Here is a 118978-nt window from a genome sequence, read left to right on the forward strand (position 1 = left end):
CGGATGGGGGGGGACAGGAGGTTAGCAGCAGCAGAGCGGAGGGTACGGGTTGGAGTGTGTCTGTGGAGGAGGTAGGATGGGGCCAGGTTATGGAGGGCTTTGTAGGTCATGAGGAGGATTTTGTACTGGATTCTCTGGGGGATGGGGAGCCAGTGGAGCTTGTAAAGGACGGGGGTGATATGGTCACGGATCGGGGAGTGGGTGAGTAGACGGGCAGCGGAGTTCTGGATGTACCCATCTTTCCCTGTCCAAGGAGATATTGATTTCACCCGTGTTGCAAAAGACGCAAGGTGCTTCATCAACGAGAAAGAAAGAATTAGAAAAAATCCATCTGGTTCACTTCAGTATAACATTGAATGGGAATATCAATGAAATGTCTCTGGGTACCGTACAGTTCCTTGAAATTAAAATAAATCTTACGAGTAAAAAAACTATCAACAATCATGACTGTGACTAGTCATCAAGGTCTCATATCATTAATGGATGTTTCGAGGACCTGGAGATGCATGATTATAGATAAGGCCAAATAACATAGGAGAAGTGTATTATTTATGCAGAGAATAGATCTGGAACTCACTGCTTCTAGGTGAAGTAGAAATATACTCAAGGGCTTTTAAAAGGAAATTGAATTGGCACAAAAGTAAATAATTTGCAGAACTCTCTAAAAAGTGTGAAACTAGGGTGGGACTAAGTATATTGCTCTACAAACGGCTAGCGTGAGTTTTATGAGTTGCTATGATTCAATAAAAACATGATATATCAAAAAAACATTACTGTGGTTATTAAAAATCACTGTTTTCTAATATGTGTATTGATAAACAACATATGTACTTCTAGAATGATTTAATATAATAAAAGACCAGAATGTTCTTGAAAGAGCCTTATCAAAAAGCCACGGGAGGAGATGAGGAAGGGTGATAAGCTTGATTAATTCAGTAACTTTTAAGGCGATAAAAGATGGAGATGGAAAGAAGCTGCGGGTTCTGAGTGTGGGATTTGTGCTGATTAGCAAACAGAATTGCAAAGGTCGAAGCTTAATATGCAAAAGTTCTATGATTCTACATTATGTCTAATGTAATATACTAAATAATGCTCATAAAAATACTAAGTCCAATTTTACCTTTTATACTCGGTCCCTGATGCATATCGTTTCAAATTATTTGACTTAAAAATGCAGTGGTTACATGTACAAATCTTCAAGAACTACAACAATACAATACAATACAATACAATATATCTTTATTGTCATTGTACCCAGGGGTACAACGAGATTGGGAATGCGCCTCCCATACGATGCAATAATTTAGGTAATTTAGACAGCAGCAACCCAACGAAACGAACAGTTGTAACAGTTTTGGACAGGGTAAAGTGCAAGTTGATCTATGCGTTGTGGCCATCCGGCTCAGCAGGACCGGTTCATAGCAGCTATGGCCCTGGGGATGAAGCTGTTCCTGAGTCTGGAGGTGCGGGCATAGAAGGCCTTGTATCGTCTGCCCGATGGAAGGAGTTCGAACAGACTGTTGCAGGGGTGTGAAGAGTCTTTGTGGATGCTGGTGGCTTTTCTGAGGCATCGTGTGTTGTAGATGCCCTCCAAGTCTGGTAGCTGTGTTCCGATGGCCCTCTGAGCTCAATGGACTACCCGCTGTAGAGCTTTCCTGCAAAGACTTCAACTTAGTACCAAACATGCTTCAAGGGTTCTCACCCAAATAAGGCATAAAATGCTGGAAGCACTCAGTAGGCAGGTACTCAGTGGGTCAAACAACATTTAAAAGTCTTCCCGTTGCCGACTTCCGAAGCCGACTGCGGTCTAATATCTTGGTTCTTCGGCCTAGACAGACCGTTCCAGTGCCATTGGACTCCTTTCAGAGGCCATGATTTCTGTTGGAATGGCAAAACGGATAATTCAGAAAGGCTCTGGAACCAAAGGTGAGGAAAACCAGTGGTGGACCTGTACTATTATATATTATGAGTACATAATTTGCCTGAATTGAGGAAGCAGAGTCCACTACAAGAATCTGTCATCATGTAGATTCTCTCATGTAAGGATGAGAGATTTACAAATCACTCATGTAAGGATGAGAGATTTCCTCTATGTCATGGATTTGACTGTACAATAACTTGGCAGTGATCACAATGACTACCTGTATTTCCCAATTAAATTACTTGAATTTAAATTCCCCACTGCCATGGTAAGATTCAAACTTGTGTCTTACAATGAATGTTCCGAAACTCTTGCTGTTGGCAAGGTAACAATTTCCCCAGCAGATCCACAATCTGTCAGTAGCCATATATGGTAACGGTTGCAGCAAATCTGGGCTATCCAGATCTTCAGATGTTTGCAATCACTCTTCCCAGCCATCAGCATTCACCTTCATTGCCAGCAAGCATTCATGTCTCAACGTTGAATCAACTGGAGTTTGAAAAATTGAGATGGGATTTGATTTAAACAAATATGATCTTGATAGGGTGGATGTGGAGAGATTGTTTCCTCTTGTGGCAGAATCTAGATCAAGGGATCATTGTTTAAAACTATTGGATCACCCATTTAAGGTGAAAATGAGGTGATTTTTTCCCCCAGAGGGTTTAAAAGTTTGAAACTCTCGTCTCAAGACAGTGGAAGGAGTGTCTTTGAATATTCTTAAGGCAAAAGTAGAAAGGTTCTTCATAAGAAAGAGGTGAAAGGTTAAAATGGACAGATGCGAATACGGAGTTGTGGTTCAGATCAGATCAGCCTTGATCTTGTAAAATTGCAGGGTTGCTTGAGAGTGCTGATTGGCCTTTTCCTACTCCTAACTTTATCTGTTTCTTTTGTCTATCCTTCTGTAATATTAAATGATCTGGAATATTTAATTCCCAACATTGGTCACTCGGTCCGCCACATATCTGTAATAGCAATTAGATCTAACAATGAGAGCAATTTATATCATCCATTTATTATTATTTGCACCTTTAATTCATCAAACTTATTGTGGATACCATGTGAATTTATGTGTACTGACTTTAGCTTTGCATTCTAATATCTTTGAGACAGTGTTAACTGGGGGATTTGAGTACAAAAGTAATGATATTTTACTATAATTATATAGGACCTTCATCATTGACGTCACCTTTATTGAAAGCTCTACTCTCCAACGGTCCTCCATGAGAACCATACATGCTCAAACCATGCTGTAAACCAGCAGTCGTCAGCTTTGTACCAAAGGTGAGAAAATTTGATGAAAAGCTAATTTTATTTCAACATTCAATAAATGTTGGAAATTAAAATACAAACAGAAAAATCTGGAAGTACTCTAGGTCAAACAACATTTATGGAGATAAAAACGAGGTTAACATTTCAGGATGATTTCTTTTCATCACATGGGAAAGTGACGGGTCATGTCAGCTTTCCTATCTCCAGGTGGTGACACTTCTGTTTCCACAGCTGTTACTCAGCTGATTTATTTCTATATTTATTGAATGTGTAGATTTGCTGACAATGCTGGTATTTATTGCCCCTCTATAAATTGTATGAATTGAGGTGGTTCAGAGTCCACAGCACATTTAAGTACCAACTATGAAAGGATGTACTAGACCCTATTGAGAAAATGGGGATCATTTTAAAAATCACTTTAAGTGGCACAAAGTCTGTTATTGAACCAAAGACTCTTATTGAACTGAAAATATATATTGCTGCAGAGCATTCGTTCATGGGAAGAAACACATATAGTTCAAAGTTTAGCAGGATCCCAACAATTGACAGCAACGCAGTGTCAAGCATATACTCGGGTAAGATACTGAAGACACTGGATCAGATGATATTGCTTTGAATAATTGGCAAGATATGGAATTGTTGATGGTGGTGTTAGACTGGACATGTATGCTGACATTACTGAGTAGAGAATGGATAATGGTGAGCAATGATGGATAATAGAACTGGAACCTAACATTTAGTTTTCATGGTTCTCCTCCTTACCAGCCATTTCCTTGTGGTCAAGGATGACTTGCTCCACTTCAATTCCATGGATTCTGAGATTGCTGAGGTAAAAATAGGATTCACAGAATTAGCCACAGGTGGGTCAGGACGTGCTTCACTCTGCAAGACTCTAGAAGTTGTGGGATGTGGTGCACAATTTCCACCATTTACACTGTGTTTCCATGTATTTCCAAACAAAGGATTTGAGATTTTCATTGCCATGTGAAATTCACCAAAGGCTAAAGAAATGTGGAAAGAAAGGAGGAGGTAATAATAATAATAATAATATTCATTTATTGTCATTGCAACGAGTACAACGAAATTAAAAAATGAGTGGGTCAAAACCTGGCAAGTGATGGTGGATACATGTGAAGGGAGGGTTGATTGGCAGATGGATGATAGTGACAACGGCTAGCAGAGAAAAGTAAATAAAAGGATGTGATTTAAGGAAAGAAAACAGGGACTGATGTAAAGCCAGAGTGAGGAATATGGGTGGAAGGAACGTTGGGAAGAGGAAAGAGGGGTTATAATAGGGAAATTGGGGAACTGGGAGGTGTGGGTTGGGAGGGTGATTGGTGGCAGGTGAGTGTATGGAGGAGGGGAAATGTGTAGGAGATGTTGGAAGAAATGTGTACGCACTAGGGGAATGGATGTTGAGGAGCCAGCGCTGCCCTCGCAGCTGCGGCTTGCCTGCAGTCCGTTGTCTTTTGTGTTTTTTGTTATTTTTGTCTTAATTGTAGTTTAAATATGATGTAGTGTTTGCGGTTGTGTGTTATGTGGGGGGTGGGAACTGTAACATTGTCTCTCCCGAACGGAGACCCGACCTTTGTTTTCTGTGTCGTGTCTCCGTTCCCGCTGCAGCCTACCACCGGCCATGCACCTGGAGCTGGCGGCCTCCGGCTAGGACCACCTGGGCTCTGGTTCGCAGAGCCCGCGGCCCAGATTCACCATCTGCGGTGCTGGCTGCCTTCAGATGCTGCGGGAGCGGCTGCGACTCGTCTCCGGAGGCACCGGCGCGGGCCGCCTGGACGTCGGAAGCCCGTAGGCCCCTAGGTGGGGGCCGACATTGGGAGCTCCGGCAGCGGCAGCGTCTTCGCCCGCCCCGAATCACGGGGCTTGGGTCGGCCCGCCGTGGACCTTTCACCGTCTGGCGCGGCCTGAAATAGGCCACGGGATTTTCTCCGCCCGGCGGGGGCTTCAATGTTGGGAGCCCCGACCGCCCCGACGTGGCAATTCCAACAGCCTGACCGCGGGAGAAGACGGCAGGGAAGAGAAAAAGACATTCTGGCCTTCCATCGCAGTGAGGAGGGACTGGAGGAGACTCACTGTGATGGATGTTTCTTTTGTTTGGTGTTAGTTTATGATTGTATGTGTTATTGCATTTTTATTGATTATTCTTATTGGCCTTATTGTTGAACTGCGGGTAATTTTTCATTTCACTGCACATTTATGTGTATGTGACAAATAAATGTCTATTGACTATCGAAAGGGGGAGGGGGTTGAGCTTTACTACCCAAAATTGAAGAATTCAATGTTCATCCTGTTAGGTTATAGGCTACCCAAATAGAATATGAGGCTATTGTTCTTCCAGATTGCATGTGGCCTCACTCTGGTAGTGGAGGAGGCCAAGGACAGAAAGGTTTGAATGGAAATGGGAAGAAGTGATAAAATGGTTGCAGCCGGAAGCTCCTGCAGACAGTTTGACGAAACAGTTCCCTTTACGCTTGGTCTTCAAAGAGTACGCTCTCTAAGGAGTACCGAATGCAATAAACAAAGTTGGAAGAGGTGGAAGTGAACCTAGAAACATAGAAAATAGGTGCAGGCGGATGCCATTTGGCCCTTCGAGCCAGCACCGCCATTCATTGTGATCATGGCTGATCATCCACAATCAGTAATCCGTGCCTGCCTACTCCCCATATCCCTTGATTTTGCTAGCCCTTAGAGCTCTATCTAACTCTTTAATATTCATCCAGTGAATTGGCCTCCACTGCCTTCTATAGCAAAGAATTCCACAAATTCACAACTCTGGGTGAACAAGTTCCTTCTCACCTCAGTTTTAAATGGCCTCCCTTTTATTCTAAGACTGTGGCCCCTGGTTCTGGACTCCCCCAACATTGGGAACATTTTTCCTGCATCTAGCTTGTCCAGTCCTTTTATAATTTTATATGTCTCTATAAGATCCCCTCTCATCCTTCTAAACTCCAGTGAATACAAGCCTAGTCTTTTCAATCTTTCCTTATATGACAGTCCCGCCATCCCAGGGATCAATCTCGTGAACCTACGCTGCACTGCCTCAATTACAAGGATGTCCAAAACTGTACATAATACTCCAGATGTGGTCTTACCAGGGCCCTATACAACTGCAGAAGAACCTCTTTACTCCTATACTGAAATCCTCTCGTTATGAAGACCAACATGCCATTAGCTTTCTTCACTGCCTGCTGTACCTGCACGCCAACTTTCAGTCACAGGTGTACAAGGACACCCAGGTCTTGCTGCACTTCGCCCTTACCTAACCTGACACCATTGAGATAATAATCTGCCTCCTTGTTTTTGCCGCCAAAGTGGGTAACCTCACATTTATCTATATTATACTGCATCTGCCACGCATCTGCCCACTCACTCAACCTGTCCAGGTCACCCTGCAACCTCCTAACATCCACTTCACAGTTCACACTGCCACCCAGCTTTGTGTCATCTGCAAACTTGCTAGTGTTACTTCTAATTCCTTCGTCCAAATCATTAATGTATATGGTAAACAGTTGCGGCCCCAACACCGACTCCACTCGCCACTGCCTGCCATTCTGAAAAGGACCTGTTTACTCCTACTCTTTGCTTCCTGCCTGCCAACCAATTCTCTATCCATGTCAACACCTTACCTCCAATACTATGTGCTCTAAGTTTGCTCACCAATCTCCCGTGTGGGACCTTATTAAAGGCTTTCTGAAAGTCTAGATACACTACATCCACTGGCTCCCCTTCATCCATTTTACTTGTCACATCCTCAAAAAATTCCAGAAGATTAGTCAAGCATGATTTCCCTTTCATAAATCCATGCTGACTTGGACTTATCCTTTTACTGCTATCCAAATGCACCGTTATTACCTCTTTAATAATTGACTCCAGCATCTTCCCCACCACCGATGTCAGGCTAACTGGTCTGTAATTCCCTGTTTTCTCTCTCGCTCCTTTCTTGAAAAGTGGGATAACATTAGCTATCCTCCAATCCACAGGAACTGATCCTGTATTTATTGAACATTGGAAAATGATTACCAATGCATCCACTATTTCTAGAGCCACCTCCCTGAGTACCCTGGGATGCAGACCATCAGGCCCTGGGGATTTATCAACCATCAGTCCCATCAGTCTACCCAATACTATATCTCGCCTAATGCAAATTTCTTTCAGTTCCTCTATCCCGCTAGATCCTTTGTCCTCTAGTACATCTGGGAGATTGTTTGTGTCTTCCTTAGTGAAGACAGATCCGAAGTACCTGTTCAACTCTTCTGCCATTTCCTATTTCACCCATGTCTGACTTCAAGGGACCCACATTTTACTTTGTTACTCTTTTTCTCTTAACATATCTAAAGAAGCTTTTACTATCCTTCTTTATATTATTGGCCAGCTTCCCCTCGTACTTCATCTTTTCAGCCCTTATTGCCCGTTTTGTTACCTTCTGTTGTCCTTTGAAAGTTTCCCAATCCTCTGGCTTCCCGCTACTCTTTGCTGTGTAATACATCTTTTCTTTTAGTTTTATTCCATTCCTAACTTACCTTGTCAGCCAAGGTTGCGTCCTACTCCCCTTAGAATCTTTCTTTCGCTTTGGAATGAAATGATCCTGCATCTTCCGGATTATGCCCAGAAATTCCTGCCATTGCTGTTCCACCGTCATTCCTGCTAGGATCCCTTTCCGGTCGACCTTGGCCAGCTCCTCTCTCATGCCTTCATAGTCCCCTTTGTTCAACTGCAACACTGACACTTCCGATTTAACCTTTTCCCTCTCAAATTGCCGATTAAAACTAATCATATTATGATCACTACCTCCAAGCGGTTCCTTTACCTCAAGTTCTCTTATCAAATCTGGTTCATTTGACAACACTAAATCCAGAATTGACTTTTCTCTGGTAGGCTCCAGTACAAGCTCCTCTAAGAATGCATCTCGGAGGCACTCTACAAACTCTCTTTCTTGGGGTCCAGAACCAACCTGATTTTCCCAGTCTACCTGCATATTGAAATCCCCCATCACCACAGTGGCATGACCTTTGTTACATGCCAGTTTTAACTCCTGCCGCAACTTACACCCTACACCCAGGCTACTATTTGGGGGTCTGTAGATAACTCCAAATAGTAGACAACCTCTCTCACCAGGAAGGCCTGCTGGGGTCTCTGGATGGAAGTAAGAGAGAACATATCCTCTACACTGTCTCTTCACAGAAGGACAGTATTTATCTATTCCATTGAAAATCTGAACTCATGAAGAATTTTGAGAAATAAAAAAGGACATCAAATTACTTCTTTGCTGAAAGGAATCTACTAGTTGTCGGTATCCATATCTGGCCTAATAAGAAATTTGGTTTTGTAGACATTTAAAGGAGGAACAACTGTTGTGCATTTTGGAACTCGGTGGAAGTACAGTGATGGGCCATGTTAATGAATCTGAAATAGCAAGAAAGCAATCCCAGTGACAGAAGATAACAGAATTGCAAGACATTGCTTGTTACACAAAATAAGCTTTTAAAAAATCAGAGGTGCTATCACATTAGGTTTTGTGTCTCATGGTGGGATGGCAAGGTGAGGCACTGAAAATGCTGAGTTTGAAAACAGGAAGGTGACAATAGACAATAGGTGCAGGAGGAGGCCATTCGGCCCTTCGAGCCAGCACCGCCATTCAATGTGATCATGGCTGATCATTCTCAATCAGTACCCCATTCCTGCCTTCTCCCCATACCCCCTGACTCCACTATCCTTAAGAGCTCTATCTAGCTCTCTCTTGAATGCATTCAGAGAATTGACAGAAACAGGAGATTGAGATTGAGAGTTGACTCATCATTATTGACTTCACGAACATTATCGGGTCCAAAGCCTGTCATGTATGGTAAAGAACCTGACAGTTTCCACTGCTGAAATACATTGTGTTATTCCTGAAAATGCTTCTGAATCAAAGTACCAAGAGAGTAGATTCAAATAGAGAATTTATAATTGTTCATTTCCAATCTATTAAAAAAAAACATAGTTATCAGGAGAACTATGAGAGCGGATTTCCACGTTCAATTATAAAATAGTAATGGATTCAGTGAGACTGTAGCCCTTTGTGAGCTTTCTACTGGTGTAACTGGCACCAAAATCAAGGCAGATGGGAGCACCATGAATGAGATGGATGAGCTATCCAAAAATTCACCATATGGGACATCCAGCACCTTGCATTTGAAGATGTGCAATATCAGCAGAAGTATGGATCGTAGATGCAGAAACTCGATTCAAGTTCAAGAAAGATCAAGGTGGATGCAGCACCAGAGGGTCACTGAGCAGAAAGATAGTAGCATTGTAAAGGACATAGCTCCATCCGCTTGTATCGTCTGTCAAGAAAATGATTATACACTGTCCATAGGGTGGATAATGATGCCTTTGATTTTTAAACATTTTTTGACACCACTTAAGAATTTGACAAACAAACCTGAAATTCAGGCAAAACTGAACCAAAGGTTATTATTACATTAAAAAAAACGGAAATAAAATGGAATTAGTGGAACTCGTCAAGAAGAAACCTTAGAGGAAGGGGCAATAAAGATCCCGAGAAATTCTGGTGAATCTGAAGAGAATGGCTCAATGAGATCCAATGTGAACGTGAGAATTTGGTTGTATCACAGATCCGAGATGGTAAGAGGAACCGTGATTAGATAATATATTACCTTGCCGGAGATGCGATTGTTTTCCGGATCGTATCTCCAGTTGCTCTGCAGCCTAACATCGTGGAGCTGGAGACCTTGCTTGGGACTAAGTTTGAGCCCCACCGTGGGGCGTGGACTTACCATCGGAGCTGATTGCTTGCCTGGGATCGACGCTCCAACCGCAGCCTGCGGACTTTAACATCAAGGAGCTCGCAGTCTCGGGTTGAGACCGATGTCGGGAAGCTCCAAAGGCGCACGAGGTTCGACAGCCCCGACCCCGGGGTAGATCGCCCAGCGCGGGGGAGCTGAGATTCCCCCCCAATGCAGGAGCTTGATCGCCCTGACGAGGAAGGCCCGACTGCTGGAGGACAAAGAAGGAAAGAGATCTAACTTTTTTTTCGCCTTCCATCTCAGTGAGGAATGTGGAGGAGTCACTGTGGTGGATTTTCATATTAAAATGTATTTTGTGTGTTCTGTTGCTTTTTATTGGTATGACTGTATGGCAAATGAAGTTACTTGTATGTTACAAAACATACTTGGCTAATAAAGTATGATTATGATTATTTAAGTCCTTAATAAAAGTGAGAGCATTCTTATCGAACCCTGTGAAAAGGCAATTGTTGCTTTAAGGCTTCTGCCTCATTCAGTAAATAGCATGTGATCAACTTTTTTCTTGATTGTAATAATAGTCCGTAAAGATTTAGTGAATCTGCAATAAACAGCCATGCTTTGTTGAGCTACTCGTTTGTGAGTACCTACCCACAGATCACACACATTGCTATTCCAACTCAAGATGCTAAACATTGTAATGTGCTACTGTAAACAACGAGCAAGAAAAACACCACCAATTACACACTTTGCAACCATTACCATCATGATTCCAACAGAGCTGGTGAGTTTCAGAGTGCCAATGCTGTTATAGAAGAAAAATTAATTCAGGATGAAAAGATAATTTAAAAGTAGAATATTATATGTTTTGGTCACAATTTGAACCAATTTTAAATTTAGATATTTTATAAATGGTCAAAAACAATTAATTTTAATATTAATTTATTAATGAAAAATATCTACTTTACCATGAATTCTAATTATTTGACATTGAACAGAAGCTATCAGTAAAAAGTACAAATAAGTTTTTATTAATGAATCTCCTAATTCTGTAACCTTGTTCGGACTCATAACAGCAAGCATTGTCATGATTGTGATTTATACTAACTGTGGTTTGGATTGTGTCTGATCCCTGACGCGACCTATTTATTGAACTGGTAATTACTCATGTCAACTTTGTACATGGGAATGTACACTCTGCTGCATTTATATCCCCAATCATGAAAACACCAGCACATATAAAAAATGTTTGGTCCCTTTATAAATAAGCAAATCATGCTGCATTTACTGTAGATACGTTAACATGTTATGCCTTTCTGCTTCAAGACCACAATAATCATAGAATAAGGGAAAATTTAGTACTGTGCAGAAGCTTATTTCAATCCATCCTATCCATATACTCTATCTCAATGGATCCATCTGCTATTTTTTAACTGTAGTTTGACTGTCACAAAAATATTTCACGGGTTTTATCTATTGCTGGTGCTCAACCTAAACTTCTCATAATCCTCTCCTGTGATTGATTGCCGACTGATGGCTATCGTCTGCTTATGTGTCCAGAATTATGTGCCTTTGTTGTGAATGGAAGCATTTTTCCACATGCTTTTTTGTTTCCCTCAGGTTTCTCATTTTCTGTTGTGATGGGTAGTTCCTACAATCTACAGTGTACTGTTCTATACTGCCAATGATTTTGCTTCTGTGAAAAGTCAGCTCAAGACTATTCTTGACCTACAGGGCTAAATTTTAATTCTCTGGTGCACTGCACACAGGGAGGCTATCAGTGGGCATGAGACTCTAAATTCTTGGTAGTGGCTTTGTTATGTCAGCCTATGCTTAGGTATTTTATTAACATGGCACAGCTATCTGAACAATTCAGCTGAACAATTTTAAGTAACTTTGAAACTACTGAATGTGGCAGATTCTAGAGCAGCGGAGGAGATGAAGATGAGATCTGTGATCTTTCTACTGGTATAACTGGCACCAAAATCAAGGCAGATGGGAGCACCATAAATGAGATGGATGAGCTATCCAAAAATTCACCATATAGGACAAACAGCACCTTGCATTTGAAGATGTGCAATATCAGCAGAAGTATGGATCATAGATGCAGAAACTCGATTTGTTCAAGAAAGAACAAGGTGATTCACAAGTCAGTGAATCGTGACAATATTACAGCTGGGGCTGTACAGAGCTGAAGGACAATTACTTCCCCATCCATCTTTAAGCTGGCACAATAACCTGGGGTTTTTCCTATCAGACCCCGGGGATTTATTCACCCTAATGGTCTTCAAGAGACCTTCCATTTCTTGATATGGATATGCTCTAGAATATTAGCATATCCCTCCCTGATATCACAATCCTCCACACCCTTCTCCTTGGTGAAGTACTCATTCAGTACTTCTTCCACTTGCTCCAACTCCTGGCATAAATTACTTTGTTTATCCTACCCTTTCCTAATTATCCTCTTGTTTTTAGTATACATAAAATGCCTTGGATTTTCTTTAATCCTACTTACCAAGGACATTTCATGGTCCCGTTTAACACTTCAGATTCCCCGTTTAAGCTCTCCTGCTTCCTTTATATTTATCAAAGACCTGATAAACCTGACATGCTTCCTTTTTAACTAAATTTGTAAAATCTTTCGAAAGGTTCCCAAACTTTGTCATCCTTGTCTTTCTATCTCACAGGAATTTGTTAGTCCTGAGTTCTGACCAGCCTTTGAACCACTTCCACACCAGATGTGAACATGCCCAATAACAGCTGCTCCCATCTACTCTCCCCAGCTTCTGCCTATCACTTGTGACTAGCCTTTCCTCCGAGGTCTAGTCCAATGCATATCCATAACTATCTCAAACCTTCTGGTTAAGTTCACTTAACTCCATTGCCACGGCATGGTGGTGCAGCAGTAGAACTGCTGCTTTACAGCACCAGAGACCCAGGTTTGATCCTGATTACAGGTGCTACACGGAGTTTGTACATTCTCTCCCCATGACCGGGTGGGCTTTCCCTGGGTGCTCCGGTTTCCTCCCACACTTCAAAGACATACAGTTAATTACAGTTAAAGACGTAGGTTAATTTGGCTTTGGTAAAAATTGTAAATTGTCCCTAGTGTAGGTTAGTGCCAGACTACAAGGATTGCTGGTTGGCATTGAATCGGTGGGTCAAAGGGCCTGTTTCTGCCCTATAGCTCTAAACTAAACTGAACTAAATTAAAGTCAGCATTAGAAATATACTCCCCTACCAAATTCAGTCCCTAATGCAGTTTATTAATCTCATCAGATTAGGGCAGATAGGTGTCGTGATTCATCCATCTACATCCTGGTATGTGCATTCATCCCATCTATTACACATAGCTATAACCCATAGTTACAAGATTCTATTTGCTGAGGACATTTTGTGGCCCCTAAAGGGGGCAGTCATTTAATGCTGATGTGCGCAGAAACCTCTTCTCATAAATGGTGGTGAACCTCCAGCATTCTCTACCCCAGAGGATTATGGAGGTTAGGTCATTGGAGGCATTTAAAGAGGAGGTAGGTAATTTTTGGTGATTTGAGTGTGATGGGCACACAAGGGAAGATTAGGCCTGGGTAAGCCAGCATTGATCATATTGACTAATGAATGACTTGAGAGGCTGAGGGGCCTACATCTGCTCCTATTTTACTATCTTCTACCTCATTATGCTCTGTACTCTACAGCAGCATATCACTGCTTAGATATTTAGCAGCTAGCCTCCTGTCTACTATGCACTTTCTCACATCCCCATCTGTTCAGCCAGCACAGATGTGTAACTACATCTTTGTGCGACGTTCTTCCTCCTACTTATAGTCATGATCAACAGCTATTTAGTCAGTGCTGCCGCTGCTCCCGCATATGCCTCTTCTTGCAGATCACCAGTACTCTAAAGGTGTGGAATTCTTTGAGATTATTGAATATTTCTGAGTGGGTTGGAGTGCCTGGAGAACTGTACACATCCTGAACCTGTGCAATGTCACAACAAACACCAAGACAGGCTTATTTTGAATGGATTACTGATAGAACTCCCAGCATTTGAAAATAAGGCAACTAACTGCCAGGGACAGGTGCATTTTGGGCAGCAGATTGCAGTGGTTTCCTGCAGGGCTGGAATCTCAAGGAGGATTGATAATGATAGTCACGTTCATAGCCACGAGCAGAGCTTGTCCAACAGGGAGTAACTCTTCTAAGCGTCTGTAAAGACCTGTCGCAGAATAACCTTGATACTTAAACATCTTCAGACGCTAATCATATGCAATATCAGGAAACTAATATTCTACCTGTAGACCCAATGTGCAGGAATATAACCTGAAGCTGGCACCTTTCTCGTCATCCACTCTTGTCTGCAGTTGCATGCATGGGAGAAGCCGATTGTTGTTGCCGAAAGTACTGGAGTGAGATTCCCCACCAAGGCGCTGCTGTTCCGGGGGAGATACAAAGTGCATCGTGGATGGATTCCAAGTGTTGAAACCTTCGCCAAAGTAGCACTTTTTCTTTAAAAGCACTGCCTAAATTTCCCTCATGTAAGTACCAACACAATCGCAACGTCTTTCACGCTTCAGAAAGGATCCCGACCCGAAAACATCGCACATCCATTCCCTTCACAGATACTGCCTGGACCGCCAAGTCCCTCCAGCACTTTGTGTTTTGCTCAAGATTGCAGCATCTGCACTTCCTTGTGTTTCTGGGATAGTTATCAACTTGCCAACTCCTCGCCAACAAGCCCTCCTCGCTCTATTTCACAGATGATGTGCCCTTTCCCTGGTTTTAGCAGTGAATTCTAAGAAACCTGGGAAGCCCGTCTCCTCCTAGTCTAATTTCAGAAGTTGTTAATAATTGATTAACATGTTTGAATTCACAACTTGTTCTTTTCCGGGGAAATTTCCCCACCGACTCCAGCAGGCTGGGGGACAAATCGAAGAGGTTTGTGTTGAGATATCGGGCGCTATCAATGCTTGTGGCGTTTGACCGTCTGACTATCTCCAACCCCACCTGCTCGGTTGCTTTAACTTTTCATCTGAGAGAAGCGAGCCCGTGTATCGACCAACTGCGTGTACGATGTTAAACGGGTGACCGACCATATGCTTCTGCTGCATCACTGTGTCTCACACGAAGCTCTTGGTGTCAGAGGGGAGAGGGGAGGGGGGAGGGGGGAGAGAGGCTTTATAAGAACTGTGGTAGGTTGGCCAGTGTCACTCTCACTGGTGAATCTGCACCAGTCCCATCATTTCGCCCATCATCAGGCGGAATCCCACTGGCACTGCAGCAGGGGACAATGAGCCACGGAGGGCCACCCAAACGTGATTAATTCCACTTTCTATATATACCCGGCGCGAACTACTATTCGCGTGAATTTCAGAAGAAGGTAGATCAGACAACTGTGTCCTTTCATGAAGAAGAAACTCGACGGGACTGGAAGGAGGAGAACGGAGAACGGAGATCTGGGCTGGGATGATCATATCCAAGCAGCTGAAGACAAACGTCTACATGGATTGCCCCAAACCATGTAAGTACTTTTTTCTTGGGTTCGTTCAATTTGGTCCAATTATCATGCTATTTTAAGGTAAAATCGAATTCATCCAATTCTAGTAAAGACGTTAAAAACTATCTAAAGTCTTAAGCTATTTCGAATGAATTTTCCTGCAGTGGTGTTTCACTTTCATTTAAAAGCAATGCAACTTCTGTAGGACGTTTGAGTTGAATAAAATAGGGATTGCTGACTATTAATATTTCTCGAGCATTTATCATAGGCTCAAGCGTAGTGTCTCAATTCGGGGGGGGGGGGGGGGGGGAAGACTGACAATGTAACCGTAAAATGGAATGGAATTAAATTATTTATCACGACTATTATTTAACCGTTGAAGCTGCCGGAAGAAAACCCGCCTTTATTGTGTATAAGGAGAGCTTTGCAAGCACGCATTAAAATCCTAATCACCTTGGTTAAATTAACAATTTTAAGAATCTCGAAAGTGGGTAATTATTTAATTCATAAAATTACACTCTGAATATAGAGTTTCGAATGAAGGTTATCACAATATTCCTAACATCTTTCTTCAGAAAATCGGGTTTTAAAGAGTTAAAAAGTAAGATTTAGGTGTATTGCCTGACAAATTAGCGCCACCAAGCGAGCCAGCAGATACGTCCGACCATTGTCTGTTTATTTGCCTCAACAGCGTCGCGACACCAACAAATATAAATGCAGGATGTTGATACGTGGGCAGTGGGACGATTCATTGTCACTTAGTACAGGAGCTGATCGAGAGATTCCTTGCAGCCAGTACCCAGTATCAAATTCTGAATCCACCAGACGGATGTGGAGGAGGAGTGAACTGATGAGTTCGGGGTCAACACAACATGGTTTACCTTGTCTCCGCTCTCTGTAAACGCCGATTGGCCTGTTTATCTGGAGTCTTTTAACAAACCTCGTTTATTTTCACCAATGGCATTGTGATCATGTGTGTACTAGCTAAGATCAACTATTAAGCCTCTTCCCGGCATTTGGTTATTGACCCAATGAATGACTGTTTTTCAAGTGCTCATCCATGTGCCTTTTAAATGTGCACCAGCACCTTTCCAGACAGTGAAATCCTTTTCATCCTTATCCTTGTCCTGACCTCTCATCATTTTATACACAATTACATCTCCTCTCAGCCTCTCTGTTTCGAGGAAAACAACTCCAGCTAAGTGGTAGTTTCCTCCACCAAACTTCTCCTGTTTTGGTAACGCCACGGTAAATCTCATTTGTAAAAAGTCTGGTGCTATCTTCTTCCTGCAAAGTAGTGACCGCAACTGTATGCAATAATCTAGGTATACTCCAAGGGTTTTACACAGTGCTACTAACATGACAGCACTGACAGTATTCTGTGGCTTGACAGATAAAGGGAACTAACACATTTGCCTTCTTACCGCTTTTATCTGCTGTACTAACTATAGAGATTTGTGGATATGAACACTTGTCTCTCAGTGCTCCTCAACACTTTTCATTATCCTACTATTCTTATTGAATGTTACATTACCTTGCGTCTCCTCAGAGTGACTACCTCGCAGTACTTCAGACTGAAACCCATGTATTGCGTTTCACATAAACAGCCCACTGATAATTCCTGAAGTTTACAGCCTTGTTTCTTTAAACACAGGCAATTTTTACCTCTTCTGCAAACTTTGTAATAATGCCCCCTACATTTAGATTAGAATCATTTGCTATATGCCTTGAAAATCAGGGGACTTAACACTTAGCTCGATGCACTGTATACATCCTGCAAACATTAAAAATCTGTCTTACCATTATTACATGGTTACTGACATTGAATTCATTAAATCCAACTTTCCATTTTCCATTGGAGTCTATGTTTCTGCACCTTGGGCATTGGGAAACGCCTTGCTAAATCAAAAACACTACCTTCAACGGCCCCTTAAATCTATGGTTTTGATTAATCTGAGAATTTCCAAATAAGAATTTATACAAACTCTCAGAATTATTTCAATAATTTGATGAATGCCAGACGATTACTTAGTTCCAACCCTTTCTTTCCCTTTAAATAAAATAATCATGTTATTAAAATTCCAATCCGCAGGCATCATGCCTTTTCCTCCCTTGCTTTTCTCAACACATATACATTTTATCTAAGCTTCATCATTTATTCATGTTCAAAGATTTTAATCCCATTGATATTTTCCAGCTCCCTATTTATATTATATTTATTACTTGCACCATTCTTCTTTGACTATAGCATTTGTATCATCCCTCTTCTGTGAAGACACCCACGAAACGTATCCGTAATAGCTATCCTCATGCAGTCTCCCATTCTGACCACCACACCTATGGAACAGTATGATGGTCCTAAAGAGGACTGTGAAATAATTAACGAGAATAGTTCCAGAGATGATGCATTTCATTTATGAGGATAGAATAGTATATCTGAGGCGGTACTCTGGGGTCAGGGAAGGTTAAGAGAAGTGTTATAAACATACAAGACCAGAATGGGCTATGAGAGGGGAGGTAGAGCGAAACTTCCCATTACTGGATATAGATTAAAAGCAACTGGCAAAAGATCCAGTGGAAATGTGAGAAAAAAATATTTTTATGCCTTGTGGTTATGATTTGGTACTATGATGGATCTAGATTCACTTTTTTTTCCAAAATCAATTTGGATAGGTTTACAGAAGATAAGGAAAATCCAGTGCTCAGAGGGATGAGCAGGTGAGTGGATTGCTCTTTGAAGAGCTGGCACGGACTTGATGGGCCAAATGGTATCCTGCTGCATAGTGACAATTTCGTGCTTTTAAGCTTCTGTTTCTGATTATATGATTGTTTCTTCCACAAAGATTATCTTTTGCTATACCAAGAAAATCTGCTATTCATGCAGTTATTGCTGAAAATACTTAGCAGGCCAGGCAGCACTGAGGAAAGAGAACCATCTAATATTTCAGATCGATGGCCTATCATCAGTTGCATTTGTTTCTTTCCTTTCTTGACCTCTTGAGTTAAGAGTGTTTAATTGCCATCTGTAACAACAACGGAATAATGATATTCTTACTTTCAGCAGCACAAGGCTGTAAACACAAAACTACTAGATAAACACAGACTGCTGGAGTAACTCAGCGGGACAGGCAGCATCTCTGGAGAGAAGGAATGGGTGATGTTTTGGGTCGAGACCCTTCTGAGAGTCAGAGGAGAGGGAAACTAGAGATTAGAGATATGGAAGAGTACATAAGGCGTAGAAAGGACGGATTTAAGCAGATGTGATCAAGAAAATGTACAATGCTCAATTGTTGGCTGAGGGGGAGGTGACAACAAGTAGCGGTAGAGTTGCGCTTTACAGCGAATGCAACAAGTAGCGGCACGGTAGCGCAGCGGTAGAGTTGCTGCTTTACAGCGAATGCAGCGCCGGAGACTCAGGTTCGATCCTGACTACGGGTGCTGCACTGTAAGGAGTTTGTACGTTCTCCCCGTGACCTGCGTGGGTTTTCTCCGAGATCTTCGGTTTCCTCCCACACTCCAAAGACGTACAGGTTTGTAGGTTAATTGGCTGGGTAAATGTAAAAATTGTCCCTAGTGGGTGTAGGATAGTGTAAATGTACGGGGATCGCTGGGCGGCACGGACTTGGAGGGCCGAAAAGGCCTGTTTCCGGCTGTATATATATGATGATATGATGATGATATGATGAACAAGGCATACAAACAGCAAAATTAATCAGGAGGACAATTAATTGTAGTATCATTTTCTGAACTACTCATATTAGGAGTGCAGGGGGCACTCCTAAGGACCTTCTACAACATGGTGGTTGCATCGGGCATTTTCTATGGAGTGGTCTGCTGGAGCAGCAGCATCTCAGCGGGGGAAGGGAAGAGACTCAACAAGCTGGTTAGGAAGGCCAGCTCTGTCCTGGGTTGCTCCCTCGACTCTGCAGGTGGTGGAAGAGAGGAGGATGATGGCAAAGCTAACATCGCTGCTGGACAACGACTCCCACCCCATGCAGGACACTGTCACTGCACTGAGTAGCTCCTTCAGTGACAGACTCCTTCACCCCAAGTGTGTGAAGGAGAGATATAGGAGGTCCTTCCTTCCCACTGCTGTGAGACTGCACAACCAACACTGCTCCCAGCAGACGAGTCAACAATAACAGCCAAGAACACACACAAAACTGATGACAATTTATATATCTTTTATTTATAATGAATGATCTCTTGCTCTCTTGCTATCCACTTTGCTGCTGTAACACTGTAAATTTCCCCGGTGTGGGACGAATAAAGGAATATATTATTATTATTATTATTATTATTTAAGTTCAAGTATAAAAAGAATGGTTATGGTTAAGGCCAAGTACTCTTGGCAACGTCATAGATTTATAACATTCATTTACATTCCTAGGGATACCTTTAAACTTTATTCTTCAACCACAAATCAAACCCTGACTACTAATCAATTTTGCTTCTGTCATTCTGTGTTCTGGATCACCTATCCTCCTTGATGTCACTGTTCTTATCTTAGCTCCTCAGGATCTAACATGTTGCACAAAACATCAATTATCATAGATAAAGATTGTCACAATTTTACAACTTTAGCTGAGATATTTACAGCTGAGAGCAGACTGTGAAGCTCAGCATAATTGTGTTTGTAATAAAAAGGAACAGCAGATACAGGTTTATATGAAAGATAGACACAAAATGCTGGATAACTGCGCCTCAGGTAACATCTTTGGCGAAAGTGGCTTTTTGGGTCGGGACCCTTCTTCAGATTTTTTTTTTTTTTTTACAGATCATTTGTTTGTGTTTTGTTTATGTTTTCTCTTCAGTAATATACTTAATTTATTCACATTTGAAAATATCAATTTTTGTCTCAATTTGCAAATATCTTACATTTATTCCTCTATTTTCGAGAATTATCTTTGATGCTGTTTCTGATGCTTAAATCTCTTTTTGCATGTCAAGTATCCTAAAAATGCTCCCAATCTGTTGGAATTGACCAACCGATGATCAAGATTATGTTGCAATTTTTGACATGTTGGCCAGTGTGGGCAAGTTGGGCCGAAGGGCCTGTTTCCACACTGTATCACTCTATGACTATGACTCTATCTTCACTATCCACAATACCATCCACTCTAGTGTCATCTGCAAACTTGCTAATCATGTCTTATGCATTCACATCCAAATCATTGTATAGATGACAAACACCAGCACCAAACCCTGAGGCATACCACTAGTCACAGGCTCCAGTCCGAAAAACACCCTCCTATGAAAAATGTTCTTTTGATAATATGTGAGCACAAGATCATATCTCTAATATTCGTGCTGAAATTGCAAATATGCCTTTATTCTGTGTACTGTAATCCAACACATATTTTCTCCCTGTCATGTATCATGTGTCATACTCAAATTATATTTGAGTTAGAATTTTGCAAAAGCGCAGCAGGAATAACAAAAGTCAATGTCTGAGCAGTAGGAGGTATTTAAAGAGACCAAGTATGTTCCCAATAAGAAAAAAAATTGGGCTCCAAATCAAGCCTTCTCGAAGGTTGCGCAGTGCAGATAGGCAATAAAGGGAAGATTATAACAGATACTGAGAGCTTGATACTGCAGGAAACCTTGATGCTGAAAGTTCAGTGGTAATATTAAAGAGGAAACTCGGAAAACAAAGAGGGTAAAAATCAAAAAAAGAACCACAGATGCTGAAGGTGCAAAATAAAAATAGAAAAGGCTGGACACATTTGTTGGTCAGCCGAAAAGAGTCGGAGGAGAAGCCGAGACAAAAAGGGTGCATGTAATAACAGTAGCAAGTAAAATCAAGAAAGCCCAATGGAAGTTTTATGAAAACATTTAAAAAAAGAGAATAACAAGGAAAGGAAAAAGGATCCATCAATGACCAAAAAAACCTGATTGTGGAAGGCAAAGACATGGGTCATTAAACCAAAAGTCTGTCTTCACAAAAGAGTGGGGGATTAAGGGGGGTTAAGAAGGAAGATGTGAAATATTGGATACAATAAATATGCAGCGCGAGGAATGTTAGGAAATGACAAAATAAACATGGAAGGAAATGGTAGCAAGGCAACATAGCATTGTTAAGGGAAATTCATTACTGACCTACTTCATTGAAATTTTTAGGGAGGTAACAAGGAGGGTTGTTGAGGGCGGTGCATTTGGCATAGCTTAGCATTAGAAAGGTAATTGGGAAATTCTAGCATGAATCAATGATCAGAATTTTTTTTTAAAGCTATAGGATTTGAGGAAAATAGCAAGTAAAACCCAAAGTAGCTCAGTGTCGGGAGAAAAATATTAATGTTTTTTAGAAAATTTGATTGACTGGGAGGACATTAACAATATTGCATACCAGGTCCTTTGCTTTTCATCAATGTTTTAGCCTCAAATGTACTCATCCTCTTAAACATTCCCTTGGGGTTGAAGTTGACGTGCTTTCACTCCAGTTCTTTGAGTTCTGGGGTGGCTGATGCGGACACAAGTACAATAAAATTCTGCAGCAGAGACATTCATCACTGTCATCACTGTCTTGGCTTGTCTTCATGATCAGAACAACTCGAGGTGATGGAGGAACTCTGTGGATCAGCCAGCATCTGGGAATAGAATGGATAGGTGACGTTTTGGGTCAGGACCCTTCTCACCTATCCATTCCTCAGATGCTACGCAACACTGAATTCCTCAAGCATGTTGTGATTCGCTTAGGATACCAGCATCTGCAATATCTTGTATCTCTCAAGAGGTAATGGCTTCATTTTAATTGCATATGATAAATTCTGCACAAAATGTCATTAACATTTCATAAATAATGCAACAAGGTGATCTATTAAAATTTTACGTCTATGATAGTAACCCATCATGACAGAATAATATCTTGTGTTTTTCCTAGTTTAACTCTCCTGTCCTTATAAAACAATGCTGCACCGGAATTAATGAGGCTTCCTCCTCAGTACAATGGACTGTGTGCTACAGTGGAAAGAGTTTTGTGCCTAATTTGGAATTAAAAGGGGTCATGGTTCAAGCATTTACTTTCTGCAGTGATGTCTACAGGTCCAGGCTGTGTCATGTACACAAACTAATGAAGGCAAGAATATTCAGTTGGGAATGAATAAGGGCCAATCAGTTAGTACAAGGTGAAAATGCTAAACATTTGAAGAATCCTGTTGGAGAGTTGTTATTTGTTTCCAACATTTTTTGCTGCCAACATTTTTTGATTTGTGTGAAATTTTGCAGAACATCGTGGTGAAAGCTTTTTAGTTTGCTTTGCTAACTTTAAGGGCCTGTCCCACTTAAGCGATTTTTTTAGGCGACTGTCAAAGTCGTAGCAGATTGCCAAAATTTTATTTTACCCTACGACAATGACCACGACAATGCCGAGTCAGGTCGAGATTGCACCGTCTTTGGAAACATCGCGAAATTCCCACGCTTATCAATGCTTCTCCGGCGTCCTATTTTTCACTGAAATCACTGACAAGTCTGTAATTACTTGAGAGTTTTGAAATATAACATCTTGCCCGGGTTACTTGAAAACCAAGCTTCACGGTACAAGACATAAACTGGATTGACTTCCAGTTTACTAATAGCAGTATTAAGAAATTTAATTTTAAACGTGGTTAAATGGATTTTAGTACGGAGTGTGGGCATTCTTTGAAAATGTACGGGAGATGCATATCTGGTTTCTGGGTTGCATATCTGGGTTGGGAGCCTACTTTAAATGTAATCGCTGATGGCCATGAACATCGCAAAAATTCCCATGCTTACCTGACCGTCAAACTGTCGCCTCCAATCTACCTGTCAAATGTCCTGGCGGTAAATAAATTAGTTAAACACAAGTATTTTATGGTATCTTCAAATGACTTTACATAATTTAATATTACGTGCTTCTAAATGCATCTAAGACAACTAAGTAATCTAAGCAATCTTGGCATCTAAGCAAACTTGGGGACAGCATGCGACAGCGCCCGCAATAAGTAACGATACCTGCCGACAAGCCAGCTGTTGCCGAGAAATTTCAATCCGGTTGATTTCTCAGCGACGCACCGAGATCCAATATAATTCTTTAAAGACTCCTCATGATCATGCCCGCGACACCCCAGCGAACTGTCGGCGACAGCCTTGTCGCCGGCAGTCGCCTTAAAATCAGCTAAGTGGGATAGGCCCTTTACTACATTGAATTGCATGGACAACATATACACTAGAATGCTGAAGAGGCAGTAGTGACAGCAATCCTCGTGTTGTGCTGATTCTGTCAAATTGGACGATGTATGAGTATCCAGTACACTGAGTCGCACACAGGATTCAAGATCTGAAGAACAAGAAAAACAAGCCTTCACCTCTCCCCCCACCCCCCCACCCCTTCCCATCCCCCCACTTTAAATCTGTGCTTTTTAAAAAGGATCCTTAATTATTTACATGTTTATCGTGCATCATGTAGGAAGTAAGCAGCATGTGTTTAAGAATATTTGCTGGAAGCCTTGATGTGACTCTTGCTGGCTATACAGATCAAGGTTGTCTTTTATTACTGAAATACAAGATGAAGTGTGATAGCATGTGGAATCTAGGTAAGATTTCCTTAGATTAGAAAAAATTACTGATTGCGTATGCCTACCCTTTACAAAATCTTGTAACTCCTCCCGCTTTCTACTCTTAGGAAATCCGGAAGGGCAAGTGACTAATATGTGCATAGATACGCCTTTTGGGAGTAGCGACCACAGTTCTATTTGCTTTTAAATAGTTGTGGATAAAGACAGGGCGAGTACCATAGTTAAAATTCTGCGTTGGGGCAAGGCCAACTATGATGGTATTGGGAAGGAACTTCCTCAAGTTGATTGAAGTCGGTTCCTTGCGGGAAAAGTATCGTATGGAAAGTGGGATGCTTTTAAAAGTGTGATGACTTCTTCTTCTTATCGTGTCCACACATGCCAGATATTGTGTTTCAGCCAAAACTGAACACAACTCTTAGCAATATCATTGTTCTCAGCGAAGTCCTCAGCTTTGCATTCGTGCTCCAATAGAGAACATCACAATAGGTGTTCCATAGTTTGTGGTTCAGTGCCACATATGCATATGACGTCTTCAGTGTCTATATAACCCCACTTCTTGAGAGTCGCTTTACAACGACCAGTACCAGCTCAACCCAGCTTGATTCGGCCCCAGGAGGAAGTTCTTCTTTGGCACTTATGGACATGGATGTCGTTGATGGGAGATTGGCTAGACTCTCTTCCCATAATGCAACTCTAGTACCTTCAGCTTCAGCATTTGGTCCAACTTCGTTGAGGAAGCTTTTCCTGGACTTTAGCCGACTCTTTGCGGGCTCATGGCCGAATAGGGGATGTTGTACATCTGTGGTCTGGCGATGGCGTTCTCTACTGCTTGCTGCACTGTGACGAGTCTCTGGTGGCGCTATACCAGATAGTATTTATAGGCTGTCAGTTGATGTTGATCTAAGACATCCAGTGATAAGGCGGTAGGTTGTATTGATGGCTGGATCAATCTTCTTAGCATGGGCTGATCTTTCCCAGACTGGGCATGCATAACTGCTGTTGAGTAGCAAAGGGCCAAGGCAGTTGATCGTAGAGTGTCAGGAATTGCACCCCATCTTGTTCCAGTAAGTTTGCTGACAATGTTGTTTCTTGCACAGACTTTAGCTTTTGTCTTCTCAACATGGGTCTTGAAGGAGAGACAACAATCTAAGGTGACTCCTAGATATACTGGGTGATCGCAGTTTTCAAGATGGGTACCAGACCAGGTGACGTTCAGTCGGCGTTTGGCTTCTCGGTTGCGCAGATGGAATGCACACACCTGTGTCTTTGATTGGTTTGCACGGATGTGGTTCTCTTCGTAGTAAGGTGTTAGTTTGTTGAGGGCATTTGAGAGTCGTTCAACAGCACTGAAGTCACTGTCTTGGGCAGCTACACCAACGTCGTCTGCATAGATAAAGTGACATGTACCTTAACTTAAGTTGGTCGTTAGTGTAGATGTTGAAGAGTATTGGTGCAAGCACACTTCCCTGTGGTAGTCCGTTCTTGAGTTTCCGCCATCTGCTCTTTTTACTACCCAGTTCGACAAAGAAGTACCTGTTTTCGAGCATCCTTTCAATCAATTCTGTTAGACCGATGTCCTTGGTAAGCTCCAGGATCTTGTGGAAAAGGCATCTATGGTTAACAGTATCGTAAGCAGCTGAGAGGTCGACAAACACAACACCGGTTACTTTCCCTTCCTCAAAACCATCTTCAATGTGCTGAGTGAGGTTGAGTACTTGGCTCATCATAGACTTAGGAATCGATGGATCTTTCCCAGGTTTCAGGAGTGCCAGTACATGTGGTTTCTTCTAGATCTTAGGAATCTTGTGGGTAGACAAGCAGTGGTTGTACAGCTGTAGCAGTCATTTCTTAGCAACAGGTCCAAAGCTCTTAATCTGCTCTGGTGAGATGTTATCCCGGCCAATTGCTTTTCCTGGCTTCGCTTCAGTGAAGAGATTCCCTTTTCCAGCTCTTCCACAGTCATGGGTCGAGTGTGACCAGGGTCTTTACTGTACTTCTTGTGGTCAAGTTTGATCTTCTTCATCTTTCCACTTTTGCCGTTCTGTAGCAGTTGGTTGGCAACTTGATTTGCAGTGACTGGGCGGTTGAGTTTGTAGGAAAATAACTGCAGATGCTGGTACAAATTGAAGGTATCACAAAATGCTCGAGTAACTCAGCAGGTCAGGCAGCATCTAGGAGAGAGGATGCTGCCTGACCTGCTGAGTTACTTCAGCATTTTGTGATACCTTGGGCGGTTGAGGTGGTGCTTTCGGGTCGCCACAAAGCTTTCGGATGGTTGACCATGCTTTCTTGGTGGTTTTCTGACAAATCGGTAGACTCTATCAAGGCTTGCCAGGTCTTACGACGCTCCTGAGATATGCATTCCATCACTTTCTCGCCCATTTCAGTAGTTTCATCAGAGAAAGGATCTTCTTGAAACATGGCAACATGCTCTTCATATAATTCCAAGCTGTCTTTGGAAAGTCCAGGAATATATTGCATCTTACACCCCCGTGGCATATGCCTTCTCGCCGTCTTCTTCACAAGTTCAGCAAAGCGGTCATAATTTTCTGTTCCATCTCGATGTGTGATGACAAGAGTTCAGGACATACATGGTCCTATGGAGGGAAGGGTAAGGCAGGTGGGACGACGAGAGAAATTGAGGCTCTGTTCAGGAAAAGGAAGGATGCACAGGACGGATATGAACAGCTGGGATTATGTGTATCCCTGAAGGAGTTTCAGAAACTGAGGAACATACTTATTACATGGGTTCCAGGGAGAGCTAACCGACTGGATGGGGAATTGGCTTCATGGAAGTAAGCAGAGAGTGATGCTGTTGGTGGGTTATATCAACAATTTGAATGAGAATGTACAAGGCATGATTATTAAGTTTGCAGATGGCATTAAAGTAAGTGGTATTGTAGAGAGCGAAGATGGTTATCAAAAATAACAACAGGATCTTTATCAGATGGGCAAGTGAGTTGAGCAATGGTTGATGAGGTTTATAAAGTATAAAGTACCTTTATTGTCATCCATAAACAAGTTTTTGGACGAAATTGCATTACCCACAGTCAACAATGAGAGGCAATAAAAAGAAAGCAATAAAACACAATCACAAAAACCAACATAAAACAAAAAACATCCATCACAGTGAGTCTCCTCCAGTCACCTCCTCACTGTGATGGAAGGCCAGAATGTCTTCTCTCTTCCCTGCCGTCTTCTCCCGCGGTCAGGCAGTCAAAATTGCCACGTCGGGGCTCCCGACATTGAAGCCCCTGCCGGGCGGTGGAAAATCCCGCAGCCTATTCCAGGCCGCGCCGGACGGTGAAAGGTCCGCAGTGGGCCGACCCAAGCCTCGCGATTTGGGGTGGACGAAGACGCTGCCACTGCCGGAGCTCCAGAGGTCGGCCCCCACCCAGGGACCAGCGAGCTTCAGACATCCACAGGGCCCGCGGCCGAAGCCTCCGCGGCCGAAGCCTTTAATGCGAGCTGTTGCATTTTGGGAAGTTAAATTATAGGTGGACCCTCACAGTGAATGGCTGGGCTCTGAGGAGTGTTGGAGGACAGAGGGATCTAGGAGACCAGATACATAGTTCCCTGAAAGTGGCATCACAGGTATGTAGAGTGGTCAAGAAGGCTTTCAGTACATTGGCCTTTATCAGTCATATTGAGTAGAGTTGGGATATTATGTTACAATTGTATAAAACGTTACTGAGGTTGCATTTGAAGTATTGTGACAGAGTGCAGAGAAGGTTTACGAGGATGTTGCCAGGACATGGGGGCCTGAGCTACCTGAAGAGGTTGGGCAGGCTAGGACTTTACTCCTTGGAGCTCAGGAGGATGAGGGGTAATCTTATAGCGGTATATAAAATCATGAGGGATAGATTGGATGAATGCAGTCATAGAGTCTTTACCCATATTAGGGGAATCAAGAACCAGAGGTTTAAGGTGAGAGGGGAAAGATTTAATAAGAATTTGAGGGGCAACTTTTGAACACAAAGGGTGGTGGGTATATGGAATGAGCTGCCAGAGGAGGGAGCCGCCAGAGGAGGCAGATACTATAACAGCATATAAAAGACATAAGGACAGGTACATGGATAGGAAAGGTTTAGAAAGATATGGGTAAAAAATAGGCAGGTGGGACTGGTTTAGATGGGGCATCTTCGTCAATATGGGCAAGTTGATCTGAAGGGCCTGTTTCCATGCTGTATGACTATGACACTATGGTCAAAGACTATGGTATAAACTACAAATAATATTTCAGGTCCAGAACCTTTGTCAGAACTAAAAAAGAGAGAAAGCAACTCTGTTTAAAATATATATATATATATTGAGAACACTTGTTATGCAGATCATATAGAAGAAGTAACAAGTGAGATCAAGCTCAGGAGTTTCATTCTCATCCTGGGCAATGGATCACGGCGGCATGGTGGCGCAACGGTAGAGTTGCTGCCTTACAGCGAATGCAGCGCCGGAGACTCAGGTTCGATCCTGACTACGGGCGCCGTCTGTACGGAGTTTGGACGTTCTCCCCGTGACCTGCGTGGGTTTTCTCCGAGATCTTCGGTTTCCTCCCACACTCCAAAGACGTACAGGTATGTAGGTTAATTGACTGGGTAAATGTTAAAAAATTGTCCCTAGTGTGTGCAGGATAGTATTAATGAATGTGCGGGGATCGCTGTGCGGCGCGGACTCGGTGGGCCGAAGGGCCAGTTTCCGCGCTGTATCTCTACAATAAAAAAATAAAAATAAAAAGAAACCAGTGGATTATTGGTCATCTCTGTATGTTGTAACCATCGCAAAGTAGACATGTCGATGGGGTGTTCTGGAGGAGGCCGAGCTACTTGGCTCAGAAAGGAAAGCAATAGATTCAATGCATGTCAAAAAGGTAGAGAAGAAAAAAAAGTGAGTCACTGTTTAGGAATGGGAAAAGAAGGAAGATCAACATCCAAACCAAGAAATAGACAGAAAGTGCTAAAAAGCAAACAAAATAGAGACTGTTACCATGTATTCACAGTATTTAGTAATGTGACAAATGGATTAATTGAAATTATTAAGGTTTATGTAAATTGTGTAATGCTCCCTGTTCAAACTTATGGAGGTAATTATGTCTTCGCAACGATGATAGACAAGGATGCAAATGAGTCGTGATTAAAGAGGTGATTTTCTGGGATCTCTAATGCCTGCAGCACACACATCAGAGATGTTACGTAGCATTTGTAGTCGTAGTTTTGCAGACAAACAAGGAAATTGAATAAGTTTGTGTTTAGTTAAATATGATATGTACTGGTATCTTTATCAATAACTAGTTCATTGTACTGTTTCACTTAAGGAAGTCACAGATGCTACAAGTTACCATGGGGTGTGGCGAAGGTGTGGAGGTGTAACAGTATCAGTTACCGTAGTAATACTGCTTCTTTCCCTCGTCCCCATGTTATCCTATTCATTGGAGGATGCAAGCTGAGTACCTGCTGACATGAGGCATATCTTAATTACACAGATGGGGTCCAATAATGTAAATGCAACATCATTTGTGATTATAAATGGAAGGATTAGAGCTGAGGCATTTTCAGTTCCCATATCTGATATACATTCAGGGAATTAAGTCTTGGTCTAGGAGAAGCTCCACAAATAAGGTTCAAATTTTAAATGTTTAAGGTTCTTATATTGGCTGGGAGGAATAGATGGACTTCTGATGACAGCCCAGGACCTCTCTTGAACCTGTACTTCCACACCTCATCCTTCCAGGTTCCCTTCACTCTAACTCCTTCATGGCACCTATCTCCATCCTAGAGAGCCTAAAAGTGGCAGATGAACTTAATGTAGATAAATAGTGTGAAAGGGCACTGAAAGGAAAATTTGTAACTGCAAATACTCCATGAATTATGGTGAAATAGTTTATTGTCACATGTACCGAGGTACAGTGAAAAACTTTTGTTGCGTGCTAACCAGTCAGCAGAAAGACAAAACATGATTACAATCGAGCCATTTACAGTGTATTGATACATGATAAGCGAATAATATTTAGTGCAAGGTAAAACCAGCAAAGTCCGATCAAGGATAGTCAGTCGGGTCACCAATGAGGTTGATAGTAGTTCAGCACTGTTCTCTGGTTGTGGTAGGATGATTCGGTTGCTTGATAACAGCTGGGAAGAAACTGTCCCTGAATCTGGAAGTGTATATTTTCACACTTCTATACCTTTTGCCTAATGGGAGAGGGGGAAAGCGTAAGTGGCCAGGGTGTAACTCGTCCTTCATTATGCTGCTGGCCTTGCCAAGGAAAACAAGAGGTATAAATGGATTTGATAAAAGGGAGGTTGGTTTGTGTGATGGTCTGGGTTGTGTTCACAATTCACTGCAATTTCTTGAAGTCTTGGATGGAGCTGCTCCCAAGCTGTGATGCATCCTGTTAAAATGCTTTCTATGGTGCATCTGTAGAAGTTGGTGAGAGTTGTAGGTGACATGCCAAACTTCCTAAGCCTTCTAAGGAAGTAGAGGTGTTGGTGTGCTTTCTTGGTCGTTGCTTCAATATGGGTAGTCCAGGAGAAGTTGTTGGTGATATTGACTCCTAGGATTTTGAAGTTTTCAACCATCTCTACTTCAGCGCCATCAATGCAAACTGGGGTACGTGTACCGCTTCGCTACCTGAAGCCGATCTCTATCACCTTTATCTTGCTGACATTGAGAGAAAGGTTGTTGTCTCGACACCAGGACACGAGGTTCTCAATCTCCTTTCTGTGCTCCGTCTCATCATTATTTGATATCTGGCCCACAATTGTGGTATCGTCTGCGAATTTGTAAATTGAATTCGATTTGTACGTGGCTGCGTAGTTGTGGGTGTACAAGGAGTAAAGAAGGGGGCTGAGAATGCATCCTTGTGGAGCACCAGTGTGGTGGATTATCGTAGAGGATGTATTTGTCCCCTATCCTCACTGATTGGGGTCTGTTTGTCAGGAAGTCGAGGATCCGGTTGCAGAGATGAGTGCTGACACCAAGTCCCACGAGATTAGTGATAAGCTTGGATGGTATAATGGCAGAGCTGTAGTCTATACTAGGAGTCTGACACAGGGGGCTCTCTTATCCAGGTGTTGTACGGATGAGTGTAGGGCTAGGGCGATGGCATTGTCCATGGACCTGTTGTGGCATAGGCGAACTGCAGTGGGTCAAGACCACTGGTTAGCCTTCTATAATTAGCCTCTCAAAACATTTCATGATGGTGGATGTCAAGGTCACTGAGTGGTAGTCGTTTAGGCATGAGGTCTTGCTTCGGCACTGGGATGATGGTGGTCTTCTTGAAGAAGGTGAGTACCTCAGAACAGAGTATGGAGAGATTAAAGATGTCCGCAAATACTCCCGCTTGCTGGTCCACGCAGCTACTAAGGACACGGCCAGGAACTCTGTCTAGGCCAATTTTTTGTGGGTGTACCCTCAGGAAGGCCGAACTAATCTCTGCGACAGTCACAATTTGGTCGAAAATGAAGGAACCAGAGTAGAACACAAAGTGCTGGGGTGACTCAGTGGGTCAGCCAGCATCTCTGGAAAATATGTTCATATCAGGACCCTTCATGTAGAATTCAGTTGATTTAAAACTTAGTGTGAACTTTCTCATTGAGCAACTTCCAGCAGCTGATTACCTGATGAAAGCAGCACAAATCTAAAACATTTTAATGAAAATGGACAACGTAATTATAAGCAGACAGTGCGGCATTACTGCATTTCTATTCATTGTGATTAACTGATAGAATAAACATATTCTCCAGTGAGTGAGAATTCGCCCGTAAGAATTAACTGGCTGCTGCACCTTAAAAAATTGAAACATGTTGAATGGTTCTAATCAAAAGGTCAAAATTTGCTGTAAAAGCCCAGAATTCACTCTCCACACTCGACATTGAAACAGGCAATCATCTTGCACTTTGTGCATTTTTCAGAACAGCTTGCTGTGTGTTAATCTACTGAATTCAATCACCAAGTCCCCATGCATTAACAAGACCTTGCCCAATATAATCCGCCCAAGAAACCGCCCAAATATTTGGCAAATGGCAAAATCACGCAGAGTTATACAGCACTCAAATTTCACTGTACCTGAATTGGTACATGTGACAATAAACTGACCATGAAACCTTGAAACGGGCCCTTTGGCCCAACTTGCCCATTCAGCTGTTGTGTGGCCACAAGTCATACATCTTGCAGGTCAACAGCTGACATCCTGGCAATGGTAGTGATATCTTCATTCAGATGCACTCCACAGGCCATTTGCATTTGTGCCACCACAATGTTTGGTTTGCTGATGACTCGTGAATAACATAGAGAACAAAGGCCATGGTTACTGTGGTGGAGCAGACTATCAACACGCTCAAACAATGGTTCCATTACGTGGATCTCTCCACGACTCATTTCCTGTCCACTATTGGCTGTAGCATCTGGCTATTATGAGGGCTTACTCCTTACTTCCTGTTATAAAGGAAAGTACACTAAGCAGGAAAAGGAGGATTTAGTGGCGGGAGGAAGTAGATAGTCCAAGATGATGGTTCCAAGGAACTTAAATACACATCCACTGTGCTCTCCTACATCAACTGCTGTGTGGAGAATTTCACGGAGGACAAGGAAATAAAGATGTTCCCAAACCGGAAACCCTGGATGAATAAGGAGGTACAGAATCTGTTGAGGGCACACAACAATGCCTTTAAATCTGGTGACACTTCAGCATACAGTGTTGCCAGGTTAAACCTGAACAAAGGTATAAAAAGGGCCAAAGTCACCCACAGGCAATGGGTGGAAGACCACTTCGATACCACGGACACCAGAAGCATGTGGCAGGGTGTCAGGGACATCACTGGCTACAAGAGCAGCCCTGCCTGCCCCCACAGCAATATCACACTAACCAACGAGCTAAACACCTTCTTTGCCTGCTTCGAAACTGGCAACACCACCTTGAGTGGAAGAACACCAGACGAGGCGGAGGGACTGGTCTTGCAACTGAGCACACAGGGAGTACAACGCGCTCTGCAAAGGGTCAACTCACGCAAGCTGTAGGCCCGGATGGAGTTCAAGGAAGGGTACTTAGGGATTGTGCTGACCAGTTGGCTGAGGTATTCACCAGGATCTTTAACCTGTCATTATCTCTGGCCACGGTTCCCAAGTGCCTGAAGTAGGCTACCATAGTGCCGGTGCCGAAAAAAGCAAAGATCACCAACCTGAACGACTACCGTCCGGTTGCCCTAACTCCTATAGTCATGAAGTGCTTTGAAAGGCTGGTCCTCTCACACATCGAATCCACCATCCCTGCCTCACTGGACCCACATCAATTTGCATACAGGGTAAACAGATCCACAGAGGACGCCATCTCTCTGGCTCTTCACACTGTCCTGACTCACCTGGAAAGACAGGGCACGTACGTGAGGATGCTAGTCATTGACTATAGCTCTGCCTTCAACACGGTCACCCCCACCAAGCTCATCACCAAACTCTACCAGCTGGGCCTCAGCTCGTCGTTATGCGACTGGATCCTGGACCTCCTGCTGGAGCGACTGCAGGCAGTGAAACTGGGCCTGCACCTGTCCTCCACTATCACCCTGAGTACCGGCACACCACAGGGCTGTGTTCTGAGCCCCATGCTCTACTCCCTCTTCACACACGACTGTGTTCCTGCATTCGACACCAACACCATTGTCAAGTTTGCAGACGACACAACGGTGATCGGACTGATCACCAACGGTGATGAAACAAAATACAGAGCGGAGGTGCAGAACCTGACGGACTGGTGCTCTGATAACAACCTGGCCCTAAATACCACCAAGACCAAGGAGCTGATCATCAACTTCCGTAGGTCACATAACGGGGAATATGCCCCGATCTTTATCAACGGGGACAGTGTGGAGAGAGTGTCCAGCTTCAAGTTTCTGGGCACTCACATTTCGGAGGACCTAACATGGTCCAATAACACTGCTGCGCTGGTCTACCTAAGAACACTGAAAAAGTTTGGTCTACCCCAACAGCAGCTGACGACCTTCTACCGCTGCACCATAGAGAGCATCCTAACGCATGGCATCCCTGTGTGGTACCGCAGCTGCATGGAGGCAGAGAGGAAAGCTCTTCAGCAGGTAGTCCATAGAGCTCAGAGGACCATCGGAACACAGCTACCAGCCTTGGATGGCATCTACAACACACGATGCCTTAGAAAAGCCACCAGCATCCACAAAGACTCTTCACACCCCTGCAACAGTCTGTTTGAACTTCTACCATCGGGCAGACGATACAAGGCCTTCTACGCCCGCACCTCCAGACTCAGGAACAGCTTCATCCCCAGGGCCACAGCTGCTCTGAACCAGTTCTGCTGAGCCGGATGGTCACATCGCACAGCGAACCGGCACAGATCTACTTGCACTTTACTCTGTTTTAAAACTGTTCTAATTTGCTTCATTGGGTTGTTTAAATTAATACTGACTAGCTAATTAATTTATTGCATCGTATGGGAGGCGCATTCCCAATCTCGTTGTACCCCTGTACAATGATAATAAAGATATATTGTATTGTATTGTATTGTATTGTAAATGACTCCACAGATGTGACTGATGTTGTTGATGGTGAGTGGGGGGAGGGGAGGGGGATCTCTTCGAAAGTCTACAATCAGTTCCACTGTCTTAAGAGCATTGAGCTCCAGGTTGTTACGAAGGCACCAGGGTGCCATTGTGGGGAAGAAAGCCTTTCACCTCCTCTCCAAAGATTCACTGTGGAAAATCAGGGTACTCAGTCTAAACCTAAATTCTGCCATCGCTTCCAGCTAACTTCTTAGGCTTTAATCATGTTTTACATCACAGATTGCAGCCACAAACTACTATCTTCCAAGAAGCATGGATTTAATGAGTGCTAGCAAGCTTGAACATACCAGCAACCCATGGTTCTGCACAAAAGCCAGGGACCATGCTGGCTTGTGTCTGAAACTACAGCGTGCTTCCGATCTATCATGGCGCCCAAGTGCATCAAATTTCTCCCAGTTTCATTCATTAAGAAAACCAAAGTAACCAGAGGAATTCAAATAAAATTAGCATTTGGATGATCACAGGAAAATTAAATGTTACATGGAGGCAAGTCATGTGTTTCCTTATAGGAGCTATTTATGATGTGCTGCCATCACCACAGAAACTCAAACAATGAGTAGGTGGGGACCCGGCGTGTCCCCTGTGTTCAGTGGTGGCAACGTTGAGGCATATTTTGTCAGGATGTAGAACTAATCTTTCTCAGGGTCGGTATAATTGGCGGCATAACCAGGTCTTTAAAGTGTATAGTTGCAGCAATTGAGAGGAGGAGATTCAGTAGGCATAAGGACTGAGAGTGTAGCGATTCATTTTGTCCGTGAGAGAGAGAAAGATAGAGAGGGAAAGTTTTCAGACAGGTATTAATCAGGCCAGTTAAGGGGGGGCAATGAATGACAGATGCAGGTAAATTTGGGAGGAAAGCTTGTTGGCTCACACCAAATGATGTGTGCTAGTTTGAGGCCTGATATAGTGTTCTGGTCAATTTGTCAGCGGATAGTGTATTCTATAGAACTGACAGTGCCTTGGGTGAACTTACTGGGTGAGGCTTATGAAAGGAAAAAGCTTAGATATGTAGGGTTGGCAGCAGAAGTTGAACAGAGAGGATGGAGAGCAAGAGTACGTCTGGTGGAGGTGGGATGTAGAGGTTCAATAGACAATAGACAATAGACAATAGGTGCAGGAGTAGGCCATTCAGCCCTTCGAGCCAGCACCGCCATTCAATGTGATCATGGCTGATCACTCTCAATCAGTACCCCGTTCCTGCCTTCTCCCCATACCCCCTCACTCCGCTATCCTTAAGAGCTCTATCCCGCTCTCTCTTGAAAGCATCCAACGAACTGGCCTCCACTGCCTTCTGAGGCAGAGAATTCCACACCTTCACCACTCTCTGACTGAAAAAGTTCTTCCTCATCTCCGTTCTAAATGGCCTACCCCTTATTCTTAAACTGTGGCCCCTTGTTCTGGACTCCCCCAACATTGGGAACATGTTTCCTGCCTCTAATGTGTCCAATCCCCTAATTATCTTATATGTTTCAATAAGATCCCCCCTCATCCTTCTAAATTCCAGTGTATACAAGCCCAATCGCTCCAGCCTTTCAACATACGACAGTCCCGCCATTCCGGGAATTAACCTAGTGAACCTACGCTGCACGCCCTCCATAGCAAGAATATCCTTCCTCAAATTTGGAGACCAAAACTGCACACAGTACTCCAGGTGCGGTCTCACCAGGGCCCGGTACAACTGTAGAAGGACCTCTTTGCTCCTATACTCAACTCCTCTTGTTATGAAGGCCAACATTCCATTGGCTTTCTTCACTGCCTGCTGTACCTGCATGCTTCCTTTCATTGACTGATGCACTAGGACACCCAGATCTCGTTGAACTCCCCCTCCTCATAACATGACTGACCACGTCGCTATTTGGAGAGCTAGGAATTTGCGGACAGAGTTTGTGTCAGGCCGTAAAGAAGATATCAGAGGCAGCAGAGCAAGGCAGTAGGTGGATTTGGTGAAGAAATTGTGTCAGTTGGAGCAGAAATAAAATGTATAACATGCAGTATGTGTATTTCTTTGCAAGTGTTTTCTGTACAAATTAATCCCGGTTTTATGCAAGGTTGATATTTGTGGTGTTACGAGTTTAACGATGTGTTAGGATAAGTGGAAGACAGGTTGCGAGTGTTTAGCATTTGTTCGAGTTAATTCATTGTCTGTAGTTTCCTTTATTTAATTGATACTGGTAGCATAGGTGGTGAGAGCAGGTATTGAGGGGGGTTGTGCTGGGACTCCAAAACTACTGGTGAGCCTTCCCAAGGTGTCGTGGGCCTCACTCAATGAAACACCAGTGAAAGGAGATGCCAGCTTGATAATCCCAATGATATACTTGCATCTGCACAAATCCTTTTTTGTGTGTGCTTGTTAACATGTAGGTAGCTGATTATCGCATATGGAGTTAGTTATTGTCCTTAGCATAAGTTTGTATAATCAGTTTAGATAGTACATTGGGTTTGGGCCTGGTTTTCTTGATTGATCGCTTATCCCGGTGTTATAGCACACGTAGCATGTGTTTTAATTGTAATTGAACAATTTCATGTTAAAAACGCAGCCTTTCTGAATTGAGCAGCATTAATTGCAGAAATGCTTCACATATTATTTTGGTTTATTGGTCTCTCTCTTTCCTAGGCAAAATGTCAATAACCCATCAGTGATGCAGCGGAGAATGACGGTGCTCAGAGAGAAAGGAAGGAGACCGGCTCTCCGTGGCCCAGCTTTCATGTTCAATGACAGGGGAACAAGTTTAACACCAGAAGAGGAACGATTTTTGGATGCAGCTGAATATGGGAACATACCTGTTGTCCGGAGAATGCTGGAGGAGAACAAGTCACTCAATGTCAATTGTGTTGATTACATGGGCCAAAATGCCCTCCAACTCGCAGTTGGAAATGAACATTTGGAAGTAACAGAGCTTCTTCTGAAGAGGGATAACTTGGCTCGCATTGGAGATGCATTGTTACTTGCTATCAGTAAAGGTTACATACGAATAGTGGAAGCAATTTTGAATCACTCTGGATTTGAGCCCAGTAACCGTCTGACCCTTAGCCCATGTGAACAAGAATTGCAGGATGATGATTTTTATGCCTACGATGAAGATGGCACCAGATTTTCTCCAGACATCACACCAATCATACTGGCAGCTCACTGCCAGAAATATGAAGTGGTGCACATGTTGCTCATGAAGGGAGCACGGATTGAGAAACCCCATGATTATTTCTGTAAATGTAATGAATGTGCGGAGAAGCAAAAGCATGATTCCTTTAACCACTCCAGATCTCGGATCAATGCATATAGAGGATTAGCAAGCCCTGCCTATCTGTCCTTGTCCAGTGAGGATCCAGTTCATACTGCACTGGAGCTGAGTAATGAATTAACCAAGTTGGCAAACATTGAAAAAGAATTTAAGGTAAGCCTTGTGAGGTCTTAAATATATATCTAAACAGGCATATTTTACTTTAATTGTATAAAATCTGCACTGATTAAATAAGTGAATGGAAACATTGAGATAATTAAACCTTTGACTGCCAAAAGATCTTGAGAAAATTAGTTCCCATGGAACAGTTTTTCTCATCATCATCTCATGCATTGGGATACTGTAGTGAACTGCAATATGCTGTCATTGCCTGGTTAATGCAAATTATTTTGTACGTGAGTCAATATGAATATTGTTGCATAATTCAGTTATGTCCTGATCGAAACAGTGCCTCATGAAAAACCGCCCAGTGCAGGAAGTCCTCAAAAGGAGGTCAACTTACACCTTCATACCCTTATATCACCTGTTTTCCAGTGTCAATCTGCATTTAAAAAGTGACCACATAGTTATTAGACATCTTGAGAATTTTAAGAATATACTAGGCCAAGTGGGCCCGTTGGGCCCGTCCTCGTAGGGTTTCCATGGTAACCGGGAGGGGGGGAGGGAGGGGGGATAAGAATATATATAAGAATATATGTAGGGGGATAGCTTATACTAAACTAGCAGAAATGATTTGAAATCTGCCCTTTTTGGATTCTATTGCAAGATTCCAGGTAATGAACCACACTTTAGCAAATCAGTTTAACACCCCAAGATATCTATAGTTACCATAACCTCAGACAATTATCTTCTATATTAAGGAGACACAAGGAACTGCAGATGCTGAAATCTTGAGCAAAATACAAAGTGTTGGATTATTTCAGTGGGTCAAGCAGCAACTGAGAGGGGAATAGACAGATAATGTTTCAGGTTGGGACTCTTCAGACTGATTGGAGTGGAGGAGAATGCTGGAAAATATTGTGTACAGTTTTGAGGAAGGATATCCTTGTAATTGAGGCAGTGCAGCGTAGGTTCACGAGATTGATCCCTGTGATGGCGGGACTGTCATATGAGGAAAGATTGAAAAGACTAGGCTTGTATTCACTGGAGTTTAGAAGGATGAGAGGCGATCTTATAGAGACATACAAAATTATAAAAGAACTGGACAAGCTAGATGCAGGAAAAATGTTCCCAATGCTGGGGGAGTCCAGAACTAGGGGCCACAGTCTTAGAATAAAGGGGAGGCCATTTAAAACTGAGGTGAGTCGGAACTTGTTCACCCAGAGAGTTGAGAATTTGTGGAATTCTCTGCCACAGGGCAGTGGAGGCCAATTCACTGGATGAATTTAAGAGAGAGTTAGATAGGGCTCTGGGGGCTGGTGGAATCAAGAGATATGTTGAGAAGTTGGGCACGGGTTACTGATTGTGGATGATCAGCCATGGTCACAATGACTGGTGGTGCTGGCTCGAAGGGCCGAATGGCCTCCTCCTGCACCTATTTTCTATGTTTCTATGTTTCTAATAGAGGTGTGGCCGGGACAAAGGCTAGCATTTGATAGGTGGATGCTGAGAGGAGTTTGGTTGGCAGATGGATGGAGTAAGTGACAAAGACTTGAGGTGAAAAGGAGACAAAAGAGCTTCAGATAAGTAGAGAAGAGGAGTGAAAGGTAAAGCCAGATGGAGAGATATAGGTGGAAGGGGACAGGGGAAATGGGGAAGAAGGGGGATAAAATAACTAAATGATGGGAATGGGAGATGAGTATAAGAAAGAGGGGGAAGGGGCAGAGTGACAAGGGATGGGGGGGTGGGAGATAGTGGGAGAAATGGATGCACTCTAGGATGGGGTGGGGTGAGGAGGCAGGAAAGAGAAATGAGGTGGGGGGATTTTACTTGAAATTGGAGACTTCAATGTTCAAACCGTTGGGTTGAAGGCTACCCAATACGAGGAGCTGTTCCTCCAGTTTGCATGTGGCCACACTCTGGGAATGAGGAGGCCATGGACTGAAAGGGAAATGGGAGGGGTAGTTAAAATGGAGACGCAGCAGGCCTTGGCAGACAGAACACAAGTGTTCGGCCAAATGATCGGCAAGCCTATACTTGGTCTTGCTGATGTAAAAGAGGCTGCATTTGGCCATCCTGCTTCCTGTAATTTTACTCTATCCCATTCTCCCATATTCCCTATTTTCATTGCATCTGTTTTGATCAACAGAACTTCATCAACACTTCTGAGATGTTTTTGTTGATGCTTTCTACTTCATGCCACCAACAGATGCATCATCCCCTCCCTTTCAGCTTTTTACAGGGATTGTTCCCTCCATGATTCATTGGTCTATCTTTCCATCTCCACTAACATCCATCTTTTCAAAGCACTTCCCCATGCAAATGCCAAGAATGCAACATCAACGCTATTATCTCTTCTCTTTCCATCATCTTGAAACCAAAACATTCCTTCCAGGTGAAGTCACGATTCATTACTATTTCTTCCAATTTAGTGAGAGGATCAGAGCTCAGGATGTGGACTCGAAATTGCAGAAACCAATTGTAGCTTCACACCTTGCAGAATATTTCCATTCATTCCACAATGGCAACCCTAAATTTCCAGTTGCCCATGTCTTTAATTCTTCAACCTACTTCAACTCTGACCTCTCTATCTTTTGCCTCTTGCTCTGTTTTAGCAGAGCTCCATGAAAGCACAAGGAAGTCTTTTCTGATTTGGTACAATACAGCCAGTGGGACTAAACATTGCCAATTACTCAGTATTTTTTTATGTGACCTCTTACCGAAAGTCTTTTAGAGTTCATTAACCATTATGGAGCACAAGAAGATGCACCAGCCTCAAAGCATGCTAATATATTTGCCTAACAAGATTTTCTATTACTATAAAAACAATGGATGATTTATTAAATCTCCTCCGTCCATTTCCATAATAACAGTTTCCAGCATTTCCCAGTGACGAGCATTAAGCTAATTGGCATAGTTTTTCTGCTTCCTGTCTTCTTTCTTGTTTGAATGGGTGTGTTATATTTGTGATTTCCTGATCAGTTGGGTCTTTCAATTTGCCTGGAAGACACTTCTCTGGAGTGCCGGGAATACAGACCATATCTAGGGGACTTGTCAGCCTTCAGTCCCGGTAGTGCACGAGTACTTTGTTGCTGGTGCTGATGATTATTTTAAGTTCTTCCCTTTTCCCCTCTGATTTTCTACTAACATTGAGATGCTTTTGATGTATTCTACCATGGAAATGGAAATGGATACAAAATATACGTTGAAATTAGAAGTTCAACAAAACAATACCTTTCCCATCACACATATATACAAATTTAAAGGACTGAATTAGACGATTTTCATTGGAAAAGGACTGACATAAAGTATTATATACTGTAAATTTCATAATTACACACACAAACACATAGAAACACAAACACACACATACATCAGTATACAATATATTTATAGTATTCACCAGACATAAGGTCCAGACAGAGTGTATTATTCACCTCATAGGCAAAAGTTTAAGAAGAAATGAGCACAAATACTATCTCACATTCTTTTTTAAGTATTTAAATTTATTCTGTTCAATATTCAGAGATTAAATCTCACTCCCAAAATACCAAAAAGATATTAGCATCAGTTTAAAGCGAACCTTGAATATTGTATTAAAAGGAGATCGCTAAGGAGAATCATACTGTTCCCAAAACATCTCTTTGTCAGAGCTGAAACCATCAATCACTAGTGATTTGAAAATGGATGAAAAGAAATCTGAAATAAAATCAACACATAAAGTTGCAGATATAAAGCATAACTGGCCTATGTGGGGAGTGAGTTGATCACCAGTTTTTTTTTTTTTAGTCTGATAACCTGTAATCTGAGACTCGTTTGCTGTATATTAAAATATTACCTTGCAAATATTACAAAATATAGAAAATAAGCAGATGGTCACATCCATACATTAATATGCCTAAAAAGGTATAAAAATCAGAATTTAAAAAAATGAAACTTCAAACCGAAAAGTTGAAAATGGTTCTTAAATCTTATGTAAAATAAAGAATTGGGAAGAGTTAAACAGAAAGCTGATGTTCGGCTGTTTTCACCACTGTTGAAGGTAAATTTCATTCTGATAAAGTATAGAAATAGAGAAGTAGTACTGAATCCACATAAAATCTTTGCACAACTGGACCATGTATAGTTTGGAATCCACATTGAAGGAAGTATGTAAGTAGAGGGTGAACAACTGCAAAAGAAAAATACACTCCTCTAAAGAAGGGTCCAGATCCGAAATATCACCCATTCCTTCTCTCCAGAGATGCTGCCTGTCCCGCTGAGTTACTCCAGCTTTTTGTGTCTATCCTAAGATCCTAGTTTGGGGTCTCCAAACTATGGCCCGCAGGCCACATCAGGCTCGCCACGAGATTTTATCTGGCCCGCAGCAAGCTCTTAACACGTTCCGTGCTGCGGGTTCTGTGGAAGCGCGGGAGCTTTTTTTTTAAGCGGCCTGTATAAATGGGGGTTTATTCTCATGTGTGCACTGCACAGTGGAATTATTTTAGCATAGATCACACGTGCAAGAGTCACCATATTTTGGCGCCGTTTACAAAAAGTCCAAAGTCCGGTCCGTGCGCTGGATGTACTTGAGCAGCTTTCTATCCAGACGAGCCCCAGGCTGCTGCAGGGCCTCCTCCATCGCCCTCGACTGGCTCGGCCCGTCGATTGACGTTCCTCTCCTCTCCTCGCCCGACCAACCGCCTCTGTGTCCCGGGGGAAACGCCTTCTGCAGCTGACCTTGCAGGCTGGAGGCATTACCCCTCTCCTACTGGCCCACTCATCATGTCTGTCGTCGCCAGCGGCTCCCTCCTCCTCGGTCTCCGGTCTACAGGGCCGATCTCAGCAGTTTTGAAACTTACACACAGGTAGGCTATCAAGTTGAGGGTTTGTATGCAGCTGCCGACTTAATAATGATTTTTAATTTTAATAATTTCTTAGTGGAGTGTCCACCTGTGAGTCACTGCGACGTTGACACATGTGGCCATTATATCATATGATATTTCTATACTGTCTGCATGCCCACTGGTGGTCACTGTATTTTTTCTGTTTTATAAATTCAGGATTCAGGATATCTTTATTTGTCATCCAAAAAACAAGTCTTTTGGACGAGATTTCGTCACCAACAGTCCAACGATAAGAGCAATAAAATAAGCAAATTACACAACCCCAACCAACACAAAACACAAAAAAAAAGAAACATCCATCACAGTGAATCTCCTCCAGTCCCTCCTCACTGTAATAGAAGGCCAGAATGTCTTTTCTCTTCCCCTGCCGCCTTCTCCCGCGGTCAGGCTGTTGTACTTGTATACCTGTATACAGAAATAATTGTATACCTACGGTATATATATATTCCAATATTTCAAGCTCTTTTTAAAAAATTAATATTGTTTATTTGTTGCCATATAAACCAAATTAAATTTATAAAACTGACATTTCTTTATTTTTTTCTACGGCCCGCAAAAATGTGCCAAATATATAATGTGGCCCTCATGCTGAAATGTTTGGAGGGCCCTGCACTAACCGATGCAGCCTGTTGTGAGAAAGGCAAATCCAGAGCATGACCTAAGAATCTCAGATTGTTTTTAGATGAGCCGAAGAGACCGCTCGGTGATTAACGGTTATTTCAAATTATGAAAGGTTAGAGTGAAGTAGGCAGAAACAGATCATTTCTCGTGGTTTAAGTGTCTATCAGGTTCACAATTAAATGAAAAGGATCTAGGGTAAACAGCAACTCAAATAATTATACTGTAATTTATCACATAGTAACTCTAATGAGGCTAGAGAATTAACTAGTGGGGTCAGTTTTTGATAAAGCAAATTGAAGAGTTGATTTAACCCTTAAGAAAGCATAGGGTGATGGCACATCGATAATTAAAACAAGTTACCTTTAGATTAAACCAAGGACAGCAGATGTTGGTTTACAAAAAGAGACACAGAGTGCTGGGTCTCAGTGTCTGCTGCAAATATGCTGCCTGACCTGCTGAGTGATTCTAGCACTTTGTGACAACTTTAGATTGTGATAGCAACACAACTTAAATGAGCTGCACTTCCAAATTTAGTAGAGGTAGGTTTGGATATTTATGCTCAATTTATTTGCCTTTGTTAGGACTTTAAATTTTGTAAACAGATATATAGTTATCAATGTCAGCACCATAGAAACATAGATCATAGCTGATCATCTAAAATCAGTACCCCGTTCCTGCTTTTTCCCCATATCCCTTGATTCCTTTAGCCCTAAGAGCTAAATCTAGCTCTTTCTTGAAAACGTCCAGTGAATTGACCTCCACTGCCTTCTGTGGCAGAGAATTCCACAGATTCACAACTCTCTGGGTGAAGAAGATTTTCCTCATCTCAGTCCTAAATGGCCTATCCCTTATTCTTAAACTGTGACCCCTGGTTCTAGACTCCCCCAACATCGGGAACAATTTTCCTGCATCTAGCCTGTCCAATCCTTGAAGAATTTTATATGTTTCTATAAGATCCCCTCTCATCCTTCTAAATTCCAGTGAATACAAGCCCCGTCGACCCATTTTTTCATTATATGTCAGTCCCTCCATCCCGGGAATTAACCTGGTGAACCTATGCTGCACTCCCTCAATAGCAATAATGTCCTTCCTCAAATTAGGAGACCAAAATTGCACACAATACTCCAGGTGCGGCCCTGTACAACTGCAGTAGGACCTCTTTGCTCCTAAAAACTCAAATCCTCTCTCAATGAAGGCCAACATGCCATTAGCTTTCTTCACTGCCTGCTGTACATGCATGCTTACTTTCAGTGATTGATGTACATGCACACCCAGGTCTCGTTGCACCTCCCCTTTTCCTAATCTGACATGTCTGAAGAAGGGTCTTGACCCCAAACGTCACCCATTCCTTCTCCCCAGAGATGCTGCCCGTCCCGCTGAGTTATTCCAGCTTTTTGTGTCTATCTTCGTTTAAGCCAGCATCTGCAGTTCCTTCTTACAGTACTCAGATAATAATCTGCCTTCCTGTTCTTGCCACCAAAGTGGATAACCTCACATTTATCCACATTATACTGCATCTGCCATGCCTCTGCCCACTCACCCAACCTATCCAAGTCACCCTGCAGCCTCATAGCATCCTCATCGCAGCTCACACTGCCACCCAGTTTTGTGTCATCCGCTTGGAGATGTCACATTTAATTCCCTTGTCTAAATCGCTAATATATATTGTAAACAACTGGGGTCCCAGCACCGAGCCTTGCAACACCCCACTAGTCACTGCCTGCCATTCTGAAAAGGACCTGTTAATTCCTACTGTGCTTCCTGTCGGCCAACCAGCTCTCTATCCATGTCAATACCCTACCCCCAATACCATGTGCTCTAATTTTGCACACTAATCTCTTGTGGCACCTTGTCAAAGGCTTTTTGAAAGTCCAGATACACCACATCCGCTGGCTCTCCCTTATCCATTCTACTTGTTACATCCTCAAAAAATTCCATAAGATTAGTCAATCATGATTTCCCCTTCATAAATCTATGCTGACTATGATCAATCCTGTCACTGCTCTCCAAATGCACCGCTATAACATCTTTAATAATCGACTCTAGCATTTTCCCCACTACCAATGTAAGGCTAACTGGTCTATAATTCCTTCCACTCAAATCTTCCTTTTTTTCTCCATTCATTGGTTCAACCTTCCTATCCAAGAGCTGCTGCTGGCTAGGGAAACGGAAAGAAAATAATGAGATTTTGCATATACACTTGGCAAGACTTCTTGCTGGGCTTCTTGCTGGGCTTCCAAGCCACTCTGACCCAATGCAACCACCGACCTGCGTTTTCTGCCCCAACCCCCTTCCATATTTCAAGGCCTGAGGTAATGTTCCAGAAAAAAATAGACAACCAATTAAAGGAAATGTAAATCAATGAAAATGGGTGCAGGACAGGAATCTGCTTAACAAAAATCAAATTTGTGTAGTTGATTAGTAGTTTGAAACTGATTGCCATTCAGATGGCAGTTCTGTTTTGTTCGCACCCTGTGCCTATTTTGTGAAGGATTAGTGATGGTTTTGGTCCTGGATCCATCATTGAAATTTTCAATTGTGCTTCAGTGAAGGAAAGGAAAGTGGCCAGGAATGAGCCAAGTCTATGAAGTTGGTGAAAAGATGGTAGGAGGCCCTATTGGGGTCTGTAGATAACAAGGGAGAGTGGAATCAGTGTGTCAGAGTGAGTGTTGGCAACGACTGGAGAGACAGAATGAGAGGCATGGGCACTGATCAAATATTTGGGGCTAGTGCAGGTGTGATTGGAGATTAAGAACACCCAAAGGTCATGAAATTTGTTCATCAGGATCTCAGGCAGCTATTGAAAGATCTGTGACACAGTGGATCAGGATGAGCAGAGAACAAACATCAAAGAGCAGAGCAGGTTCAGGTTAGCATCCCCCATTAGGGGATTTCAGGGTTAAAATCACTGGTTGTGGTGTCGATCAGTACCATAGGGGGGTGGGGGGAGGGGAGGGGGGTTGAAAGAAGGAATTTAAGTATGGAACTTGTCTTAGTGAGGTTTCATTTCAGAACCTCACAAAGAAAACTCCGTTGTCTTGGGAGTGGTCAATGATGTCCTCCCAGAACAAAGTTGACTAATTTCACCAACAGTGCTCCAAAAGGAACATTGCAGAGGAAGTATCATTATTGAAACATATCTGATGCTGGGTAAAGAGCAATTGAATTTCTGAGCGATGCAAAACTTCCCAGAAATGATTGTAGTCAACTATCGATCCTTCCAAGTGCTTTTTTAAACATGAGATTCTGAAATAGTGGTATGTGATCGAATTTCCAAATGGTTCACTTTTGCAGCCTATCCAGAGGTTGATGTTCCTTTCTGTTTAATTTAATCAAAGTGACAAAGTTAACAGGGCAAATAAGTACATAAAACTGCAGCCTGGCAACTCAACATGGCAGATTTCTGGCACTCTTTATTCCTTGAAGTGTGATTCACATTTCCAAATACAGCCAAATGCAGATCAGCCGCTCTTATTTATCTGTTTAATGTTCCGAGATTGAAGCCAGGCTTTAAAAAGCAGCGTTCCAATTTTAAGCTAATGCAGATTTTCTCTTTCAGTTTTTCTTGGTGATACCTAATGTGAGATGTCATCATGATGTTTTAAATTTATTTTATTGCTGTTCTGCCAGTATCGTGTTATGGTAATCATGTTCTCAAATCTTCTTGGAAAGATCAAGTAGACAACTGAATTGAACAACAAAAAATAATGATAAAATTATACCAACGATCAATATTGTCAGCTCACCTATTCCATGCCATTCGGCTGCCATTGGGATCTTAAAGCCTCTCCATTTTTTTTTTTCTAGCTTAAAAACAAGAAAATTGAATTGGTAAAAGGCCCACACAAGGTGACTTCATCGGTGAGCGTTAATCTTTTTTTGTAGTTATATTTTTCTCCATTCTCTCTTTTTAGTTTACTCTATGCCATAATCCATAATTCATGTAAAAGGTTATACGGATGATATAGTCCCAGATTCTTGACTAACTGAATACAAGAAAATAACTTCACTTGCTACATTACTGTTCTATATTACTCCAGATGTTTTTGTTTGTTCTCTGCTTCCTTTCTGGTTTTCTTCAGCACATTACTCTGCTGATCAATAGGAAGTTTAAATTAAACTATCCTATCCTTGAACTGGGTAATAAATTAAAATAATGTCCATCCCCTTGAATATTTCCTCTTTCCCAGTAAAGTGTTGGGTTCCAAGCCACTAATTTGCTTACAATTCAGAACTCATTAAGAACAGCTTAATGAGTTGTTAAGAACAATTAAGAATGTCCTCAGACATATGAAGGTAAATAAATCTTGCAAGCCAGGTAAAATATATCCAAGGACACTGGGATGCTAGAGAAGAAATTGCAGGAGTCCTGGCTGAGATATACTGTACTGTATGAATGATACAGGTGAGGTGTTCGAAGACTGGAGGGTGGTTGACGTTGTGCCTCTATTTCACAAGGCTGCAAAGCAAAACTAGGGAACTAAAGACCAGCAAGCCTAACATTTGTGGGAGGAAAGTTGGTGGAGAGGATTCTGAGGGATAAGATATTCATGTAATTGAATGCTGAAAGAGCAAGTTAACTGGATACAGAATTGGTATCATGATAAGATGCAGAAGGTGGTGGTGGACTGTGACTAGTGGTGTGCCTTTGCGATCGATGCTGGGCCTATTGCTGTTTGTCATCTATATCCACAATTTGGATGAGAATGTACAGGGCATGATTATTAAATTTGCAGATGACACTAAAATAGATAGTATCGTGGACAGTGAAGATGGCTGTCAAGAATTGCAGTGGGATCTTGGTCAGCTGGTAAGTGGGCCAAGGATTGGCAAATGTAGTTTAATTCAAGTAAGCTTGAAGTGGTACATTTTGGGAAGTAAAACCAGGGCAGGACCTTCATAGTGAACAGCAGAGCAGAGAGATATAGGACTACATGTACTGACTGGCTTCACAGCTGGATAGGGTAAAGAAGGCTTTTGGCATGCTGGCCTTCATCAGTCAGAGAATTGAGTTTAGCAGTTGGGACATAATGTTACAGTTGTACAAGACATTGGTGAGCCTGAACTTGGAGTATTGTGTCCAGTTTTGGTCACTCTGCTAGAGGAAAGATGCAATTAAAGAGTGCAGAGAAGATTTACGAGTATGTTAACAGAACTCAAGTACCTAAGCTAAAGAGAGATATTGTGCAACCTAGAGCTTTATTACTTGGAGCACGGGAGGCTGATGGACGGCCTTGTGGAGGTGTAAAAAATAACAAGGAGAATAGATAGCATGAATGCACAGAGGCCTTTTCCCAGGGATGGGGAATTAAGAGCTAGAGGGCATAGGTTTAAGGTGAGAGGCGAAAGATTTAGTAGGGAAACTGAGAAGCAACCTTTTGATACAGAGGGTGGTGGGTATATGGATTGAGGCTCCAGAGAAAGTGATTGAGGCAGGTACAATAAAAATACTTTAAAACATTTGGACAAGTACATGGATTGGAAAGGTTCAGAAGAATATGAGCCAAATGCGGGCAAATGAGAGTAGCTCAGTTGGGGCATCTTGGTTGGCATGGATGAGTTAAGTGAGTTGGACCACAGGGCATGATTTCATGCCGCATAACTCTATGGCTCTACTTTGCAAGAGGAAATCAAAACAATATCAACCACTTCAGTTATTTATTAGTGCAGTCTTCTTCTTATGTATCAACCCAACCACATACAATTTCTTTGAGGCTTATCAAATTCTTGCATATGTTAGACAAAGCAAATAGTTATCAGTTTCTTCCACTTTAATGTTTGCAGTTGGAGTATTTTCTATTTGCCCTTTAAAAGGCTGCCATTACCTCTTGTAAAGTCCAGGAATGCGCTTGCTAGTTCTGATGTGAAAATGTAATTCTATTTGATTTGTGTGACACTGCTACTTGGTTCAATTACACTCTTGTGTATTAATCTCCTTCCTAAATTATTTATGATAACCAACAAATAAAACCATGAAATAGAAATATTGGGGTCAAGTGAAACAAAAGAAAAAATTGCTGGAAATGCTGAGCAGTTTCGGTATCATCTGTGGATAGAGAAATATTAACTCTTCTTTCCAAAGTTACTGACCAGCTAAATGTGTCAAGTATTTATTTCAGAATTTCAGCATCTGCAGGTTTTTTTGCTGAAATGAAAACTAGTTGCACCTGGATGAAACATCTTACGTGGCTGATCAGGTTACTTTATTGCAATCTGTAAAAACATCCTTACCCATTTTCCTTAAGGATCTTTGAAAATACCATCAAACTGATCACCAAGGCAGAAAGGAAACACAAATAATGTCCACTCCAGGCTTATTCATTATGAAGTCATAACCATAGAGTGATACAGTGTGGAAAGAAGCCCTTCGGTCCAACTTGCCCACACCGGCCAACATGTCCCAGCTACACTAGTCCCATCTGCCTGCGGTTGGTCCATATTCCTCCAAACCTGTCCTATCCATGTACCTGTCTAACTGTTTCTTAAATGTTGGGATTGTCCCTGCCTCAACTACCTCCTCTGGCAGCTTGATCCATACACCCACCACCCTTTGTGTGAAAGTGTTATCCCTCAGATACCTATTAAATGTTTTCCCCATCACCTTAAACCTATGTCCTTTGGGCCTCGAATCACCTAACCTAGGCAAGAGACTCTGTGCATTGAATTGAATTGAGAGTTTGCTCTGCAGTACCCTTGTTATTAATTATTCAATATTCTTGTATTACAAAGAGTGGGCTAAACAAAAATAGATATCAAGATAATGGAATAGATGTAAAGGAAAATTGAATGTGCATTCACATTAAGTTTGCAGATATTCTGGCTCATAGTCCTAATTATTACTTGTCCACGGGATTCCCTTTCCTGGAGTGTTGAACATGCAATGAGCTCTTGGAATTCAGGTCCTTATACCAGAGAACGGGAGGGCAATAAGGTATAAGTTAAGCTATAGCCATTAAAGGCGACTTTGGAATGTGGGAGGAAACCGGAACACCTGGAGAAAACCTACACGGTCACAGGGAGAACATGCACACTCTGTACAGACAGCACCCATAGTCAGGATTGAACCCGGGCCACTGGTGCTGTAAAACAGCAACTCTACTGCTGCACCACTTGCCACCCAATGACACCCCAGACCATTACCTCTATCTGCAAGCCACAGGACAGTTTTCATGATGAAGTAAACTCTACTACCCTGGATCAGTACAGCTCAGTTAATTCTCCAGAACAAAGCAAGTGCTTAGAATAGCAATCAATCCATTACAACGTTCACTCCTTGCAATATTGTCACTCTGATCATCTACCAAATGTAGTGCAGTTACTTGCCAAACTGTTCCAACTGCACTTCAGAATCCATTATTTTAATGTAATATTCCCTTCCAACTTGCACGCCACTGTGATGTGGAAGAATATTTTCGTCCCTTCATCATTACTGAATGTAAATTCTGGAACTCCCTACCAAACAACAGCGTGGAAGTAGATTTACCACAAAGACTGTCAGGGTTCACGAAAGTGACTCCACATGACAGACGCTCTCAAGAGCAATTACAGGTGGGCAATAAGATTACCACTGCTACCAAATTCTGATACCGAATAGATAAATATCGTACAATGCATGGTGTAATAATGGACTATGTTTCACTTGTTGTAAGATCTGTAATTTGCTGCCTTTATTTTAGCTTCTGGTATGACCATTTCAGCTTAGATTTTAAAGAAATACTGGAAAAAGAGATAAATATTTCCCTGGGATGCTAAGCATAGGTTTTTGTATGAATTGACATGAGCATTTAGTGCTTCAAATTTCGAGGCTTCTTCTCTCTTCTCAACTTGTATGGGGATTGTGGCAAGGAGGAAATAAAAGAGCGAATAATTATTTTTCAAAAATAAGAGAGAAAATATAACTTTTAAACAAATTTGCTTTCTTGCACTCTATAGACAGAATACTCACATGATTTATAAAACCAATTTGTTGAGCAATACCTTTTTATTGTATTCCTATAGAATGACTACCGCAAGCTATCTATGCAATGCAAAGACTTTGTCGTTGGTATTCTTGACCTGTGCCGCGACAGTGAGGAAGTTGAAGCTATTTTAAATGGTGATGTTGAAGCTGAACAAAATGAAGGACACCACTGTCAAAGACCAGGTTTGACCCGTGTCAAACTCGCCATTAAATATGAAGTCAAAAAGGTACAATTTCCTTTCGAGTCTTACCACTTTAGTTACAATTATAGTTATAACTAAGCTCTGATCTTATATCCAAACATTTTAGTTTGTTCCAGATAAAATAGCAATGAGTTTCAATTAAATTGACTACATAGTTTTGACACACAAGTGCTTTGCCAAGCTTGGAATTGATAGAGACTGGTGAAAATCAGGTTTCGGTATCCTTGCCTCCCTGCTAACCTAATTGGCAGGGATGAAGGTCCTAGAAGGGTTATACATGAGGGATATGGAAAGACAGGCTTTGAGTGGCTGCAATGTACTCTGTGAGAGTCCCTCTGGTCTCTAAAATAAAGTTTTAGGTCTCTGTTAATATCTCTTTTGTCAAGAGATTATCGAGAGACATGTCAAGAAAGCAAATATGGCTCCAACTAGAGGGAGAATTGCTGCAATCGCTTATTCAGGCCCTGCTTAAAACTGCTTTGAAGCCCACCTGACATAACGTGCTCTGAATTTGTATGGATACTTGAAACTCTTACCAGCCAGAGCGGCCAATCTTATCTACCTGGAAAACCCTATGGGGTAATATTGTGAAGAGCAAAGATCTGAGTCAGTAGAAAGCCTGCTTGAATTTAACTTTCCCAGTATTGATATTTCACTGCACTGATAGACATAACATTATCCACATGTTCTGTGGAATAGCAATAGACACAGGGTGTCTATCTAAAATTAGTGTTCACAATTTTAGCAGCAGTGATAAAAAAAAAATCAGATAATCCATAAAGGAACTGCAGTTTTAAAGTGGGCGCACAATGCAGTATCAAGGTTACAGTGTTCAAGGTGAATTCTTATTTTGATTGAAACCACCCTCTGCCTGATACTAAATGTTGACTTCTATGCCATTTATCCCTGAAGCTTTGATACTGGTATTCAAAGGAGTCTAAGTGCTGTCACCCTATTCCGGCAATGTCCTCCAAGAGATTGGTGCTGTTGGTAGGTGAGGCATCACTTCCAGCATCTGGTATTTGCTCCACAGCATGAACCTGTTATCCTTTCTGAGAATGCCACTATCTGTGTGTATAGATGTTCAAAGGACTCTGTAGAAAGAGTAGAGTAGTGGGATTGCTCTACCATCAAGCAATTACAGAGATTTCACCTCTTTTTGTGTTGTCTCATTCAATATCAACTCATGTGCAATTGGTTCTCAGTTGAGGAATGAACAATCAACATGCTTTATTTATTTATTGACTGCATGTTGACATCATTGGCAAAGCTGGCATTTATTGTCTATCTAAATGTCCTCTGAGATTGGCCATTTTCCATTGGAGGTTTAGAGAATGGAGTCATACACTGGGTAAGGGTGAAAGGTTTGGTTTTGCAAAGGGCATTAGTGAATCATATTGCGTTTTTCCAACAATCCAGTGGTTTTCATATCACACAAACTGAAACCACCTATTTTTTTAAATGTGTAAATTTAAATTCCTGGCCTGCCATTAGCAGAATTTGAGCTCATTGTTTTTTTTGTTTAGATTTAGAGATACAGCGTGGAAACAGGCCCTTCGGCCCACCGGGTCCGCGCCGCCCAGCGATCCCCACACATTAACACTATCCTACACACTCATGGGACAATTTTTACATTTGCCCAGCCAATTAACCTACATACCTGTACGTCTTTGGAGTGTGGGAGGAAACCGAAGATATCGGAGAAAACCCACACAGGTCAGGGGGAGAACGTACAAACTCCGTTCAGACTCCGCCCGTAGTCATATTTCTAGATCAAGTAACTAAATCACTTTGCAACTGATTTAAATCTAAACTCTATCAGGTACCTTTAACACTTGGCACTAGGTTCAGTTTTCAGGCAGGTCTCTAAATGAGTGTCAAATATATACGATCCTGGATGCTATTTTCATACAAATGGATAGAATCTGAGAGGCATATGGCATTGAAAACCTCATCAGTAGTCTGTCAGGGGAATGCTGCAGGGTACTCAATAGAAAAGTAACTTTGTACGATTTTTAAATATATATTTTGTGCTTACCTTGCATGGCAGTGACTTGGATCAGTATCTCCTCTCTCCCATCCTCAATAAGCCCCAACCACAAAAGACTTTTGTTAAACAATTGCCAATTTCCCACTATTTGAACCTGGCAAACCACAATCCCTGTCATCCTATGTTGAAAAGCCCTTCAGTTTTTAAACTAAATTTCAGTAAACCTTTAAAGGGCAGCTTCTGCATACCCTCCCTTTCTCTGTCTGGCCTCTACGATTGGACAACTAGGACAACTAAGAGACAAGGTTAACCCTCAGGGCAGAAATGAGAGGACATTCTATTAAACAGATTACATTCTGTTCTTCCAGTTCAAAAGCACTTTGAGGCTCACCATGTTTCCAGTGGAAAGGACACTGAACAAGTAATCACTACTTCTTTAGCTATGACTATTTTTACAATGGCTGATGGGGAGTTGGTGCAAGCAGGTGGTTTCATGGACTTCCACAGCTTTTTATCGAAGGGGATTCACCACTATATTCTTCTGGACATTAACCTGACATTGACAGTTAGTCTCCACTTCCCAGGCCTGTCTAGAACTGACTTTCTGATTCGGAGGAAAGAATGCAATCAGTAAAGTCTCAGTTACATTGACAATTGATCTGCTATTTCTTTTCGACACAAGCATCCATGTAAGTAAAATGCATTAGAATAGAAGAGTATTGGAATAAAGAAAAATAATATTTTACCTGTCAACCCATATGTTGGAGGTGTTTTTTCAACCAATAATTATGTGTTCCTTCCAGTTTGTAGCCCACCCAAATTGCCAGCAGCAACTGCTTACAATATGGTATGAAAACCTCTCAGAATTACGGGAGCAGACCACCACCATGAAATGCCTTGTGGTGCTCATTATTGCAATTGGACTCCCATTTCTTGCAATTGGCTATTGGATTGCACCATGCAGCAAGGTACGCAGTGTTGTCATTGTGAAATTAATTTGAAAATTATTTTGAAAAGGCCTTTGATAAAATTCTGAAAGGCTAGAGTGCACGGGATTCAGAGAGCTAGCTAACTGGATACAGAATTGGCTTCATGGTTGGGAGAAGAGGGTGTTGAATGGTTGAATTTTTAGACTGGAATTGTAATTGTAATTGATTTTATTAGCCAAGTATGAAAACGAAACAAGTATGTAAATCATACGAGGAATTTGATTTGCCATACAGTCATACCAAAAAAGCCACAAAACACTCACCCACATAAAGATTTAACATAAACATCCATCATAGCGGCTCCTCCACATTCCTCACTGTGATGGAAGGCAATAAAGTCTTATCTTTCCTCCTTTTTCTACCGTGGTCAGGGGAGTCGAACCATCCACAGTCGGGGTGATTAAAGCCCCCGCAGCTGACGATCGAAGCTCCCACGTCGGGGCGATCGAAGCTCCCATGACCGGGGCGGTCGAAACTCCTGCGGCTTGGAGTTCCCGAAGCCAGTCCCTAACCAGGGATCGCAAGCTTCACGATGTTAAGTCCGCAGGCTCCCACGGTTGGAGCTTCCGAGGTCGATCCCTGGCAAAGGGGCCGCCAGTTCCGAGATGTTAAATCCGCAGGCTCCCGCGGTTGGAGCTCCCAAGGTCGATCCCCAGCAAGAGGCCGCCAGCTCCACGATTAGTCCGCAGTGCAGACAGAGATATGAAAAGGGAAAAGTCGCATCTCCGTCGAGGAAAGAGCTTAAAAAAAGTTTCCCCCACCCCCCTCCCCCCCTACATAATACAAAACTAAAGATACACTGAAACAACATTTAACTACAGACTAAAAAACAACAACGAGAGAAAGGGATGAGACAGACTGTTGGCGAGGCAGCCATTGTACGGCGCCACCCGGTGACTAATGTGTGCCTCAGGGGTCAGTGCAGTCAAGAACTGGAAGGCATAGGTTTAAGGCGAGAGGGGAAAGATTAAGAGGAACTCGAGGGGCAAAATCAGTTCACTCTAAATGAATTGCCAGATAAATGCATTCAACTCAACTTAATATATCTGGTGTCCAACAGCGTAATTTCAAAGTCTTGTTCTTTACAAAAATTGTGATCAATATACATTGCTTGCATCATTTCACAAATGCCAATGTGATACTGTAGGTCATAATAGACTTTAATTAAAGTTTTCAATCTTTGAACAACAAGATGTGAACAACATGATTATTTGTTTGGAAGTCATTGCTACTTCAAATGGCATTAGTGTTTCAAGGGTTGTCACTTTTCATTCTATTTTCCTCAAATGTAGCTCTCGAAACATATAACTTGAAACCCAATTCTTTCATTTTAAATTTGATCCTGAAGCCTGCCTTTTGCCTTTTATGTTATCAGACGCTGCTCATTTTACACTATTATTAAATAAATTAAATGTCATTTGAAACTACTCAGGTTTAGAAATGTTGCCAATTATGGAAAGGAATTAAATCAATCACTGAAGGATCCAAATACACGTAAAAGGCATCAAACAGCATTTAATAGACACATTAATGTCATTTGTATCAAATTCAGTTGTGCATTCATAACCCACCTGAAGCTTTGGCACAGCGTATTGAAGATCAACTCAACTTGCTCCATGAAGTTAGCTGCATCGATCCTTCTAATGATTGGTTCCCATCTACGTTTGCTTACTCCGTTCTCCAACCACCATCCACACCCAAGGTGCAGGTCTCTCAGGCTTTCCCATCTCGATCTTGGACCTTTTCACCAATACCGTTGATGCTCCAATCCCATACTTCAGTCTCCATCCCAGACAGAAGCTCCAACTCATCCTACCTCCCCCATGCTCTTAAATGTGACATAAGATGTCTGGCATTCTGGAATTTATATGTGATGATGAAACTAGAAGATGAAAGGACTTTGTCTATGTAAGATTTGCTCAGCTGATTCAATACTTAGTGATAGTTTCAGAAACAACAAAGTCCACATACTGGATATCAGTTAACCTATTGCACATCAACAGCTTAGCACATCTGTTGAGGTTTGGAACAAAGTCAAGGCTGAAGTATTTGTATATTTATATCTGAAAAAAATCATTTTAAGACGGTAGCTTTATGTCACTGGTTTATCTGAATTTTCTTGTTTCTTGCACAGCAACATACTGTAAATAACTTTTTCTCTGGCTCGTACGTTTAAATAAAATGATGGATGTCTGTTAGAGAGCTCTAACATGAAATTCTTATCAGAAAATTCCATTGAAAAATATGCTGCAGTGTTGATAGATATAGCCAATACAATACAATACATTGACAGCCAAAGGTGAGGTAATAGTTTGAACTGCAGCGTGAGCAATCAAGAACCTCAACATATTAATGTGTGTCATGGATTTACAGGGTCATGATTTTATGATACTTGGTCAAGTCAAAACATTTTTCTATATGACAGATTTGAACCTTGTAATATGTAATAAAAGCTGAAAATAAGGAGACTAAAGGAGACAAAGACAGATAAATCACTTTCCAGGGTACTGAATTAATTTTATACTCCAATATGTCATCAATTTTGTTGATGGATTTGGACAACTTATCAAACAATACTCTTGTTAGGATTGGTATTTTTACACCTCGGCTGAAAAATAGATTACAACATCTCTTGACATTATTACAGCTTTATCATCTGCTCCTCCGGTGCTTCCAGCACAATCGTCACAAATTACAGTAATTTGGGGATGCAATACTTAGCCTGAGGATGTGAATTGTGTTGGACTGTTTTTGTTTCTATTTTAGTAATACAAGGAATGATTATTCTTCAAATTTTAAAATAAATTTGCTTTTGAAAAAAAAATCTCTATTGTACATTACCAGAGGGTGGGTCTTAAAGTAATGGAGTATATGATTTCTTTGTATTATTATTATTTTAAATAAGGAATAATGCTCATCATTCTTTATTTCGCAAAAGCCGGTGGTTATAGAGTGTTACAATGTGGAAACTGGCCGTTCATGCCCACACCAGCCAACATGTCCCAGCTACACTAGTCCCACCTGCCCGCGTTTGGTCCACATCCCTCCAAACCTGTCCTATCCATGTACCTGTTTAACTGTTTCTTAAATGTTGGGATAGTTCTTGGCTCAACTACCTCCTCTGGCAACTTGTTCCATACACCCACTACCCTTTGTGTGAAAAAGTTACCCCTCAGATTCCTATTAAATCTATTCCCCTTCACCTTAAACCTACGTCCTCTAGTCCTCGATTCACCTACTCTGGGCAAGAGACTCTGTGCATCTACCCAATCTATTCCTCTCATAATCTTATACACCTCTATAAGATCGCCCTTCATCCTCCTGCGCTCCAAGGAATGGAGTCCCAGCCTACTCAACCTCTCCCTATAGCTCAGACCCTCTAGTCCTCACAACATCCTCGTAAATCTTCTCTTTACCCTTTCCAGCTTGACAACATATTTCCTATAACACTGTGCCCATAACTGAACACAATACTCTAAATGCAGCCTCACCAACATCTTATACAAATGTAACATGACCTCCCAACTTCTATACTCAATACTCTGGCTGATGAAGGCCAATGTGCCAAATACCTTTTTGACTACCTGATCTACCTGTGACTCCAACTTCAAGCAACCATGCACCTGCACTCCTAGATCCCGCTGCTCTACAACACTACCCTTCACTGTGTAGGTCCTGCCCATGTTTGACTTCTCAAAATGCAATACCTCACATTTCTCTGTATTAAGTTCCATCAACCATTCCTCAGCCCACCGGACCAATCAATCAAGATCCTGCAGCAATTTTTCACAACCAACCACTATCTGCAAAACCACTCACTTTAGTATCATCTGCAAACTTACTAAACGTACCGTGTAAGTTCTCATCCAAATTATTGATATAGATGACAAACAGTAACGGGCCCAGCACCGAACCCTGAGGCACACTCACAGGCCTCTAGTCCGAGAAGCAACCTTCCACCATCACCCTCCGCTTCCTTCCATGAAGCCAATCTTTTATTCATTCAGCTTTCTTTCCTTAGATCCCATGCGATCTAAACTTCCAGAGCAGTCTACCATGCTAAACCTTGTAGAATGCTTTGCTGAAGTCCATATATACAACATCTGCAGTTCTGCCCTCATTGACCTTTTCACAAACCTCAATCAGATTTATGAGACACGACCTCCCACGTACAAAACCATGCTGACTATCCCTAATCAGCCCTTGCCCGTCTAAATGCCTGTATATCCTATCCCTCAGAATACTCTCTATTAATTATTCAAATACAGATGTTAAGCTCACCGTCCTATAGTTCCCAGCATTTTCCCAGTAGCCCTTCTTCAATAGAGGCACAACATTTGCCACCTTCCAGTCTTCTGGCACCTCTCCTGTATTTAAAGATGATTCGTAAATTTCAACCAGGGCTCCCGCATTTTCCTCTTTGGTTTCCCACTATGTCCTCGGGTATATCTGATCAGGCCCTGCAGATTTGTCTTCCCTCACACACGATAGTAGTTTCAGCACCTCTTCGATTGTAACACTGACTGCTCTCAAGACACTTCCATTGACTGCCCCAAGTTACCTTTCTTATTAGTTCAGCAAGCAAGAGGGCATTTAACTTCATTTTTTTCAGAATACAATGCATTTTGAGATGTAACTAAAATTATTGATCCTTGCTAGTTTTTAAAATGGGAGATGATGAAAGAGAGCTTCCCAAGAAGATCAGCTGACACTATCCCCATGTGACCAAAGCGATCATTTACCCACCATCAGTCTCTGCAAACCGTAGCATATTTTAACAAAGGCTAACATCAGCAACTGTTGTGCTGAGGTATAAGAAAATAACTGCAGATGCTGGTACAAATCGATTCATTCACAAAATGCTGGAGTAACTCAGCAGGTCAGGCAGCATCTCGGGAGAGAAGGAATGGGTGACGTTTCGGGTCGAGTCTGAAGAAGGGTCTCGACCCAAAACGTCACCCATTTCTTTTCTCCCGAGATGCTGCCTGACCTGCTGAGTTACTCCAGCATGTTGTGCTGAGGTATTTGCTTTATGGAGGTTCCTTACAATTATAGCACCAATAATTGTGATCAGAGTTGCCATTGCTCTTGATTTTGCTACCCAATCTTCTTTAGATTAGCATTCCAGTAAATAGCTAATTTGTGGCCTGTTGATATCTCAGGAGATGATTCATAAACACACCACCAAGAGCAACTCTTCTGCACTGCATTTACTCCTTGACACAATACACAATGATTCACCATGAAAAACCTCCTCTACGTATTAGCTACATTTTCCAAAAATATGTTGGTGTTTGAAAATGTTATGCTCATGTGTGAAGAATCAATGATTACAGATCAATTCGTCATTGAGAAAGCAAAGTAAAACAATACAATTAATTTGAATTTTAGTATTTCTCATGTTGCAAAGATTTTTCTAAACTCTTTTGTGATTAGTCCATATGCATAACAAAATATAATTTCACAGACTGCACACTTCATTTATCAAAATGGTCTCATTTAGAGCCACATTTTTCCTTGCTCTACATTCTTGGAAACTGACTATCGAGAGTCAAAATAGACTTGTTGAAAAATCTGTCAAAGCTCCCTTTTTAAAAGGAAGGTATCATTTTAGGCGCCACAGAAAGAACACCATCCACAGATAAAGAAATTAAATAGATAAAGGAATAAAGCATGACAATGTTCCCCAGTGTTGGCTGGTTTGTTTAATTATGTTAATATCAGAGTCAGCTCCTTTACTGTTCTTCGGCTTTAATTGTAACTGTTTTAGCAAATTAACTTGCAGAAAGCAAACGCAATGGCAAATAAAGATCGTCGTTCAGTTTATGTCAGCAGAATTATTTTCCACATCAAATATATTTTTTTGATGTGATATCTTCGGTGTAAACCAGCATATGCAGATCCTTCCGACATACCAAATTTGGTGATGTGGTAGACAGTGAAGAAGGTTGTCCAAGGTTACAATAGGATCTAGATCAACTGGAAAAATGGGTAAACGAATGGCTGATGGAATTTAACTTCGACAAGTGTAAAATTATGCGTTTTGGGAAGTTAAACCAGGGCAGGACTTCAAAAGTAAATTATAGAGTCATGTAATGCGTTGTAGAACAAAGAGACCCAGGGTACAAGTACATAGTTACCTGAAATGGCAACTCAGGTAGACAAGGTAGTAAAGAAGGCATATAGCACATTTGCCATCATTGGATGGAGATTGAGTACAAGAGTTGAGTACAAGACAACAATCTTGCCCTCAATGTCAGCAAGACAAAGCAGATTGTCATCAACTTCGGGAAGCGAAGCAGTACGCATACCCCAGTATACATTGGCAGCGTTAGAGTGGAAATGGTTGAAAGTTTCAAGTTCCTAGGAATAAATATCACCAGCAACTTGTCCTGGAACAGCCATATCGAAGCAATGGCCAAGAAAGCACTTCCACGCCTCCACTTCTTTATTAGGATTATTGAGGTTCAGCATGTCCCCAACATATCTCACCAACGTCTACAGATGTGCTGTCGCAAGCATTTTATTAGATTGCATCACAGCTTGGTTTGGGAAGAAATTGCAGAAAATTCTGGATGCAGCCCAGACCATCACGCAAACCAAACTCCCTTCTATTGACTCCATCTACACGCTGCCTCAGCAAGGCCGCCAGCATAATCAAGGATAAGTCTCACCCCGGTCACTCCCTCTTCCCTCTTCCATCAGGCAAGAGGTACAGGTGTGAAAGCGCATACTTCTAAATTCAGAGACAGTTTCTCCCCAGCTGTTATCAGGCAACTGAACCATCCTATCACCAACTAGAGAGCAGTCCTGACCTATCGTGCACCTCCTTGGAGACTCTCAGACTATCTTTAATCAGACTTTACTCTTGCACCAAATGTTATTCCCTTTATCCTGTATCTGTGCACTGCGGCAGCTTGATTGTAATCATGTCGAGTTTTTCCGCTGACTGGTTAGCATGCAACTAAAGCTTTTCACTGAACCTCGAAACATGTGACAATAAACTAGACTAAAACTAAATTAATATGCTGTTACATCTGTGCAAGACGTTCAGGAGATAACACATGGAATATTGTGTGCTATACGATAGGAATGATGTGTTTAAGCTTGAGAGGATGCAAAAAAGATTTGTTATGTGGATTGGAGTGCTTAATTCATAAGCAGAGACTTAATGGGCTGTGACTTTTATCCCTGAAGCAAAAGAGGCTGGGAGGGGGATTCTAAAGAGGTTTATAAAATCATGAGGGGCAGAGATAAGGTGCAAGGTCACAATCTTTCTTCCAGGCTAAGGCTGTCCAAAGTCAAAGCACATTGGTTTAAGGTGAGAGGGGAAAGGTTTAAAGTGGACCTGAAAGACAGTTTTTTTCACACTGAGGACAGTGGTTGTGTGGAATGAGTTGCCAGAGGAATGGCACATTCGTATCTGCTTCCACCACCACCTCTGGCAGCATGTTCCAGTCACCTACTACTTTCTGTGTAAAAGAAACACGCCCTGCACATCTCCTTTAAAATTTCTCCTTCTTACCTGTAAGCTATGCCCTGTAGTCTTTAACATTTCCACCCTGGGGGAAAAGGTTCTGACTGTCTACCCTATCTATGCCTCTCAACATTTTCTAAACTTTTGCCAGGTTTATGCTCAGCCTCCAATGCTCCTGAGAAAACAATCTACTAATCCAGGCAGCATTCTCCTCCACATCCTTTCCAAAGCCTTCACGTCCTTCCTGTAATGGGGCATTCAGAACCAGACACAACACTGCAAAAGTGGCCTAATGAACGTTTTATAAAGCTGCAACATGACTTCCTGACTCGTATATTCAATTATCTAACATTGGAAAACATTACGTTAATGCATTTTCGTTAATTTATTTAGGAAATGTGCTGTCTAATGACTGTTGCCCAAACCATGAAAATAAGCAGTTTAGCAAAGACTTTTGAAGTCTCCCCTGCTGTACAATGATTGAAGATTGTAAAACAATACATTAATGCATTGTCCATTATTTAATTGGCAAATATGCTGTCTAACGAGGCTGTCGCAGCAATCAAGATAATGTACAAGATAATTTATAAAAATTTTTCTTACCTTCTGAGTTCTACAATGCTATAAGGTTGTAAAGCAGTGAATTCATGCATTGTTCATAATTTAATTAGCAAATGGACCATTTAATGTTGATGTTGCATAGATTAAGGTTGCAGCTTTAACTTCCAGCATTGCTCTGCTGATCTATCTCAGAGTAATATTAAAGATGTTACCATTAACCATAGTGTCAGTAAGTTAGGGACTTGACCCAAAGTAATGAGTGTTCCTGTTCCTTGTTAACAAAATATGTGATTCCATCTGAAAAAAGTCATGTACGTTTAGTAGAGTAGAGCAATACTGAGGGTCTTTTGCTCAAAGGATCAGTAAAACTCAGTCTTTCAACACACACAACTGGTATGAAGTGTCTCACTCTCACCCAGATGGGCAGAATACAGCAAGCAAAGAAAGAAGAAATTGGGTTTTTAAAAGTTATCAACTTGCAGTGGCAACACTTACATATCTGCACCAGAAAAAGGTACACCAGGTGGTTGAACAAAACGGTTATTTCTGAGGTAAAAAGACTGATTATCAGTATATTTAGAACATATTTAAATGTTTTTCTTCTAGCTGGGGAAGATTCTAAGAAGTCCCTTCATGAAGTTTGTGATGCATGCAGCATCCTTCATCATCTTTCTGTGTTTACTAGTATTTAATGCCTCTGACAGATTTGAAGGCATCAAAACATTGCCCAATGTCACAGTTTTGGATTATCCTGAACAAGTCTTCAGAATGAAAACCACCATGTTTACTTGGACGGAAATCCTAATTATGGTGTGGATACTAGGTAGGTGGTTTCCATTTTGGGAAATGGGTGTAATAAAATATTTCTTTTAGAGAAGGATTGATTGCCAATTAATTGCACAAAATAATCTATTTATAGGCATGATGTGGTCTGAATGTAAGGAAATCTGGACGGAAGGACCACTGGAATACATTTTCCAAATGTGGAATCTTTTAGATTTTGGAATGTTATCCATTTTCATAGCCGCATTCACAGCAAGATTTCTGGCATTTCTGGAAGCCTCAAAAGCACAGCAATTTGTTGATGAACTTGTTAAGGATAATAACCTTTCACTTGTGCCACTTCCACCAGAAGTGGAGTACTACACGTATGGTAAGGTAACAGACTCTATAAAGAATTATATAAAGCTGTTTGGCTTGAGTAGATTATAGTAAGGTCTGGAAAACTTAAATCTCTGAATTAATCATTTATTTTGATGGAACTAGTTAAAACATATATTCAGATTTTGAACAGTTTGCCAGTCCTGCTATTGAAACTATGAGTTTCTTGCCGACATCTCTTATTGCCGAGGTAACTTTAATATATATTTGCGGACCTCTGCACCTCATCCCCTGCCATTTTGCTTTTGAACATTAGGCCACATATTATGCTGGATGTACATTCAAAGGTTGCTTGGGTTGCACTTGCCCGTGTACATTTAGCTTTTGAAACACAATAGGAAGTCATGGAAATACTCAACATCTGCAGAGAGAAAAATATGTTCAGGTTGATGATCTTGCATCAGATCTGTCTAGCTCTGACACCACATGATAGGAAGAACATGGTTAGATAGTGTTTTGGTCACCGGACTACAGAAAGGATACGGTTAGGCATAAGGTGAAGCTGCAGACAAGATTCTGCAGACAAAGATGTTATCAGGATTTGAGGTCTTGAGTTATCAGGAGTGATTGGATAGGATAAGTCTGTTTTCACTGGAGCGGATGAGGCTGAAAGGTGACATGATAGAGGCATATAACATTATGAGAGACATTGATAGGGTCAATGATCAGAGTATATTTAACATGGTATGGGTATGCTGTGAAACTAGAGTGCATAGGTTTAAGATGAGAGGGAGGAGGCTTAAAGGATATCTGAGGGGTTAATCTTTCACACAAAGAGTAGTTTGTATCTGGTATGGGTTATCACAGTCAGTGGTGGAGGTAGGAACAGGAACAATGTATAAGAGGCATCTAGACATGTACTGGTATAAATAGGGCATTGAGAGATAATGGAATTAATGCAGACAAATGGGATTGACGTAGTTAGGCATGATGGTTGGCAAAGAAGAGGTGGGCTGAAGACCTTTTTTCTATGTGGTATAACTTTGTGATAAGCTACACAGCCTAGTTATCTGAAATTGTTGAATTCAACAAAAAAATATAAAACTGCCGATGCTGAAAATCTGAACCATAAACAGAAAATGCTGGAAATCTTTAGCATGAAAATCTGAAATTTAACATTTGAGGTCTTCATGGGAACTGGGGAAAAAAAAGGAAGTTGTTTTTTACTTGCAGGGAAGTTGGGAGAGGAATGGATAGTACAAGGGAAATAGCTGTGATAGAACGTGAGGATTACAATATGGATTCAGTGCAGAGATCATCTGTTTGAGAGGTTACTGGAGGAACCAGAGAGTGTGAATACAAACTAAGAAACAAAAAAGAATTAATAGTAGGGCTGTGGAATATGCCATCATCTTGGGCTGTGCTAATGACTCCTTTCTCCATTAATTAGTACGGTTGAAGTATGTATTCCATAATAGCTTTGAACAAGTTACACTTTGTTCATCAATATTATTTTCCACTAGCTGTCTAAGTGAATTGGTAGATGTTGTTAAACAACAAACAGGCATTAAGGACAAGTAAACCATACATCTAGAAGACGAGTAAGGCTTATTGCTACACTATTAAATACAGTAAGTTAGGTTGGTGATTATTCTATGACTATAAAAAGCCCTGCTTAGACAATGCCTAGAGTATTGGACATAATGCTAGACATTGCATGCCAGGAATTTATAGTGGCAGAGGGATTTTATTGAAATTGGACACGAATCGTATGTAAAGTTCCAGGATTAAATTTAAAAGGGAGAAAAGGGACAAAACTTGACTCCCAGCATTTTGAAGGATAAGGGTAAATTGTTCAATGTGTCCAAGATATTAAATGGAAAAGGTAGAGAGAGGAAAATGATTTTTGCTGGCTGGGAAATCTAGGATTAGGCAATATAGACTGAAAATTGAATTTGTATCCTTCAGGTTTAGAAAATATTTCTCTATGAAAATTATGACAGAGGACTGGACCTATGTTCTACAAGTTACATCGATGCTAATTCTGTTGTTAAATTTAAATGTAAGATTGTTGTTATAATACAAATATCAAGAGATATGGTGAACATTTATGTGTAGGAAGCCTCACCTTTGTTCCCGTCCGCCCCCACCTCAACGAGTTCCGGGTCCACCATGATGTAGAGCTCTTCATCCATCGCCTCCGCCTCCATGCCTTTTTCTATGGGAAGGAGGCCTCACCACTCAGTGATGACCCCTTCTCCTGTCTCCACTGGACCCCCTCCTCTTGAACTCCCCCGGATGACCATCTACCTTTTAATTTCCAACTGGCAGTGGAACATCAACCACCTCAACTTTTCCAATTACCCTTACTTACTCTAAGCTCTCCCCCCCCTGAATGTACAGCTCACTCTGCAGCAAACCCGAATTGATAATCAAACCCGCCGACAAGGGAGGCGCCGTGATCGTCTGGAGCGCTGACCTCTACCGGGCTGAGGCCAGGTGACAACTCTCAGACACCTCCTCCTACTTATCCTTGGATCATGACCCCACAGATGAGCACCAGACCTTAAATATCACACACCATTTCTGATTTTATTACTTCTGGCTCTCTGCCCTCTAAAGCTTCCAACCTTATCGTTCCCCAGCCCCTCACGACCCGATTTTATCTTCTTCCCAAAATCCACAAACAGAACTGTCCTGGCAGACCCATTGTTTCTACTTGTTCATGTCCCACCGAATTAATTTCCACCTACCTCGACTCCATTCTGTCCCACCTAACCCAATCCCTCCCTACTTATGTCCAAGACACCTCACACGTTCTTCGTCTCTTCAATGACTTACTTTTTCCAGGCCCCCACTCCCTCATCTTTACCATAGATGTCCAGTCACTATACATCTCCATCCCCCACCAAGGAAGTTCTTAAACCCCTCCATTTCTTCCTCCACCACAGAACCAGCCAATTTCTGTCTACTAACATTCCCTTCCACTTGGCAGAGCTGGTCCTTACCCTCAACCACTTCTCCTTCGACTCCTCCCACTTCCTCCAAATCCAAGGCGTAGCTATGGGCACTTGCATGGGCCCCAGCTATGCCTGCATAGATGTACATAGATGTACATACATACCCTACATAGATGTAGGGTACATCGAACAATCACTGTTCCAGCGGTACACTGGCCCTATGCCCGAACTCTCCCTCCGCTACATTGATGACTGCATCGGTGCTGCCTCCTGCACCCATGCAGAACTCACTGACTTCATCAACTTCACGACTAATTTCCATCCTGCACTCAAATTCACTTGGACCATCTCCGACATCTCCCTACCATTTCTGGACCTCATTGTCTCCATCACAGGAGACTATTGACCGACATCTACTACAAACCTACTGACTCCCATAGCTATCTAGACCACATTTCCCACCCTGCTTCCTGTAAAGACTATTCCCTACTCCCAATTCCTCCTTTTCTCGGCGCATCTGCACCCAAGATGAGGTTTTCAATACTAAATCATCGAAGATGTCCTTATTCTTTAGGAAACAGGGGTTCCACTCGTCCATTGTAGATGAGGCTCTCACGAGGGTCTCCTCGATATCCCGCAGCTCTGGTCTTGCTCCCCGTCCCTCCATTCCCAACAAGGACAGAGTCCCCCTTGTCCTCACCTTCCACCCCATTAGCAGTCGCAAACAGCATATAATCCTCCAACATTTTCACCACCTCCAACAGATCCCACTACTGGGTACATCTTCCCATCTCCACCACTTTCTACTTTCCGCAGAGACTGTTCCCTCCGCAACTCCCTGGTCAACCCATCCCTGCCCACCCAAACTACCCCCTCCCCACGTACTTTCCCCTGCAACCGCAGGAGATGCAACACCTGTCCCTTTAACTCCCCCCTCGACTCCATCCATGGACACCAACAGTCTTTTCAGGTGAGGCAGAGGTTCACTTGCACCTCCTCCAACCTCACCTACTGTATCTGCTGTTCCAGGTGTCAACTTCTGTACAGCGACGAGACCAAGCACAGACTCAGCGATCGTTTCACTGAACACCTCCACTCAGTCCGCCTTAACCTACCTGATATCCCCGTTGCTCAGCACTTTAACTCCCCCTCCCATTCGCAATCTGACCTTTCTATCCTGGGCTTCCTCCATTGTCAGAGTGAGGCCCAGCACAAATTGGAGAAACAACCCCTCATATTTCACTTGGGTAGCTTACACCCCAGCGGTATGAACAGTGACATCTCTGACTTCAAATAGCCCTTGCTTTCCTTCTCTCTCCATCCCCTCCCCCTTCCCAATTCTCCCACCAGTCTTACTGTCTCCGACTACATTCTATCTCTGTCCCACCAGTCTGAAGAAGGATCTCGACCCGAAACGTCACCCATTCCTTCTCTCCAGAGATGCTGCCTGTCCCACTGAGTTACTCCAGCATTTCGTGTCTACCTTTGGTAAACATTTATGATGGAAGAGCACAGAATAGCTATAAACATTGAACAGCAGAAGAGGCATAAGAAGATAAATGGTTCATTGCTATTCCTATCTTTTGGTGCATATTTAAATGCTATTGGTGGGTAGGTTATGAGAGGGGATTCTAAGCAATAAGATTTACCAGCATTTGGATAGACAGGGACTGATTCGGCATTGTAAAAACAGATTTGTGCATGGGAAAAGATATTTCATAAATCTATTAGAGTTTTTGAAGAGATATCCAAGAGGATTGTTGAGGGAAGGGTGGTGGCTAATTGGATACATAATTGGCTTTATGTTAGGAGACAGCGTGTGATAGTGGAATGCTGTTTTTCGGACTGGAGGCCCATGACCTGTACTGTGCCACAGGGGTTGGTGCGGAGCTCATTGGTGCGGAGCTCATGTTTGTCATTTATTTAAACAACTTGATGAGAATATACAAGGCATGATTAATAACCATTTCAATGACACGAAAATAAAAGGTATCCTAGACAGTGCAGAAAGTTGTCAAAAATGACAGTGGAATCTGGATAAACTCGGTACATGGGCTGGTGAATGGTAAATGGTGTTTAATTTAGAGAGGTACGAGGTATTGCATTTGGGAAGACCAACGTGGGTAGGACTTTCACAGTGAACATTAGAGCCATGAGGAATGGTGGAGAGCAGTGGGATCAAGGAGTACAAGTACATAGACCCCTGAAAGTTGTATCACGGATGGATAGGGTGGTGAAGAAGATGTATGGCATGCTGGCCTTCACGAGTCAAGGCATTAAAAATAGTTGTTATATTTATAAATGTTATGTTGCAGTTGTACAAGACATTGGTGAAGCTGCAGTTGGAGTACTATGTACAGTTTTGGTTTTCCAGCCATGGAAATGGTCATTAATCTGGAAAGAGTGCAGAAAAGATTTACAAGTTGTGTTCTGAACTTGAAGGCCAGAGCTAATGGAGGAGGTTGGACAGGATAAGACTTTATTGGAACATTTGAGACTTTGGCTGACCTTATAGAGGGTTATAAAATCTCGAGGAACATAGATAAGATGAATGCACAGTCTTTGTTTCCAGGGAAGTGGGATCAAAAACTAGAGAGCATAGGTTGAGACGAGAGGGGAAAATAAGAAGGGAAGTTGTAAGTTGTTTTGAGAGGTACATGGATAGGATAGAGGATATCGGCCTAACAAGGGGAAATGGGATTGGCTTAGATGGGCTTCCTGGTTGGCATGGACAAATTAGGCTGTTTTGGTGCTGAATATCTCCATGGCTCATTCACACTCAAAAATGGGAAGTGGTAGCCACTATTTATCACAGATAAGTGAAAGTAAATGCTCTGAGGACCATGGCCTCATGAATACACCTTTCTGCAATATCCTTTTTCTCTATGTTACCAGCAATCAACCTGCTTCAAACTGATGGGAAGGCTGAAGCAGCTATCCTTCTCAGAGAACAGTCAACATGCACTAGGAGTCCCATTACTACAATGCTAATATTCCTAATTGTTGAAAGTTTCTGCGTATTTAGGTTAAATCAGTTGGTAAGAGTCCTGTTCTAAATGCGCATTTGTAATTGATTTCATCCAGGTGGACGGCTATGAAATTAGCTCTGTTTTCCTTATAAATGACCAAAACTACCTTTGTAAATTCAGGACATTTACCAATCCACATTGGGCTCTTCAAATCTCCTGCATTCAATTTCCAATTATCTGCTTGATAGTTTCAGGCTAACCAATCCAGAAATTAGTCTGCATCTACTCCATCTGATTTCAGCAAATTTCAAAAATAAATTTTATACACCTGTTGGAAAAGTATAACTCTTTGATAAAATAAATGTACTCTGTGTTTTCGATCAATATTCTCACACTTATTTTAACAACGTGAAAATAAATATTAAGTTGAATACTGGTAGTCTCCTGCAAGGAAGAAAATTAATGATTGTATTCTACTTACGATTCACTTCATGCTCTAAACAGATTTTAGAAGTTATTTCTAAAAGATGCATTATCAGTATCACTCAACATATAAAACAACACTCTGTAATTGATCCTGCCATTTGTGATAAAATTATAATTTGCTTCCTCAATAAAATAGTTCTCAGTCCTTGTAATGCAAAAAGGAATGATCTACTTAAAGTCATGTAATGATTTCAGGAAGTCCCTTCTGGCTTTGGAGAAAAGTCGAGTGCAAACATGTTTATAAACTTAAAAGGCTAATGAAAATAATTGTTGCAATTACAAGCAATGAGAATCAGATTAAAGGTATTCTACTGCAAAAGCTGTCTTCCACTATAATCACTTCATGAAAAGGTCACTGCTGCCAACAGACACATTTGCTTGAGAGGATTGTAAATTGGATAATTGACCTCGAAGGTTAGCAGTCCAATTCATGATCCAGTCCAATTTATCATTCATTAAAATTAATGATCAGAAAAATTAACAACCATGAGATGGACACCAGGCTTCAGAACATGAAAAGGTCAGCACCCAAGAGAGTTAACTTAATATTTAACTCCATAGGATCTCTCGCAAATGTGATTACATTTACTATAGATTGTGTATCCTTGATTTTGTCCAGATAACCTAAGCCAAATGTAAGCATCCTCAGTCGAGAGTTTAGAATAAATCAGATATATTGTCAACACTCAATTTTGTTGTCGATTCCTATTGTTGTACAGCAACATTTTTAATTATTAATATATAAACAGTCATTAATTGAAGCAAATATTAGAAATATTCTAATTGCATGTCACCAAGTTTTGCTCTATATTCTCATATTTCTCATGAATCTCAGAGTGATTCCATTAGTCCCACTTGCCCATCAATACCACACTGACCAATTTACAACACCTATTTAACCTATTTGGGTTGTGGGAGAAAACGGTTGCAGCACACATAGGAACTCACATAGGCTTAAAAGAAATTGTGCAAACTTCACACAGACAGCATCCAATTGAACTCTGCTCCCCACTATACCTCTTTATGTGTATCTACATATCAATGATTTATTTCTAATTGATGTTAGTAAATTCTAACATTGTTTCTAATGTCAGAAATAATGTTTAAGAGTTTATTTCTAAACTCAAGCATTTTTTTTCCATGAGACATTGTGTGGCTTGTTCTTGTGCATAAGTGACATCTGCACAGATTTAGTTTCCTCCGTCAAAGAAATTACCATCAAGTATTATCTTAGAACATTAAAAATAATTTAATATTTTCTTCTGAAATTAGTTTCAGTCATTTTACTCTGTTTATCAATTTGTCAGTTCTAAATTTGTTCTCTCATATTTAGATTAAAATCTTTATTTCACTTCATTTATAAATATAATGAGTTCTGAAAATAGTACAAAATGAGCAATAACAAATTGTTGGTTACATTATGGTCTGCCGACTTTCTGTTCTATTTTTAATATTAATCAGTACCAGTTATGACATCTCTACTCCCAATCTCCACAATCTCCTGCGCCTCTACCTCACGGCATTTTCTTTACTAATTCTTTTTATGGAACATTTTTATTTATTGTCCATCCCTAATTGTCCACTGAATTTAATGGCTTTCCAAGGCAATTAAGAAATAGCCATATTGACAAATCTAGAGTCACATCTAGGCAGGACAGATTAAGGATGCGAGATCTATTCCGCCCCAAGCTTCCATTCTTTGATTATTGTGATTTAGGGTATCTAGATTTTATAATATCAATAAATATATTTCAATTTATAGTAATAAAAAATATATCCACGAGTTTGTTATCAAGAAATATATCCACAATTGTATGTTGTATTGCGATGAACATTTATCAACAGGATTAATAACTCTGATTTTTCTTCCCTATGATGGTTGCTACTGTATTCAATTGGATTTAATGGGCTGTGTGTAAAATAAGGCCAGCCCTGAGGTACTGGGTGTGCAGAGAGCTCTTAATAGGCAAACCATGAGTTCAACAGGAGGCTAAATAGCTGCAGGATGTTTCTTTAGATTGATGTCATTTTAACATTTCCAGCTTCTACCATTATGAAGAGGGCAAGTAATCAAGATCTAGAAAATGAGGGTATAGAAATTAGATCCCAAGATATCACATTTTTATATGCTAAGCAATTCAATTCCAATGTAAAATAAACTGGCAATGAACACTGGAATGAAACCAAAGTGTTAAGATTGGGTATGAGGTTTATGAGATAAGCAGATTTTAATGAGATTGATATTAAGAGTGAAGAGGGTATATAGTCAAGTCAAGTCAATTTTATTTGTATAGCACATTTAAAAACAACCCACGTTGACCAAAGTGCAGCACATCTGATTAGGAAAAAAAAAGAAACATACAGTGGCAGGCAGCCAAACACAACGGCGCGGCCAGGATTGTAAGAATTGAATCAAGGGATACAACAAGCCTCCTAATACTGATGGGAATTTCAAAATTTAGGACTAGTGTAAAATATAATGGGAAAAGTAGGAAAAGTTAGGGCCTGAACTCCCTGATGATTTCTGGAAGATTTCAGGCTATTCCAGAGTTTTCCAGCCTTGCCTCCCATCTTATACCCATGATAAATTCAAAACTCTTCTACCTGTGCTTTAATATAGACCACCCTATACCCTTGCCAGTATATCTGCAACACAGAAATAAGGATTTTAAAATGCAATTTTCAAACCTCTTAATTTCCCTTTCATTTCCCAAGTAGCCTTATTCAGCCCTTCATAAATTCATGCCACAGGAGCAGAAGTAGGTCATTCAGCCCATCGAGTCTACTTCACCATACAATCACGGATGATCTATCCCTCTAATTGTTCGTTCCATTCCATTCCTCTCAGTTTTGAGCTCTTCTATATTTTACTCTTTCTTCGACCAGTGGAGGAGATGCATTCAATGGCCAAGGCCATGTCTCAGGAATAAAACCAGGAAATGCTGGAAACTTACACAAAATCAGGCAGCTTGCGTGAAAAGAGAAACTGAGCTAATGTTTCAAACCAAAGACCCTTCATCAGAGTATTTCCTTTTCCACAGATGCTGAGTGTTTCCAGCATTTTCTGTTTTTATTTCAGATTTCCACCATCTCCTAATTTTTTTAATTTTTCATTTGCCCTGAAATTTGAACCTGGCCTACACCTTTCTCCTTTGAAGCACTTCCACAAACCTATCTCATTTTCACCAAGCTTTTGGTCATCTGTCCTAATGTTTATGTGACTCAAAGACCAAATTCCATCGGGTAATATTCCAGCGAAGGATGCTTTACTGTTTAAAGTATGTTATAAATCTTCTTAGGCCCCCTCGGTCATGGCTGACCATGGGTGATGCATCCTAGTTGGCTGCTTGCTCCACACCTCGGCTAAAACAGCGTCGCTTGTGGCTGAAGAGACCAATGCGGGAGTGACAGTCTCTGTCGCAAAGGTCACATTTGTGTGTGGACTCTGGTCTGTTGAAGTTGCTGCCCTCCTTTCTGCGTGCCCACTTTTCTGCTGCTGCGTTCATCAGTTTCTCTTCCCCCATTTTGAGATGTTGGTTCAGGGTACCTCTCCACCTCGTACGGTCAGCTGCAAGGCTCTCCCATGACTCCACATCGATGTCGAGCACCTTCAAATCTCTCTTGCAGACATCCTTGTAACGTAGCTGGGGGCGGCCGATGGTTCTCCTCCCAGATGTTAGCTCTCCATAGAGGATGTCTTTTGGAATACGACCATCCTCTATGCTGTGGACATGGCCCAGCCACCGCAGCCTGCGCTGCCTGAGTAGAGTGTACATACTCGGAAGGCCAACGCGAGACAGAATCTCGGCGTTGGACACTCTGTCTTGCCAGGATATACCCAGGATACGGCGGATGCTTCTAAGGTGGAAGGTGTTGAGGCTTCTCTCCAGTCTGGCATATGTAGTCCATGTCTCACTGCCATACAGCAGCGTGCTGTTGACACAGGCATTGTAGACTGCTATCTTTGTCTTCACTGTCAGCTTTGGATTAGTCCACACTCGAATTGTGAGGTGAGCGAGAGTTGTAGCTGCCTTCCTGATCCTCTTGTCAATCTCTGGGTCCAAGGAGAGGTTGTTGGTGATGGTGGAGCCGAGGTACGTGAACTGATGGATGGCATCGATTTCGTAGTCGTCGATGGTGATGACAGGCGGTGCCTCTGTATCCTGTCCCGGGACGTTTGTCTTCTTCAGGTTGATGGTCAGCCCAAAGTCCTTGCAACCCGATAGAAGTGGTCCATCAGTGACTGTAGTTCCTGCTGGGTGTGGGACACAACTGCTGCGTCATCGGCGAACAACATGTCTCTGATGAGAGCTCACGTACTTTTGTCTTGGCTCGGAGGCAGGTGAGGTTGAAGAGCTTGCCGTCTGATCTAGTACGCAGGTAGATCCCCTCTGTTGCTGTACCGAATGCATGTTTCAGGAGCAGAGCGAAGAAAATCCCAAAGAGTGTGGGAGCGAGGATGCAGCCTTGTTTGACGCCACTGCGGATGTCGAAGGGCTCCGAGAAACTGCCATTGAACTGCACTGTCCCTTCGTGTTGATGTGGAAGGATTCTATCTATCATGCTCTGCATTATAAATATGAGCTGTTATTGTCCCATAACTCTCATTGTGAGAGTAACATGTGGAGGTTGTTACACAGTTGTTTGGATTCAAATATCAGGATTTGGCATAATGGCAAAAAAGATGTAGTATTGTGGGTGTGGGCGTACTCGTTGTGGGGTAGGGGGGAATGGAAGAGTTGCAAGTTACAACATCCGGATGCTGGGATGAATCAATATAAATAAAATTATGTGTTGCTTCAAAACTATCTCCATCTAAACACTGCCCAGGCAAAGCCACCAGCATAATCACGGACCATGATCAGTTGTAGTCACCATGTTATAGGAAAGATGTTGTCAAGCTGGAAAGGGTGCAGAGAAGATTTGCGAGGTGTTGCCAGGACTCAGGGCCTGAGCTGTCGGGAGAGATTGAGCAGGCTAGGGTTTTATTCCTTGGAGCACAGGAGCATGAGGGTGATCTTATAGAGGTGTCCAAAATCAATGGAGGAATAAACTTTTGCCCAGAGGGGGGAAAGTGAGAACCAGAGGACATAGATTTAAGGTGAGGGGGAAAAGATTTAATAGGCACCTGAGGGATAACTTTTTTACATGAATGGTGGTGCGTATATGGAACGTGTGGCTGAAAGAGGTCATTGAGGCACATACTATCGCAACATTTAAGAAACATTTAGGCAGGTACATGGATAGGATCGGTTTAGAGGGATATGGGCCAATCTCAGGCAGGTGGGACTAGTGTAGATGGGGCATGTTGGTTGGCATGGGCGAGTTGGGCTGAAGGTCTATTTCCATGCTGTATGACACTATGACGCTATTTTAGATAGCAGATTTTACTTTTCAGTGCATGTTGGGAGAAGGACATGGGGTTCATTTATCATGGAAACTGTATGTCAGGGTTTTATTAATGAAGTTTGACGAAGAGGAAATGACTTTGCATAATATCCTGGTGAACTATTCAATGTATAATAGACCTAAAGGTAAAATATACTTTAAATACCAGGTTAAAAAAATGACATCAGGGAGACCAACCTTAATGTATATGATAGACAAGAGCAGCTTTATTTTTAAAGATGACTGTAGTATTTTATACGTTAATCCTCTGAATAATGCTATGTCATTTTTTACATGCTTTTGCATTTCCCATGCCCTTATCTTGCCAGTTTATCTGATGGTATGGCAGCACAGCAGAGACATGATCAACATGTTCAGGCTCATCTTTCCTGAATCCTCACAGAGAAATGCAGAGGGCCAACGGGATAGTATTGGAAAATGAGTGTAGTGATCACAATGAATGATTAGCCCTCACTCATTTGATACAGTTTATGATGCACAGATAATTCATGCTGTGACATTAATAACGCTGACAAGTTAGTGCTAACCACACTATGTGTGCCTTAGCACTTCATCACAGTGTTCATCCTCTTGATTGGATAGCATCATTTCAAACCAGCTGTCACAGATTAAACACAGGCGGCATTTCTCAAAGATGTGTTTTCTGCCTGAAACAAGTGTGGAATTCATTCTTCAGATTAAAAATGTAGCTGGAAGACATGGCCCATTACAGGACAGTCTCTTGAATATGTGCATGCAACACTGGAGGTCCTGGTGGACCGAGTGTATTACAGCAGAGGTGCCCTCAACCCACAATTGACCAGGTGGTTATAAAGCAAATGCTAGAGAAGCAACAGAAAAAATGTGAAAGTAACCAGGACAGAGGACATGGTTGAAGTACAATGTCCATACACATATGGTCACATGGACAGGTCAGTAAATATGTCTTCAAATCCCAGCACCCATTAACTCCTCTGCTAACATCGCACACTGGTCAATGCAATACAACCACATCATTGCATTATCAGCTGTGCCTAAAGGACTGACACCTTGCTCGAAGTGCCTCACCACACCTTTACATCTACCACAACTTCAAGCCTCATACACAGAGATTACAGTGTATACAAAATGGCAGCTGTTTAAGCATTGCAGACAGTTCAGCCAAACATAATATACAACACTCACTGGTGCATAGAAGCATGGAAAACCACAGCAGAAACAGGCACTTTGGCCAACCATGTCTGCACGAACGTTGATGCCAAATTAAACTACTCCCATCTGCATGCATGGGGTCTGCATCCCTCTAATCCCTGCATGTTCACATTTCCAAGGTAAAAATGGAGCAAGGTCATCCAAAAGCTGTAATATCTCACCTGCCTGAACGTTGCCTCCCATGGTGACATACTGCAGAGACCATTGAAAATGAGATTATCATTCCTTTGTCATGTTCCTCATCCTTCTTGAGAGATGTATTCAAAAAAGAGTTTGATATACCTCTTAGGGCTAATGGAATCAAGGGATATGGGAAGAAAGCAGGAACGGGGTACTGATTTTGGATGATCAGCCATGATCATATTGAATGGTAGTGCTGGCTCAAAGGGCCGAATGCCCTACACCTGCACCTATTTTCTATGTTTCTTATCCCACAATCTCCTTTGATTATAAATTGTACACTTTGTAAACAAGCCCCTTTTCACCTTCCCCCCTGGTCTCGTCATATCCTATCCTATGCTAGATAGTGGCAACTCAGCAGCAAGTGACCAATGATGACGACTGCATCTGACATTTGCAATAAGCAGCATAGATACTGACGCCTTGTAGAGAGCAAAGACTAATTTAGAACCAAGATCTGCACATGTTGTGCCATGAAGCATGCTCTGCCTGCAGCCAGGGTGAAAGAAGGGATGGTTCAGAAGCGGGTTATACACAAGTACTGATGGTTCGGCTCTGATGAGTCCGCCTTGAGAATAAAAGCTGATAGATATGTACAATTAATTGATTAATATTTGGCAGATTGTATATAATGTCAAAAATGCACAGTGGAGTACCAGAAAACAAGCAGAAACAGTACCCTAGTGAAATGAAAATGTGCACAAACATACAGGTCCCAAATGGGTTTGTATAATTATTTGGCTGAACAGAGTCAGGGACTCTGACTTTGTTCAGTTCATGAACTAAGATTCTGAATAAGTTTGTTTGGGGTAGGCAAGACCATGAGGAATTTAATAGGAGCAGTTTTTTAATGTATATCTTTTATCTGTTCATTGACCTACACTTTAAGAATAAGTATTGCAGGGAACCTAATCATGGTGGAAGGCTCATCCTCTACTATATGAAAACTCGCAAGACAGGTTGTGTGTTCATAAGATTATGTGATAGGAGTAGAATTAGGTCATTCGGTCCATCAAGTCTACTCTGCCATTCAATCATGGCTGATCTATCTTTCCCTCCTATCCCCATTCTCCTGCCTTCTCCCCACAACCTCTGACACCTGTACTAATCAAGAAATTGACTCTTGGATAAGCACGTCTTAACCAAAGAAGCATTAGTTTAGTAAGTTGGAACTTGAACAACATCACCGTCATCTATTCATGAGGCTGTGTTTGGTGAATCATATGTTTCTGCTTAAGAGAGTACAGGCAGAGTACGATTGCCATGGCTTCTCGACAGAAAAGAAATGAGCAGGCAGGTATTCAAGAGACCCACAAGACGTCTTGTCTCATGTCTGAATTCACCCTGAGTACCTATGGATGTAGGGTTTTCGCTGGAGGGTGCTGTTATAGCCGAAAGCATATGGATTTCTCAACTATGCAGAAGGGAGTAGAAACGTCATGAATTATAAAGTAAAGTGGTTGATAAAAGCAAAAAGTCAATAGTTATGGAAGATTGAGATACAAGAGACTGCAGATGCTTGAATCTTGAGCAAAACTCAAACCGCTGGAGGAAGAGCGGGATCAGGCTGCATCTGTGGAGGGAAATGGACAGTGGTTGTTTCAGGTTGTGACCTTTCGTCAGTCTGAGGGACAGCAATACATTCTAGGGAACTGGAACCAGTTCTGGTGCAGCTGGAACCTGTACAGGCCAAACAGATTGCACTTCATCAGAACTGGGACCAAAGTCCTCTTGGGGAGGTTCGTGAATGGTGTGGAGGGAGGTTTAAACTACTTTAGGAGGTGTTTAAACCTAGGAAAGGAGCATTCAAAAGGAGACAAAAATTGCTAAATTGTTGGTAGAGATAAATAGAACCAGAACAAGATCTGTGAAGCTTCTAGTTAGGACCAGACTAAGAGGAAATACAAGAAGTGTTAAGATGGATCTACAGTGTAGTTACATAAACACAAAAAGTATTTTACGTATGACTGAGACACAAGGAACTGCCGATGCTGAAGTTTTGAACAAAATACAACATGCTGCAGGAACTCAGTGGGTCAGGCAGTGGTCTGTATCTGTGGTCGGGACCTGGAATGTCGTCTGTCCAGTCCCTCCACAGATGCTGCCTGACCCATTGAGTTCTTCCAGCACTTTGTGATTTGCTATTAAGTAGGGTTGTATGCATTAAAGCATACAAAGCATGCAAGGATAATGGTGAAAGGAAAGGAGGAAAAGAGGATGAGTGACAGTATTGAATAAAAAAATATTCCAGTGCCAGAAAGAGAACTTCATGGAAAGATTCAAGAAAAAAATAGATGTGCAATTGCATCACTGGGGTTATTCCGTAGTCTGAAAACCGGTAAACATATCAAGTAGCAGTTTCGCAGGGAAATTATAGTGATGTTTAAAAACCAGAGAGTAGCATAGGGGGGATTTCAACCACTTATCTATTGATGGGGAGATCAATAACATTAGGGACAAAGCTTCAATACTATGGAACATTTTCTGGGTTGGTGTGCTTCTAACCCAGTGGTGGACATAGTGGCTGGATGTTCTGGGAAATAAACAGGCCAAGTGGAGCAAGTGGCAATGGTGGAATGTCTAAGAAACAGCAACCATGTTGTCATAAGGTTTAAAATAGCTACATAGAAAACTCATGTCTAATCCTACTCTGAAGCTGATGCTGTTAGAGCCAGTTGATGAGTTGCAAGTTCGCACAGTTGTCTTCATTTAGCCCAACAGGGTGTGATCTTTGCAGACAATTCTTAAAAAAAAACATAATATAACACATGCAACAATCTACCAGCTGTGGGGACTATGGTGTCTCAAGGAATGGATGCTCTCAAAGAGTCAGAGTAGCCTGGAGAGGTTAGTGACAAACATTGCATGCAGGAGACACATTCTTTGTGCAGAGGGGCACAAAAAACACGTCCAGAAAGGGGTTACTCGCGAGGTCTCCCCAGGAACATGACTGTTGCCTTAGAATACTTGCACTTCAAGAAGCCTCAAGCCGGGCAAATCCTCGTGCCTGCTCCTGAACAATAACTGAAGTCTCCTCTTCTTCAGTTGAGTGACTTCTATAATGTAGTAACAGCAGCCTGACATGATCCTGAGGCTGGGGAGCTAAGAGTAATTATCATCTTGAATTCCACAACCAAAATATTCAGGGAGACTTGAGACCTTATCTTAGAGATTAGCAGAAGTTATGAATCTCAGTAAGGAAAAAGGAAGCAGTAAGCATATTAGCCCTTTAACACGCATAGTTTTAATAATTTGGTGAGTGAAAAAAGAGAAGTTGTTTTCAGGCCAGTGAGACTGAGAGCATCATTTTCTGCTCCGAGAATTTGACGTAACCTCAAATACAACTTTGGGCACCTGTTGCTATCCCCACCCCACCAAATGCCATCTGCAGTAATGCCACCTACAGTTGACCTGCGAAACATCACTGCACAATTATGTCAGAATAAAAGGTATTTGGTAGGATTTTAATTTTCCATGAAAATATTTGGGGATGCATTTCCTGACTGGTGAGTGGACACTCAGAAATTTGCATAAAATTACTGCATTTAAACCGATTTTCACAAAGGAATTTTTGTATTTGTAGATTTGCATGAACTAATTTCTCGCCCAGTGCCTTTAGCCAGCTCAGGATTTCCCAAATGCTTTTCAGCCAACAAAGTACTTTTGCAGTGAAATCATCGCTGAAGGAGGGAGGAATTACACCTGTCTTGGTTTGTGCAGCACACTGTCCCATGGAGAACCAAGAGAAAATAACTAGATCCATTAAGTGTTGTTAGTTGGGGGATAAAAAACTGTTGTCGGGAGCTCAGAAGAATATTGGTATCCATAATGGTTTATTACTGATAAGTGTGCCGAGATACAAGGAAAATGTTTATTTTGTGTACTCCCCTAATCTTTGAAATGGTTTCAGGAAACTATTTACATCAACTTGATGTGGCAGAGGCACTCTCAAACTAATATCTAAGAACTGAACTCCAAACCGTTAGCCTTGACTTGGGACTCGAGATACTGCAGTGCACCCTGAACCCTCAACATTTGGATTCAGGAAGACAAATATAAACATTGAGCTATTCTGGCCTCCCTCGCCAAAGATAGTAGAGGTATTTTTCTGTTGTTAGAAAAATTGGTCATTATAGTGGCCTCTTATCCTTTAGTTCATGATGAAGTCCTTGGACTTAGTAAAAGTTACAGGTACATATTCCAGTCTTCAAGATCTTTTGGTAATCTTTGCTTCCCCCTCTTCTAAAGCCGTAGCAGTAGACCTGCCACTTAGATCCTCCAGCATGCTTGCAGGCATCCTATTGCATGCCTGCTTTCGAAAGTGAACGACCCGCCATGTGGCAGATCATAAAGGGATTAATTCAGACCAATACAGCCCTAACTTTCAGCCATATATTTCAGTTTAATATAATGTTGAATGCAGTTATTGATCTCATTTTATTCATCAGCGTGTAGTTAGTCATACTTTGAAGTTTTATAAGTCTTCATGTGCATAATAATCAATAGGTCACTTCAATCGCTGATAGCTACTTATGAAAGATACAGCTTTTAATATATTTTATTCCAATTTATCATTAAGGGTTATGAATAGTGTATGTGTGGTTTGATTTTTCCCAATCAGCAGTAAATCTGAATACAGCAGAGATACAGCAGGGGCTCGATGGAACAGGCTGAGATTTAGGAAGTGACTAGCCATATTGCAAAGACCAATTTTATGGTAAGGTTGCACGAGAAGCACCTTTCATATCTTAATGTTTCAAGAATAATATTAATCTTTATAATTACTAGAAGCAAGTGTACGTTTAATGCACTGAGTATATTCATTTATCTGCTGAATGTTAATTAAATAAACAGACTCAAACCTGAAAAGGGCAGGAAAGCACATGATATATTCCAGTAAACTGAAGTGTATTGACACTGGATTATTAATTCAATCCTAGATTTTCTCTAGATTTACCTAGATATTGAGTTAATTAAGGTACAGGGAACAATAGATATTTTGATAGTGAAACACTAGGCTAATATTTCACATTAAAACTTTGCCAGTTCTGAAGAAAGATTATCAAAACTGCAATCTTGCATTTATCTCAATTGCTGCTCTTTGACTTGTTGATTACTTTAAGTCCTTTCTGTTTGTTTTTTCTTCATGAAACTACTGAAAGATTGATGAAAAATGTGTTCATTTACAATAAAGATTCTGAAAAGGAAACACAACAATTATTTTAGGATATAATTCAAAATGCTTCTGATTTCATGAATGGTTGGGATTGTGCTGGGATTTCAAAGTGGACCATAACAATTAATAATTTTGTGTCTACCTTCAATTTAAACCAGCATCTGCAGTTCTTTCCTACACATAACAATTAATAATGCTTCTGATAACATTTTTTCTTGTCTTTTTAGCCAGAGATAGATGGGTTCCCTCCGATCCTCAGATCATTTCTGAAGGCCTCTATGCAATAGCTGTTGTCCTTAGTTTTTCACGGATTGCTTATATCCTGCCTGCAAATGAAAGCTTTGGTCCATTACAAATTTCCCTTGGAAGGACTGTGAAAGATATATTCAAGTTCATGGTCATTTTTATAATGGTATTTCTTGCATTTATGATTGGGATGTTTATCCTGTACTCCTACTATCTTGGTGCAAAAGTGAATGCAGCCTTCACAACGTGAGTACAAGTTTTCTTTTTAATTTGTTTTATCTCATAAGATAATGGTACTGTCTGGATATCTTCTTTTCCCTGGTTTTCCCAGGTAGCTCTGTCTGAAAAAGCAAACTCAGGAAATGCTTTCTGCCCTCCACTAATGTCACTTTAAATCAATTGCTCCACACTGCATAAAGGGCCTGTCCCACTTAGGCGATTTTTTTGGCGACTGCCGGCGACTGTCAAAGTCGTAGCAGATCGACAACATTTCTTTTACCCGACGACAATGACCACGACAATGCCGAGTCAGGTCGAGATTACACCGTCTTCGGAAACACCACGAAATTCCCACGCTGTCAATGCTTCTCCGGCGTCCTAATTTTCGCTGAAATCACTGACAAGCCGGTAAGTACTTGAGAGTTGTGAACTATAACATCTTGTATGGGTTACTTAAAAACCAAGCTTCACTGTAACAAGGCATAAACTGAATTTACTTCCAGTTTATTAATAGATGTATTAAAAAAAAATTTTTTTTAAGTGGTTAAGTGGATTTTTGTGAAAAGTGTGTGGGCATTCTTTGAAAATGTACGGGAGATGCATTTCTAGTTTCTGGGTTGCATATCTGGGTTGGGAGCCCACTTTAAATGTAATGACTGATGGCCATAAACATCGTGAAAATTCCCACGCTTACCTGACCTTCAAACTGTCGCCTCCAATCTACCTGTCAAATGTCCTGACGGTAAATAAATTGGTTAAACACAAGCATTTTATGGTATTTTGAAATGACTTTATTATATTAATATTATGTGCTTCTAAGAGAAATGCATCTAAGAGAACCTACCAAACCTGGGGACAGCATGCGACAGCGCCCGCAATAAGCAACGATACCTGCTGACAAGCCAGCTGTCGCCGAGAAATTTCACTCCAGGATGATTTCTCAGCGACGCGTTGAGATCCACTACGATTTTTGGAAGACTCCTCGCGATCATGCCCGCGACACCCCGGCAAACTGTCGGCGACAGCCTAGTCGCCGGCAGTCGCCTTAAAATCGCCTAAGTGGGACAGGCCCTTAAGAGTAACATTAGAAGAAGATGAATTTCCTTCTGATTTCCCATGCATTGCACCAATCATCTGTTTGCCACATACCAATAGGATTGTGGACAAAAAGGAAAAGTTATCCTCGTGGGAAATTGAGAGCACTTCTCATTGTTTACTGCTGCAAATTTTAGACATTGTGACTGACATGTCAGTTTTCTTTTTTCAGCACTGCCAGATCATTGACATTCTTTTGATTACTTAAATGGAAGGTTTTAGCAACAGGATCTTTTTAACAATGTAATTTCCATGACTCAGCAAAAAGATGTAATGAGTGTGAATTGAACTTTTAGCAGCCATTGTCAGCATTTGAAGGATGCATGTAGAATAAGATGGGTGTTGAGTTTGTGCTCTCTAGAATAGCATGTTTCATACAAACATGAGAGAAACAAACAATCTTGTTTTTACATAGTCTTTTTCTTTTCACTAACTTGTATAATTTGTATGCTGTGTGTTGTCTGGATCCATGTGCCCATGATTTCCATTCAACCATGAACCTCACTGTAATTGTGTGCACAGCAATAAACTCGACTTGACTTTACAATTGAAGGCAACTTCATGCATCAAGTCAGCCACACGCTGGCGTTATACAATTTAATATGATGACTCCATTCTCTTTCCTTTATCTCTCACCTCCCTACCTCCCCTTTCATCCCATTCACCTGCAGTGAATAGCAGTGGAAAAAAAATCCTTAGGAGGAAAAAGAATCAAGATAGTTTCTCTCTGATTGCTAGTGTGTTTAAGAGGATGCAGAGGTGACTGGGAGACCCCCTTCCCAATGTTTGACATATCTTTGAATGCTTTGATGTTGGCCATCATTTGGAACTTGTCAAAGTTTCTTTTAACCTTTGCAGTGAATTAGCATTCACCTCATGATCCGACATTCTAATGACCCAGCTCCCTGTCCACTCAAACTATTGTTTTGTGACATCTACACTGTAATTTATGATCAAATACCTCAGTCTCCCTTATAGCTGTCTATCCACAAACTGGAAAACCCTCATAGCTCAGTTGTCTGATTTCAGAAAAGCTAGCAATTTGAACATTAAGGTTTGCCACAGTTTGAGATGTACATTCAATCAACAATTGGACATTCAGCTCCTCCAATCTGTTCCATAGTTCAATTGGTTTAATCTTTACCTCTCAATTTCATTTAATGTCTTTGTCCATATCATCAGAACGCTATCCAATTTGTTGTAATTTATTTTCATAATTTAACTCTTTGCCCTGTTGTCAATACAGTGAATCTACTTTGTATTCCTTCTGAGGTCAGGTTATCCATCCTGACATTAGGAGCCAAAACCAAATGCAATACATATAGTATCTGATTAAGACTGTATAAGTGATAAATGTCATATTTCCCTTACAGTTCAAACTTCCTAAAACAAATGCCAAATTCCCATTCATTTTTAATACTAGTGTATATATATTTGTGAAGATGAAAACTTTTCATTCAGGAAATCTACAATGAAACTACTGGATACCTATCATGTAATATGAAATGTGCATTTTATTACTTTGATTTATCTTGTTGAATTATTTAATAATATGGTGTATTATAGACTTGGATAGAAATCACCAAGAAGAAAAATAATGAGAAAGTTGTCCTGGGCTATTTTTGTGCACCTTTCACTTAATGATAATATTACGACATTAACAGAGGTCTGAGAAGCAATCTTCAGTCTGTTCTCATAGTGAAGATGATAATATTATTGGGGAATCTGGAGAAAAGATAGGAATAGGCCTGATTCACGTGCATGGAAAGCAGGGAGGGCAAAGTAAAATAATTCATAGATTAAGACTAACTGGTAAGGAGAGAATAAAGATATTAAAGTGGACCAAAATTGTGCTATATAAATATGAGAATATTAGAAATAAAATGGGAGATGTAGACTACTGATGCAATGGAAGGAAATGAATGTTAAAAAAGTAAATGAGATATTTTTATGCGAGTTAAGATTCAAGTCTTTATAATGATCCTGGGGACTTCAGGCTTCCTCAGACTGAGTTGTTCACATAACACTGGTCTACTTGGAATTTATTCAACGTGAATAACTCATTTCTAAAAGAATATCATGTTGGGTAATGCAATACTTTATATAATTTCAACTCTAAGGAGTGATCAATAAGCAAACCAAAATTAAGGAAACATGGGGATATTTAAATTTTGATCACCATAATGTTCTAACACCCAGAGTTAACATGAAAATAGAAAATAAAGAAAGCTAGGTAAAAGGATAAATTTTAAACACAGTGTTTAAAAATAAGGGAATTTTGGTGTTGAGTAGGTAGTTTTATATAATATGTTCTTATGAATCAAATATTTTTATAAATTATCTATGAAGTATGGTGTCACAATAGAACCAATTAATTTAAATCTGTCTTCCTCAGAGTTGAAGAAAGTTTCAAGACACTTTTCTGGTCAATATTTGGTTTGTCTGAAGTTTCTTCTGTTGTCCTCAAATATGACCATAAATTCATCGAGAACATTGGATATGTCTTATATGGAATATACAATGTCACGATGGTGGTGGTTTTGCTCAACATGCTGATTGCCATGATCAATAGCTCATATCAGGAAATTGAGGTATGATTTACTGAGTGCTTTATTTACCTTTAAATGCTTGGATATTATAAAAAACATTAGTCTTAAATTTAAACATTCATGATGGTCAAGAAAGGTAGATGTCAGTGATAGAGAGGATTGATGGGAAGATGGTTTAGAAAACTTGACACCCTTACCACTACTCTTCTTCCAGATTTTTGGTCAATGTTGCAACCGCTCTGATGACAAGACTTTTCACACCAATGCCCTTGAGACATGTTTATTTTTTCCTTTATTGTGATTTCCCCCTCAGGTTGCACAGCTCTTCCCTCTTCAGGCCCTGACCTGAAAAAAATTGATTAAGTTTCTATTCCCGTTGATGCTGCTTTACATATTGGGCACTTCCAGTATTCACTGTTTTTATTTTGAAAGTCCAGCATCTACAGCTGGTTGTTTCATCTGTTACAATCCCTGTGTGGACAGATACTGCTTGCATTTTCCACTGTCAGCCTCACATTTTCCTTGGTCTGACATCATTGGGAATTGTCGTAGAAATGACATGGAAATTACATATAAATATGTCTACGGGATTAGAGTGGAAGAGGATCAGAGTGACGAGTGGCCAAATGAGCAAAAACATACCACCGGAGAAACTCGGTTCCAGACTCCAGCGTCTCCGGTCCCTTGCGTTTACATTTTACTGTTCCAGCAGCCATTATGTGATGGTCAGAGAGAATGGTAGTGGTAAAACCCATGATAGTTAGAAAGAGTTGAGGCAATAAGAAAATGGTGTGGTGCCAAACACCAGACTGGAATACCAATGATCAAGAGCACAGAGTGGTGGCAATTGGAGAAAATGAAGTGGTCATGGTAGTGGAAGTGATAGTGATTGAGGAAAGGTGGGCACGGGGTTGGGGTGTTTCCATGCCCAATTGGAGGGCTAGAGTTATTGTAGTGTAGAATGGCAGGCAGTGGCGAGTGGTGTGCCGCAAGGCTCGGTGTTGGGGCCGCAACTGTTTACCATATATATTAATGATTTGGACGAAGGAATTAGAAGTAACACTAGCAAGTTTGCAAGCTGGGTGGCAGTGTGAACTGCGAAGATGATGTTAGGAGGTTACAGGGTGACCTGGACAGGTTGAGTGAGTGGGCAGATGCATGGTAGATGCAGTATAATATAGATAAATGTGAGGTTATAAACTTTGGCGGCAAAAACAAGGAGGCAGATTATTATCTCAATGGTGTCAGTCATCAGCCATGATCACATTCAATGGCGGTGCTGGCTCGAAGGGCCGAATGGCCTCCTCCTGCACCTATTGTCTATTGTCTATTGTGTCAGGTTAAGTAAGGGGGAAGTGCAGTGAGATCTGGGTGTCCTTGTACACCAGTCACTGAAAGTTGGCATGCAGGTACAGCAGGCAGTGAAGAAAGCTAATGGCATGTTGGCCTTCAGAATGAGAGGATTTCAGTGTAGGAGTAAAGAAGTTCTTCTGCAGTTGTACAGGGCCCTGGTAAGACCACATCTGGAGTATTGTGTACAGATTTGGTCTCCTAATTTGAGGAACGACATCCTTGTAATTGGGGCAGTGCAGCGTAGGTTCACGAGATTGATCCCTGGGATGGCGGGACTGTCATATGAGGAAAGATTGAAAAGACTAGGCTTGTATTCACTGGAATTTAGAAGAATGAGAGGGAATCTTATAGAGATATATAAAATCATAAAAGAACTGGACAAGCCAGAAGCAGGAAAAATGTTCCCAATGTTGGGCGAGTCCAGAACCAGGGGCCACAGTCTTAGAATAAAGGGGAGGTCATTTAAAACTGAGGTGAGAAGAAACTTTTTCACCCAGAGAGTTGTGAATTTGTGGAATTCTCTGCCACAGAGGGCAGTGGAGGCCAAATCACTGGATGAATTTAAGAGAGAATTAGATAGAGCTCTGGGGTCTAGTGGAATCAAGGTATATGGGGAGAAGTTGGGCACAGGTTACTGATTGTGGATGATCAGCTATGATCACAATGAATGGCGGTGCTGGCTCGAAGGGCCGAATGGCCTCCTCCTGCACCTATTCTCTATGTTTTTATGTAACAATTATGGTTTTGTGGGATGCTGAGTGGTGACAATCAGTGGGGTAAAATTACAGTAGGGAAGAGTAATGAGGAGGCAATGACTTGGGGAGGGTGGGCACAGAGTGATAATGATCAGGTCAATAGTAACCATTGAAGGAGTGAGAGGGGTGATCAGACTGGAGATTGGCAGGGAAGGAGGGAAGATGGGCAGTGATTTGGAATGAATGGAGAGAGGGAAGCAGGATGAACAAGTGACCTTTGAGGGACGAATGATGGAAATTCAACAGGACCAAATGCAATGTAAGGCAGGGTGATGATCAAGGGGAAGGTGAGATGTTAGTTTTTGGGGTGGGAAAGGCAATTGTGGTCAGAGAGCAGAAATGCCAAATGAAAAGTAGTGATTGGGTGGAACCAGTTGTAGTTTGGGGATAGCCCAGTGATGTTTGAGACTGCAGTGCTGGTGAAGGGCATGGGGAAGGAAGAATAGTGTTGGACTGTTGAGCAATGCTATCAGGGAAGCAGTTCTGGCAATTGGGCCATAGGTGGTGATTGAACAGCATGGTGCTGATTGGGTAGGAAGCTGCCACAGTGATGATCTGGGAAGCACAGATAGGCACATATGAGATGCCATTTGTGTGGGGAACAGTGGTCAGTAGCTATTTTAATCACAGAGGGATGGAGATTCTGTCATCTTTAGTAATTGGGGCATCATTCAAAACAACACTAACATTTTTATTTTAAATCATAAATGAACATTTATTTACTTCCAATGGCCCACGGAATCTGAGAAATTAGTTTTAGCTGAGCCTGTTCTTAGCATGCTTGTTATTCGTCAATCAATCGATGCTATTTATTCCTCTCTTCCCTCAGGATGATGCAGATGTGGAATGGAAATTTGCCCGTTCAAAGCTGTGGATGTTCTACTTTGACCATGGGAAAACGCTCCCCCCTCCATTCAGTCTTATGCCTACTCCAAAGTCATGTATCAGTTTGATAATAAGAATCAAAAACGGTCTCCTTGGCCTGTTCAAATGCAGAAGGAAAAGACTGAAGAAAGATGTAGAAATTGGAATGATGAACTCAAAGTCCAGGGTATGTCCTTAAAGGTTTTAAAGACTTCTATTTATGTAGCACCTAATGCTATCTCAGGAGATTACAGCTCATGAAATATACTCACGAACAGTAATGAGATAATGGTAATTTCATTTTGATTTTTGATTATTAATTGGAGGTTTAAATACTAGTCAAGGCAATGGGAGAATACCACAACCTTTCCTGGCGATCTTTTACACCAATCCAGGAATGGAATTTTGGATGATGGTTTAATGTTTCATGTAAAACATGGCCTATGTCAGCACAGCCTCGGTGTTGCCAGCTGCACTGTGAATACTGTATGCATTAAATGATAAAATTGTTAGATAGGACGTGAACTCACAATCAGAGGTGAGAGTGCTGCTGCAAATCAGTCTCATGATGACAATTACAGTAAGGTTAGAGGACAGAAAGCTCTACTAACAAACAGAAGTAATTTATGAATGACCTCACACAATGGAGACCTGCAATTACGGAATAAGAAACAATCACATATTCTTGACAAAGGGATTACAGAATATTTTGTATTAAAGAAAGATTATTTGGTGCTTGCCATTAAACACCAGGACCTCTTCACTGAATTGCCTTTTTACTCGTGGAAAATTTCCCCCCAAAATGGTCAGTTGCTTGTCTGCAGTGGGAGGGGGGAAATCGGCATACAGGTACTCCTATGCACTTCCTTGCCCCTGCAATGACGTAGACCACCTGGAAGTTGGCATAATGACACAGTTAGTTGAGTTACTGCCTCAAAGCACCCGAGATACAGGTCCATCTATGACCCACATTCTCCTTATGACCACGTGGGTTTCCTCTGAATACTCTGTTTTGCTTCCCTATCTCAAGACATGTGGGTTGGAAGTTCAATTGGCTGCTGTAAATTGCCCCTTGTGGGCATGTGAGCAATAGTATGTGGGGATGAGCGGGTGGAAGGAGGTTGTGGATGAGAATGTGAGGAGAATAAAAATGCAATTAATGTAAGATTAAATAAATGGTTGATGGTCAAATTGATCAGTCAATGGGCTAAAGGTTCTGTTTTCATATTCTATCTTTTCATGCATCTATGATTCTCTGTGAAGGAAGCAGAAGTTGCTGTAGATTATGCAGTACTTCCTCCTGCCCTTGGTGATCATTAGTCAGGACATTGAGTATAGAAGTTGGGATGTTATGTTGTAGATGTACAGGAGGTTGGTAAGGCCACACTTGGAGTATTGCGTTCAGTTTTGGTCACCAGCTATAGGAAAGGTGCCATTAAACTGGAAAGGGTACAGAAAGGATTTTCAAAGATGTAACCAGGACCCGAGGGATTGATTTACAGGGAGAGGTTGGACAGGCTAGGATTTTACTCCTTGGAATATAGGAAATGGAAGGGTGACCTTATAGAGGTTAATAACATCTTGACGGAATAGGTAAGGTGAATGCCCAGTCTTTTACCCAAAGGTAGAGGAATCAAGATCTAGAGGACAGAGGTGTAAGGTAAGAGGGGAAAGATTTATTTTGATACTGAGGGACACCGTTTTAGCACATAAGATGGTGCCTATATGGAACAAGGTGTCAGAGGAAATGGTTGAGACAGATGCAATAATAACATTTAAAAGACATTTGGATAGGTACATGGATAGGTAAGCTTTAGAAGGATATGGGTCAAACTTAGGCAAATGGGATGAGCTTAGGTGGGCATCTCGATCTGCACGGGTGAGTTGGGCTGAAGGGCTGTTTTTTTTACTGTACGACTCTGTGACGATGATCTGGAAATTTCCACACAGTATTTATCTTGAAGAAGAAATACTTTTCATTTTGCATTAATATTCTCATTATTAGCGAGTATTGTGGCTAGTTGCTGATCAATCCCTCTCAGTGGAAAAAATAGAGGTGAATCTCCCATAAATGTTTCAATTTCTGCTATGACATTTTAGAATTCTAAATACAAAATGTAGTTCTACACATGGAATGTGTCATAAGTTTCATTGGACCATTGCCCTGACATGCCAACAATTCTCAGGAAGAGCCCTATGCTAACTCAGTTTAGAAGGAAAGGAGGTCTCATAGGGACATAAGATTCTGAGATAACTTGGCAGATATTTTCATAGACTGCAGAATCTAGAGCTACGAGGCCAAATTTCAGAAGAAGAAGCAGGCCATTTAGGACTAAGCTGAAGGTTTGGATTAACTAAAGGTTTGGATTTTTAAAAAAGATTTCTATCAAAGGTTTCTCAGTCATTGGTTATATTCAAAGAGAAGATACATATGTCTTTTTGATAGTAAGGGATTATGATGTATGGTGATTTAGACAGGAAAGTGAATGAGATACAGGATCAATTATGATCTCCTTGGATGGTTGAGCAGGCTGAAGAAGCCATTTGGCCTAGCCCTATTTCATTTTATATTCGGACCTCTGTAGTGCATGTGCAAATTTAGCATTTTGGTATTTTTCTCAGCAGTAGTTCTATTGCATCATTGAGGTTTTCACAATTGGCAAGTGTTTCTCAAAGTAATGATTGAAGATAATGAAACTTATGACACATTCCATGTGTAGAACTACATTTTGTAATGTACGTAATCAAGTTGCATAAACAACCATTCATCACTTTAGGTCCAATGTAAGAACTGTTAGGAGAAGCAATATGCATCAAAGTAACAAATGGTGCGCACGAGACAAGAACACCCTGGGAACACTTATTGCCTTAACACCCACTTACACTAATTCACTTGTAACATACCGCCTTAACACCCACTTACACGTTCACTTCAACGCACTGAATCCACACTGACCATCAATCACTTGCTCACACTAGTTCTATTTTATCACACTTTCTCATCCACTCCCTCCACACCAGGGACAACTTTACATATGCCATTTAACTCACAAACCCGCATGTCTTTGGGATGTGCGAGGAAACTGAAGCAGTTGGAGGAAACATACAATCACAGGGAGAATATGCAAACTCCATACAGACAGCACCCGAGGTCAGGATTGAACCCAGGTCTCTGGCACTATAGGGCAACAGCTGAACCAGCTGTGCCACGGTGAACTCTGGGAATTCCCTGGCTTCTTGGCAATGGCAATGTGGAATATACATGGGATTACAGATTGTTGTGGAATGTATTTCGCCACTGATTTTCCATAGTTTTGAGTTGCTGTATGTTTTCTGCTTCTATCCTATTGAACATGATCATTGTACCATGGTTACAGGTATCTGTGAGATGAAGATGGGACTCTGACAAGGACTGTGAGGCTGGTCACTCCAACCAGCATTGTGATAGACAGATGCATCTGCAGTTGGTAGACTGGTGTGGGTCTCTTTTGGCAGATTCATCCCATGGGTTAATTTGCACGTTGGTTGGCAGTATTTTAATCTGACACGCATGTTATCAAATCACCTTTGGTTCCGTCCAGAGTATTTTTTCAACATGGTGCATCTCTCATTTTTCAGCTGAGGTAGGATGGTAGATGGTCATTTGTATTTTCGACTTGAAAAGAGGTTTTGAGTGGTGTGGAGGCATCCATTGCCGAGCTGTGTCGAAAGGCTGCACCATACATGGGATGAAAGGCTGCACCATACATGGGATGAAAGGCTGCACCATACATGGGATGAAAGGCTGCACCATACATGGGATGAAAGGCTGCACCATACATGGGATGAAAGGCTGCACCATACATGGGATGAAAGGCTGCACCATACATGGGATGAAAGGCTGCACCATACATGGGATGAAAGGAATCATTTTGTGCTGTATAATTCTGCAATCTTAACCTTTTTTAAAAATTCTGTTTATCGCAGCTAAATCTATTTGCACAGTCTAATCTAAGGATTTCAGAAACCCAAAGTTTCAACAGCATTATAAACCAACCAACAAGATATCAGGTAACTGCTTTTTGTGAATATTTTGATTTGTCATATCAGTTGAATAAATGTCATCCGTTATTGTCACAGTTTTTGTTTTTTTTCACAAAAAACTATGCTTTATTGCATTTACTTTGCTACCTTTGAGAAATATATCTCATCGTTTGTCGTAAGACTGCAAACCCACAAAGAACATTTTCACCATTGTGTCCAAAATATCTTTGACTGAAAAAAATAAACAACTTTTTCAGCAGTAGCTCATTTAGTTAAATTGGAAAGGTCCTGCGAGACAACAGAAATTAGTCAAATACAGTTATCATCCTTCAACTTGCTCACAAAATAATACTTTACTTCATTGATCTGTAGACCTATAGCCCTAACAGATTATCATGCTGGACAAGCCATGTAAAAATACATTCCTGCTCTCATTTTGTAGATCACAAGGGATCGAAAGGGCATGGAAGTTCTTGGTTGCACAGGAGATACATATGTCTTTTTGATAGTAAGGGATTATGATGTATGATGATTTAGACCCTGATCTCCTAAATTACTGGGGATCTTGCAGCTACTGTTTCACTGTGGAACAGCGGTAAAGTTGCTGCCTTGCAGTGCCAGAAACCAGCGTTTTATCCTGACTGTCAGTACGGAATTTGTATGTCCTTTGTATGTCCTTCTCGTGACCATGTGGGTTTTCCCCGGGTTCTCCGGTTTCCTCCCAAATTTCAGACGTACAGGTTTGTAGGTTAATTGGCTTTGATGGGGGATCTGTTTCTGTGCTGTATCTCTAAACTAAACTAAATGACAATAACCTTTTACCACACATGGAATTAAAGCAAAATGACAAGCCACCATAATGCACAGAATCACAATCTATGTGCTGATGGTTGCAAGTGTCAGAGTAAGTCGTCTCTTTGTTGATGTTTTCACAAATATTGAACAGCAGACTATGAACCCTTCCTGGCACTACTATCATGTCCTGGGCTCTTCACTCCTGGTGTTGACCTCCTTAACAATGTTCTGCCAAAAAGCTTCATATTTAATTGCAATGCCTTCCTGTGCCTCAGGATATAGAAGATCTCCGTCTCTCACATCGACTAATTCGTTGAGAATGTACCTGAAAATCAAGGTGCCCGTCTTGTCCCTTGTATGGCTTGTTTTAATGCAACTTTCCCAAAGATTGTGAAAGAGCTTCCAGCAATAATTGGAAGCAATGATTGCCGTTCTTTTAAGAGGTACATGGCTTTTTTTATGCTGGTTAGCTTTAGATCCTGAAATTGCACTCGGTTTAACAATCTCGTGGATCTGAATGGAAGTTGAAATCATGTGAGTGAAGTATGTACAGGAATTTCAAATCAGCCTGACCCATGTGAAAAGCTATTTCATTGAAATCCAGTTTCTTCCTCATGTTCAATACCACTGTATTCATTATATATAATGATTTTCATTTTAAGCAGTCATTTATTTTCAGAAATCTTCTTTGGTATGCTGTTTTCAAGTAATCTTATTTGTTTTTTTACAGCAAATAATGAAACGACTGATTAAACGGTATGTCTTGAAAGCACAAGTTGATAAAGAAAATGATGAAGTTAATGAAGGTAAGGACTAGCAACATTCAGAATGATTACTGAACAAAATATAACTGGACCAATTTCCTTTTAAAAGGACTTTATCACATTCCAATAAAATCCATCACAATCTGAAAACAGTTTTTGGAGTGCAGGTATTGCTGTAAAATCCCCTCACTCTCTCCCATTGCTCACACAAAGCAATATCAAGAACTGTGCACTGTTATCCTCGGCGTGATCAGTCATTCTTAGAATATAAATATGAGGATAAGTATTTTTAAAAAGCCTTTTTGCATTAGGGAAAACAAAAGTGAGTTAATAACGCATGCTGTTATTATTGCAAAACATCCAGGAATTTTATGAGAAGAAGAAATACAAAAGAGGATGCCAATCTCCATAATTTACTGATCAATTTACTTTCCCATCTATAATCAAACAGTAGCTACCACCCTGTTATTGTTTTTAATTTGGTGGATTTTCAAATAAATGCCCATTAAATTCTCCAAATAGGACCTTACAACAGCGCAACTACATTTTTAACAGTGACATCGTTTTTATTAGAATACTGTAAGTAGAATGAGTCTCATAACTGTATGTAATACATCCTTTATAGAAAATTTTACTTTCCCATCTCTGTTTTTCTCGGACCCTTAATTTAGTCCTTCTCTGCTCATTTTATTCCACCTAATTTGTAGCCAATTCTCCTTTTGCTTAATTTTAAATTTTTTAATTATCATTGCTTAAGGAGAGTTAAATTCAGAAGTTAGCTTCCACTTCCAGGGTCAACTTGTGTTTGAAGAGAAGGATGCAGGAAATTGTCTACTTTATGCTTTAAGTGAAATTTTCCCCATTTTATGTTGCTTTATTAAAACTATGTGCCCGACTTGTGCCAAGTTAGGCCTTAGGTGCATGCTGAGGTGGCTGCTCTGAGATGAAGTAACACAATAGCCCAGAAATCGGGGCGGCACAGTGGTGCAACGGTAGAGTTGCTGCCGTACAGTGCCAGGTTCAATCCTGACCACAGGTGCTGTCTGTACGGAGTTTGTGCTTACTGACTGTGACCATGTGGGTTTTCTCCGGGTGCTCTGATTTCTTCCAACACTCCAAAGACGTTTATGTTTGTAGGTTAATTGTCTTCGGTAAGTTGTAAAATTGTCACTAGTATATGCCTAGTGTGTGTAAGTTACTGTATGGGATGATCGCTGGTCGGCGCAGATTCAGTGGGCCAAAATGTCTGTTTCTCTCCTGTATCTCTAATGTCTAAATTGCAATGAAGAAAACAGATGAAGAAACTTTTCCCAATTCATTCTGGCAGTCACAAATGTCAAAATTGTTAATATAATTTTGAACATGTTTAAGTCAAAGGCTCATAGTGTACAGAAACAGAAGGCCCACTGTCACTGGGAGCACATGCAAACTCCATGCTGAACCATGGCCTCTGGAACTGTGAGGCACCTACGCTACCTATTGTGCCACTGTGCCACCCAGTGTTCAAACACTATTAAAATTAGTCAAAGTGTTAAACATTTTAAAGATACGTTTTTCTTAAGAAATAAGACTCCTAAAAGCACTTAAATAAATTCAAATGTCCAAAAAAAAATTATGATTACTACTATTTACCTGAATTCCCTTCTGTCATTCTGCTCAATTGAAATTAATAAAGAAGTGGTTTCCTCTAGGAAGAAACTAATCTGGAGCAGGTTATTCACATTACTCCCTGAGTAATTGGCAGGGAATTCTGCAAATTTGTGTTGCCACACTATTCTCGGCAAAGTGCCCAATATATAAGACACATTCAGTGCGACGTACAGCAAGCAATTGACACCAGCTTCAGAATATTCCTGTTAAGTATGGACATTTTGAAGTTGCAGTCAGTTTAGTAGTGAAATGTCAGAAGTTACAATGTTAATGAGTAATATTTCATTCTACTGTAGGGAGTAGCTGGTTGAGTTTCCCAGCTTCCTTTGGAGTTCTGCCCAACCTAACACACGCTAGCTTGGAATACAGTATAGAATAGAACAGGGCAGCTTAAAATAGAGATACAGCATGGAAATAAGCCCTTCAGCCCAATGAGTCCACGTCGACCCATCGATCACTCATTCACACTAGTTCCTTGTTATTCCACTATCACATCCATTCTCGACAGATTTGGGGCATTTATAGATGTAAATGAACCTACAAAACCGTTTGAGAAGTGGGAGGAAATGTCACCTATCTATCACCTTTACACCATGTAAAATGTTCTCAGTTCTGTCCTTTCTCAGCTCTGAAGTGAGTGGTCTCACATTTTCATACATTGATATCCATTTTCCACCATTCTGCTCAGTCAACATATCATTGTAAAACAATGCTTTCATCTGCATTGCAAACAGTGTTGCCTAATTATGTATTATGGGAAAATATATGTAAGTGGATCTCTATGCCATCATCTAAATTTTTAAACATAGTGAATCCTTGGAGATCCTTGCCAGTTACATCTTGACAACTCAATTACTTGCCCATTATCCCTCTTCTCTGTCTGATGCTCAACCAATTTCCCAGATAATTCAATTATTCACTTTATTTCCATGAACTTCAGCATTAACTAATCGTTTCTAATGAGGCAGTGAAAATGTCTTCTACAAGTCATTATAAATTCGGGTCATTGCTCTGTTCACTGTTTAGTTGCCTCCTCAAATACTTCAATCACTTCCATCAGGTATAACCTTCCCTTTACAAATCAATGTATGAAAATGTGAGACCACTCACTTCAGAACTGAGGAAGGACAGAACTGGGCTGGTTTCCGATCAACTGAAAAGTTTCAAAATGATTGCTTACTGGATCCTTAACTGTAAACTCTGGAACTTTCAACAGATGTCAGGCCAAATGGTTCACAAATCCCTGTTTTTCTTCTCTTGCATTTCTTTAAATAATGGAGAACATTCATAATATTCAAGTCTTAAAAAACTATTCACAAAATGAGAAAACTTTGGAAAATTAAAGTAAGGGCATCTACAATATTGTTAACTATTTTGTTGAAACCCTTAAATGGAAACCACCTGATTCTGAGGACTTTAATGGCATTATTTTATTTGTTATTCTTGTCATGCTTATGTGAACTCTAACACTTCTTTGCTTCTAATTTAATGTTAGTTTTCTCATAATGCATGGAATGCCATGCTTTACTAAAACAATTCATTGCAAAGTAATCATTAAACCTGTCTGGTATGTTATTCTCACTTTCATTCAGAATATTACCATTATGCATTTTAATGAAACAACATTTCTTTCCCCTAATCTGATTATAACATTTTTTGCAATTATTTTGTGATACCGTGCAAATTTGTTAATCCCTTTTGTAGTTTTATTGTGGCTTGCCACCATTTTCATTACTTTATACCTCACTCAGTCACCAGTCGATGCATTAACTTTTGCTTTCATTTAGATATTTAGATTTATACTAGATCAAGTGGACCCGTTGGGCCCAAACCTCTCCTGCATTGGTGCAGCACCCTCTCCTCCTCCCCTCCCCTCCCCTCTCCCCTCCTCCCCCCTTTCCCCCCACACGCTCCCCCCTCCCCCCTCTCCTACTCCCTCCCCTCCGCCGTTCCCCTCCCACCCTTATCCATCCCCCTCAACCCCCCTTATCCACCCTCCCTCCTTCCTCCCAGACCCCCCCCCCCCTCTCTCCACCCCCCCCCCCGTCCCTCGGAGATAGATTTAAACTTTAAAATGTGAATAACTTTTGAGGATGTAACTAGGAAAATTGACAGGGGAGAGTCAGTGGATGTGGTGTACCTCGACTTTCAGAAAGCCTTCGACAAGGTCCCACGTAGGAGATTAGTGGGCAAAATTAGGGCACATGGTATTGGGGGTGGGGTACTGACATGGATAGAAAATTGGTTGACAGACAGAAAGCAAAGAGTGGGGATAAATGGGTCCCTTTCGGAATGGCAGGCAGTGACCAGTGGGATACCGCAAGGTTCGGTGCTGGGACCCCAGCTATTTACGATATACATTAATGACTTAGACGAAGGGATTAAAAGTACCATTAGCAAATTTGCAGATGATACTAAGCTGGGGGGTAGTGTGAATTGTGAGGAAGATGCAATAAGGCTGCAGGGTGACTTGGACAGGTTGTGTGAGTGGGCGGATACATGGCAGATGCAGTTTAATAACATAACATAACATAACAACACTTTATTGTCACTCGGCTTTTTACACCGAACGAAATTTCAGCAAATTTCACACAAAACACAGCAAAAAAGAAAAGAACACAGGACACCCGACCCCAACACAAACATCCATCACATTGACTCCAAACACCCCCTCACTGTGATGGAGGCAACAAAACTTCCCCTCTCTTCCCCCCGCACCCACGGACAGGCAGCTCGACCCCTACCGAGGCAAACGACACGCACAGCCCCCGCAAGGGGATGGAAGGCCCCGCAGCCGAGCCGCCCTGGGCACCGAAACGTCCCGCGGCCGCACCGGGCGATGTTAAGTCCAGCGGCCGAGCCACACCGGGCACCGAAACGTCCCGCGGCCGAGCCGCACCGGGCGATGTTAAGTCCAGCGGCCAAGCCGCGCCGGGCACTGAAACGTCCCGCGGCCGAGCCGCACCGGGCACTGAAACGTCCCGCGGCCGAGCCGCACCGGGCGATGTTAAGTCCAGCGGCCAAGCCGCGCCGGGCACTGAAACGTCCCGCGGCCAAGCCGCACCGGGCACTGAAACGTCCCGCGGCCGAGCTGCACCGGGCACTGAAACGTCCCGCGGCCGAGCCGCACCGGGCACCGAAACGTCCCGCGGCCGAGCCGCACTGGCGATGTTAAGTCCAGCGGCCAAGCCGTGCCGGGCACCGAAACGTCCCGCGGCCGAGCCACGCTGGCGATGTTAAGTCCAGCGGCCGAGCCGCACCGGGCACTGAAACGTCCCGCGGCCGAGCCGCGCTGGCGATGTTAAGTCCCGTAGCCGAGCCGCGCCGGCGATGGAAGGCCCCGCGGGCGAGCTGCGGCCCGGGGAAGAGACCTAATAAAAGAAAGGTTTCCCCCGCCCCACCCCCCCCCCCCCACCACACATACACAGCCAAAAACAGAAACAAAAACCATCCCAACACCGACACAAACAAAAAAAAGAAAAAAAGACAAACAGACTGCCAGAGAGCCGCAGCCGTTAGGCGCAGCCAACTCCTCCCACTTTGGAAGTAAGAATAGAAAGGCAGATTATTATCTGAATGGTGTCAAGTTAGGAGGAGGGGGAGTTCAACGAGATCTGGGTGTCCTAGTGCATCAGTCAATGAAAGGAAGCATGCAGGTACAGCAGGCAGTGAAGAAAGCCAATGGCATGTTGGCCTTCATAACAAGAGGAGTTGAGTATAGGAGCAAAGAGGTCCTTCTACAGTTGTACCGGGCCCTGGTGAGACCGCACCTGGAGTACTGTGTGCAGTTTTGGTCTCCAAATTTGAGGAAGGATATTCTTGCTATGGAGGGCGTGCAGCGTAGGTTCACTAGGTTAATTCCCGGAATGGCGGGACTGTCGTATGTTGAAAGGCTGGAGCGATTGGGCTTGTATACACTGGAATTTAGAAGGATGAGGGGGGATCTTATTGAAACATATAAGATAATTAGGGGATTGGACACATTAGAGGCAGGAAACATGTTCCCAATGTTGGGGGAGTCCAGAACAAGGGGCCACAGTTTAAGAATAAGGGGTAGGCCATTTAGAACGGAGATGAGGAAGAACTTTTTCAGTCAGAGAGTGGTGAAGGTGTGGAATTCTCTGCCTCAGAAGGCAGTGGAGGCCAGTTCGTTGGATGCTTTCAAGAGAGAGCTGGATAGAGCTCTTAAGGATAGCGGAGTGAGGGGGTATGGGGAGAAGGCAGGAACGGGGTACTGATTGAGAGTGATCAGCCATGATCGCATTGAATGGCGGTGCTGGCTCGAAGGGCTGAATGGCCTACTCCTGCACCTATTGTCTATTGTCTATTGTCTAAAATATAAGACCGATTTCAATTAAACATCTTCCATTTGCACCAAAGGTGGGTCTAAAATTGTCGCGCTATCGTGCACCGTTTTGGCAATAGTTCAGGAACAAACAAACAAACAAACAAGAGTTTTAGTATATAGATTGGCTCTTACCTATTTATGTTCTCGTGTCTGATTAATTTTGGAAACTAAGTATCCAGTTGCAAAAAAAACAAACTGCTGGAGAAACTCAGCTGCCAGGCTGCATCTGTGCAGGGAAATGGACAATGTTTCGGGTCAGGACCCTTCTTCAGAATTAATATTTTCTGAAAAAATTGATCCGTTTGAATGAAGCCTCCCAACTTATAACCTAGTCCATGTTATTCCCTCCATAGATGCTGCCTGGCCTATTGAGAACTTTGTCCACTTGGTCTTTTACTCAAGATTCCACCATCTGCAATCTTGTGTATCTCTAGAATCCAGTAGATGTTATTTTGTTTCTCCCTTTATGCGTTAATTCATTCAAATTATGATTGAAGTTACCATAAAATTATGGAATTAGAACCAGAATAACTTTGAGGAAATTTCCAACCAATTATTCTTAATTAGTGCTTAGGTTACATTTAAACTGGATTGAATTTACATGAGTGCAATTATAGTGCAGCGCAATTATATCTTGTCCTGGTTGAAGAGTTTTACTAATAACACACAAAGTAGGTTTCAGGAAAAACAGATGGAATAACTGCAGCTCAGGCAATAATATTGTGACACAACAACCTGCGTGGAACTATCCCAATTGTGTTTTCTGAAGCCATCGGTTAGTGTACGTTATTAAAATGTGCAGATAGATGTAGTGGGCCATACATCTTAGGAATTTAATTTCCTCCAAAGCTTCAGCATCACTGTAGATGTGCATGCAATTTTCAGTACTAGATGTTGATCCCAGAGTGGTTTGAAAACTCAACTTTTCGATGTGTGAAATAATATTGCTGACAAATGGCAAATTTAATATTGATAAGAGGCATTCTAAAGTGCCTTTAAATCTGAACTAAGCATTACAGCACTGTTTTATATTGAAATAATAACTGTTATTTAATATAAATCACTGCAATAAATTACAAATGAAAACAAAATCTTAATTTGTTCATGCAGACAGGATTTTGGTAAAAGATAATATTACAATATTTATTTTAAATTAGAAGACTGGTATATGGGAGTATTTTTAAAATTCATTCATTTAAGGGAGATAGGCATCACCTCAAGGACATTGAATTATTCCTCTCTGGTTACCTTTAAATTGGCAGGAAGCTGCCTGCTTGAACTGCTGCCAACCTTGCAGTAAAAGTACTTCTGCAGTCTTCTAAGGTGACATTCCCAATATTTTGACTTTGCAATGATAAAAGAATGCTGCCAAATTTCCACAGGTGGTGTTCCCACGCACATGTTATCTTTGTCCTTCTAAATCCTCCTTATCAAGGCATCTTATTTAGTATTTAGAGACATCAATTAATTACATGGTGGATTCCTGTTTTTTTGTTGCTGGGATGCAAGGGTCATAATGCAAGTCAGGCATCTTGTTTGTTAGCATGGATCACACAGAATCAGAAACCAAAGAAGAGTCAACATAAAGACAATACGAATATCGAAAAGGGCCCAACCAAAATGTTGTCTGTCAATTTCCATTCACAGATGCTGCCTGGCCCACTCAGTTTCTCCAGCAACTTGTGTTTGTTTAGCGCTAATCCACCATGGATTTTATCCAAGTGGCAAATATGGTTATGGTTGAGAAATAAACACACCAAAAAAAAGATCGGTGGAGAAGTTGATTCTGTAAAATTCAGGACTGACATTAGTTCCCTGACAGGGGAATAGGAACTTTATTGCACCGAATTATGAACTCTTGTTGAAGGGATTACTATGTAGAAATGTGGAAAATAGTGCAGGAGTAGGCCATTCGAACCTTTGAGCCAGCACTGCCATTCAATACGATCATGGCTAATCATCCAAAATCTACCCCATTCTTGCTTTCTCCCCGTATCCCTTGATTCCGTTAGCCCTAAGAGTTATATCTAACTCTTTCTTGAAAACATCCAGTGAATTGGCCTCCACTGCCTTCTGTGGCAGAGAATTCCACAGATTCACAACATTTTGGGTGAAAATGTTTTTCCTCATCTCAGTCCTAAATGGCCTACTCCTCATATTGTAAAGGCCAGATGATTTCATTACACAGGTCAAAAGTAAGTTGGCGAGAACAACACAAAAATGGTCCAAATTTCATTTGATTAGTGAAATATTCCTTAAATTGAAAAATGATTCATCTCATTCTGGTTTTTTTAAAGAAAGATGAAAAAGGAAATTCAAGACATTCTAGACCATTTAACTCAACATTCATGGCTGGGAAATCCCTCTTGCTCTAGTAACTAAACAACTGGAATTTTTCAGCACATCTAGCAGACCTAGCATGGTTTTCTATTGGGATAATTGGACCATATTGAAGTTATTTTTCTGAAGAAATTATGAAGCAGTGGGTAGGGGAATGACTATGAAATGCTTAAGGAGTTTATCTATAAGGTCTCCTGGACCACCATACATCTTCTCTCCTCTACTCTCCTCTCTATCTTCAGCAAGGGCTGCAGCGCAGCTTTGGAAAATGTTAGGATCAACGTTCCCACGTTTTCCTTATCAAAATAATAAATGTACACCTTTGCAGTTAAAATTCACATCCCTTTTCAGAGATATAGCCTGAATTTAGGTGATACAAACTTTACATGCTCATTACAGCTCATAATATTGTCTTCATGCTGAGGAGTGCAGTCACTCAACAGTCTAGATTGGAGATGAAGAGGAATTTCTTTAGCGAGAGGTTCATAAATTTGTGAAATTAATTGACACAGACAACTGTGAAACCCAAGTAATTTGGACATTTTTAAAGTGGAGATTGATAGGTTTGTGATTAGTAAAGGTGTCAAAGATTATGGGGAGAAAGTAAGAGAATGGGATTGAGAGGGGAAAATAGATAAGCAGTGATCAAATGGTGGAGCAGACTTGTTGGGCCGAATGGCCTAATTCTGCTCTTACATCTTATGGTCTTATGGTCTATTAATGCTGATTGCATGCTGAAATCATGGTGATTTACAGACAGCAGACTTAGCATATTCCCCGTATCACAAGTAATGAGCAAACCCCATTCCACAGCTCCCCGTGTCAGGTGCCATAATGCTTTTCTTCCCTTTCATTGTCCAACAACCTCAGGACAGTCTAATGCACTTCATAGTCAATTAATTATTTTTGAAATCCTGGACAATGGAGAAATGCAACAACTGATATATCTACAGCAACTTTGAGAAATAGTAATGAAACACATGATGAACTATGATTGAGGTATTGACTGAGAGATAAATATGCCAAGGACACCTGGGAATGATCCAGTTCTTGTTCATGTCCTGCCTACTGAAATGATCATTTAGGTTACAAGCTGAAAACTATGGAGTTGATGTTAACTTGCGATCTTATGACTCAAAGACACAAATGTTATCACTGAACCAATATCCATCCTTGGCTTAAGATAAAAAGGACTTTTGGAACAAATATATCAGAAGCCAATATCATGATTAAATGTCCAAATTCCAGATTGTGACTCCCCTTTCCAAGTCTGTATTTTATCTCTTGCACTTTGTTCTGCGTTGGTGTCATGTGATTCAACAGCAATGGACTGATTTTGATGAACACGTGTACCTACAATTGTTCATCAGTATAATGTAGTAAGCGACTTTCAAGGTGATGTCGCAGAATAGGAAATTAAAGATTTTAAGCAAGTTACTCTTTTATTGTTAATATTAAATATTCTCCCATGAGTGCAGTGGAAGACATGTAAGGAGGAGACAAGATGATTCAGAGCAAGCACAAATCCTTTCAGAAAATGGGCAATGCTCCCAAATCTAACCACTGGGAGTCAAAGAGCGTAAGGAGTAAAATAAGATCAAAAATCGAAGTTAACAAAAGATATCAAGAACTCATGGTACAGAATAACAGAAGAGTATAAAAGCTTAAGGGAAGTAATTAAACTGGAACCTTGGAAAGAAAAGAAAGAGCATGAAAAAATATTGATAAATAAAATTGAGCAAAATCATATTCAACAAATAAACTGCAACAGGATAACTAATAAAAGCACTGTGCTTATCGTGCCTGGAGGTGAAAGGTAAGTGCATAGTCCTTTATGAATAGAACACATTCTTCTTCACAATGGTGGTGATAATACAAACATTTTAGATGAGAAACTAGACTGTGAAATATTGGATGAGATAAGAAAACATGAAGAAGTTTTAAATCTTTGTGAAGTCATATGAGGATGACATATTCCTGGCTGTTCAGAGAAGCAAACAAAGAAATAATGGAGATTCGGAATATCATTTATCAATCCTTTCTAGCTACAGGTTAGATTGGATGACCACAAAAGTGGTACTGTTGTTTATTAAGGAAGAAAAGGATAGATTGATTATTTGCGTTCTAGGCAGCCTGACCTGTATAGTGGAGAAAATTTGAAGAACAAATTAAACCATCATTTAAAAAGGTTCTGTTTAATCAAGGGTAGTCAGCATGGGTTTATTAACAAAAGGCAGTGTCTGACTAATTGAACTTTTCAAAGAGGCGATAAAGGTCAATGACATTAGTGTGTTCAATGTGTTCTACGTGGATTTTGGCAAGGATTTTTGACAAATTCCACCAAGGCAGAAAACTAAACAGCTAACATAACAGACCTAAAATTGATTAAATTCCAAGAAGTAATGTGTATCAGTTTAATGTCTGTAAACTGTTTGCACAGTTTATAACAAAGTCATTGCATTACTGGTACATGTCAATGGTTTCGTCAAATGGGTGAGCCATGATTAGGACATTTGCAGAGTATAGCAGAAAAGTTGCCAAAGCCATGAACTAATGATTAAGTGGCATCAGTTCAGATCTCACCATGGCAAATAGTGAATCAAATTTAATTAACTGAAAAATCTGGAATTAAAATATCAGTAGTCCATCAAATATACTAATCACACACCATCCTAAGTTTTTAATAATTGCAGTAAATAAAACATTGACAAAACCCACATTCCTTGAATAAGTTAAAAATTTTAAAGTAGAATTTAATACCGAGGAAGTGGACAATAAATGGTTGGATGCTGAGGCATTTTTTAAAAACAGAGACACTTTGGAATGCACGTCAACCAATCCTTAATCACAGCTGATCAGGTAAATAAGATGCTAAGAAGACAAGTGGGATATTTTCCTCTGAAGGTTGAGGCATTGAATATTAGACCAGGGAGTTATTCTTGAACTGCAGGCTGAAACCTGATTACTGAATATAGTATAGGGCTTTATACTACAGAAATAACATGATAGCTGTGGATATAGATGTGAACAATGTTGTAAAGTCTGATAAAAGGGACTATATATCTGGTAAAAAAAGTTTACTTAGGAGGAAAGGCTGACTGGACTGTGATTGTTTTCTTTGGAAAAGAAACTGGGATAAGACTTATTTAAATGTGTGACATTCTAAGATGCCTGGTGTGTCTAGAGAGTGTCTGTTTTCCTTAAAAGAGGACAAAGATTTAAGATATTTTTTTGAAAGATTATTCAGGAGCTGAGGACATGTTGTTTCACACAGAAAATGGCATGGATCTGGAACTCCATAAAAGTATGGTGTGTGCATAAGTTCTCATCACACTTAAATTATACTTGGATAAACATCTGGTGCTCTGCAACTTTAGTATTCAGAACAGGGGTAGCAATTTTTTTCAGCAACCATGGAATAAATCGATGAAATGGCCCCTTCTGCGCCGTGATAATCAAGAAAATGTAAATGTGGTAAGGGTAAAAATAAGGAATATGCAAGGAGAATGGAAGGTAAAGAATCTAAAAAGGTAAACAATGGTAAGGAGGTGAATGGTATTACATCTGCCTATAACAGGATTGCTTTTATTTCAATTTTCATTTTATTCAATTCCTATTATGTTAGATTGTTTATTTTTCAAATGTTCTTTTACATATCTTGTTGTTTTTCGATACATTTGTTTGACTGTTTTTCTCCATTCACTAACAGTGCAATCTCATTTGCCAGGTGAACTGAAAGAAATCAAACAGGATATCTCAAGCCTTCGATATGAACTTCTGGAAGATAAGTCCCAAGCAACGGAGGAGCTGGCTTTCCTCATTCAAAAGCTTGGTGAAAAGCTTAATACCTGTCTGGAAAAACAAAAAGACGAGTGATTTAATCAGAATATTGATTTTCCATTGATCAATACATGGGAATAAGTATCAGCACAACCGACGGCAATAATGTTTATAAATAAAAAAATTGTAAGTTAGCATGTTGTGTACTTAGCATCTCTGGATTATAATAGTTATTAATATATTGCTAATAAACAGAATTCATGTAGTTCTGTGAGAAATACTTTGTCCTTACAATTGCCTAAAGTTTATATCATTGCAGTTATTACTGAAGGACTATGATGCAGAATGAATCATGTTCTCATTTATAGCAGCTCTATGACAGATTTATTATGTTCATAACAGAAATTGTTAGCCACCTTACTAAAATGTCAAATTAACTTAGCTAGGTATAAGTTACACACGGCTCACTCTATCATTTATTTTATGTATTGGTCTTCACTGCCAATAGAACAATACACAGAACAATAGTGTCTGCAATTTACTGTCAGTCATAAGACAGGATAAATTCATGAACCATCCATCAACAGCAACTTTTAATTAAAATTCAAGTCAATTATATTCATTTTCCAAGTTATGTGAAACTTCCAGGTGACAGCAGTGGGGGCATTTGGTCCATCATGCCTCTTTGAAAGAGTTATTTAGTTAGTGCCACTCTGCTCCTAAAGCTTAGCATTTTCTTTCAAATATATATCAAAACCTTTTATAATTTGCATGAAAATTACTGTTAATTTCTATGCATTAACAATCTCATCCTCACAGTGACATTTTATGTAGCTTTCATTTGGTACACATCAAGAAAATTTCTTCTCATCTAATTTGAGGCCTGGATGTTCATGCAAATAGCGTTGTATCCGGAAATGAACATCTGCTTTGAAGCCAAACCTGTTGTTTATAAAGGGCCAACTGGGTTGCTCCTTGAGGCAGGCCCTTCAAGGATAATGCAATCAGATAGGATTATGTCAAATAACAGGCAAGGAAACCTGCTGATTTCCACTTACTGCTTGCTCTGAACTGATAATTTGGCACTTCTCCAGAATTGAGTAACACTAAAGAACCACTGAAGTAGTAAGGGCACAGATTATGTCCTGTTTGGACGATTTCAATACTTCATTATCAAAGATGCCTGCTGGCTAGGCTCTGAAGGACATATCTGCCATAATGAGTCGGCAACAGATGCAAAGTAAACTGACACCGGGGTTTATCTTATCCTCATCTGTCCTTGCCAGGGACTGAAGAATGACGCTGACCCAAAATATCCATTCCCTCCACAGATGCTGCCTAACCCTGAGTTATAACTGAGTTACTCTAGCACTTTGTGGTTTGCTCATGCCAGTAGTTGTAGGAGTGACTACTGCAATGTCCTTGTGGCATATGTCCCATCTTTATCCAGAGGACCCTTCATTGTGTTGTGTGGCTCAACCATTGTGTTAGATGGATTAAATTCAGAAAAGATCTGGCAGCTCAGAACAGGAATTCAATAAGAGCTGTGAAACAATAGCATTAGGTGTCTACTCCATCTCAATTTGAGGTCTCATGGCTCAGCTTATCTCTCCACCAATATTTTTATGTCAAGTCATTAAGTTCAGAAGGGCACATCAGGATGTGCCTAAATATGAGGTGACAACCGGCAATCGAAACAGTGAAAGAAGCTTGCAATAGACAAAGACTTAGATGAAAGCTCTGTGAACCTGCCACATCCAATGATTCAGTGAAGTCAACTAAACATCTGACCAGGTGTGACAACATGGATGTCAATTAAAATGCTCCACTAATTGGAGTTATACTGCATATAAAGCAAGATATAATAGTTGTTCTAAGTCAATCATCTCAACCCTAAGAGTTCATCTCAGAGACTCCTGGGCTTCACTATCTTTATTTGCTGCTTCACTTATTATCCTTCCATTATGTCAGAAGTAGGGATGATCACTGATGATTGTATAATGTTTAATTCCATTTACATCTTCTCAGAAAATAAAACAGCCCAGGGCTCAGTGGAGCAAGATCTAGACAACATTCAGGCACGTGCTGTTAAGTGACAAGTAACTTCCCGTCATATAAATGCCAGGCAATGATTATCCCCAACAAGAGAGTGTAATGTTCAGATAATGTATGTTTGACAATCAGCATTCCTACAACTACATTCCATTGGCCAAAATCAACAAGATCAGCCAAGGAATTCTACAAGGCAAAGTTCAGGAGTGTAACAAAACTCTCCGTTTCCTGAATTAACACAGTTCCAGTAATAACCCAGCTCCATCACAAATCACTTTTTTGATTTGTACCCGTCCACTATCCTGAACATTCATTCGCACCACCAGGCCCACACTATGGACTGTAGCTTATATTACCTACAAAATATGCTGTAGTTACTCATCAACACTACAAACACTTCCCAAACCCATAACAACTACCAATTAGAATTCACGAGCAGCAGGTGCACGAGATCACTATCACCTGTAAATTCCTCTCGACCGTCAAGTCATCTTTGCTTGTAACTTTATTACTGGGGCTAAATTGTGGATAGTTTCCTATCCTGTAAAACTATGGAAGTACCTTGACCAGATGGACTGCAGCAACTCAAGAAGCCAGTGCCTCACTACTGGATAGGTACATGGAAAGGAATGGTTTATGGACAAATACTATATATGGATAGAGAAGGTTTAGAGGGATCTCGGCCAAACACAGGCACATGGTACAAGCTCAGATGGGGCATCTTGGATGGCATGGAAGAGTTGGGTCAAAACACCTAATTCCATGTTGCTCATTCTCTCACACTACCTTCTCAAGGGCAATTAGGGATGGAAATAAATATTGACCTTGCCAATAATGATCACATCTCATTAATGAAATATAATATACCATTTTTATTCATGACTTTCATTGATTTTTTTATGTCAATACCACTGGTGTCTGTGTAATTATGATATGCAGAATGGTCATAAAACTTGCATGGGCTTTTTGGCATCAAACTGCACTGGATATTGAAACAAAGAACTGCAGTTGCTGGTTAATATACAAATGAACACAAAATGCAGGAGTAACAGCAGGACGTCACGGTAGCGCAGCGGTAGAGTTGCTGCTTTACAGCGAATGCAGCGCCGGAGACTCAGGTTCGATCCTGACTACGGGTGCTGTACTGTAAGGAGTTTGTACGTTCTCCCCGTGACCTGCGTGGGTTTTCTCCGAGATCTTCGGTTTCCTCCCACACTCCAATGACGTACAGGTATGTAGGTTAATTGGCTGGGTAAATGTAAAAATTGTCCCTAGTGGGTGTAGGATAGTGTTAATGTGCGGGGATCGCTGGGCGGCACGGACTTGGTGGGCCGAAAAGGCCTGTTTCCGGCTGTATATATATGATATGATATATGATATGATAGGACAGGCAGCATCTCTGGAAAACAAGGCTGGGTGATGTTTCAGGTCGAGGGTCTTATCCATATTCACCTATCACCAGGGTCACCTATCCATATTCTCCAGAAATGCTGCCTGATCTGCTGAGTTACTCCTGTACTTTGTGTCCTGCACTGGATGTTTGTTTGGATGTTATTTGTTATTTGTCTTACCTCTCACTGACATCATGCTCTGATGGAACAGCTGAGGTACTGGATAATGCTCTGACGACATGACTATGATAGATAGCTTTACTTTTATCATCCTCTCCACCATGATTGCTTATATCATCCATTGCTATGGTACATTCTTTTGCAGAAATGAAGAATGGTTAACATGATTCACCTTAAATTCAGGGTACAGAGAAAAGGCTGAGGGCTGGTAACTGATGCTGACAGTGCAGCTTCTCAGACAGCAATCTGCTGCTGACAAGGTTAGAGTGTCCCTCTTACAGAAAGAGTTTATAATACAAGGACAAGAATTTTTTTTTAAAGTCATTCCTGCTATTGCAGTGCATAATGTAACAATTTTGTTTTGAAAAGATATAGGAATAGATGGGGAGGGAAAAAACTGCAGATGCTGGTTTAAATCATAGGTAGACACAAAATGCTGGAGTAACTCAAACGGGTCAGGCAGCATCTCAGGAGAGAAGGAATGGGTGACGTTTCGGGTTGAGATCCTTCTTCGGTCTGAAGAAGGGTCTCGACCCGAAACGTCACCCATTCCTTCTCTCCTGAGATGCGACCTGACCCGCTGAGTTACTCCAGCATTTTGTGTCGACCTCGGAATAGATGGGGATTTAAGGACCACCTGACAAGGGGCACCACAGATAAAAGGTGAGGGGAATTGTGGGAGTATCAGAACATGAATTTCCAGCCTATTCCATAGTTTGTAAGGGAAGGCATGGCATCCAAAGTGAATAAAACAAGCACAATGAGAGTAGAGAAATAATTTAATAAATTTTAGCTCACCTACCTTATCAAATAGTATCAAATTAATCTCTCTAGGAAAAGCTTAAAATGAAAGCTTTACTTCAGATGCAGCTAGCTGGACGTGACAGTATACGAAAGGATGTGAGGAGAATGTTTATTCCACAAAACAGGAAGTATTATTGTGCAGATTGATCAACAGCTAGGACAGATTTGTATATGCTGGGCTCAATACAATTATAATGGGATGACAGTAGAACTGATGCTGGGAAGGAAATCAATTGAACTCAAGGTTTTTCTTTATCTAAATCTATTTTTCAATCAGAGATTTTTTATCACAGATGAAAACAATCATTAAAATGAATTTTGTTCCTTTAATGTATTTCTGGGACTCTTGTCCAACTTTATTGAATGGTTTGAGTTGATTCCAATGTGGGCATTGGACTATCACCTCATTATGGATGAATGAGAGATACATTTTGAAGTTTCATCAATACAAGGGTTGTTCAAGCAATGTTCTTCTTGGGTAGCCCAACAAGTTTTGAGATGACTAACATCAACATCGTTTTTCTTGGTACTGAGGTGACTAGTGTGAAAACTTGACACTTTTCCGCAGATGGGGCAGGAAGTGTCAAGACAGACAAATGGATAGCTTATTCGATGCTTACTCCTTCCACCATTTACTTTGAGCTTCTGTGTGCTCCCGATGGATGAACTCAAGATTGAGAATACCCACCTGAATGCTCATTCTACAAATGGACCGCACTACTACATGTTCCCACGAATCAATAGAGTGGGTACATTTTTACAAGAGTGTTTTCAACATGGTCTCAAAAGTCTTTTTGTCTGTCTGCCTGGTAGCTTCTATCCATGACAGAGCTTGGATAGAATGTGTATTTGAGGAGTCTGGCGTCAGGCATGTAAACAATGCGACATACCCAACGGAGTCGGATTTACCTTGCATCGCTGCCTCAATGTTGGAAAATTGGGAAAGGATACTATCATTGGTTCACTTATTCTGCAAGTGAATCGGAGTATTTTGCAGAGGCATCAATATCTTTCCAGTACTTGTTGTAAAGTCTTTCTAGTGCCTGCTGTCTAAATCCCAGAAGGATATAACAAGAAATGTGTCACTGCTGCACAATAGACCATAAATTGTAATGTCAGGTCTGAGGTCTCAATGTTCAAAAACTCTTCCTCAATCAATGAAAGTTTTTGCTAACTCATTGAAGACATTAGTGAATTTCATCATCAATTCCAACATGGCTCATGAAATTTCCAAAGTGGTCCACATTTTTTAGGGTGTGAATCTTTATTGTCAGAGGGCAATGTTGTGCAGTCTGGGAAAGTTGGGAGAACAATACTGTTATATGAACTAAAAATTTGCCATGGATGTGTGTACGAATGTAGACAGAAAAGGTTCAGCATTCTCTGAAAATTCAGATCGTAATTAATGCTATCACATATTTTGTCACTGTGATAATAGAAAGGACTTTAAATCATTCCAGAGGAAAGAAAGTTGCACTATTTCAGAATCTTTCAAGAAATATTCTTAGGATGAGGTGTGGCATACTCAACTCTGAACAAGCAAGATGTGTAGGAAGGAACTGCAGATGCTGATTTATACTGAAGATAGATATAAAATACCGGAGTAAGTCAGCGGGTCAGGCAGCTTCCCTGGAGAAAAGGAATAGGTGAAATTTCAGGTCGAGACCCTTCTTCAGACCCTGAACTAATCTATCTGAACAAGCAAGAGATCTACTTGATAAGAGATGGAGAAGATGGCAAAAACAAAATTAGAGAACTGCAAAGGTGAGTACTGAAATCTACACTTAAAGTAAGAGATATAAGAAGCAACTGCAAAATATTAACAAAGAATAACTATTAACAATGGATGCTCCCTGACCTTAAACATGGATGTAAACTAACAAAATGACAATAACCTATGCTGAAAGAGCAGAGTTATAAGTATTGAACATTTACATCAAATTCTTTTACAAAATGACCCCAGGTGCAACATGATGAGAAGGATGAGACCAAAAGCCATTAAAGGCCATGGATGCAAAGGTTCTTCTGAGCTTAAAAATAGAATCTCCATCGCATCTTTTAGCCCCATTTCACACCGGGCAACCGGTCTCCTGGACAATAGCTAACTGGCAATTACACAGAATAAACAGAGTTCTCACCGAAGGTATCACAAAATGCTGGAGTAACTCAGCAGGTCAGGCAGCAGCTAGGAGAGAGAGAATGGGTGCCGTTTCGGGTCGAGACCCTTCTTCAGACTGAACTGGTCTCGACCCGAAACGTCACCCATTCCCTCTCTCCTAGATGCTGCCTGACCTGCTGAGTTACTCCAGCATTTTGTGATACCTTCAATTTATACCAGCATCTGTAGTTATTTTCCTACATAAACTGGGTTCTAATATGTTATAAAAAGCATGCTGGAGGACAGAGCAGTTGAGAAAGAGATATTTTTGTAAAATATTACTTTTTTGTATGGATTTACCCACATTATTGCTCAGGATATTGTCAATAACCATATACTTTTGCTGATATACAATCACTATATTTTTGATAATATACCAATAGCCAAAGTCATTTGTATCACATTTGGAAACCACATAAACAGAAAAAGTAAAACATTCCGAAAGAAATACTAACCTATCTTCTTTCCTGTGAAAGATCACATCTGAACTGAACTAAACTGTGTGGGCCTAATAACCCTATTCATTTCTGGGTGGCACAGTGGAGCAGCCAGTAGAGAAGCTGCTTCAGTGACCTGCATTCAGTCCCAATCTCCTGTCTGAGTAGGCTTTGCATGCTCTCCCTGCAACTGTGTGGGTTTCCTCTGAGTACTCTGGTTTCTTCCCATCTAAAAAAGACGGTTTGGTAGGTTAAGTGTTTGCCATACATTTTGTTGGTGTGTATGTGAGTGATGGAAACCAGAGGTAGTTTATAGAAATGTGGGGAGAATAAATTGTGATCAGTGTAACATTAGTTTAATGGGTGCTTGGTGGTCTGTGTGGACTCAATAGGCTGAAGAACATGTTCCGTTGGTACATGTCTCTAAAGATGAGCGCATGTATAAGAAGTAATAATACATGTATTCGATAATAAACCGGATATATTCTGTTTATAATAAATTTAGTGCTCTGGAAAATAATGTTCAAAAGGAATTAGATGAAGATATTGACTGGATTCTGAAAAGGGCAGAAATTAGTTTCTCAATTTCCAAAGCAAACATCAGATAAATATTTATGATCATATCAAAAGATTCTTATTAACGGTGTGCTATGTATTTGCAGTGAAATCCACTGTTAGCATTTTGTAATACATTTTGCATTCTTTTTCACTGATAGTAGGTCATTGGCCCTTCATAACAATGTAAGTGATAAAACAAGTATGTTTTATGTTGCAATGAGGGGAGGGCAGGAGAGAACAAGGGGAACATCTGCCAAAGGGAGGAGACCGATCTTGTCCAAGAGACACAAAGTGCTTGAGTAACTCAACGGCTCTGGAGTACATGGATAGCTGATGTTTTCAAGAGAGAGTTAGATTTGGCTCTTCTGGCTAAAGGAATCAAGTGATATGGGGGAAATATGGAGGTCCTGATTTTAGATGATCAGCCATGATCATATTGAATGGTGGTGCTGGCTCAAAGGGCTGAATGGCCTACTCCTGCACCTGTATGTTTCTATGTTTCTATCCGAAACTAGCGAAAATGCTAAAATATACTCGGTAGATCAGGCAGCATCTGTGGTTGGAGAAAAACTGTTAATGTTACAGATTTAGATTTAGAGATACAGTGCAGAAACAGGCCCTTCAGCCCACCGGGTCCGCGCCGCCCAGCGATCCCCACACATTAACACTATCCTACACACACTAGGGACAAGTTTTTTTTACATTTGCCCAGCCAATTAACCTACATACCTGTACGTCTTTGGAGTGTGGGAGGAAACTGAAGATCTCGGAGAAAACCCACGCAGGTCACGGGGAGAACGTACAAACTCCGTACAGACGGCGCCCGTAGTCAGGATCGAACGAGCCTCCGGCGCTGCATTCGCTGTAAGGCAGCAACTCTACCGCTGCGCCACCGTGCCGCAGATGAATGGCCATGCATCAGAAATATTGGTTAACTGCAGCCTACTGCTGCTTTATGTCATCACATGAGCGATAAGGGACTAGAATACACCACAGGCTTAAGTGGCTGTCAAAACATTGAATGCTTGTGAATAGTTCTCCAATTAAGAAACATTTAGAAGTATTAAGATGTGGTAAAATTACTATTTTTAAAAACATATTAACATCACACATCCTCACAATATCAATATCAAGCAAATGCAGATATAAAATTGTATCCATTCTCCTTTTAACTGTATCCATCATATAAGTATTTTTAGCACCTTTTTCCCCGGTGCTCATTTATAGTCATAGAGTGATACAGTGTGGAAACGTGCCCTTCGGCCCAACTTGCCCACACTGGCCAACATGTCCCAGCTACACTAGTCCCACCTGCCTGCGTTTGGTCCATATCCTTCCAAACTTGTCCTATCCATGTACCTGTCTAACTGTTTCTTAAACGTTGGGATAGTCCCAGCCTCAACTACCGCCTCTGGCAGCTTGTTCCATACACCCACCACCCTTTGTGTGAAAAGGTTACCCCTCAGATTCTGTGCATCAACCCAATCTATTCCTCTCATGATTTTGTACACCTCCATAAGATCACCCCTCGTCCTTCTGCGTTCCAAGGAATAGTGACCCAGCCTACTCAACCTCTCCCTATAGCTCACACAACCTAGTCCTGGCAACATCCTCGTAAACCTTCTCTCAACCTTTTCAAGCTTAACAATATCTCTCCTATAACACGGTGCCCAGAACTGAACACAATACTCTAAATGCCGTCTCACCAACGTCTTATACAATTGCAACATAACCTCCCAACTTCTATATACTCTGACTGATGAAGGCCAATGTGCCTTTTTGACCACCGCATCTACTTGCGATTCAACCTTCAAGGAACCATGCAGCTGCACTCCTTGATCCCTCTGCTCTACAACACTCCCCTGAGGCCTACCATTTACTGTGTAGGTACTGCCCTTGTTAGACGTCCCAAAATGCAACACCTCACATCTCTCTGTATTAAATTCCATCAACCATTCCTCAGCCCACCTGGGCTATCGATCCAGATCCTGCTGCAATTTTTCACAATCATCTGCACTATCTGCAAAACCACCCACTTTTGTATCATCAGCAAACTTGCTAATCTTGCCCTGTATGTTCTCATCCAAATTATTGATATAGATGACAAACAGTAATGGGCCCAGCACCGAGCCCTGAGGCACACCATTAGTCACAGGCCTCCAGTCCGAGAAGCAACCTTCCACCATCACCCTCTGCTTCCTTCCATGAAGCCAATTTGCTATCCATTCAGCGATCTCTCCTTAGATCCCATGCGATCTAACCTTCCAGAGCAGTTTACCATGCGGAACCTTGCCGAACGTCTGACTGAAATCCAACATCTACAGCTCTGTCCTCATCGACCTTTTTGATCACGTTTTCAAAAAACTCAATCAGATTTGTGAGACCCGACCTCCTTCGAACAAAACCATGCTGACTATCCCTAATCAGCCCTTGCCCATCCAAATGCCTGTATAACCTATCCCTCAGAATACTCTCTCATAACTTTCCAACTACAGATGTTAAGCTCACCGACCTATAGTTCCCAGCATTTTCCCTGCAGCCCTTCTTGAAAAGAGGTACAACATTTACCACCCTCCAGTCCTTCGGCACCTCTCCTGTATTTAAGGACGACTCGTAAATTTCAACCAGGGCTCCCGCAATTTCCTCTCTAGTCTCCCACAGTGTCCTCAGATATATCTGATCAGGCCCTGGAGATTTGTCTACCTTTATACACAATAGTACATTCAGTACTTCTTCAATGGTAACACTGACTGCTCTCAAGATACTTCCATTGACTGCCCCAAGTTCCTCCATCCTACTGTCTTTCTCCTCGGTAAATACAGATGAAAAATACTCATTGAGGATTTTTCCCATCTCCTGTGGCTCCACACAGAGGTGACCGCTTTGATCCCTGAGAGGTCCCATTCTATCTCTAGTTACCTTTTTCCCCCTTATGTATTTATAAAATCTTTTGGGATTGTCCTTAATGCCCCCGCCAGAGCTATCTCTCGGCCCCTTTTTGCCCTACTGATTTCCTTTTTCAGTTTACTCCTAAACTCCTCCAGGGGTGCACTTGATCCCAGCTGCCTATACTCGTCCCATGCATCCTTCTGGTTTTTGACCAATGCCTCAATTTCACTCGTCAGCCAAGCTTCCTTACGTTTGCCTGCTTTGCCTTTCACTCTAACAGGGATGTACATATCCTGAGCTTTTGTCAGCACACTTTTAAAAACATCCCACTTGGCTGATGTTCCTTTCCCCTCAAATAAAATTCTCCAGTCAACTTGAGCGAGATGCTCTCTCATACCCTCAAAGCTGGCCTTACCCCAGTTAAGCATTTTAACATGTGGACTCTCTCCATCCCTATCCATAAATAGCTTTAACCTAATCGAACTGTGGTCACTGGTCCCAAACGGCTCCTCCACAAACATTTCATTAACTTGCCCTTCCCAATTAACCAATACTAGATCAAATGTTGCCCTCTCACTTATGGGGACCTCTACATACTGCTTGAGAAAACTCTCCTGTACACTTTTGAGGAATTGCACCCCATTTAAACCCTTCACACTATGATTTTCCCAATCAATATTGGGAAAGTTAAAATCCCCTACTTCAACAACCTTATTTGACCTGCAGCTGTCTGCAAACTCCTGGCATATTTGTTCTACTTTACTTTTAACTCTATCCACCCTTAAAAATACCAATGTTTTAACCAACCTTAATTATTTCCTACCTACCTAATTATTTCCAGCCTAATTAATTCAAGTCACTTGCTCCATCGGATATGTGTCACTGCTTTGATAATTTAGACAGTTGTATTTCTGTCCTGAGTCAAAATAACCATTCCAGGCTATGGTGCATTCACGTCATGTGCACATCTGAGACTTGTTTGCAGGCAAGTTCACCACACATTTCTGCAGGTCTAATCCCTCACTGACACTGATGATCTTACTAAGGTATATGTTAGTGTTTACAAATCTATGCTTATTTCCCTCATTTTATCAATGCCGTGGGCTAGTCAAGATAATCAAATACAATTTCCTTAAAATGATTATCGGCAAAGAAATAAACATGTCAACCAAGAAATTATTCTATTGGCATTTATTCGGCTTATGTACTTAATCATGTGCTTAAATCCAATTCAAAAGTGATTTTAGAAAACTTTAGTTGTATAATTTACCAAATCACTACAAAATTGATAGGTTTTGTCAAAGTTGTATTTTAGTTCCCTCATGAAAGGTTTATTCCTTAACACACGACAAACTCCCAAATCGTAGAGCTCTTTCTTTTTTTATTTTTAATCTAGATTTGAATATTCTCCTTAGTAAATGTATTCTGTGCATTCTGTCTTACAAAAATAAAATAAATGCTCATTAGGTTCAGTCCAAGCCTCCAACAGTCAAAATCATAAATTTAAATGAATATCATGCTGTGTCAGTTAATGTGTCAGTTAATGTGTACAGACAAATTGTCAAATTATTAATTGGATAAAAAATCTTCAGATGCCTTCTCTGATCCCAATCCCAGCCTCCACGTTTCCTTCTTTCTCCCAAGACACACAACTTGTACCCATTGTGCCTCATTCAGG

General features: G+C 41.2%; 1 protein-coding gene across 1 annotated transcript; it reads left to right on the plus strand.

Moving 5' to 3' along the window:
* The first annotated feature begins 15449 nt into the window (after nt 1-15449).
* LOC144600482 (short transient receptor potential channel 3-like) lies at nt 15450-107046 on the plus strand. Its single transcript, XM_078412117.1, has 13 exons — nt 15450-15466; nt 37168-37945; nt 47206-47259; nt 51397-51585; nt 54355-54519; nt 63185-63401; nt 63498-63731; nt 82278-82542; nt 86006-86201; nt 89097-89318; nt 93098-93181; nt 94680-94755; nt 106779-107046. Coding segments are annotated over exons 1-13 (2631 nt in total). The 5' UTR covers nt 15450-15464; the 3' UTR covers nt 106928-107046.
* Nucleotides 107047-118978: the final 11932 nt, after the last annotated feature.

The sequence above is a fragment of the Rhinoraja longicauda genome, chromosome 1, assembly GCF_053455715.1.
Source record: "Rhinoraja longicauda isolate Sanriku21f chromosome 1, sRhiLon1.1, whole genome shotgun sequence".
Taxonomy (NCBI): domain Eukaryota; kingdom Metazoa; phylum Chordata; class Chondrichthyes; order Rajiformes; family Arhynchobatidae; genus Rhinoraja; species Rhinoraja longicauda.

Excerpts from the sequence above, each read along its gene's own strand:
- LOC144600482 (XM_078412117.1), top strand. Across the intron at positions 37,946-47,205 it reads ACATTGAAAAAGAATTTAAG|CTTAAAAACAAGAAAATTGA; the intron begins GTAAGCCTTGTG and ends TTTTTTTTCTAG. Across the intron at positions 63,402-63,497 it reads AATTATGGTGTGGATACTAG|GCATGATGTGGTCTGAATGT; the intron begins GTAGGTGGTTTC and ends ATCTATTTATAG.